This window comes from Carassius auratus, chromosome 35 (assembly GCF_003368295.1).
Source record: "Carassius auratus strain Wakin chromosome 35, ASM336829v1, whole genome shotgun sequence".
NCBI classification, from domain to species: Eukaryota; Metazoa; Chordata; class Actinopteri; order Cypriniformes; family Cyprinidae; genus Carassius; species Carassius auratus.
In genome coordinates, this window is record NC_039277.1 from 3,375,067 (window position 1) to 3,519,245 (window position 144,179).

Sequence of the window (144,179 nt, forward strand, 5' to 3'; positions counted from 1 at the left end):
AAATATCCAGTGAGCGTCAGTTGTGTGGACAAAAATACCTTGATGATGTCAGAGGAGAATGGGCAGACTGGTTAGAGATGATAGAAAGCCAACTGTAACTCAAAAAACCACTTGATACAACCAAGGTATACAGAATAACATCTCTGAACACACAACACGTCTAACCCTGAATCAGATGAGCTACAGCAGCAGAAGACCACACCGGGTGACACTTCTGTCAGATAAGAACAGGAAACAGAGGATACAATTCACACAGGATCACCAGAATTGGACAAAGATTGTAAAAACGTTTGCCTGATCTGATGAGTCTCGATTTCTTTACACCAAATTCTGACCCTACCATCTGAATGTTGCAAAAGAACATGAAATCATGGATCCTGCCTTGTCTCAAGGGTTCAGGCTGCTGGTGGTGTAACGGTGTGAGGGATAGTTTCTTGGCACACTTTGGGCTCCTTAGTACCAACTGAGCATCATTTAAACACCACGGCTTACCTTAGTGTTGTTTCTGACCATGTCCATCACTTTATGACCACTGTGTTCCCATCTCTTGATTCTTCCAGCAGTATAATGCACTATAATGATCTATCAGGTAGAAAGCACAGATATTTTTTTTAAGTAAAAACACAGAAGTACAAAAGTATTTTCTTTCTCTCTCACTCTTGTTTAAGAACTGATGCCTCTCAGTCAATAAAATAACTTCGACACGAACACTGCAGATGGTGAATATCAAATATCCCTCTTCTCCTTCCTTTCCAAGCTGATGCCTTACAAATGGCTTCCAGAACAATAACTACAACAGGAATGGAAAGTAGAGTCACTTTAGCGACACATTTTGTGTGTGATGAAAGCGCTTCATTTCTCTGAGCGTCAGTATCCTGCTTTTGACATTCAGCATCTGTTTCTCACAAACGCCATCCATCTGCACTCACTCTTTCTCGAAACACGGTGTTTATATACTTATAAAACAGACGGACTCCTTCAGTACATCAGGATCTGGAGCTTAATTGAAGCAAGCTGCCATAAACTCGCCATCTAACTGTTAAAGCGTCACATGAGCACAAAGCCATTGTTCAGAGAGGTAAAACCTCTTCTCCCAAAATACAACACTTGGCAGCAGGTAATCTTTCATAGCACTGGAAGTAGTAGCAAATAATTTCCTCATGTACTATTTACAGTAACTTCACGTTTATTTATCATTTTTCAGCAATATTACAATATTAATGGGTTTAATTAATTAAAATTTGTGTTTTTATTTATTTATTTATTTAGATTTAAAATCAATTTAGCACTCAGCCTCATGTGGTTTTAGTTATATATATAATATTTTACTTTTATAGTAATAATTGGGATTTTCTGATAGCAGACTGATTTAGTTATGTTTAAAAAATCACATTGCATGATTATTCTGCATGCAATTTTTTTTTTTTTTTTTTTTAAATTAATTTTAAAGTACTTCATATTGAATTTGGTTTCGAATAGTTATTTACAAGAGCCTTTTCCATCATCCTGTCCGTAGGTTTCGAAATTTAAGCTCTCGCTTTCCTGATGTATTTGGCAACATTGCAATGAAGCATTGTAAAATTAATGTAAATCTTTCAATCCCCTTTAAGAAATATCTGCTTACAGCTATTGTGTTGAGTGGAGGGGAAGAGAGGGACACAAAGTTGTGAAGTGTTTTCCCCCACATGGCCCCAGAGTTGAGAAAATGAACAGGCAGAAAAGTAATGGAAATCTTCATCTGACAAGCAGGCAATCTTCAGCACCGGCCCAAAACTACACTTCATTTGCTCACCGCAAATGTTAATATTGAAATGAAGGCCTCTCCGGACTCGATCTGCCTCCTGAGATATAAGAATAGAGACGGGACAGTCTGAACATATGCAAATTCTCCATGAGTCGCGAAATAAAGCTGTGCTAAAAGGAAGGCTCAATTTGGAGAGCTTAAATCAAGAATCACTTCTGAGGCTGTAGAATTGACTGAGCCAAGGACCCAACAAATATAAACCTCTTCCCATGGTAGACCTCTCCTGTCGGAGCAAATCCCAGCGTCTCTCTGGAATACAATTGATTGTGTTTGCTGGTGAAAAAAAGAGACGCACAGGTATACTCAGCACAAACTGGATCCAGCTGAATACTGTTGACCAGCAACAATGACGAAGTTCAGCCCAACAGAACAAAGAAAGGTTTTTTTTTTTTTTTCGTTTTGCATGTGATATTTAATAGACAAATCTAGTTCTGTAGCAATATTATATTCACAGAAATATAATGTAAAAACTCACACACACATACAAAATATATTTTTGAAGGTTTTTTTGACATTATTAAAATTTAAATATTGTACAAAATTTTGCTAGTTTTATCATTAAAAAGAAAAATAAAAAGCAAATGAAGCTGGATAAAATAATTAAACTGAACTGAACTTAAACAGAAACATAAATAACAAAAATAACAATTAAAATGAAATGAAAATGAAAACCGAAAGGATAAAAATAAAAGCTAAATCAAAATATTAGCAAAAAAACTATAATAGTCAAGGTTAGTTTTCTCTTTTTTTTTAAAAGACAAACTAAACAAACAAATTAAACAAACTAAAAAGTACTAAAAAATGATATAGACATAAAAAATACTACTAAAAAAAATAAAAAATGTATAAATAAAAATAACGGTACATTGATATAATGCTATGATACAGTAATACTAAAACCACTAAGAAACTTGCATTAGCGTGCTAATGTGTGCTACTGCTAAAATACTGTATGAGAGAGAGTCAAGTTTTTATCAAATTTTATAGAAGCTTATTTCATTCAGGATATTTGATGTTGGGGGAAAAAAAAGTCCAAAATGTGGTTTTGTCCACAATCAAATGTATTATGAAGAATATTTTTGTAAGAGCATTAATTGCACTTTTAATTCTCAAAACTAGGTTTTTACATTTTCTGAAATCGTTTCTCTGAAACTTCTGTTTGGGTTGGTTGCTAGGGCATTGCTATGCAGTTGCTAAGGTATTCTGAGTGGTTGTTATCAGGTTACTGTGTGGTTGCTAGGGTGTTCTGTGTGGTTCGTTTACTGGCCCAAGTCAAAAAGCCCTCTCCCAATTCTCTAGATATGAAACTATTTCAATGTAAGTCGTTGTTTCACCTGTTTTATTGTCCACCAGATTCTGATCACTTAGAAAAGTTTGTTTCCAAACCTAAATCACTAACTGTGAACAACAGCAACAGTGATGCTCACCTCAGCAGAGATCTTTATATCTATGATTTGATTTAATGTTTAATGAAACAATAACGCATTAAATGTACGCACCGCAGTATGTGTAACTCACATCTGTGATACGTAAGACCTGTTAATACACTTGCAGGCGTGGAGCGTCTGTGTCAATACCGTCTGGATCATATCTTTATCATAAAAATGGTGCAAACACAGGGTCGATGGGATGCGTTTCTATCTCCCATAGCCTTGCAACATAAAACTTCCCAGCCACTAGAAAATAGCTTCTCATCCAGAAAGAGAGGCACTGCTCCACTCAATAAAAACATAATACCCACAATGCTTCACTCTCAGTCTCACTTACACCCAATGCACACACACATTAGCTCGTAAAAGTTACTTATAGCTGCTTTTAATTCGGCCCAGAAAAGACGCCCCTGCCAATTCAGTTAACTAACAAAATAAAGCAGCAGTTCAGAGATTAAATGGACAGAGGAGCCACAATAAATCACAGAGTTCAAGGTTTACGGTTCACGATATTAAAACAAACTTATCATGTATTAATAAAACCGAACAAAAGGTTTTCCCCCTCACCCATCCACATGTTTTTAACTCGATGCATATGAAGTCAAAACTTTGTGAAAGCAAAGACATTATCTGCACTTTATAGGACCTAACAATCACTTTTATGAGGTATTTATTTGGACTACCTGTTTGTTTTTGTCATTGTCTTGTGCGTTTGAAGGTTAAGTGTGTGTGTGTGTGTGTGTGTGTTAATGCTCCATTATGTTTGTGGTGTGGGTGAAGAGAGCTCGCTGTCTGTGTACAGAACTTTGTTTCTCAGCACATTGAATCTATCTGTGACTCCACAGGGGGCTCATCGCCTTCAGTGTGTGTGTGTGTGTGTGTTTGTATATGTGATTTTTCTGAGATGATATTGGTAATGCATGAAGGTTTTAATATATGTGCCTGCTTTTCTTACCAACATATGGAACCCATTTTCTGACATTTGTCAAGGTTTTATATGATTTTCTTTGCATTTCCGCAACACAAATTATGATTTCATAATTAATGGTGTGTATATTGAAAATGAATTTTTAATGATGTGCTTTAAATGTTGAAGTTAATGTAATCTATATCTATCTATCTATCTATCTATCTATCTATCTATCTATCTATCTATCTATCTATCTATCTATCTATCTAAGTCAGTATATGTTTCTTAAGAAAAAGAATAAAGAGATCTTTTTTCTTATTTTAGATTAATTCAGATTTTGAAATATTATGACTATGGCAATTTCTCCAAAACTCATAAAAAATAGACTAGCAAAACTGCAGTGCTGTAGAATGTGAAAATGTAAATATTTTATTTTCAAATATTTGAATTAAAGTGGTGATTTAAAATAATAATGATAATAATAATGTCATAAATAGATTTTTATTATCGATGAAATTCTAGAAATCCAATCACTGGTCAATACTCTTTGACTTTGCCTTTTTGTCCCAGCTCCACTTGCACAGTTTTTAGGGAGCTTGGCAGGTAGCTTTCTCCAAGTGTCTTTGAGATGTTGCCAAATTTTAATACTTGGAATTAGTCTTAATTTTTTTTTTTTTTTTGTCTCCTCATTTAAATCCCAGACAGACTTAACAATGCGGAGATCATATCTCTGCGAATATCATTTTACAAAATCTCACTGAATTCACAAACTCTTCACTGACACAGAGGTCGTGTTTGTCCAATTTTAAATGCAAAATTCCATTATTTCAAACCACATGATCAGTAATTTCAAAATATGCAGATTTTGCAACAGGTTCAAACCGGTCACATGGACTTGTCACAACGACTAACAGAAAGCTGCTTGCTTCTGAGTAAAGGCCATGATATATGGGAACAGAAATTGGGGAGTTAACTGTTGTGATGTCATTTCGAACAAAACCGGGCTGAAACAAACTTTACAGTTTCTTTCCTCCAAAGCACTCAAACTGAGAAACCGCTTCAACTACCATTGGTCAGTAGTGATTATGTAATAGGTAGGCGTGGCTCTGGGGCTCCGCCTTCTTTTGCATGGACATTTTCTACGGTTCAGTTCTTCTTATGTCAAGCTCAGACATGTTCAAACATGAACACAATGAAGAGCTTTTTATAGTTGAAACTGGAGTTGTAATTCTCATTGAAAGCCACGTTGACGCTGTTTTTCGTGTTTAACCCACATACCTTCTTTAAAGACCCGGGACATCACTCACTGCCCCCCTCACTCATTTTTAAAGTCATAGACATCAACCTTAGTTTTCTTCAATTTACTCATTATTATCAAAGAATGGTTCAAAATCACTCTCACAGACATTTTTTTACGGGGCCATGTGGAGTACTTTTATGATGGATGAATGAAGTTTTTTGGGCTTCAAAATCTCGACCACCATTCACTGCCATTATAAAGCTTGGAAGAGCCAGGACTTTTTTTTGTTTGTTTGTTTTGATGTAACTCTGGTAGTATTCATCTGAAAGAAGAAAGTCATTCACACCTGGCTTGAGGGTGAGTAAATCATGGGGTAATTTTTATTTTGGGTGAACTATCCCATTAAGCTTTGCTTCATACGTCACTACACTAAAGGACATCTAACTTATGCCAATCCTAACTACAATAAACCCACAAGGAGGTGCTTACTGTATGTGGGAAATATTTTGGGTAAAAAAGCAGTTATTGTTATTTTGGGTAAATTCAGGCCAGGCTATGAAACAGCTTTGGATTTATGTTGATGTGATGCCACTGTGGCCCAACAAAAAGTTTCACACCTTTGAGCGATAGCTTACAGCTGCAGTCCCTTCCCGGAGTAGGTCTTTCCTGTCTCTTTGTTGCCTCTTAAGACGCATGGAAAGAGATGTCCTGTCAAAACGCTGCCATGATATTTCTTTTTCCAGTAAGGAGAGTGAATTCATTTTTTCCCCTTTCGCCTCCTGCTCTTGTACACTGCCCAAGTAATGCTGGTCACTCCATCAAACATTTAGTGCAGGTAGGTTGACTGTTCCCTGGTAGATACAGTGGGTGTATAACTTGCAGCTCTTTTGTCATGTTAACTGCAGTCGATCAATGCCTGGAGGTCAGGGGCTCCTGATATAGGTGCGAGCTTAACAATGAAAGAGGCAGAGAGAGAGAAAAAGTGTCCGAGATCCATTTTTTTTTTTTTCATCTCATAACACACACGGGTCAGTTATTTTTCTCTGTTTAGCTCTCACCGCTCTAAGTGGATATTGATCAGGTACCGTAATGCAAAGCTGTCAAATTAATTTTGTTGGTAGAAAGCTATGACTGCTCTAAAATTGCCTCAGCAATCGGTGTTAGCTGGTAGCCTATGAATTTTAATCATTATCTGAATGGGAAGCTGGTGTTGAAATCTCTCTCTCTCTCTCTACAGAAGCAATCTAGTCAGAAAGTCAAAAGAAAGAATGCTTAAAGCTGCATTTACTCAGTCTGATCGCAGACTATCTAATCTGTAGTCGTGGCAGTCATTTGTTCTGTAAAAGTAGTAATTATGGACTTTATGGATTTGGTTTTATTCATTGTAGTTTTATTTTGCAACAAGAGTTTCAGGTGATTGATGCATGATTTCACTTGTAAAAGTCGTTTTCTTTCCGTATGCAGTCCTGACGATGGATATGGCAGCAATGAAGCAAAAAGAACTTGACCCCATCATAAAGTCAAGGGCATAGAAACCAGTGAAAACCATGAAGAATGAAATGCATTACAACAAATGTTTTGAAAATATGGACGCACATAAAAAGATAATTAGTAGTGTTTGCCAATATCATATTTCGGTTCACTAATTTGCTCTTAAGGCAGAATGTAGGTAGTACAGTAGGTTGTAAGCGCTCAGAAGAAGTTGTGAATTTTTGTTTATTCTTGATTGAACTTGTTGTGCCTCATGTAACTAATGCTAAATATGTTTTTTCATTTAAATACGATAATACTTAAAGGGGGGGTGAAATGCTCGTTTTCACTCAATATCCTGTTAATCTTGAGTACCTATAGAGTAGTACTGCATCCTTCATAACTCCAAAAAGTCTTTATTTTTTATTATATTTATAAGAGAAAGATAGTCTGTACCAATTTTTCCCGGAAAAACACGAGCGCCTAGAGGCGTGACGTGTGGGCGGAGCTAAAGAATCACGAGCGCCAGTAGGCTTTTGAGTTGAGAGCATGTGGAAGCTGTGACACAGATCCAGAGGCTGAAATTTAACAAGAGCAGCATCAGCAAAGGCGTCTCTATGTGGTATGTACTGAAACTGTATATATTTGCTTAGCGGTTTTGGAAAATGACTAAGTTCCACTTTATGTCGTCTTTTTTTTCTTCTTTTTTTTTTAAGCTGTACATGTGGAAAGTGCAGTTTGATGACAACATCGCATGTTGTTTACTTGATGTGCTTACGCGCCGACAGCTAAGTTCACAACACAGAGATATTTGAAGCAGTTTTACTCACCGCCTGCGGTTCCAACACACAATCGTGACCCTTTTTCGTTGCGACTGCATTATCCTTAAGAAATAAACGATGTGCAAATTCATCGTCAAACTGGGCCTTGTTTGTAAAACAAGCATCTTCGAAATACAGGGGAACAAACACAAACACTTGCACAACTCCGTTGATGCTCTGTAAAAATAAACTCCATCCACTGGTCCCTTAATGCTGTTTCTCTTTTGGTAATCTGTGCAGGGTTGTCTTGCCCTGGCAACCAAAAACACACTTTTTTTGTGACTTTTCGCGACGCTCTCGCTCTGCTCTGATCAGTGAATCGCTCTGATCAGTGAAATGTTTGTGCTCTCAGTGCTCTGCTATACTGGAGCGCGCGCTCTTCCGGCAGAAGTGCCTCAGGACCCATATAAGGAAATTCCGCTCCATCTAATGTCACACAGAGCCATACTCGAAAAAAACTTTCTGAAACTTGTGACAAACCGGAAGGAGTATTTTGGGAACAAAAATACTCCTTCAAACGTACAACTTAATTTTTGAAACTTTGTCCATGTTTAGCATGGGAATCCAACTCTTTAACAGTGTAGTATTTATTATGAATTATTATATTTGACATGCGCAACAGAACGATGCACACAGAGTTGCGCTTTTTAGGTCAGATTAGTTTTTCAGGGCTGTGTTAAAGTTATTTGGTCACAAAATGTTCTCTCTTTTTTAAATGTTAAAATTAACACACACACACACACACACACATATATATATATATATATATATATATGAAGCCTAAAACAAGAACTTAATTATGCAACTCTGATGTCAGGATGTCGTTTAGCATCTGTCATCCTAGTGTTTGATGTGTGTACTGCACTGTTAGTACTAGTTAGATCCCATCAATGGCTTTCAGCCTTTTGCACATGTTCAATCTGTGAATGACCTCATCGATGAGAACCTCTGATTGGCTGTTCAGCTTAGCAAACTAGTGCATACAAAGAAAAACGTGACGTGATGAAAGCAAGCAAAGAAGTTGAGTGAGATTGGTGTGAAATGGTAAGAAAGCCATGCTTTGTACATCCACAGTCCTAGCTCTTCCTCTTTTTCCCTTATTTCCTCTCACACAGATGCAGAATGTATGTGCTAGTTAGTCGTGAGGAAACAACACACTTTCTTTGCTGCTAATTCGTTGAAGGTGGTTTGTTGTGTCTGAGCCTTAGCAACCACCCACAAGACCCTAGTAGCCACACAACTTCCCAGAGCACCCTAGCAACCATATAATAATAACTACCTAGCCTGGCAACCATACATTACACCCTAGCAACACAATTCTTGGTTTTAAAGTCTACCCATTGTGTTACTTATGCATGTATCGTACTTTTACACCCAAAGGTTGTTCTCACTCAACACACATTACTTATTCATCCTCCGTTCAATTCTGTTTCCTCTGATTCCAAACACATTTTCTATTTATTCAAAAGCCATTTTCTCCTAGATTCGGGATCTGAAGGATTGGATTGGGTTAATGTGAGCAGGTCTGGTCCATTCATCTCTGCCTCACCTGAGGGCCTGTGTTAATGCACTGAGCTCAATCTGACTTCAGCATTGACTAAGCTACTATCACTTGTAGGGAAAAGTTGAGGATTCAGAACTACAAAAACTAAGTCTCCTTGGAAGCTATTTGTGCTCGTATATCCCCCAAAATATATAAGATTCCCTTTTCAATAGGGGTCAAACATAAACTGGGAATATTCTTGGAAATAATTTTATTTTGTTCATTTTACATAATGCTGTGTCTAGTGCAGAGCCTAAAATTAACACAAAAAGAAGAAGAATCTTTTCACAACAGTATAGTACAGTTTTTATTTATGTTTTGAATTAGCTTTTATTTTTCTATTTTACTGGCCGGACATGAATAATCCAGCATTTTAGTTGTTTTCTTGGATCTGTTTGAACAAGGATGGTTTTGACAACATTGTCATCTGTATGCAAAACTTTATAAAAATGCAAAGGAAAAATATAATGAGATGATTTTTGGTAATTATTCCACAAATATATGTTCTTAAGGACATCAAAACCTCCAGAAAAGTGTACAATATGGGACGTTTAAGATGGTAGCTGTTTTGTACAGTAGCTAGTAACTAGTTTCTAGTCAGTTCCACACGATGTCATTTGCTGGCTGACCAACCACTGTGCTCCAAAAACTATCAATCTTTAGCTGGTTTGACCTGGTATTAGCATTTTCTTTTTTTTTTTTTTGGCAGTCTACCTTCCTAACTGGCTGTTGTCCCTTCTAAATTCATTGTGTTGGTTTATTCTACAGTTACACAGTGTTTCTCCTTACCTAATCCAGTCATTTCTAATCAAATCAATATTCCATGTCCATTTATTTATTTGGAAAGTAGCAATATAATCAGTTCAGTCAGACTGTAAATTATTGTAATTACTTAAAGGGACAATAAGTAACTTTTTAGGTATTTTATTATCTAAAATCAATATTTTTATTCATAAATATGCCCTCAATGGTGTACAAATACCTATGCCAATGTTTAAACTAATCCTCGTAAATGAAGAATTTATTATCTTTATATACATGGGATGGGTAGGTCGACGGAGGCTTCCATGTAGTTCCGCCATCTTGCAAAACTATAATAGCAGAGAGGGACAAAAAGTACTAAGCCAACGCGTTTCCACAGCCCGTTTTCGGTCAGGGCCAGAAACGCAGGTGCAGAGCAGTGAGAGGCGCTTGAAACTGCTCCGGCAAGTTTAAAAGTCTGGATTGCATTCTTATTATGGACCATACATATGCCCCGCCACAGGAGAAGAAAACATCGTCACCAAAACAGTCAAAAATAGAACGTAAAAGGAAACGTGACCGTAGATTACAGAAAACAAGAGTTAATGTCGGGGAAGCTTTTTCTAGGTGGAAAGAGCTAATGCTTGATAAAGATTTCAAAAGAGACGCTGAAGTGGCCAGTTTTCTTCTCAACAGGTAAGTCAGTGTTACAATCTATATTACAATATTTTTTTTATATCTAACAATGCACATTATTCAGAAAATATAACGAATAAAGAAGACATAACTACTAATTACAATATTTCATGTTTTCCACAGTCAGTAATTCATACTGTAACATTCGTTTGTTAGTTGTCATGTTGCAGTTTGTTTGAAATAACACACCTGTTCACCTGAAGGAAAACTTGACGAAGTGCTATTAGAAGACATCCCGTCAAAGCTTTTTGGTACATATCGCCTACCGTAGATGCAACGCGCATTTGAAAAAGCGAGGCGCTGGAGAGCAAAATTAGTTTGAATGCAAAATACAATTTCACCACTAGATGGGAGTAATTCCTACTTAGTGTCCCTTTAATTGACATTACGGACATATTTCAAACTCCTTCAACCATTGGAATACAAGCGGACCATCAGCTGATTCCCGGCAGAGGATTTTGGTGGTGGATTGTAGCCAGTACATATAAAGCATGAAAATCCATTGCTCGTCTGAACAACAATTGTTATAAGATGACTGCTATGCCATGCTTAACTTTCTTCCACCTTCTTCGTTTTATAAGTATTTCTCCTTTCTTTGGGGACTAAACAAACTGCCAAGTAACATTTGCGCCTCAATGCAATTTTCCCGCGGCTGGCCTATGACCTCTCCACATCCCTTCCCACAGAATCCATTACAGCAGCGGCTGAACGGATGCTCACGCCAAACAGGTTCCTCTAGCACCTCCACGTGCTCAAGGTAGAATGTAGATTGAAGCAGACATCAATAAATAATTACGAGTCTTGAGACTTTTAAATAGGAATCTATGCAGTGTGAGGCGGCGTTTAATCGAGTAACTTCTGACACTGTATCCATCATTGGAAAAGCAGCAGACATCAGCAGAAAACGAACAAGCCTGCTTCTGAGATTTGCCTTCATTTGCTTCGTCTCTGGAAAGGGGGCACTTGGTGATATTTAAATTCATCAATTGGCTTGAATTTGCACTGGTCTCTGGGTGCATTGCAGAGCTAAGAGTGAAATCAAACAGAGACTATAATCATAGCAAAGTAATAAAGAGAAGATGCAAAAAACAACAACAAAAAAACGTAAAATTGGTACCTTCTTCTCTAATTTAATGAGTCTAGCTATACCAAGAAGTCTGGCTGCCCCATTTGCATTAAGCTGTAATCATATCAGCAGTGATATGTATTATTTGTAGAAGTGTACCCAAAATGCAAATTCATGTATTTGATTTTCTTCGCTCCATGTTATGAGTGCATATCAATGAAATGAAAAGGATTTCATATTTCGTTGTATCATCAAGAGTCTACAACCAAAGCTCACACTCCCTATTCTCAATACAGATATGATTATGTTGTACAATAGAATGGCTTCTCCGTTATAAGAATAAGCAATAATTTACTTTTTAAAACACCTGCTGAAGAAGTGTAAATTATACCGGTGTAGTTAGATTTAGTTAACTTACTACCTTTGATTACCCATTTTGCATCACAGAGGAACCGAACCCGAGAGACTTGCTACCTGTTCGGTCATTTGACAAAATATACAACAATTCTCATGCTGCGGCCCATTTTAAATTGAATTTTTTGATGTGCTTGTGGATGGCTTTATTGATTTTTGCATTTCTCTGAACTGCAAGTTGGCGAGTAGGTTTATGGAGACAGTGTAAAAATGTCCCCTGAATAGAGAAGCTCAGCTCCTGCTGGTTATGAATAAACCTTTATTAGATGTCATTTGGCCAGCAATAGACAGTAAATAAAAGCCAATGGCTAGTTGCAGTTAAATCAAACTTGTTGGGGATTTTCCATTGATTTACAAATGACCTCAGAGATTTGACTGCAACAAATGTGGCTACATAACGAGATGCATGAGAACATATGGACAGAGCACTACAACTCACTTTCATTTATTATATATAATCCTCTGCATGTCTGCAGTGCAGTTTCATTGTGGGTTTCTTCGACATGGTGGGGGTATAACAAAGGCATTAAATCAGAAACCACTGGACGTTTGGTATATATTTTTTTTCTGGTAGGATAAATTTTAACAGCCAGAAAGTCATTGTCAAGTACTAAAGTACTGTTAATTTCGAGAAAAGAAAATAAAGTAATTAAAAGTTAGATTTTTTTAAGGTCATGCAGCCTATTAGATAGATTCTTTGTCGGAATGTGTAAAAGCTTTATTAAAAAGAATAGAAATGGCACCTGGTTTCATAGACAGACATATTGAAAGCTCATTTACATATGCTATACGTTTGCTTAATGCTCACCTTAAACCGAGATCATGCATCAATGGGAATTCGATTATTATACTTTATTTGACTAATATTATAAGTCTAAAATAATCATAACTCACTGCTTATAGATCGGCCCAGTTTGCACCTCCCTGGCTTCAGCTGCCCAAAAGCAAGGTGCTCTAGAAATCATTTCATACTGAATCAAAAGTATTGGCAGCTTTCACTTTACAGCTCTTCAAATGCATTGTTGTTGGAGCGTGTGGGGGTTTGCTCTGCGTCTACAAACCAATCAATCTAGGTGAGAATCACATTGGCCTTCTAAGCAAAAGCGCTTGGAGAGATTTCTAGGCCATGGTGTCACCAATTTGATTTCCACCAATGACCTCTGATCTGGGGTGTCATGGGCCCAGCTGACACACAGGAGTCAACAGGAATCAATAGCCACTGCTGGGGTCACTTCACCTTGTATAGAAAAAGATATTATATATTTATTTGTATATTAAAGCTTGACACATTCAACATCCACTCAGAATGCACTCCCGCACTAATGAAATGTCAATCTAAAAGAAAATATGAAGAGGGAGAGAAAGAAGGGAAGAGGAGGGGGTTAAATGTTAAGGTTTTGAATTCAGGAATGAATGCATGATCAATCTGAGTATACAGTATAGCAATATTTAAAAATCAGCGAATTATAAACAGTACATTTATGCAGAAAGGAAATCAAAACAAAGTTTTGTAAAATAATGCTAGGGTGTTCTGAATGTTTGTGCTGCTATGTGGTTGCTAGGGTGTTCTGAGTGTTTGTTCTGCTATGTGGTTGCTAGGGTGTTCTGAGTGTTTGTGCTGCTATGTGGTTGCTAGGGTGTTCTGAGTGTTTGTGCTGCTATGTGGTTGCTAGGGTGTTCTGAGTGTTTGAGTTGCTATGTGGTTGCTAGGGTAATCTGAGTGTTTGTGTTGCTATGTGGTTGCTAGGGTGTTCTGAGAGTTTGTGTTGCTATGTGGTTGCTAGGGTGTTCCAAGAGTTTGTGTTGCTATGTGGTTGCTAGGGTGTTCTGAGTGTTTGTGTTGCTATGTGGTTGCTAGGGTGTTCTGAGTGTTTGTGCTGCTATGTGGTTGCTAGGGTGTTCTGAGTGTTTGTGCTGCTATGTGGTTGCTAGGGTGTTCTGAGTGTTTGAGTTGCTATGTGGTTGCTAGGGTAATCTGAGTGTTTGTGTTGCTATGTGGTTGCTAGGGTGTTCTGAGAGTTTGTGTTGCTATGTGGTTGCTAGGGTGTTCCAAGAGTTTGTGTTGCTATGTGGTTGCTAGGGTGTTCTGAGAGTTTGTGCTGCTTTGTGGTTGCTAGGGTAATCTGAGTATTTGTGTTGCTATGTGGTTTCTAGGGTGTTCTGAGAGTTTGTGTTGCTATGTGGTTGCTAGGGTGTTCTGAGAGTTTGTGTTGCTATGTGTTGCTATGTGGTTGCTAGGGTGTTCTGAGAGTTTGTGTTGCTATGTGGTTGCTAGGGTGTTCCGAGAGTTTGTGCTGCTATGTGGTTGCTAGGGTAATCTGAGTGTTTGTGTTGCTATGTGGTTGCTAGGGTGTTCTGAGAGTTTGTGTTGCTATGTGGTTGCTAGGGTGTTCTGAGTGTTTGTGCTGTTATGTGGTTGCTAGGGTGTTCTGAGTGTTTGTGTTGCTATGTGGTTGCTAGGGTGTTCTGAGTGTTTGTGTTGCTATGTGGTTGCTAGGGTGTTCTGAGTGTTTGTTCTGCTATGTGGTTGCTAGGGTGTTCTGAGTGTTTGTTCTGCTATGTGGTTGCTAGGGTATTCTGCATGTTTTTGCTGCTATGTGGTTGCTAGGGTGTTCTGAGTGTTTGTGTTGCTATGTGGTTGCTAGGGTGTTCTGAGTGTTTGTTCTGCTATGTGGTTGCTAGGGTGTTCTGAGCGTTTGTTCTGCTATGTGGTTGCTAGGGTATTCTGCATGTTTTTGCTGCTATGTGGTTGCTAGGGTGTTCTGAGAGTTTGTTTTGCTATGTGGATTCTGGGGGGTTATGAATGTTTGTTTTGCTATGTGGTTGCTAGGGTGTTCTGAGAGTTTGTGTTGCTATGTGGTTGCTAGGGTGTTCTGAGTGTTTGTGCTGTTATGTGGTTGCTAGGGTGTTCTGAGTGTTTGTGTTGCTATGTGGTTGCTAGGGTGTTCTGAGTGTTTGTGTTGCTATGTGGTTGCTAGGGTGTTCTGAGTGTTTGTTCTGCTATGTGGTTGCTAGGGTGTTCTGAGTGTTTGTTCTGCTATGTGGATTCTGGGGGGTTATGAATGTTTGTTTTGCTATGTGGTTGCTAGGGTGTTCTGAGAGTTTGTGTTGCTATGTGGTTGCTAGGGTGTTCTGAGTGTTTTTGCTGCTATGTGGTTGCTAGGGTGTTCTGAGAGTTTGTTTTGCTATGTGGATTCTGGGGGGTTATGAATGTTTGTTTTGCTATGTGGTTGCTAGGGTGTTCTGAGAGTTTGTGTTGCTATGTGGTTGCTAGGGTGTTCTGAGTGTTTGTGCTGTTATGTGGTTGCTAGGGTGTTCTGAGTGTTTGTGTTGCTATGTGGTTGCTAGGGTGTTCTGAGTGTTTGTGTTGCTATGTGGTTGCTAGGGTGTTCTGAGTGTTTGTTCTGCTATGTGGTTGCTAGGGTGTTCTGAGTGTTTGTTCTGCTATGTGGTTGCTAGGGTATTCTGCATGTTTTTGCTGCTATGTGGTTGCTAGGGTGTTCTGAGAGTTTGTTTTGCTATGTGGATTCTGGGGGGTTATGAATGTTTGTTTTGCTATGTGGTTGCTAGGGTGTTCTGAGTGTTTGTGTTGCTATTTGGTTGCTAGGGTGTTCCGAGTGTTTGTGTTGCTATGTGGTTGCTAGGGTGTTCAGAGAGTTTGTGTTGCTATGTGGTTGCTAGGGTGTTCTGAGTGTTTGTGTTGCTATGTGGTTGCTAGGGTGCTGCTGCGTGGTTGCTAATGTGTTTTGGGTGATTGCTAGAGTGTTCTGGTTTGTTGCTTGTGAAAACTGTTTCTATAGGAGTTTGCTAAAATTTTATCGCTTGTATGTTGCAAAGGTGTTCTGGGTGGTTGCTAGTGAGTTTTGTGTGATTTCCAGGGTGTTGTTATGTAGCTCTAGGGTGCTTGGGGTTGTTTCATGTGCAAGGTTGATAAAGGTGTTCTAAATGGTTTTAGGTGACTGTTATAGTGGATGATGGGAAATTATTATGGTATTCTTAATGGTTGTTAGCACATACTTAGTATTCATCTTAGTGGTTGCTAAGTTGGATTGTGCTGTAGCTTGGATGTTGCTAAATTGTTCTGAGTGGTTGCCAGGGTACTGCCAGGGTACTGTGTGTCTGTAAACATTGCTATGTGTTGCTAGAGTGATCTGGGACATTTCTAATATGTTGCTATATGGTTGCCAGGGATTCTGTGGGTTGCTTCACGGATCGTATTGTGTTTTGCAAAAAAAAAAAAAAAAAAAAAACAATATAGTTGTGCATGTAATACTAATGTTTTCCTTTAAAAAAGCACTAAAACTTTGATTCTGACTACAGCATATGGCGCTCTTATATAAAGCCAGTCGGTTGATGACAGTGGATGTGTACAGCTCATATATCCACGATGGCTGACTGATAAACCTGCTGAAGTCATTAAAGTGGAACATATTTGTCTCATAATTTCGGTTATTACACACATTTGCATCCACCTTAATTAAATTCACACTAATGTATACACATTCACTTCACAGGCCCATAAACAAGTCTGTCCTAAAGCATATCTCTGCCTTATTGTATCTCAGTGGACTCTAGGGAGCTCGGACCCCCATCCCCACCCTGTGTGTGTTGTTTGTGCTGTCAGGGACCGATGTTTTGGTAAATGGGGAGTTAAACAGATATATCCAAGCGTAAAATCTGAAAGTGTCCCCGGTGGGAGCCCGAGGGCTGGTGTTTGAAATCAACTACATATCAATTGAGCGGCATAGAGCAGATCGTATGATAAATTCTATTCCTCAGACGCCTATAAATTACTTTTTCTCTCACTACATCTCCTTTCCCTTTTCCTGCTCCAGCTCAAATCCCTCTTTTTCCTCATATCTCTCTCCAAACTACACCTTTAATAGCGTCCCCCGAGGCTCCGGCGCTGAAAACTACAATTGTGTGAGATGCTCAGATGGATATTTTCATAGCGTGAGTGACAATATTAACAGAACCTGTGTGTGTGTGCATGCTGTCTATTCTCCAATGGATATTTCCCCCAAATTCTTGGCCTCTCATCCCAGTTCAGTCGTGGTGTGTTATGTGGCAGTTCATTATCTCAGTGTTTTCTGTAAGTAAGTAAGCTTAGATTGAATTACTAGGGGCTCTATTGTCTATTTGGAATTCTCCTTCCATGTCGCCCTGCTAATGAATGGGCAATTTGCTGCGTCTTTTCCGAAGGCTGCTTGTGTGTATCAGTCACTTAATTACTCTCAGACTGCTGGCGGGGGTTTTATTGGTGATACAGGGCAGTAAAGGCCCAGTGAGCAGAGAGGGGATGAGCAAACAGGGGTCGGAGAGAACACAAGGGCAAATTCTCAACAGACAGCGGGGCAAGTGAAACACACAGTAATGACGAAGACAGCTAGTCCTCATTCAAAGTTTTAATTTAGGAGTGTGAACTACAGACGGCATTCAAGAAACCCCAGTGTGAATCACATCCATGTGATGTTAAAATGGATCATGTTAGTTTTTCAACAATGCATGGATATGCAAGCATTGGTCTATACGTTTTTTTATTTTGTTGGATATAAAGTTTGAGCTTGTCGATTAGGCTCTTGGCTGTGAATCTGAATGTTAAGGAAAGTTTTCACATTAATATGTTTATGTTTAAGGCAATATTGACTTCTAAATAAAAGAAATATAATTATTATAAATAATAAATGTTTTAAAATATTGTAATATATATATATATATATATATATATATATATATATATATATATATATATATATATAAATAGTTTATATTTAATGTATAGTGTTGTCAGAACTAAAATATGTTTATTAATTAATTAAAAAAATATTGGCCATCAATTATTAGTTTAAATGATCCATTATTGTGTTTTATTTATTTAAAACAAGCTGTGTAATATATTCTGTGTAAAAAAATAAAAATTGCATGCTTAAAATTTTGATCTTTAAAAATATTGATATAATAATGCATCTTCTATGCATAAGCAAATTATAGACTGTAATAGTTTAAAGATTATTATTATTATTATTATTATTATTAAAAATATTGTAGTAACCTCAGGTAAAACAATACTCTTCTAAATAAAAATATTGAATATTTCTTGTGATTACCAATAATAATAATAATAATAATAATAATAAATATGTGTGTGTGTGTTGGATTAATTTAAAAAAACTATTTATTACAGTTAATTACAAAAAAAAATGCAAGCACCACACTGAATTCAATATATATATATATATATATATATATATATATATATATATATATATATATATATGAAGACTTGTGAAACACTCAAATAATCTTGTTTTTATTAAAAAAGAAAAATAATTTTTACTGTGTACTAAAGCTGTGCTAAATACCACAGATGTAATATAAATTATTCACCCAATACATTTCTTTGATTTATTATTCACATTTTCTGACAGTATACTCTACGCACATTTGTTGTTACTTCAGTAAGAGTTTGATTTCTGAGGCCTAACAAAGTATTATGAGGATCAGATTAGCTGAAAACAGTAGTGCACAATTGTTCAAACCATTACCTGTTCATTACTATAAATTCTACAGAGCCTGCTTTAATCACTAGTGGACTCATTCACTCAAATTACTCCGTTGGTTGTGTCGTTACACCGTCTGAAGTGACTGTCAGAAACCGTGCTGCTAACGAGACTGAAAGTGCGTCAAGGTAAAGGCACCAATCAGACGAATGCTAATTCAAGCAAGCCATGGTTCACAAGCCTGTCCTCCTCCCCTGAGCAGAGACAATGCCGCTCCACAGTCTCCCCCCATTTAGTAGTCAGAGCCCAGCCTGATGGGGCTCAGCGGGACGGCCTGCAGACGGGGGGTGGAGAGAGAGAGAGAGAGAGAGAGAGAGAGCCGCGGGCCGCCTCAGAGCTTCCCTGTGCTTCCAGCCGCTGTACCTGAATGAGGAGCGGGACACGGGTCTGCTTCCTCCTCTGTGCGCCCACAGCCAGGGGATTCGGAAATCTGCCAGGTTAACTGGAAAATCTCCATAAGATCCAAATGTGATTCAAGACCCCCGTCCAGATAGTGCTGAACAACCCCCCAGTCATTTCCAAAGGGGTTTCAATGGCCAATAAGTGAGAGCGAGATTATTATTCAATTGTTGTTGTAGTTTTTTATCCCTCAGGTTTAAAAAAAAAACAATATTAACAAAAACATCCCCAGATTACATTGAAGAATAATTGTAACATAACTTTCTTTGCAATCGAGCAAATTAGACTGATGCAGTTTTCATTATGGGTTTTCAGGCGATTCTCATTGTGCTTGATTGTGCTTTTTTTTTTTTTAAACAACAGAAATTAAAAGTAGTACAATAAAATACCATTATAAATACTTGTTCTTGTTTTAGGACAAAGTTGATTCACTGTTTTGATCCCCTTCAAATCTTGACCAATGTAAACCAATTATGTGTTAAAATTTAAACCATAGCATTACTTTAATTTACATTTTTTGGGTTTACTTAATTTATTATTAAACTGCATTAAAGAGTTTTTCATTAAGGTAAGGGGAATTTAAATTAAATTAAATTAAATTAAATTAAATTAATCCCACATTATAATTTTACAGTTACAATAATTTTAGTGATCTCAGTGTTTTTCTAGGAATGATGTAATTTTAGCAAATGTTCATACTGTTAAAAGAATAGCAACCACCCAATCAGTAAACTTCTACACACTGTATAAGCTTTGTTTAAGAAAGTATATTTGAGCTACTGTATCCCAACACTGCTCTATTTTTGACCTCTTCAGGCCACTAAAATATTGGACAGCTGGAGCATTGGTGAGTCAGCTAAACCTGCTCAGCAGCAATTAGTGAGCGTTAAACACCGCTTTCGAGATGATCAGTTTCCACTGCTGCAGATTAACGCTGACAGCCAGCAGTTCAGATGACTGATGACCCGGAGGAAACCAATGACACCAACTGCAGAAACATCCGAGCTTAAAAAGGTACGAATATATAACACTGTAGTGAGAGAGAGAGGGATGACAGAAAGATGCACATAAAAAAAGTGATGAGTATGGAGCCATGAACTGAGAACCATTGATGATAAACAGCAATACATGAAGGAAGATACATCACAAAATAAATTCAACTACATGAAATGAATGATGTATGATCAGGGCTGATGGAGAAACTCCGTCCAAGCTCACATTATATTCAGACTGATTATTATATTTTAACATTATGTAAGTGTGCCAGCGTTGACTGTTAGTCCTCATAAGGAGTATACTAACATCCTTTTATTAAAAACCACGAGAGTCTCTGTTAAAATCCTGATTTCAACTCAATTCTATACATATATTTTCACCTGCCCTAAAAAAATCATTACTGCAAGCTCTTAATAAATGCCCCCGATTGAACGTCTCTGGTAATTTCTGCCCAGGTTGGAGTCATAGGTCGTCCTTGTGCCACATGTTTAAAATGGAGTGATTTGGGGGTAAATTGTAAGTTGGCAGGACTCATCATCTGTAAAAGCATGGCTCCTCGGGGACGTGTGTGATGTTCGTGTGCCTCCTGGATTCCTACGAAGCAGAGCGTGGCCCCTTAAACCCAGCCGGAGACTCCAGCTGATTGTCTAAACCAAGCTGCCAATTAACCCCCTGTCCCTCACCGCTGGAGAGGCGCTGCTGGGTTAATTGCTTCATGCTGAACATCGGGACGTGAGCACAGCACCCGAATCAGGGGACACCAGTCAGAAGAACCGCAGATACAGGACTGGTGTTTGTGTCTTAATTGGAACAAAATATACTTGCATAAAACTAATAAATGACAAACCTGCACATATAGAGACCGATGAATCTACCAGATCTTCCATGCATTTTTGTCTATTATATATTACAATATATATTATAAACATTTTATATTATACTGCAGGGTCAAAAAAATTATATATTATAAAAAGATTTTAATCTCAGTATAAAGTGTTGTGAAAAACTGGAATTAATAGTATTTTTTTATTATTCAATAGTATATATTATTTATTTAACCCTTTAACTGTCACCCCGTCCCGTATACGGGACGCCTACATTTACTTCACTATATTACAACAATTAAATCTAATCTAATCTTGACGAACTATATATCGTTGGAAAGGTCCCAAATATATATTTTACCAATGTTTTTTGTAAAAAAAATTATGTAGGAAAAGTAATAGATTAAATTATGACAAGAATGCACCCTCAAAAATCTACATTATAACAGGAATTTTGACCTTTGTTAAAAAAAAAAAAAAAAAAAGACTTCTTCGTTGCCTTTTTCTCTATCACATTTTAGAAATCATCAGAAGTTATATATCACTTGAAAACATAAAATCTCAAAATTCATCCTTCAAAACCCATTTTAAAATCAGACATTGCATTACCATGTAAATGGTCCATCAATATCATGTTACAAAATGTTTTCAGTCATGAATTATAAAAATGTAAGTTTGAATTGTGCACTATAAAGTCTATGTTCAAAAATGTGAGTGACAGTTAAGTTAAAACCGAAAACAGTGAGCATGGTATTAAAATAAAATAAAACGTAAAAAATAAAATAAAATAAAATAAAATAAAATAAAAAGTTTGCTGAATATTGAAGAATATTAACCAACAATATCAGTCCTAGCCTACATTATTTTATAGTGCAAATAATTGTTTTATAAGAAAATTACTAACCTAAACTAACTAAGGTTATGTTTATAAGATGTGTATAAAAAAAAAAAAATTTTTTTTTTTTTCGTTACAAAAGTCAATAATGTGTGCAATCCCAGATTTGTTGACTAGATCGTGATGGTTGCACTTATGTTAAGTGCCTCAAAGCTGTGCGTCTTTAACATTAAGCTCTTTATCTTGAGACGCTCTTGCTCTGATCAGACGCTATCTTCTCACTGACGGCTTCATGTGTTTTTTGAGACTGATCTTATAGCTAATTCATGATGCGAGAAAGTGATATTTAGGGAAAGGAGGTGTTGTAATTACACTCCAGCCACATTAGCTAAACTCCTTCTCCCTCTCGCAATATTACAGCTTCGTGACGACTCGACAGAAGATCTGGCTTTCAGACGCACACTGCGTGCTTGCAATCACAGAAGAAATGACATACAAATTAAGACAGTAAAAGTGAGGCTTTTGAATCATGTGACCACTCATAATAATAATAGTTCACTGAATGATTTTCGGAGTGTATTTCGGAGACTCATCTGATCTGGGACCTGTAACGTGAACGCCAAACTGACCTGATGTCTAGCCGATAAATAAGTAAAGATGGGATCTCTCAGGTTGCCTGTCAGACTGTGTGAGGAGATGCTGAAGAATAATAACCGTAGCACGCTACATCATACATGTAGACAACACACCTCTTTTAGCTAATAAACCGAGCTTATTTTCTATATGCAAACTGTATTTCTAATGTAAATGTACCCAAGCAGAATTTAAATTCAGTGTGAATAGTAGTTAAATAATGCAAACGGTGCGTGACGGGGAGAGTGAGAGTCTATGTGTGCATCACTGTCAGTAACTTGACTTAACGTCTACGACAAGTCTAACTCAAGGTCACGGATGGGAGATGATATTTCCATTCAAGCACAGAGAGCTGGACAGGCTGCAAAGTATCGTGCATCTGCTTTAATAATGGAGAAATGAAATCCAATGCACGTCCATTATGTTCAAAAGTGAATGCAGAGCCCATACGCTGCAGACTAAAATCATTGTTTGTCTGCGTAATGTTTTCAGCACAATACAGTAACTTCCTCATGAAACCGTTTTCGTCATTTTTTTACAATCCAGTCGATTCCTAACAGGTCCAATTAAGCCTGTCCTACATTTTATTTGTATTATTTCATGCTGCATTTAGAAATGCATTGTGGAAGCGACATGATTTTGCCATTTTTAATGCAAGATATCAATCAATTTTACGTTATTTTATAAGCTATACATTCGAACATATGTCTCCTGCTCAATTCTGTACACTGATTTGCTATCGGACTAGTTTTAATTGATTTAGCATTGCAGTCACATGTGTTCATTTAGCAGACACCTTTATCCAAAGCAACTTACAAATGAGAAATGCATTATATTTAATGTTGCACTGGTCAGTTCGTGTGTGTACGTGCTTCTGAACTGGAGATTCATGGACTCCTTTAGAGCCTTTAAATAAATATACTGCAACTGCAATCTACAGACTCAAATAGATAAGTGGCATCAAATAACTTATATAAACTAGTCAGAAGACGTTATAGAGGCAATAATAGACTAAAATCTCAAACCTGCAGTGTCTTGTCTTTACTTGCAACTAGTTAACTTTACTTGGTCACATAAATGGTTTAGTTGCAAACATCACTTTAGTGTTTTTTTGTGTTCCTGTAGCTCAACTGGTAGAGCGTTGCGTTAGCAAGCAAGCAAGCGCAAGGTTGTGGGTTCGATTCCCTGGGAACACATGATATGTAGAAATTGATAGCCTGAATGCACTGTAAGTCGCTTTGGATAAAAGCGTCTGCTAAATGCATAAATGTAATATTTTATTTTAATTTAGTTCAAACTTAAATGAATAGTTCACCCAAAAATCATTTACTGACCCTGCATGAGTTTCTTTCTTTTGTTGGATACAAAAGAAGATATTTTGAACAATGTTTGGTAACCAGACACTTGACGGATATAATGAAAAATATAATAATAATACTATGGAAGTCAATGGCTACCGTCAAGTTTACCATCAACAGTTAGGCTACCAGCTTTCTTCAAAATATCTTCTTATCTTCTTCAGAATGACTCATGCAGGTTTGGTGAGTGAATGATGACCGAATGTTCATTTTTGGGTGAACTATCCTTTCAATGATGTCCTCTCATGAGGAATGTACTGTCTTTCACTTTACTCGAGCCGAGTGTGACCGGTTCGCTTCTTTTCTCAAACACTGGCGGTGTTCAGAGATGTTTGTGTCACTTTCATTCAGACGGAGCATGTAATGGTGAGTACACATCCCTGCCTGGTTATTAAGCGTATGTAAACCAATCCGGGTGAGTCGGGGTCACAAACAGAGTAATTAATTTCCATGCATCTCATTGCCAGAATTGCTTACTGATCCAGGGAGCGAGATCAGAGATGTCAGTGGGTAAATTGAGTCAGAGGCCCTGGCCTTACATCAGACACTCGCCTGACAGTGTGGGAAGGGGCGAGGGGAAGGGGTCCTGCGCTGTGATGGACAGGGGGAATTGGCCCAATAAATTGCACCCTGTAAAAGCGGTGTCTTCTTCATTAAAACACAGTGAATCTCCATTGCTATTCATTAACACGCTGCCGGACCAGACAATATGTTTAATCCAGCCGAGAGCACCCTCCGAAAAAGAGATTCTTATTTATTAACGGGAGGTGACAGGTACTGAATAAGTTGTTGTTCCCATTTCGGCCCACGCTGCTCCTCTCCAGCACACAATTGCAGGTTTTGCTTATGAAGGGCTCTGATTTGGGAGAAGGTGTCTGTCTAAAGAAGAGCTGACAGCGCGGTGTTGGGTCAAGTTAGCTGTCCGTAAACATTAGCACGTACACAACTTTATAAAAAACAAGCGTTTTCATCCAAAGATGGACTGGACATTCACTTTCACTCTAAATAGTGTACAGAAGCTGTTAGTGGTCATACTAAATATTATGTTTGTGTTACAACAGGAACAAATTTTTACAGAATTTGCAAAAAAACAATAGTGAATCCACACAATGAATATAAAGTTTATATATATATATATATATATATATATATATATATATATATATATGTTTTTTTTATGGTATTGTTTAAAGTTTTCAAGTTACAATTTGTAGCCATACCACACGACTAGATATTCTGTAAAAATAATATTTTGTCTTCGGCATTACCACAAGAAGCACATTTTACACTGTTGACCAAAAAAAAAAAAAAATACATATTTAGCTATTTTTAGAAATGTTTTTTTTTATAGTGTAAAAAGTTTTTTAGAAAACACTTTTTACAGTGTTAGCAAAAAAGTTTCTTTACAGTCAATCTTAAAGTATTTTCAAAGATACAGATTTACTTATTCTTTATAACTATTTTCCAACAGAAAGTATTAAAGTGCTTATTTAATATATTTTGAATATGCATGAACGTGATCAGTACATACATTTTTTTATACATTTTTTAAATAATAACAAGATTTCATAATTGACAGCTACCACACAGCCAGATATTTTGAACAAAATATATAATAAATAACAAAACAAATTCTTTAAAAAAGTTGTCTTACATAAAAATTTATTACAAAAAGAATGATCTTAGTACAAATACATAACTTCCAAGTACATGTGTTTTTTTAACTATTATTTATTTTTAATAATACATATGCATGATAGTAAAAATAAACGCGTCTGCTAAATGATCAAATGTAAATGTTAAATGTAATACAGGCCAAAATATTTATGAATGTGGACTGTTTCTCCCAAAAAATACACGCTGCTTCACATGTCAAATTTACAGTGCAATCTAATACAAATCAGAAAAGAAACTCAGATCAGTCATTTATCATATCGTTCACATCTATTAAAACAAACAGATCAAATGTAGCAAATGTTACATGTACATCTAATTAAATACCAGACGCCTCAATTTATCAGTGATATGAATATCCCCAGAGGATTTAACGATTTAACACGTTTACAAGCCTCCAAAAAACAAGAGCTGGAAATGTCACAAGTACAGAACAGAGAGATGAGAGAAAAGTGGCAAGAACGTAGCAAGAACAATTTGTGAAGCATTAATGCGGTTGTGTGTGGTCTCTGGCTCGTTCGAGAAATCGAGTCGATTCCCTGGGCCTGGACTCCATCCATTTTCTGCCTCCAATCAATATTTATGAATCCCCGAGGATTTTGCAGAATAAAGCACGTAAACAATCAGTGTGTGTGCGGCTGAAGAAGCCCTAACCACTGCATTCAGAGCCAGAGGCCTGCATTAGGACCAGCACAAACACAATGCATTGTGGGAGGAAAGAGCTCAGTCCACACAGAGCACAGTGATACGAGATGATGGCGTGGAGTTTGGAAGCACTCTTACTGTGAGGAAATGTGTGCAAATATAGAGGGAAACTCATATTTTTGTAACTGGAGAAGTTAATGATCCAAGGAAAGGCCTCAGAAGATCTTTGGGGGATTTGGATTATTTTGGCTGATTTTATTCGCTCTGCAGCGTGTTTGTGATGCTCTTTAAAAATAATGGAACACTTAGACTATACTGAAAATATTCATTATTCATTTTGAGCCTCTTGTTGAATTGTAATAATGCATTAATTGATCTTTTTATTTTATTTCACTCTTGTATTGACACAAGTTTAATTTCATTTGCTTGTAAAGCTAGAATATAAAATATATTAAATTAAAATTATTTATTAAAAAAATATTAAATAATAATGTAAAAATTAAATATTTAGGATACAATTTTAATGTCATTTTATTTATTTTTTGCTTGTAAAGCTAGTATGTAAAATATATTAAATTAAAATTCAATTGAAAAGTTTTAATAAACTAATTGTATTAATATATTTCAAATTACATAATATAAAAGTAACATTTTAGTTTTTCACTTGTATTTTCAAGTATTATTTCATTTGATTTATTTTAGTTTGCTAAGCTGGAATATGAATTAATTTAATAAAAATAAAAATGAATGTTTATTTTTTTACTAAAATTATATATTTTATACATATTTTATTTATATATTAATATGATTACAAAATTTTTTCTTTCATATTTTGAATTTATTTTTATATTTTTCCATTTTACTAAAAGTTTTAACTTTAAATGTTCTTATGTTTCTGTGCATTTTTATTCATTTTTCTATATGCTTTTAATATTTAGGTTTTATTTTTTTGTTATTTTATAAGTTAAAATTAAACTAAATGAAAATGAGAAATTATGCCTTAGCCTGACCTAAAATAAAAACACATTACATTTTAATGTTTTACTTGCCATTTTTTTTTAATTATTTGTATATATATATATATATATATATATATATATATATATATATATATATATATATACATATATATACAAATAATTCAATAATATATAAAAAAGCAATTTTTCAATACTATATTTTATATATATATATATATATATATATATATATATATATATATATATATATATATATATACACACACATATATATATACACACACATATACTAAATATAGTTACATTGTTACACCTTCATCCCTCCATCAGAGCACCTCCGTTGTGACAGATCCCCCACAGTTAATTGATTAATTAATAATTAATTGTGTTTTATCTCCAAACTGATATTTGTCTTGCGGTGGCTCTTTTTGTTTTAGGGTGCACCTATCAGTTGTGCAGGTGCAAACATGGCGTGTAATTAACATGTCATAATCAAAATGAGCGAGTTTGACACATTGTAATCACTGCATGGAGATTAGCCTGTAGCCAGAGGCCATCCATGCGGCCTGTTTTAATATCATTTGCATAATGAAAGCCCAGCGCCAGTAATAGCTTTGCTTTCTCTTATTATCATAATTTGACCCTGGGCAGAGAAGACCGCCGCCACGTCTCCTCATTACCTCGGACAAACTCAGAGACAAAGTCACGCTCAACTCAAACTCCCCCTCATACACGGGCCGAGGGAGAAACACATGTAAAAATGTCTTTTAATGTAGAAGAATGTGTCATTTGAGTCGCAGACAGATCACATACAGTAGTAGTTTGCTCAGCAACTGGCATTAAATTTGCGAGTGGGTCAATGAACATTTAACATTTTGGCCACATAAAAAAAAAAATTAAAATTAAAAAGGGTGAATGTTTATTATATTTGTTATTATATTGAAATAGTTAAATAGGCCCTAATGCTAATAACAAGTTTCAACAATAAGAAAAAACATTTTTAAATAAAGGTCATCGAATGTGTGACACAGGGACTTTTTTTCCACATTAAAATGTATACTTTATATATGATATTGATATTTTTATTATTATTTCTTATATAAAATATAGTATATGTTTAATATTTTTTTTTAATTTTGAGTTTCTCTTTGTGAATATATCTGCATTATTACAAATTATCCAACCACTTGTCCTTTATTTTGAAGGAGAGACTTTTTCACACTTTTCACAAAAAGCATGTTTTTGTTTGGGCTTTGTAAATGTCTATTTGTTCATTTTATAGTGTATTATTATTTAAACTATGATAATTACAGTATACTGTTCAAAACACTGTCTAATTGTCAAACATTACTGGATTCTATTTAAAAAAGAGAGAAAAAGGTGTAGGGTTTTCTTTAGAACAATTTTCAGATTTGAAAAAAAACTATTCTTTGTAATAGTGTGTTTTCAAATTCACTAGCAAATAAAAAATATTTCTACACCACTTTTTTTTTCATTGTAGAAAATGTAGAAACTAATTTTAAAGACTTTAGAATGTTCAACCTAAAGATCTATCTGCCATTATAGAGAAACTCCTTTCAAAAATGCTCAATATCGCATGTAAATAATTTAAACACAAAACAAGACACTTAAAAATGAGAGCTGGAGGTGAAATGTGAAGCTTGATGAGCCGACATGATCACTTACTGACTGTCCCTGGTGTCTGAAGCTAAATGCACCTACGCACCCCATCCCCGTCCCTGATCTGATGGGACAGGAACACACTGATCTGCAACCAGTGCAAACACAAGTCAAGAGCACAAAGCTGAAACACCAGACATAAAAACATGAAGATGAAAAAGCAGAGACAGGCGATTGTTCAAATGAATCCAGTGTTAAATAGACTGTATTCATGAGTCGAATCGAACACCTGAGGCTGCTGGGAGTTTAGTGGGCCATATCTGATTTAACATCAGGAGACAGACAGCCTAACAACACATTTGCTCATTCAAATTAAGTGTATAAGATGATGCTAATCACTGCACCAGACATCGTTTCAGAAAAACAAGATTAAGGTCTAAAGGTCTCTTTACCAGCTCATATATTAATTTCTCCATTGTAGAAGGATCACTAGAAATCAAACTGATGTGGCATTTCGTCTCTGGATCACATTGATTCCCAACTAAAATGAACTATCAGCAACATTGCTCTATAAAAGCAGGATCGTGTTTTGCGCCGACGGGACGCGGAGGATGCCTCGCGCTGATGTAATTCATCGAAACCGGACGGCTCCCACATCTGTGAAGTCATTAAGCCCTGATCCAGGCAACAGAGCGGAGGGCCGGGCAGAGTGGGGTAGGGTGGGCACCCAAAGCCAACCGTATCGACAAAGACATGCATTTGCTAAAATGATGATGAATATTTCATGTGGACAAGGGTTTCAGAGCTCCTCGAGCGGATGTAAATAAGTCAAGAGCAGATGATATTTACCCCAGGATGAAACATTGATGAGAGCTCAGGCTATTTAAGAGGGCTAAACATGACATGGTGTTTACACTAGGGTCAGACAGTAGGGTCAGCCAAAGGCGTATGCTTCCAGCTTTAAAGAGACGGATAATGTTACAGGGCAAAAAGGCACACATCGCCCCCGAAGTAGTGACAGGCGTCAGGCTAATACACCTCTTTAGAGGCTTGTAAGACTTCATGTGTCACAGTGTGTTATAGTTCTGCATGCAATTGTTTCTTGTCTTTTCTTTATTTCAACAAATAGTTCACACAAAAATGAGATTTCGGTCATCATTTACTCATTTAATCGTGTTGCTCCAAGCCTGTGTCTTTTGCTTTCTTCTGTGGGGCACTAAAGAAAATATTTTAAAGAATCATTCTTCTTCAAACTGTTTTTGTCCAATGTTCTGTCAGGTTCTATTGACTTCCATTGAAAAGACAATTTCTTTTTTGTTTTTAAGTGTCTTCTTTTGTGTTCCACAGAAGCAAGTAAGTCAAGTTTGGAACAACATGAGGGAGAGTAAATAATGACTGACTATACATTTTTTAATAAACCATCACTTTAAATGGATAGTTCACACACACCAAAAAATATATATTTTGAAAAATGTTGGTTACTAAACAGTCCCTGGTAGCCATAAACTTTAATGAAAGTCAATGTCAATAGCTACTGGCAACTACCATTCTTCAAAATATTTTCTTTCATGTTCAGCAGAAGAAAGAAACTCCTACATGTTTGGAAAAACTTGAGGGTGAGTAAATGATGACAGAATTTTCATTTTTGGGTGAACCATCCCTTTAAATGGGGGGGGGGGCATTACTTACCAGGAACAATTCAGATTTGAGATATCAAACATAAGCACAATTATATTTTTACAATTCCATTAGGAAAGTCAACTCCTTAAATGTTAACTGTGGTTGCCAGGGTGTTGTTATACCATTGCTATGTTTTTTCTGAGTGGTTGTTTATCATGTTTATGCTGTAAGATTGGTGATTCCTTATTGGTCCGAGTCAAAAGAGCATCTTGTCCCTAGATAAGACTCATAATAACACGTATGCAGTCATAATTAGAACTTTATGTTTTCCATAATATTCACAAAGCTCATTCATTAATGCCAGTTTAATCACTGTCTCTTCTCTCTTAGACACTAATGCATTGCTATCACTAGATTTAATGATGTTATATGAGAAGTCAAGTTCATTCTGTTCTCAGTCAATAGACTGACACATTGGTTCTCAGCTCTATTCCTGGAGCTCCACCAGTTCTGCACATTTGGAACATTTTCTTTGTCTGACACAACTATTTCAGGTTCAGGCTTTGAGTCTGTACTAATGATGACCTGAATAAGGTGCGTTTGATTAGGAGAATGAATGATCTTGCTGTACAACTCTTTTGTGATGATGAGACATTCTTATCAAGGTCATACTCTCTTAACGTGGCAAGATACTCTACACAAACACTCCTACTCTGGCATAACGTCATGGCAAAACATTCTTGAAGTGACATTCCAGTCTCACAGTGGATTGACATGCCGCTTGTGTCATGCTGTGACATTCTTGGAGCTGGTTTAGCGTTTTTTTTTTAGCTCCTTTCTTGGCCATGTGCTCTCTTCATGGCAAGACACTGGCATTACATTCCTGCTCTACCTAAAAACTCCTGCCGTGGCAAAACACATTTCCAAATTTACAGAATGACACAGTACACGGTGCCAATGGGAGGGTAATCTCTGACAGGAAGTGGAGTTGTAAGCGTGATCAACCGTTTCCTCAAAAAGAGACGATAGTATTCCTGCAAGATGCATTCAGCTGTTAGACTGCATCTGTCCTGTTGTTTAACTGCGATCCCTCAGCCAACGTTTATTCAGGATACTTAAGTCAGAGGGAGCTTTTTAATGCACTGTGAATGGAGAAGCGTAAATACTTTGGCAGCGGTCAGAACTGCTGCATTATATATTTTGCGGGAACTAAACAGAGGCGCTGCGGTCAGGCCACAGAACAGCCCGAGCACTTCACTCAGATCGGATGCATTATCCATTCACCACAGTGAGACTTCCCTGTTTGTGTGCATTAGGTCTTCAGTAGCCACAGTTATATGATATTAGATGAAGTGGGTGTCGTAGAGCATGTGTGTGTGTCTCACGCACATATAAAACACCGCCCCACTCCAACAAGTCAAACTAAAGACAAAAGAACGGACTCAAGCGTGAAAAAACGATAGAGTGGAGATGACAGACTTGATCAACAGATGACTGATCATACTGAGTGCCGCCCATCCTTCACAAGCCCATTGTTTGATGACAGAACGGTGAGCTGCCCCTGTGCATCCATTTCCCACAAGCCCCTTTCAATCCCCCTTCCCACCTTCCTCCTTTCCTCCCCCGGGGCAGGAGCATCAATAACGCACACTCCCAGCCGGTCGAGGGTAGAGAACAGGGCCGCCGTGAACCCCCGAGGCCTCTACCACATGCCCCCAACATTACAGCACGGCCATCCGTCATCAACCCGACCCCGCCTGGGGTCAGCGCCACCCTCTGACCAGCCAGAGGATGGGACCATCCAGGGGTCTGGCTACTGGCTCATATCGCTCATATATCATGAGATTTGTTGAACTCAGTATGTCCGTATGATGCATGTCAGATATGGTGCAAATGACATGTTGGTAGCGGAGCTATGAATAGCAAAATCAAATGTTCAAAAATGTGTCAGGATGACAGAGCCAAGGAGGATGTTGATTCAATTGCAAACACTGCCAATAAACCCATATGAAAGCCATAGGAAGCTAAATGCAAGGGGACATTAATGCAGCCCTCATGCCATCGTTCTTCACTGCGATCTGGGTGTCGATGTCAGGCTTGACGAGCTCGCCGAGTGCTGTACTGCTAATTGAACATAATGACCTCTGGTTGCTTGCCAAAGGCTGCCAACTCCTGGTGGAAAAACCAGTCTCCCCCACTTCACTTCAGAGGACGGACTTTAGAGATCCTCAGTCTGGGATCCAACCACATCATAAGCTAGTTTAGACCTCATAAAGAAAGGGATTTGCATGTAAAGCTGCACAATATCCAGCAGTTTCTACGAGAGAGTCCAGGGTAATCAATACATTTCTAGTTTATTTGTTTACGATGTCGAAAAAAATAAAATTACCCGACCAGTCCACTGCTGATTTTAATCAAGATCACGATCACTGATGTCCAGCTTAACAAAATGAGACTGCTCACGTATTTTGCACACAAAATTGTTTATTTGTGCACTAAAGGACACCATTTTATCCAAGCTTTACCACATGCAAACATAACACCCACTGTGTCAAGAATGTTTGCAATTAACAAGAACATGTTGTCTTAAATGAAAGTGTTTTAGGCTTTGATGAACTTGAATGAAAGCCCTTGATAGTGATTCTATTAGCGTGTATTACTGCTGTTTTCTCAAAGAAAATGTACTTAGCCACAGTGGGTTCATATATTGTCAAGTGTATCTTCTTTATTATGAATAAAAGAAAGAGAATGAAATAGATTAGCAGAACGCAGAAGAGTACACTCAAGACAAAAGTACAAGGGCCAGTCCTATGTCGCCCAGTACACAGCTATTGTTCAAAATGGATAATAAGCTAGCAGTACAAAAGTGCCATTTCCAAAGACTGTCAGCAGCCCCTGTCTCTAACTGCTCTGAGTGTAATGGAAGGCTCCTTCAACACCTGAGACCATCGCACATTTTCAAGGCCTCCATTCCTGCCACCAAACCCCTCGCCACACTCGCTTTTCTTTCATATTTGACAAAGCCCCTCCTTTGCCTCCTTTTCGCTATTTGGTGAGGAGACATCTCCACAAACCAACAGAGAGAGGACACAGAATTAAACAAACAAACAAGCAATGCTTAACAGAGTCGCACATGGCTCCCTTTCCATCTTCTCAATAGCGGTTCAGGAAGGATCAACACTTGAGAGCAAGTCCTCTCCTGCGTCCTATCTCGGGGACCTTGTATCAGTCGCCACTTCACAAGGGAACTTTCTTTCTTGTTCTGACACACTTTTTAATTAGATTGTCCACTGCACGATCATTTCCACCAGCCCTAGCGAGGTTAGGAGCCTGAGCTGTGCTCTACGTGAAGGCTCTACATAAAAATGTGTGCTATGAATAACTCTATTAAACAACTGGTGATTCAAAGGAGTAGCCAATAAAGAAACTTCTGTTTACTCACCCATGTGTTGATCCAAACCTCTGACTTTCGACGGTGGAGCACAGAATTTTGAAGCATGCACTTTCTTACACCAAATTGCTTACAATATTCCTCATTTGTAAGTTGATTTGGATATAAAAAATAAAATAAAAAAAATTTAAAAAGGGCTAAATAATTAATTTTCACTATTCTTCACACGTAACATTTAAGGCTTCAGAAGTCTGTGATTACTGAGAAAACTTCTCAATGTCCATGTAACTCATTGACTAAATGGCACTTTGACAAATCTGACCTTGAAATATCCAAAGGAAATCAATCTGAAGTCAATGCAGGAGCAAAAACAGGCCTGAAGATTCAGTCAAGTTGACTTTTCGCCTGAGTCATGCATGGATTTTGGAGGGAGGAGGTGGTGCCTCTGTATATTTAAGGATTATCAACTCCCCCATCCCTTAACTGAGCTCCTTAGTTATTAATTTTACTGTTAAATACACAAAGAAAAGCACTTTTAAGCAGCTCTCATTAATACGCCTCTCTCCATATAGCCCATCTAGGTGAGAACCGTCACTGTGGCTAATTATTACCTTCATATGCAAATGCCATTAGTCATGCTTAAAGTGTACTTTTTCTTATTTAATTAATTAAAACAATCATCTATGAACTTTAAATTAGTCTTGTGTAAAATAATCTCTTTTTATCGTTTAATAATTAGCAGGCAGTAAAGCGGCTGAATTAATTGCATTTAGGCTTCCGCCCCAGGAGGCGCACGGAGAGGAACGGATCTCTTCTTCCTGAAATATCGAATTCCCATGAACTGAGGAGCTAGGAAGGGGAAAAAAGTGAGAGAGAAGATGAGAGGGAGAGAGAAGAAAGAAAGGGAATAAACTCTTTTCTGCGTTCTTTCTTTAAATTACCCCTGAGAATCAGAGACAACCCTTAATTAGCCTAGCACCGTGGTAAAATTGATTGAAATGCAGCACATCAATTATTAAGCGTAACAGTTTTTTATAACTCTCCCCAGCTTTTCTTTGGGTGGGAGTGGGGTACGATAAATTGCTTGGGTGTTAGCTCTGTAAACAGATTGCAATTGAGAGGACATTTGTTCAGATCTTCAAGACCCCTCAGTATCTCTTACATGCAGCTCTGTGCATCGAAGCAAAGTATCACTGATACTCTTCATGGTTCTTGTATCCTTTGTTCTGATGCAGTGTTTACATTGTACATTAGGAAACTATGACGCATACTTCTTAATGCAGCCATTCATGCACATAAAAAACTAGGGTTCAACAAGGCTATGTGTTAGGCCCTTTTCTACTTTATAAGTAAAGCTCCAGCTTCTTTTTAACAATTGCAAAGTGAACAGTGTTATTCCAATCATCTATAATCACCTTTGAAAAAGGTTGGCATGTCGAAAACATCCACGTTTGTTGCTTATTTTGACCCTTAAGGTCAGTTAAAAACCTCCCTCCTATCTGGAGTATTGTCAAAACAAGTTCATATGATTTATAATCTCTTTGTAACATTAATGTGGGTTTATTTGTCTCCACTCAAAGCCATCTAAACAGCAAGTACTTGGTTAATAAGCAGCTGGTACTTCAAATGACTTCTGTGATTACCAAAACAGTGTTGTTAGTTAAAGCCAGCTCACTGGCAAATAAAAGTGTTCATTACTGAAACAGTATTAATCGGTTAAAACAGCAATAATCTGTATAATTGCTTTAATTACCCTGCCAATAAAGAGCAACACAAATTCAGTTTTTTTTTTTTTTGGCTGTGGGCCCAAGTTATTTTCTTTATAACTGCTGCCAGCTGCTGGTAACAATGTGCATAACAGAGTTCAGTGCACAGAGGTATGTGGATTCTTGAATGTAGGTGATTTCCAATAATTAAAATGACTTAAAATTATGCTAAGATTACGTCTTTTTAGATTTATTTCCATGTTCCAACAAACATCTGCCACCAAATATGACCTCTCAAAAAGAATGAAACATGAAGAATTTCCAGTTGGGCAAGATGTTGCCAATCTTTTTAGTAAAGTTGGTCATGAATTGTTGTTTCTGGGTGAACTGTCCCATTTGCTACTGCCTTTTGATGTCTCTTAGGGGTCACTAACTGGAAGACTACATGACCCTTCTGATGTCCTGTATATCCTGGTCATTGTCAGTGCTTACCATGGGTGGAAAAACTCATTTGAGCCTAATTAATTCTTTGCAGGGCTCTTGTGCTCCAGTTACCGCTGCAGACCTTTGCCAAAGTATCGGGAAAAAGACTTCAGAAGACATCCAACACTTCACACTGGACAAGTCAGAGGGCAGAGCACAAAAGACTCTGCAGAGCCCTTTGTAAAGGAGTCAGGGATATGAAGGTCAAGTATAGGTTAGGATGAGGTTTTAATTAGTTGGCCATAACTTATACATGATTGCTCTCTCCCTATGGCCAAAATTGAACAATGGAGCTACTCTTGAATGAACCAAGAAGAATAACTCAAGATGGTGGAGATACTGTGGGGGTCAGTAAGGTATTATATGTAAAGAAATCTCACAGTTAACTAATAATGTCAATGAAGAAACTCAAGAAAGCAAGCTCAGAATGGAAAAGAATATCATACTTACATTATGGATAGTCGGACATAACAGTTTGATCCCGAATACTTACCAGGACCAATGGCCCACAATTTTATCGAGAAGAGCGTCCTCATTGTACACCCATTCATGTTGTAAACCCAATAGGCTCATGTAGAATACATTTCCAGTAAGTCAGTTTATAAGTAAATACACGTTTTTGGGAAATGTTTTCTGGCGCACATTAACGAGCCACAGGAGTTTACACTATAAAATGCTGCCAAACCAGATGTAACTTTCGAGACTAAATGCCACATAAATTATAAACTATTACAGTGTAACTTGGAGAAACCACTTAGTGCCTATCCCGACCACAGAGAGGATTTTTAACAGGAGAGGAATGATTAACAAATGCTGTGATACGCTTAGAGCTTTTAGCAACTGACTGGCTCTGTGGTCTTGCCTAACATCAAGGTCCCTACAGACCGAAAGGTGAGGCCTTGATTCAGAGGGAGTGCTTTGTTGTAACAAAAATCAAATGGACAAGAATGGATGAACTTGTTTACACATTTAACAATCATCTTGACAGTTATAACTATTTTCATAAATGTAGCCTCAAAGTAACAAAATTCAATCCTAACATACAATTTTCCCTCATTTTTAAATCAGCTAGACCATCCAACAGGCATTCGATGGGCTGCTTTACTGCTCTCCGAAACGATCGTATGTTACTGAAGCTTTTGGTCCCCCTGGTGGTCTCAGTCAGGAATCACAGAAGTATGAATATTTATTTTAATTAAACTCCTGTACCTCGGTTCATCCACCTAGTTCTGTCTAAGCCAGTCACAGGAGATCAGACCTTGGGTGTCCCAGTGGTCAAAAGACCCCCTTTTCAGATCAATGGTATTCGAACCACATAACCACACATTTTACTGTAGTAGAGTTTATTAAATTAAACGACTGACTTGGGCTCGCTTTCATATTTTTGTTAATTATGGCTTCATGGTTTTATCCAGCTTGGAATGGTGTCTGGTCTTTATGAAAACAAGATAGTTGACAAGGTAGTAGGGTGCTCAATTACACTTCTGCGTATTCACCAACTAGACACATCGAATTCACATCTGTGTCCAGGACAAAACAAAAAAAGTTAAATAATGGTCACCATAGATTACAATGCGGTCATTTCATTTTGCTGCTTCTCAAGTACAGATACTGTACAAATTATCATTTAGTCTTAATTTATGACTGTCCCACATTCGCAACATGACTTACTCCACAACCAGTAAGTTGATCTCTAATAAATTTCTCAAAGTTAGTGTACCCAGGACACTGTTGGAAAAGAGCATCATGAAACAATTTTGATGGCAGTTGTGCAACAAGAAAATCAAAAGAAAAAGACTCCAGACAGGCGTTAACATGAGAATTAAAACTTTTTATTAGTGTATTTATGAAGTCTGCATATGCAACACGCCTGAAAAGCTTATCGCCTGAAGTTCACGTCCTACCAATACATCTCTCTAATGGTAAAACAAGCTCACCAACTGTTAAATGCTTGCAAAATAGGAAAAAAAAAAAAAAAAGGAAATTAAAATTATATACACACATTTATATGCATATATGTCTGGTCCACTTTCAGTTCTATTTGGTTTTCTTTCCACACCCAGTCAAAAAGGGCAAACAGATTGTTCCCAGTGTCTTAATCAGCTTTAAAAACTGGCCACCACATCTTCATCAGCATTTTAACTCGATGCACTTAAAAGTACAAATCGCAAGAGTAGTTAAGATCAATGAAGGAAAATATGGAGACAGAGGTGGGAAGAGGGGAATGGATATTTGCAACGCCTGGTCACTGCCACAACAGGTAAAGAATAACAGACAGCTATATCACAGTCATTAGCAAAAGTTGTACAACGAGCACACACACTAAAGTTGCACAGTTCTCCCTGTAAAAGCAACCTGTTTAGTCTTATTTATTCCCCAATTGCAAACAAATAGAACCCGCAGGAGGAGCTTCCCCTTCAGGTAACCCTACTTCGAGGGCCGGTGGGTTATACAGTCTTGTGTTGGGAACATGGGAGGAAAGCAACTAAAAGAAAACGAAAGTCAGATGTATTTCAGGGGGGTTCGAGATTAAGGCTAAACGTTGACCGGGACAACAGCTTGAATTGGAAAGCAGAGGAAGAGGAGAAAAGATATCTGCACTTATAAAAATTCCATGCTAAATAACGTTTTCGTATGATAGGACATCTCATTATGAAGCCATGTTCCTTTAAAAAGAGGGCATGATCTAAAAAAATATTCAATTCTAATAAAAAGGAAGAGAGCTTTAAAGATCTTAAATATATTTATATATAAAAATACATGAAAATACAAAAAGTAGCTAAAAGAAAGATAAGTGGAAAAAAGAAAATCGTGGAACTGTGTGAAGGATAACCTAGTTTATTAACACTTAAAGCTTCAATACTTGGATTTCTTTTTTATTCTTTTGTCGTTTTTATTTTAAAGATCCGGACTGTGCGAGACGTTTTAATAACCTTCGAAAGTCTTCGTTCATCCCTAAATGAAGCAACTTTCTGAAGAAACCAGACTCTAAAACCACGCCACAGCTAACTAGTGAATATTTCACCCAGTGAATAAAAAGTTAATTCTGAGGGGCGGCGTAAAGTTCGAATTGAACGTGGGCAATTTTTTTTTTGTGTGTGTGTGTTTGTGTAAAACATTCTATAAGTTTGAAGAAAAGAAGCATGACTTACAGCAGCATACCTCAAATCAAAGGCAACTTTCTTAGTGGCTTGGGGAAAGAAATCGAAAAAAATAAAATTAAAATAAAAGTATCTTTTGGCTTTACGAAAGAAATCAAAAACCATAATTAAGTTTCAAGGTGTCAATCTACACAATAACACAGTGTATAAAAACAAATAACGCAACTTTTTGCCAGAAAAAGTAACCTCCTTGAACGACAGGATTGGGATCGGCATCCAGGTAAATTAATCGTTAAAAGAGTTTCAGAGTATTTACTTCATCAGGGGGAGAAAAGCCTTGCCGCTACAAGTGTGTGAAGTTATTTACGGCCTTCTTGAACTTCCACACAACATACGCACCTTCCCTCCTTCTCGAAAACCATGAAAATAAAATAAAAACCAATATACATTTCAAATTCTACTACTAATACATTTAATATTAAGGGTTTATGAAAGAAAACAAGAGAGAATTAAAGGTGCAAGAAGCTGATGAGACAGCAAGTGCTGAATTCAGGTCCGAACGGAGAGAACATCAGTGTCAGGAGGACAGAGATAGAGAAAGGCTCACGAGTACTATGAAAGAGAGAGAGGGGGCGGGGTTAAAGTCTTTTGAGTTGTCGGTTGGTGTGATTGTAGAATCAGTCGTTTTGGGGGCAGAGGACAGAGAGCTTGGTCACGGCAATTAGGACATACTGGAACAGCGTACGGAGGGCGAGCCCATCTGGGTCAGGACCTTGTCCAGCCACTGCAGGGGGCCGTTCAGGTGAAGCTCGATCCAGCAGGGGGTGCTCGTCACCGTCTGTCGTCTACAGAACCAGGATGCATCATGGAAAGCAGATTTGAAATTCAACTGGATAAAGTAATGTTCAAGCTACTATTGTGATGGCTTTGTTCCTAAATATTAATTATGGAATGCATGCAAGCGTATGTTTTAATTCTTACTGCAGTGAAGACTTGTCTCATGAATATTAATTAGTCCCAGAAAAAGTTGCATTGCATCAGCCTCATTAATATTCATGAGCTATGCTTTTGCCATGATTGGACTGGTATTTTTTTTTTTTTACAAATACTGCATTGGTTTCAGTTCTTCCAGTTTTGTTATTGATTACATATTGAAAAACTGCTACTTTCAGCATCCACGGATTACAAGCAAATGCGATGTAGGAAGTAAACGTTCTTAGTTTTAGATTTTTGATTCGGTTGATGCATGCAAGGGAAGCTCTGGCAAAACATGAAAACTAGTGACGTAGTTAACTAACTGTGGATATCAAAAGCATAATAAAAAAAAAGGACTAAATGAAAGCAATAAAAATACGAGATGTTTAATTTGTGGCGATCTGGTGTAATTTGATAAATCGAAGGTTTACAACAAAGACATTTGTAAATAAAGTGAGGTTAAGTGCATAAACTAGGTTACACTTTATTATAAGGTGTCCTTGTTAGTGTAATTATACATATATGTACAGAGTAATATTAATTAACTTTATGGTTAGGATTTGGGTTTGGGTTTGGCTTAACATTTTTTCAATTATATACAAAGGAAAATTAAATGTTTATATTTAAAAGGTTATGTATGCATGTAAATAATACATTTTTTCAACTTCACAAAATTAAGAAAAAAAGGTCTAGTTGTGTCTATTTACAACTTCAATTTACATACACACACATACATATATATATATATATATATATATATATATATATACACACACACACACCCCTAAAGGATTATTGGGAACACCTGTTCAATTTCTCAACGCAATTATCTAATCAACCAATCACATGGCAGTTGCTTCAATGCATTTAGGGGTGTGGTCCTGGTCAAGACAATCTCCTGAACTCCAAACTGAATGTCAGAATGGGAAAGAAAGGGGATTTAAGCGATTTTGAGCGTGACGTGGTTGTTGGTGCCAGACGGCCGGTCTGAGTATTTCACAATCTGCTCAGTTACTGGGATTTTCACGCACAACCATTTCTAGGGTTTACAAAGAATGGTGTGAAAAGGGAAAAACATCCAGTATGTGGCAGTCCTGTGGGCGAAAATGCCTTGTTGATGCTAGAGGACAGAGGAGAATGGGCCGACTGATTCAAGCTGATAGAAGAGCAACTTTGACTGAAATAACCACTCGTTACAACCGAGGTATGCAGCAAAGCATTTGTGAAGCCACAACACACACAACCTTGAGGCGGATGGGCTACAGCAGCAGAAGACCCCACCGGGTACCAATCATCTCCACCACAAATAGGAAAAAGAGGCTACAATTTGCACAAGCTCACCAAAATTGGACAGTAGAAGACTGGAAAAATGTTGAGTCTCGATTTCTGTTGAGACATTCAGATGGTAGATTGGACATGGTTTAAACGGCATGGTCTACCTGAGCATTGTTTCTGACCATGTCCATATCTTTATGACCACCATGTACCCATCCTCTGATGGCTACTTCCAGCAGGATAATGCACCATGTCACAAAGCTCGAATCATTTCAGATTGGTTTCTTGAACATGACAATGAGTTCACTGTACTAAAATGGCCCCCACAGTCACCAGATCTCAACCCAATAGAGCATCTTTGGGATGTGGTGGAATGGGAGCTTCGTGCCCTGGATGTGCATCCCACAAATCTCCATCAACTGCAAGATGCTATCCTATCAATATGGGCCAACATTTCTAAAGAATGCTTTCAGCACCTTGTTGAATCAATGCCATGTATAATTAAGGCAGTTCTGAAGACGAAAGGGGGTCAAACACAGTATTAGTATGGTGTTCCTAATAATCCTTTAGGTGAGTGTGGGTGTATGTATATTTTTGACCCATTTTGTTTTAAATGCAAAGAAAAAAAATTGCTTAAAATGAGTGCCGTCACATGGTTAATCATGAGTAAAGCACATCAAAAAAAATAAAAAAATAAAAAAAATTTGTAAAAAAAAAACCTTCCATGTATCTATATTTAAGAAAAGGGTTACGTTTCTATATTAAACTTTTATATATATATAAGATATAAGATTATACACACCATATTTTTAGAAAATATTTATGTGTGTGTATGTATGTATGTATGTATGTATGTATGTATGTGTATATGTGTATATATATATATATATATATATATATATATATATATATATATATATATATATATATATATATATATATATTATAGATGACAGATGGATAAATTGATATCTCTTAACCCTGAAAAAGTTACATTAAAAGGTGCTTTACAACCTCCTGAGTAAAATAGTCCAAGTTTACAGATGTAGCGTTTAAGATTTGTCAGAGTTGAGTCAAGAGTTGTCAGTGAGGAGGTTTGATTGTGCATACCTGTACTCGGCTCCCCAGCCTTTGACGAAACTCATTCGAATAGTGCACATCCTGGTCAGCTGATATACTGCCTCAAAGCCCTGGTTCACCGACTGAGCCAGCAGTGCCGCAAACTCCTGGTTATTAAAGATCTTAAGGTTACAGCCTAAGAAAAAGGATATTATGTCATAAAGGTTAATCCAAATTTCTGGACAGAGTATGGATGGTACAGAGGAGAATGAAAAGTGAGTGAATCTCTTACCTGGAGGGATTTTACAGACCGTCGCAGGGTGCCAGCCATACCTTTGATTACAGTTAGGGCTTTGAACAAAGATGGCGCTATCGCTGAGACATTCGGCAAACACTTCCCCACCAATATAATACAGCCTGACCCCTCGTCCTAATCAATAAACGACAACACCACACACAAAAATATAGTTTTGGACCCCATTGACTTTCATTGTAAAGACAAAAACATTCTTCAAAATATCTTCTGTAGAAGAAAGCAAGTCATACAAGCGTAGAATGACATGCCAATTTAAATTTTTGGGTGAACTGTTTGATAGAGGTTTGCCACTGAAGGTGTCCTGGTACCTATGTGTCTCCGGGTCATCTCCACGGTGGCGTTGCGGTTGACGTTGGACAGCAGCCCCAGGCAGAAGCGCTCGGAGTTGGAGGGGTCTGTGAAGCCGTCGACGGTGAGGGACGGCTGAGAGGCGTGGAAGGTTTCTCCGACCCGCTGGTTGAGTTCATAGTAAGCTATAGAGCACCAAAAAGCGGGCTCCGAGTAAGTCACTGGCTGAAGGTCTGAAACAGACGAAAAAGACTTAATATAAGAACAACTTGACAAGCTCAAATGTACATAGCCATTGTATGACTATGTTAGTAGACCTCCTAATTTTCTAAGATAAGGACTTTCAGGACGCATTCAGAATGAGTTTAAGCAGGTCTTACCCATGCCATGATTGACAGGCGAGAGTGTGCTCGGTGACAGCTCTGCAGGAGAACCTGACGGAAATAAAAACAAGGTTTCTAATAATGGCAACACAAGAAGAAATAACTAGAGTTTTTGGGGCTTGCCCATACGAAACTTGTCATCACTGTTAGGGTGTTCTATGGCATAGCTCAGGTCCTTCCTTCAATGGGATTGTTTTTTTTCTGTTTTATCATCTTTCAAGTCAAAATAGCCATGATTTGAGGAGTTATTCCTGTTCATAGCACAAGTGAAGATTCATTCTTATGGTTACGGGTTCAAACAGACACCTAAACTGTAATTATGAGTGGTAACAAAATGCAGGATTTCACAGGCTGAAAACCAAAAAGCTGCAATGTAATGAAGCAGCAACAGATTATCTTCTGCACTGACACACACACAGAGTAAATCATAAAGGTCATAAATGATGGTTACAGGACATGGTTCGATCCATCAGTTGACTGTATGAGGCAGATCTGAATGCGAACTTATAGATGATGTCACCAGAGAGAAATCGGTCACTTCACTGGAAGATCGGTTTATGCTATTTAACTTAAAAATGACGAGGTTAATAATAATCCTATAATAATATTAAACCTTCATGGATAAAACATTAAGATCAATAACACACATTTATAAAACCATGAAATTTAATTTAATGTTGACTAACTAAAGAAATTCTAAGTATAATAAAATTTAGGTCAAAAGGTAAACTTTTCCTTCAGGTACTCTTACTATCGTAACTTCTGTCAGGTTAGCACTTGCTGTCTGTGATCAAAACCAGTTAACCGCCTTAAGGCTAGAATACAACTACTTGAGAAACTTTTGCCCTGATTTATATTCTGATTGAGGCACAGACTCAGAAATGTGAAGCTTTAAAAAACAAAAAAACAACACTTTTCATTTGTCATGCATCTAACAACAAAGCGTATGTTTCTGCAATAGTCTGCTATGAATGGATTGACCTGAAAGTCTGCTAGAGCGTGCAACTCAATCTTTTAGCATATGATGAAGATTTTCCTCTGTAACCATTTACAAAGTCAGCAAGTGTATAATGCCTAGTTTTTTTTAAATCAGTTCACATTTTAACAGTTGGGTATTGCACTAAAAACCACTTGTTCTGGAGGTTTAAGAAGTTCATTATGCAACTTTCAGTAAGCAACTGCAGAATAATGCTGTGTTCACACCAAACGCGAATAGAGAGTCTGGCACAAATGATTTCAATGTTAAGTCAATGCAAAGGCACGTGTACTCGTGTCTGGAGGTCTCGCGGCGCGAATGAGGCGTTTAGCGCAGCACGAATGACGCGAATTGAGTGTTTTGCGCAAATGGTGCTTTTTGTGCATTTAGCGTTTGACGCGAAATCCCACCTGCCACCCGAGTTGAACAATTTTAACTTTGCTGTCAATTCGCGACGCTTTAACCAATCAGGAGCCTGCTAGGAGTCACTCATTCAACAAGGAGGAACGACTGATGTTGTCGGTGAGCAGTCAACCGGAGCTTTATGACAAGTTCATATTTCTATAGAGACAGAAATAAAAAAGGACCTATATATAGAAAACATATTAATAGATTCATTGAATAAAGGCCAAAGATAAGAAACGTTTCGTTTTACCCCAAACAAATTATATTTTATCTTGAACTAAAGAGACATCAGAGCCAGAGGCAAATGTCAGAAGGTCTAGCCGAGGTGAGGCTGCTCTCGGCGGATACATGATGACGGAGCTCCCGCTGATCGCATGGAGCTCATCGCCGAAATTGGCGAACCATTTTTTAAACAGACACTGTCTTTATAAATAAACTGCATATTTGAGTTTAAAACAACTACATTCTCGCCTGAAATACTTTTAAAACTACATTTCATGACACGATAACAGTAATATTTAGAAAATTATCCGAATAAAAATGGCGGTTGAAAATGCTGCGTGAACTCAGCTGGCAGAAGCCAGTTCAAGCGGCAAACTAGACACAGTAGACGCGAATTTGACGCTCTATTCGCATTTGGTGTGAACTCAGCATAAGGAGAAAGGAGCGTGGGAAGTAAACTACTGCAGTAAAAGTACATTTTAGATGCTTTACGGTCTGAAAGTGCAAACACACGTGGCTGTCATGCCCATGTAGTGGTGACACTTTGGGAATGTACCTGTGTCCATACTTTGATTCATCTGCTGGTCGCTGGCTTCCCCATCCTCACTGATGTATCCCGGTGGAGGAGTTTCTGGGCACAAACCACAAGCAACTTGTTATTACTCTTAAACTACACAATAATGCACATGGTGGGAAATGTGCTCATACCTGGTATATAATTGTTAGGAGGCTCGATCCCTGTTGGGAAGTTGGTGTTTTCAGGTATGGAGTTGGTGTAGTCGTCCAGAGGAGGCAGCTCGGTCAGGATCTCCGTGTGTCTTGGCACGAGGACAGGAGGAAGAACTACAGGAGCCAATGTTCAGATGAATGAATGAACACAACAGCAAGCGGAAAGCTGTATCTGTTTCTATACCTGGCGTCTCCACCCGCTGGTAGTGGTAGGGGTTGACGCAGACTTCATCCTTCTTGAGGTTGAAGGCGTACTCGCAGGTCTCGATGGCGCGCAGCTCGTGGTGGCTGTGCAGGTCGGGCCATCGCCACAGGCGGCAGTAGATGACATGAGGCAGACCTTTGCGGTGAGACACCTGCAGACGGCCGTCCAGAGATCTGACCCGAGCGTCCACAGAGAGGGCGAGAGAAATGGAAGAGAGGGAGCGTGCCAAATGAGCAGAGAAAGACATGCATGGATGGAGGGAAGAGGGGAGATGGTGAGATTAGGCAGCACGTCATAACAATACAGACACAAGCTTCATCTATTAGGATTCAAACATCTGTAAGTTTAGCTACTACAAGACTATACTAATCATTTAAATCACCGGTTCTCAACTAATGGTTGGTGACCCAAAAACGGGTGGTATCAATCACGAAAAAAAAAAGAAAAAAAAACAAATCAATGCAACCAACCATATAACAGTGGTTAGTTTTAAAATGTGGAAAAAGTTTAAAAAAATGTGAATATGCATCTAATGAAAATGCATAACTTTAAGTTGCATATAAAATACCAGGCAAACGTTTGGAGTCATTGATTTTTTTTGTGTTATTAAAATGTATGCTTAACGAGGCTGCTTTATTTATTTATTTTTAATCAAAATACAAACAGATATTATATATATATATATATATATATATGTGTGTGTGTGTGTGTGTGTGTGTGTGTGTGATATTATTAAAACTTTAATAACCAGTTTTATATTATTTATTATTGAAATTTTTATACACCTATACATACATACACAATTAAATAAATACACAGAGTGAAAAATATTACTACATACTTAATACCGGTTTCCTATTTTATATATATTGTAACATTTTTATAATACTATTTCTTCTTTAAATATTGCTTAATAGTTTTGTGGATTTCTGTGAAGGGATTCTTTTTTCAGGATTCTTTGATTAAGTTAAAAAGAATAGCATTTATTAGAAATAGAAATCTTTTGTTATATTAGAAAATGTCTTTACGATCATCTTTATTCAAGGTAATGTATCCTTGTTGAAAAATAGTATTAAAATAATAAAATTCTTTAAAATAATAATAATAATAATAATAATAATAATAATAATAATAATAATAATAATAATAATAATAAACAACAAATATCTTTACTGACCCCAAACTTTTGCACAGCATATATTAAAAGTGTATACGTATAGGTAATGCATATGTTCATGTAAATTTAAATACAAACCATTCACTTCTGCATAATTCACATTCAGCTAATTTTTTCATAGGTTGGGTCACCAAATATAAAATCAAATCCAGTTGAGAACCACTGTTTTAAACTTAAAACTAAGTGAGGTGAATGTATGAATTATGAAAACGTGTCCATCTGCTTTAAATCTAATGTAACCTATAGAATTAAAACTCTACAATGACAAAAGTGATTCCATCTTCAAGATAATATTTAATGTAGACAAACTATAAATAAGTGCGTTAAAGTGTTTATTTCGCGGCCCCCTGTGCTCGTTCAGCCCCACCTGTGTCTCGTGGGGTGAGTGTGGCACAGTGTCAGGAGAGGATATTCACCTGGTTTGGTCAGGGTAGCTGTAAAGGCCTGAGGTATCCCACTGTTCTATCGTATTTGGTGTACTCAGTCCCCAAATTTCAGAGCAATTGCTGTGCACAGAAAGTAAAAAAACAAAAACAAAAAAAAAGAAAAGAAAGAAAAACAAAAACACAAAGAAACAAAAAAAATGATAAACATGGGGCATGATTCATTCAAAAATACCAAGATGAAGTACCATGACGGGATAATCAAAGGGCATCGTTTCTTTTATTTGAGATGTTTCGCGCAGTCGCCTGAAGCTGGCGAACAACACGCCCACCTCGAATAAAAGAAGCCACTCTAATGGAAAATACACATATAACAGTGAGATGAGAAAACCGAAGAGAAACTGACAAATGTATTTCAAATTTACAGATAGGGCTGGGCGATATATTGATCATTCACAATATATTCGCAATGAAAAATAGACAGTAAGCGATTCATTTCCATGAAGCAGCTCAGATTGCGTAAATTAACAGATTCCAAACTCAATTAGCTTGAAACACTAATAAATTTAGGTAAATTCTTATGCGTTTCAATGTTTTCTTCATTTAATGGAAAAGCAATGCCTCCGTTATTTTAAAGTTGTTACACTAAACATATGTTTTACAAGAATTCTGTTAATATTTCCTGCTACATCGCCCAGCTCTAGTTACAGTGCATTATCTCTTCCCCCGGTCATCATGCGGTGTGTTATGAGAGGAACAGGGCAATTAACGTTATAAAGACGTTTCATTCTGGGGTTGGATTTCACATCAGATATCAACATTTAAACATGCAGCACAGGACAGGAGCCTACTGTCGTTTGACTACATCACACTCAAGATAAAGAAGGCTATCAGTCGATCAGACAAGCACACAGACCTTCAGTAGTTCTGAAAAAGAAACATGGGATGAGAAACAGACACGGTGACGTGACAGGAACACGACTCGCACAGACTTGATATGTGATGAATGAAGTTGTGGCCCCCTGTGGTTTAACCGTCTCTGAAAAGGGACTCAAACACGTGCCAGACTCCACCAGCGACCTGTTCTCATCACAGACACGTTTGAAAAACCTTTCCAAACACCCAAATACCGATATTGGACTATTTAGCTTGTTAAATTGTTCATTTAAATTTTTCCTGCAGCAGCAGCCCTAAGGGCTAGAGACGTGTTTTTCTTATATAAATTTTTAAATTTTTCTATTATAAAAATGCTACTTCCACTATTATGGGCCGGTCACACAGAATGCGTCTTTGTGTATAATACGGTAGATGCAATGCTAAGGAAGGGTGCAAGAACTTGCTTTAACTACTCATTATATATGGATTACTCTTACTGAACTATCACAGTTTTGACGGCGTGGTTTGGTTTCATTGAAAATGTCTTTTGTTTAGATGAAAGAAGCTTTATTTGTTTAAAATGACACGAGGCTGAGTAAATTACAATTTTCATTTCATTTTGGTTAAACTAACCCTTTAACCAACTAACTTTAAAAGAACAGTTTTTTGTGTCTTGAAACTTAAAGCAGCCATCCCAACAATAAGAATGCATTTATACAACCAACATTAAAACACTTAAGGAGACAAAAGGAGTAAGGAACACAACCCTTGAGCAGTACATTAACATCAGAGCAGGTCACCTGAGCGCGGAGTGTATCGCTAACCCTCGACCTGTACGCTAGCTGCTACCTGATGTCAAAAGTTAATGAGACCGACCCTGAAGTAGAAACCACACCAGAGATATTGTGCGGAGCTTGCTCAGAGTATAACGTGTCCTTATTCCTTCAGGAAATTAAGATTTCATGATGCCCAGAGAACACCATCAATAGACACTTTGTCAAAAAAAGGCCAACAACATTTTTAAAAGGTGATCAGTTAAAGCTTTTTTTTTTTCTTTTTTATCTAGTTTTACATGGTGATACTACAGGCACTGAATTCACCTTAGTAATTATGTACAATTTAACAATTTACTTTTGTTAGTACTGTACTAATATTATAATTCTGACCAATAATCATTTTATGGCTGATAACCACTAAATTACTGTATGGACATTACAAACACTTAAAAACTTTTTTAAAGCAGTCTTTTAAAGATTAACTACAAGTAAGCACTAGCATGCACAACTAAATCTACAATACAAGTTTAACAAAATAAATAAATAAATAAATAAATAAATATATATATATATATATATATATATATATATATATATATATATACACACACAATTTAAACTATACATTTCTTTCATGTCTCCGTTTGAGCTTTACTAAAATGTAATTTTAAGTGGCATGCAGTGAGGAAGAGGAAAAAGAAGAAAGAGCAAAGCAAATGTATATGAGAAACCATTAAAAGAAGTGAAACCACAGTGAGTTTAGATAAACTCACATGACCCGTTTTAGGGGGATTTTAGGGGGATGGGGACTTCAGTTTCAACACCAGTAGATGAAGAGTTTCCCAATACTCTCTTAAAACACACACACACACACACACACACACACACACACAATAGAAACCCGATTCAGTATTAACCCTCAAATCAACAATAGAGCAGATGGAAGATCACTGTGTGATATCAACAGAGGTGCAGTCGAGCATGATAATGATCATTCACAAACCTATTAGGAACCATTAGAAGGAATCCAATCAATATTAGACAATTTTAGTGAAACTATTAATGAATGTAACCAAATACAACATTTTTACAAATGCCTGCAACCAAAATGCAATGGCTTATTCAATTATCATTGCAACTAACCTACATTAGTCCATTATGCACAAGACAGATGCTCATATCAGCCATTTAAAGTTCCCAAAGTTGGTACTTTGGGCATGACTGGGTTGCCATGTCCCAGACAGATGACACACTTTCGGAGGGTATTAACCGCTGTATCCTGTTGTGTGGATCCCCACTAAACCACTGAGAGCCCATCTGCTGGCCACCGTCTACCCTCACTCCAGCTATACTCCAGATAAAAACAAAAAAGATTTTCTTTTAAAGCAGCGCTGCCTTCACCTACCAGGTGACTAGCTAATGAAAACAGAGTTTAGGGCCGAGTTTTGGACTTCAGGCGTCATGTAGGAAACCATATTATCTCGGTCAAATCTCAGGATGATTCCTGCAAATGAAGAGTCAGTAAGCGTCCCATTTCAGGCTGCCATCTGGACACATGCCAAATGACCAACATCTTAATTCCATAAAAGACATCTGAACGAGCAATTTAAGGGGATCTTTTGAAATGCTTCATAAAATTGCATCTTAAAATGATTTCCCAACTCATAAAATTGGTATTTTTATTCCAATAGTCTCTTCTACTTAATTTCAGCAGTATTGATTAGAATTTTGTTATTTCCCATAATACAGAGGCTAATGGGTCAAAGACGAAAAAGTGTTTAAACATATAAAAAAAAAAGTGTAATACTGCTTTAAACTGTTGTAGTTTTCCCCCCTAAAAAAAAATTCTAAAAGTTTTCGGTTTTATTTAATTGCAATTTTGTTTTTGTTTTTCTGAGCAAAAAATAAATATCATACATTTTTCCCTGATTTACAGAAGACACCCAGTAAAATGTCATTCCGTGTAACAATCTTGTCAGGCATATTTACAACAAAAATCAATTTATGACATTAAAAGACTAATCACTTTCACCCCAAACACTAATTAGTTTAGTGTTTAGATAGATTGCCACTATCCTAGGTTATGCCCATTTGTCAGTAAGAATTTTTTACTGATTTAAAACGCAATAAAATTTAGTATGCTCCTTTATTCATTTAGATATTTTAATATGTACACATCAGAATAAGCATGTTGTTTGTATTTTTGCATAAATATTGTGTTACACTGAATGACAATGTATCATTATTTCAGCCAAATTTTGACATTTTAGTCTCCAAAAACTTATTTGAAACCTTAAAAGTAGACATTTTACTTACATTTAATGTGGTTTCTACGGACACAAAATCACTTTTGTACATTTCTTTTGATGTGGACACCTTAACATCTTTGACCCGAATTCATAGCACTTTATGGATAAAATAACAAGCATTTCAAATAAACTCTGATCTGGGGTTCAGGTCTGAGCTTTCATAAAGAAAACACTGGTAGAGAGACATCTTGATCTCAACTCTAATATGATTTATGAATCCCAATGAAAGCTGGGTCTTAATTATAGTATGGGAAGCCAGACAGACAAAGGGAGTCTTCGGATTACAATCGATAGAGTTGAAAAACCCACAGCGCCAGTCGGCTCTGTCCTCTTCACATTCTTACACTCACTGAAGGCATCTTACAGATAAACTACCAGCTCTTCTACACAAAAGACCTGCGCTGACAGGAAGTCAGGTCGAGGCCGATATGGGTTTGTAAGTCCTATTAAATGGATAAAAATCCATAAGGGAGGGCAACAGGGTGGTTTAATCATGACTTTGGCACAAAAACTGGCCTAAAAGTCCTTACATGGCATTTTAAAAAGCGCATCATAAATGATTCAATTCTGCTTGTGCAAACCTCCAGTACCAATACAGCAGATATGCTGTATGGTAAAAAACATGATGTGTTTAAGTGAGTTTTGTCCTGGGATTCAGGCCAATTTTACATTTATCTAAGATTCATTTCCCAACAAAGACAGGAATCCATTCACACTCTAGTAAAACAGAAATTGTAGCAAGATTTGCAAATACTAAACAAAGTTGTATTGAAAATTGGTCAAAAATCTTTGGAATATATTTAAATGTTAAAATACTCTGCCCAAACATGAAAATGTATTGCAGTCATGAAGATGTTTTGACAAACATTGGCAACCAAACACCATTGGAGCCCACTGACTTCTAATGCATTAAAAACACTTTTTTTTAATCAAAATATACAGTTTTGAAAAGACATGACAATTTGCATTTCTAGACAGAATATCGATTTAAAAAGAGACATTGGAATTTCATTTACATATGCTCATTTCATAAGACCATTTCTACACAACTTCCCTTGCCAAATTATGGTATATAATTCACTCAAACGAGGTAAAACACTGGAGAAAATGTTTCACTCTGATGTCTGACTGGACATGATTTGCATCATCAATCTGAAGTCAATCTTTGTTTAATTAACAAGCGTATTCCCGCCCTTTTATAAACCGCAAACAGTCAAATTGAAAACACCCAAGAAGAGACTAGCCGGGTCTTTTAGTTCACAGTTATGTGAGGAGGCTGGAGAGGACAGTCGAGGAGGCTTTTTTCCATTACCAAGCATGACAACGGACAAATACAACGACTGATCCAGCCGTTCCCACAAGCCTCCAAGGTTAGAGAACAGATTAGCAGCAGAAAACATCTTGGAGGTAAAGTTTCCCACCCTTTAAATCCACTCTTAAGGGAAGACAAAGCACTCTGGATGACTTTTCTGAAGATCTGACCGGATCAGTCCATAGCTAGCAGACATTTAATGTTCACTTCTACAATTTTCCAACTGGAGGAGGTCATTTTAACCTGTATTTACTGTAGGCTATTCACTCCAAGAGGTTTTGTTAAGTGAACCTGATCAGACATGTAGGCACGGTGCCAAGTCGCACAGCATTTTCACAATAACCATTGCACAACTTTTCAACAGTGGAGGAAGATATGCATTGTGGCCAGCTTTTGTTAAATGATACACGAACAACAATTCTGTGGATTTGAGATGTTAAAACTGATTCAAAAGAACTCGATGGAAATAAATCTCTCTAGGACAAAGGATAATGGCCGTTTGCCATTACAACAAGCTCGCATTATCCATTTCAACAGCACCTTTCAACTAAATCCGCCCAGGAAATGCGATTATGCCCTTTTCAAGTTTGTTTAGCAACTCACACCAAAATTAAACTGCATATTAGATGTTAAAGAATGAGAACCTGTTCTAGACCTCGACATTACTTAAAATAAACTGATGAATCTTCAGAATGGATATATAGAATATTAGCAAATATTGGCATGTGTGATTAATTTGGTGTTAACAATTTGATTTTTATTTTTTTTGCATAGCACAATGATTTTTGCGCTTTGACCAATTGTGATTCTTAAAGATTATTTTGCACTGTAACTCTTAAGTGCAATCTCAAAATACACGATTCACATTTCTGTTATCACTTCGTTTTAATAGAATTAGTTTAATTGGTACATAACGGATTACAATTCTCGAATTCATCTAATGAAAAGCATACCTAGATTATTTTATAGATTTCTGTTTTACATTGGCATTTAACATTCTAAATGCATTTAAAATCAGTTCAGGTCGAATTAATAAATAAATAAAGTTAGAAATTATAAAAAATATGGCAACATTTTTCAGAAAGTTGCCATTAGTTAATCTTAGTTAACACATTGAATACGATGAACTAACAATACAACCTTTTTTTGTTAGTTTATGTCAGCTAATGTGCATTACATAATATTAATTTCAACATTTACTAAAATCAAAAGTTGTATGTTACTATTATGATTAACAAACGCTTTTCCATTGTTGATTCGTGTTTACAAATGTGGTTGACTAATCTTAATAAACAGGCCCTTAGAAAGTTACCAAAAATATCAATTCAATACATGTTAAGCTCAATCATTATTAGAATGAAAAAGGTACATGATATTCCTAGAAAAAATTCAAAGCTTTTTGTTGTTGTTTTTACAAGCTGGACATAAAATCTATTGTAAACTTAAAATGCTTAAAAGCATTTCAGAGCATTATAAATCACCAAAACGCTGAAGAACAGAATGTATTAGACATATCACCCAACCCTTGTGTATGTATAACATATTGGTTTCAAACTATTGATATGTTGTGGCTCGGGCACACGACCTGTCCTCCATCATCCTCTCCTCGGAGCATCTCCCTAAAATATCAGCACTGATGCTCCATTTGTCATGAGAAATGGAATAAAAGCAGCCTGATGGTTGATATCGCAGACATTCATACAGCATGAGAAGCCTCTGTGCGCTCTGAATGGAGGTGATGTGGAGCTGCACAGAGTGACCTTAACTCAAGTCAAGACAGATGGAGCAGAAATCACTTGAAGAAATAAAGGGAGGCAATGCTGATATTTGACAACGGTAGACGCAACTCAGCGTCATGCCTTCACCTTCACTCACGGAGCAACATACGCAATGATACGGCTAAGGTCACTTCGAAAATTAAATAAAAACCTTTCAGAATCATTAGAGGACTTGCTTTGTAATTAGATGAAGACTTAAATTAAAGAGTTCATTGGCTTGCAATTCTTCACATCTTAAAGGGAGTTAATATTTACTCACCCTCATGTTGTTCCAAATTTAAGCCATTTTTAATAGGAGTCGACCGATATGGATTTTTCTCAGAGTGGCCTTGTGTGTGTGTGTGTGTGTGTGTGTGTGTGTGTGTGTGTGTGTGTGTGTGTGTGTGTGTGTGTGTGTGTATGCAAACATTAAACTGCAGGTTGTTCATTACTAAAAACTTTTTTTTCTTCTTTTTTTTTACACTTGTTTAAAAAATACTTTTTAATAAAGTATATATAAAATAAAAATAAAAAGAATAAGAAAAAAATACTGCTGCAAAGTTCTCCACTAAATAATACACTCTCAGTCTCAAACCAATATCATATAATAAAATAATGAAAAATATAAATAAATATGATTACAGTGCAGCATTACCAATCCCAGCTTGTAGGCCTGCTCATATTAAAAAAATATATACATAACTTTTCCAAAGTGTAAAGTGCAGCATCAACAGTTTCAGTTTTCAGGCCTGCTCAGATTTCGTTATTGCGTTGGAACGATCGGAATTAAGAGCAAAGGTCTGTTTAAATGCCGACGGGAGATGCGTTAGAATTACAATAGTTTTTTCTTAGTTGTAGTGATGTTCACACTCGCGTGATGTCTTTTGAATATTATAAAAAAAAAAAAATTATATGTCTATTTTGCCGTCAATCGTGTTGACGGTGTCCTTTTATATTTGTGTCACCGGCCTTAGAATCAGCTGCAGGGCGGGATTTGCGCTGAACGCGGAGACTTCCGCCACTTAATATGTTTGTTTGGAAACACAAAAATGTACCTATGTTCATATTGCATTCGGTACACACGTGCACTGTACCGAAAGCCCTGTACCGAAACGGTCCGGTACGAATACACGTACCGTTACACCCCTAATATATATATATATATATATATATATTAATTAGATTTACTTTGCATACTACTCGCCAGTGTCGGGGGTAATGCATTACAAGTAATGTGAGCTATGTATGCAGATTAGATTCATTCAAGTAACTAGTAAAAGTAACTTTTCGTTACTTTTTCCAAGTAAGTTACTTTGTTTTCTGATTTACTCACTGACACTTCTCTTGTGCAAGTTAAAATAAATAAGCAGCCCGGCCCATGGGACAAAAAGTAACGCAATGCATTTATTTCCATAAAAAGTAACACAATTGGTTCCTTTTTTATGAAGAAACACAATATTGTAATGCATTACTTAAAAAAAAAAAAAAAAAAAAACTTTCCCCCACACTGCTATTTTCTAAATTAAATCATTTAAAACTAACATGTATAATGTGGTCGATTCTGAAATTCTATTGTAGTAATTGTCACAAAGAAATAGTTACAAATATTAATAAAAAAGGAAGTCAACGTTTAACAGTGCACTCAGTAATTTGGTAAGTGTGCGCGCACTGGAAGAAAAAAATTCAATTAAAAGACAAGTTAACTTTAATTTCACATGCACCATGCGATGAATATGACATAGCAGCAAACTATATCATTTACTTTGCTCTGTGCAAGTATACTGTATTAGTCAGAACTGTTGAACAGAGACAGTAAACTAATGAAGACGGAGAACAGGAGCGCCATGCTATCAGGAGCCGGCATTCACAGCAGTGTCAAAATAAAGGTCCTGCTTCAGACATATCAGCCAAAGAGAGAAAAAAAAAACTGGCTGATGCTGATAAGTGTCAAATCAACCACTAATTCTTAAGCAAACTGTAACAATTCACCTGATTTTTTGACCAACAAGAGGATGAGTAAACAACAATATTCATTCGTTCCCTCATGTTTTCGTGTTAGATTGACAAATTTAAGTTGGCATTGTCCTGAAAGCAGGAATGCAGTCATCTTTTGGGGATTTCGTACCTGGGAATGGTGACACACTTGGTGTTGCAGTTCTGTGTGGTGATGGCTTTCTCCAGCTCGTCCAGCTGGCCCGTCTTCTTCAGCTTCTTCACCAGGCTTTTAACAGCCTTCTCGCACCATTTCTCCTCCTGGCCGTTCTGCTCTCCTCCGCCTCCCGCTCCGCTCGAACCGCTGGCCGACTTCTTCCAGCCCAGCAGACGCTTCACCACAGGCGGAGTGAAAGGCAAGATGGAGGACATGCTTCTGGGGTGTCCAATAAGCGGTCAGCCCCCTACTGGGCAGGTGGAGTTAGGGAGACAGATGGAGGCTGAGAGAATGGGGAGGAACAGACCCAACGTTCCTAACTGGGATTTAGGAAGAGGGTCTCTGGGCTGATTATGAGGGGCAGGGGACAGAGGAGCTTTGGAAACAGGAAAGGAAAGAGGGGCGAGGGGTTACCTGAGTGAAGAGAAGCAGAAATCAAGAACAGCCAATGACAGACTGTGGAAAAATCTTCAGGGACAAGACTAAAAACCTCCCTCCTTTTTTTTTTTATGGACTGATTTTAATTCAACTGTGTGTGTGAATTGTGTGTTCTCAATTTCAATGTGTTTTTATACACACTACCAATTCAAAAGTCTGGGATTATAATTCAGATTTTTTCAGTATTAAAAAGTTTCCATCCTTTGAATAAGTACAAAGGAACAGAATTAGTTTCAAATGAAAACCTCTCTACTGTCATTTGATTAATTTTATGCATCTTTGATGAATAAAAGTATTAATTTATTTCAAGAAATAAATACAAAATCATACAGACCCCAAACTTCAACAGCAGTTTAAATACTTTCTCTTATTTTATTTGGGATATTAATTCTAAAACATCCTTATTTTTGCTATTTGTTCTGGTGACAACGGTGGATCAGAAATCAGATTTCGGCTTTAAATAAAGGAGAGTTCAATATAATGTGCTCTTGTTTTACCAAGAACTGATTCTAACGGTCTCTCAGCTTTTGATAGTGACTCAACCCTATTCACCAAATGAGAGATTTCTTTAAAACTACAACTTTATACAGAAGAAAAGATAATACAGCAGAAGGCTGTCTTTCATTTAAAAGGATTTAGCTTTTAATTTAAAAAGAGGTTTCACATAACAACAAATCCAATGTAGAGAAACCAGGCAAATATTTTTAGTTTGTGAACATAAGAAAGTGGAAGTAATACATCTTGATCATTTTGGCTAGCCTTACAACATACCCTTACTCTGAGTGCCCGTTTTCATAAAGGAAACGATGCACCATGAGAAAAGTTTGTTGTAAACACATAGAAACAAATTCACTGCAGAAGATGATGACGGCGCTATGACATCAAAACATTTTTCTCATTTAAGGGCAAAGTAAGTTAACGGTCAAATCAACAATACAGATGGATGATGACATGAGGAAAGATAATAATAATAAAATTTGTCTTTTATATGCTGAATCATCTGAGCAAGTTCTGCTTTTATGTGCAGCCTGTTTGTATGTAGAGTGTGTAACCATTCATTATTGCAATATCTGATTTTAAGAATGCAGAACTCTTAAAAAAAATTATGATCTCAGTTAAGTGTCAAACTTGAAAGCAGTTTGAACGTCACATGCAAGTTTGAACAACTTCAATAGAATGTTAGGGGGGAAAAAAACAATTGTGCATATTAGAGGCACACATTCAAATAGCGGATTTCAAGAGCATCACGTGTGCATTTGGAAGATTCAAAACAAACGTTCAAAGCATTTTAGAGTAAACTAAACACGTGAATCACTCTGGACAAAATAGGCACGTTCTGAACGGTTATTATTCGAACAGTGTACATAAATATAATCATTTTGGGTGGGGGGGTGGGGTGTATTGGAACGTTTCAGGTTTCGTGGCATCATAGACCCGAATCAAACGTTCAAATCAAAACACAAAACGCATTCGGATTCTGGAAAAACCGGAAATCGGAGGTTTTAGAACGTTCGGAGAATTTAAACACCACGTGTGTTTTTGTAAGGTTCGAAGTAATAGTCGTGTCGGAATGTTCGATTGGGGCGTTCCGCTCTTTGATGCCCACAAATGCTGTCTAGGTAATGTTAGGCAGCTCTCTGAGTTCTGACACATAGCCAGAGACTGGGATGAAGAATACACCTGTGCCAATGAGGCAGGTGTGAATTATATCCCAGTATCCGTGTAACGTTGCATGTTTTTGTCTTCAAATGCAAAAGCAAAAACAATTTGATTGTTAATAAACTAAATTGGCAAAACAAACATCACCATGTTTTTTTTCCTTCTACAGGTAACGTTACCATTCTTATGCATATAAATCGAGCCGAGCTAACCCTAGCCATCATTATCTCATCTGTAAGATTAAAATGATTAATGAATGCATTGTTACCTTCTTCTCCAGCGGTCTGATGGAGTATCGCGGGCTCGTTATGGCTGCATGGGCCGCTAATCGACTCTCTGTCCCGGTCTGCCTACAATACAACAAAACCCCAGGATCAACACATTTATGCTAATCGCTGCATTAGAAACTCTTTCATCTATGCACGAGCGAAAAGCCGAGATCTGGCCGCTTGTGCGCGGTGTGCGAGTTTGTGTGAGCATTGATTTTGTGTAAACCGCTAGCAGCCTGCGCTACTTTCTTTGACAGAAATAAAATAAATAAACAGCTTTCAGACGTGTTTGCGAGCCGTTACCTTCTCGTTTACCCGTCAACTCACCCTTTTAGCGAGGTGCTTTCTCTGTAACGAATGTGCAGCGTAAATTCCGAGCCAAACGGATTATTCGTGAGTGGGGAAAAGTCGATTTTAAACAATATTTTCCTTCCCACTGTAGCCGAATTACAGCAGCAGACGACGGCCTCCAGCGCGCGCAACCTAACCTTAATGCTCGCCATGCGATACGCGCTCTGCATAAGCCCCGCCTTCTTGCTCTCTATTGGATAAACTAAAAGCCCGTCAAGAATACTCTTCTCGCCGATTGGTTTATAAAACCGTCGATCTTGATCCAAATCGAATATGCAAACCATAGTCGATTTTTATTGGCTAATCAGATTGTGTCATTTAATCAGTGTTGTTTAGGTTCTGGTAGGAGACAGTGGTTTGTCATTGTTGCTGTCCATCTATTGACTTCATAATAGACTTTAAGTGAATGGGGTGGAGAAACTGAGAGCGAGTTACTGCCATAGGTTACTGCTTCTAAATAACATCACTATGAGATTGTGGTGTGTGTGTGTTCATCCGCCATTCTGCGTGTAAAAAATAACAGTGTTAACCACCTGTGCTCTTCTGCAGTAATAAAACACTATTAGAATTATTAAGCGTGCACTAATAAATGTGTTTTTATGCCCTCAACAGTAAGATGATGTTCGATGTTACGTCGAGAAATAGGCAACAGAGTATAGCGATAAATTATGTCATAGTTTGTACTAAAATATTTTTCTAGATGGTGAATTAAAGTGATATGTGATTAAACAAAGCCCAGGTATAACACAAGGAGGTGAAGCAGTACCAGCTCACATCACTAGATGTCGCCATTGTGCGTCATTTCATCGCTGCTTGTTTTCATCTGCAGTCATAAGCACTTATATTAACAATGTACAGTGCACTACTTATATTATTCATTCTTTTCTGTTTTACTGTTTATGAAATAGACATACACAAGTGTTATGTTAATATTATTTGTTATAGATAAATCAGGAAAAAGGCATTTGAGAGGAAAAACTCTGGTAATGTTGCTCACAGTATTAAAAATACTTATTTACTATGAATTAAATATAATTTATCTAATTTAAATGAAAACATTGTGTGGAAATTTTATGACAATGTCAGCCATTTTATTGTCTGGAATTATATATATATATATATATATATATATATATATATATATATATATATATATATATATATATATATATATATATATATATATATATATATATGCAAGTTATTAAACTAAACTATTTAAAAAACTAGTATAGTCGTTAATCTTTATGTCAATGTCTTTTGCATAATTTGGCAAAGCTACTTTTTGAAATCTGGTTTGCATCCAAAGAAAAATACTTTTGACAAATGTTATGTTAATATTGAAATGTTTGGTAATAGTCAGTGGTGGATAATAAATATTTTATTTATACATGCATTAAAAAAGCAAATAAATTATTTTATTCAGCAATGAAGCATTCAATTATTTAACACTGATAGTAAAACATCATATTACAAAACACAAATAAATGCTGTTCTTTTGAACTTTTTTGTTGTTATTGTAGTTGTTGTTCGTATAAATAAAAATTAATCGCAGTTGCCACAAAAATATTGTAAAAAATTATAATAACTGAGCCCCAATAGAAAACTGATTTTAACGGAGTATCAAATCAGCATATTAGATTTCTGAAGCTGAAACTTCAGCTTTACCGTCACAGGAATAAATTACATTTGAAATAGAAAGCAGTCATTTGAAACTGTAATAACATTTCACAATATTAGGCCTCCTTCCTTTACTGTATATTTTGGATCAAATGAAAGCAGCGTTTGTGAGGTCTTCAAAAACATTATTTATAATAATTAGTCCAAACATATATATATATATATATATATATATATATATATATATATATATATATATATATATATATATATATATATATATATATATATATATATATATATAATTATTATTATTATTATTATTATTATTATTATTATTATTATTAAATGCTTAAACTTACATATAAATCAGGACAATATTTGTTATATATACTTGCATAACGAAGGATTGTATGACGTCACGGTGGCGCCGGTCTCGCGCAGCGGGATCTTATAAAGGCTTGTGATTGGTCCGCTCGCACGCGCGTGGCTTGAACAGGTGTGTGATGGACCTGCGGCGTTTCATCTTCTACGCGGCGGTGTTTGTGTCACTGACAGGTAATTCTCTCGCTTTTGCAAGGTAGGACGGTAATATCTATGCCCCTCAACGATCCCTCCGATTCTTAATAATTATAATAATAATAATAATTAAAGGAGAAACCGGGGCTAGTTGTCACAAAGCTGCATCCCTGTTTTGATCGAAAAGTCCAGTTTCACAAATGTGTGTGATTAGTTTCATAAAAACATTTACACTACCGTTCAGAAGTTCAGACATGATGTCTCAGTTGAGTTTGTTTCATTTCTGAAAATTAGTGTCAATTATAATGAATCATTCAGAAACTTGATACAATGATTTCTGTTTAATTCAGCATCCAATAATCAAAGTTATAGTCCTGGGCCCGGTTTTTCAAAAGGTTTAATCCGGATAAAATTGATCCGGATTTAGTAATCCTTTTTTTGCGATCCGTAATCACGTAATCCATCTTACTTTTGGAGCCAGTTTTTTAAAGCAACATCGGATTGGATCAAACTGATCCGGATAGGAACTTTTCAGGATCACCAAATCTGGATAACCAGTGCTCAAACAGGATAGGAAATCACAATGTAGAACTATAGATATGTAAAGAGCAACAAGTAGAATAGCAAGTGAGGGGTCAATATAAGTTAATTTTTATTTGAAATGAAAACCCAGACATTTAAAAAATAAAATAAAAACAAGATAAACCCCACCCCATCCTCTTCCAGCAGTCCGCTCATCTGAGACATACAACACAAACACTGTACATTGAAGATATTTATAACAAGTATCAAGTATAGATGTTTTGAATAAAAAAAAAGACTTAATGTAAAACAATATTTTTGATTGTGATGAATATATATATCAATTAGTGACCGAATAAAATGTATTGTTTTTGGTCAATTTTGACAGCTGTTTGGGGGATTATTTTATTATTTTTCTTTATACTTTGATGTAGGCCTATACTGAAAGGCTGAATACGTTAAAGCCTACCTAATCACTGTAGCCTGACGGATGAACAGATAAAATTAAAACCTTATGAATAAATAGGATATCTTGTAAGATACTGCATGATCCAAATATAGTTTTATTTGATACATTTTTTAAGTTTTCATTACATTTTGGCCATGAAATCCACGCTGAATCCACCCTTCTGGGCCCGGTTTTTCAAAAGTAATCCAGTAGGATTTTGGATAATGGATTGGATCAAATCTTGAAAATGTGTTTTTCAAAAGAAAAAACGGATTACATAATCGGATTAGATCACGTTATCCAATCTCGGTTTTGATCCGGATCAAACCTTTAGTTTGGGTTTTTTTAGAACTTTTTTGTAGGATTTGGATCACTTTGATCCAAAAAATCTGGATTAAACTGATCCCATCAGAAGGGTGGATTCAGCGTGGATTTCATGGCCAAAATGTAATGAAAACTTAAAAAATGTATCAAATAATACTATATTTGGATCATGCAGTATCTTACAAGATATCCTATTTATTCATAAGGTTTTAATTTTATTTGTTCATCCGTCAGGCTACAGTGATTAGGTAGGCTTTAACGTATTCAGCCTTTCAGAATAGGCCTACATCAAAGTATAAAGAAAAATAATAAAATAATCCCCAAAACAGCTGTCAAAATTGACCAAAAACAATACATTTTATTCTGTCACTAATTGATATATATATTCATCACAATCGAAAATATTTTTTTACATTGTCTTTTTTTTTCAAAACATCTATACTTGATACTTGTTATAAATATCTTCAATGTACAGTGTTTGTGTTGTATGTCTCAGATGAGCGGACTGCTGGAAGAGGATTTAGCTTTTTTAAATGTGTGGGTTTTCATTTCAAATTAAAAATAATAATTTATATTGACCCCACACTGGCTGGTTGCTCTTTACATATCTATAGTTCTACATTGTGATTTCCTATCCTGTTTGAGCACTGGTTATCCAGATTTGGTGATCCTGAAAAGTTCCTATCCGGATCAGATTGATCCAATCCGATGTTGCTTTAAAAAACTGGCTCCAAAAGTAAACTGGATTACGTGATCACGGATCACAAAAAAAGGATTACTAAATCCGGATCAATTTTATCCGAATTAAACCTTTTGAAAAACCGGGCCTTGATGGGATCAGTTTAATCCAGATTTTTTGGATCAAAGTGATCCAAATCCTACAAAAAAAGTTCTAAAAAACCCAAACTAAAGGTTTGATCCGGATCAAAACCGAGATTGGATTACGTGATCTAATCCGATTATGTAATCCGTTTTTTCTTAAAGTATGGAGTCCTGGTGTGTCAGAAGTGTTTGAAGTGTGTGAGCTCTGTGAGTGGTGTTTCAGGTGCTGACGGGGGCTGCGGCAGCAATCAGTGGCAGTGTGATGATGGAGTGTGTGTGTCACACAGATGGCGCTGTGACGGTGTCAGTGACTGCCAGGATGGGTCTGATGAGATGGACTGCAGTATGTATCAGACCCCACCTGCTCCTGAAGACGTGTTTTCATGCGCTCATGTTCAGGTTGCATCTGGTTGATTCTATGGAAGGAGAACAAAACTAAACGAGTGTATTTTTGTCATTAGTATGTCAGCCTGGAGACTTTGAGTGTGCGGATGGCTCCGGGTGTGTGATTGTGTCTGATGTTTGTGACGGGCGTCCCCAGTGTCCCGATGCTTCAGATGAGTGGGACTGCAGCAGGCGTTTGGGGTGTCTGTCAGGTGACTGGAAGTGCAGGAACAACATTTGCATCCCACAAAATCTTCTCTGCAATGACGTCAATGACTGCCGTGACAACTCTGATGAAGAATCCTGTGGTGAGATGCTCTACATGTGCTAAACTCTCATTAAACAATGACTTTTAGTCGGACAATTCAATTAAAATAAAAACAAGAGACACAGCCTCAAATTATCCAGGCCCTGACATGAAGTATATAGGGGCAACCTATTCATAAATGCATGCATGTATACAAATATATTTAAATGTATTAAAGGGATAGTTCACACAAAAATTAATCCTACCACATGATTTACTCACACTTGAGTCATGTGTGCATGACTTTATTTCAGATGAATACGATCAGAGTTGTATAAAAAAAAATATCCTGACTCTTCCAAGCTTTATAATGGCAGTTGTTTAAAAAAAAATTTAATCTTATTTTTCTTACACACATGCATTGATTTGTCACATGGGGCACTTTTAATGATGGTTGGATGCACTTTATTGGGCTTCAAAATCTCAACACCCATTCACTGCCATTATAATGCTTTGAAGAGCCAGGACCTTTTTTAATACAACTCTGATTGGAATTATCTGAAAGTAGAAGGTCATAAACACCTCAGGTGACTTCACAATGTGACCGATGCACACTTTTTATCCTCCTTCTCCCCACTCTCAGAGATGGACGTCTCCAAAATTCTCCTGTCCAATCATCCTACTACTTGTCCACTTGATCCTATCCCCACTCACCTCCTTCAAGCAATCTCTTCTTCAGTCATACCTTCACTTACTCACATTATCAACTCCTCTCTTCAATCTGGAACATTTCCCTTAGCATTCAAGCAGGCTCGGGTAAGCCCACTGCTCAAGAAACCATCTCTAAATCCAGCGCTTCTTGAAAACTACAGACCGGTATCCCTTCTTCCATTCATTGCAAAGAAACTTGAGCGGGCTGTGTTCAACCAGCTTTCTATTTTCCTTGTACAGAACAACCTCCTGGACAGCAACCAATCTGGCTTCAAAAGTGGCCACTCAACTGAGACTGCTCTGCTCTCGGTTACTGAAGCCCTGTGACTAGCAAGAGCAGCTTCAAAATCCTCGGTACTCATCTTACTGGACCTGTCTGCTGCGTTTGACACTGTTAATCACCAGATTCTCCTGTCCACCCTCAGAAAGATGGGCATCTCTGGAACCGCACTCCTGTGGGTTAAGTCCTACCTCTCTGACAGATCCTTCAGTGTGTCTTGGAGGGGTGATGTTTCAAAGTCACACCACCTTGCTACTGGGGTTCCTCAAGGCTCAGTACTTGGACCACTTCTCTTCTCCATCTACATGACATCTTTAGGATCTGTCATTCAGAAGCATGGCTTTTCTTATCACTGCTATGCTGATGACACCCAACTCTACTTCTCATTCCAGCCAGATGACCCGACGGTAGCTGCTCGCATTTCAGCCTTTCTGAGTGACATTTCTAGCTGGATGAATGACCATCACCTTCAGCTTAACCTTACAAAGACTGAACTACTGGTGATTCCAGCTAACCCATTGATTCATCACAACTTCTCTATACAGCTGGGCTCGTCAATCATGACTCCTTCGAGGACAGCCAGAAACCTAGGAGTTGTGATGGATCATCAATTAAGCTTCACTGACCACATTGCTACAACGACCCGGTCCTGCAGGTTTGCCTTATACAACATTAGGAAGATTAGACCCTTCCTGTCAGAGCAAGCAACCCAACTTCTTGTCCAAGCTCTTGTTCTCTCCAGACTGGACTATTGTAATGCTCTCCTGGCTCTTCCTGCATGTACTGTCAAGCCTCTGCAAATGATCCAGAATGCAGCAGCGAGGGTTGTCTTCAATGAGCCAAAAAAGCTGACGTTACTCCTCTCCTCATCAGGTTACACTGGCTACCAGTAGCTGCTCGCATCAAATTCAAGGTACTGATGCTTGCCTACAAGACGACCACTGGCACGGCACCAACTTACCTAAACTCACTGGTTAAATCCTATGTGCCCTCCAGAAGTTTGCGCTATGCAAGTGAACAACGCCTTGTGGTGCCATCCCAAAGAAATTCAAAATCACTCTCACGGACCTTTTCCTGGACTGTGCCCAGCTGGTGGAATGACCTCCCAATCTCAGTTCGTACAGCGGAGTCTTTACTCATTTTCAAGAAACATCTAAAGACTCATATTTTTCGCCTGCACTTAACCTACTAACACCAGTACTTTTCCTTTTCTTGTCTCTTTCATTTAATAAAAAAAAGAAAAAGAAAAATTCTATACATACCTGGCTATGCGTTCTATACTAGACTAACTGAGACTTGTCATGGCACTTGTATTCTGTTGTTGTTCTCTTGTTGACCTGACTGCTTCTATTGTTCTCATTTGTAAGTCGCTTTGGATAAAAGCGTCTGCTAAATGATTAAATGTAAATGTAAATGTGGCTTGAAGGTGAGTAAATCATGGAGTAATATTTATTTTTGGGTGAACCATGCCTTTAAAGTTTTGTATCGTTTCACATTGCTCTATGATCGTGCATGTAAATGCTTTTATTATCCTGGTTTCATGTATAACAAGCTCTGTGAACTCTTGGAAGTTTTCTAGTTGACACTAAAAACATTTAAATTGTATATTCGACCTTAACTAAGTTTAAAAAATAATAATAAATTGGAGGTGGAAACCATGTGACCGCTCACCCTCTCATATTCTCACATATACTGTGAGCATCCTTTGCAGAACCAGATTTACACAAAACATGTACATTTACACAGTGTTTCTGATGATGTTTAGAATATCATATTGTCCTTTTGATTCATGGTCTGTAAGCGTCGTGGTGAATATTTGCCTGGTTGTGTTTGATTAGGTTCCTGTGGGAAGATGAGCATCCGCTGTCCTGATGGCACATGTCTAACCTCCAGACAGAGATGTGATGGAGTTGCTCAATGCTCGGATAAGAGAGATGAGCCTCTTACATGTGGTACATAAAGACCCTCAGTGTTCCTTTTGAATGTTGAATATTTATTTATTTAGTGTTTTTATTGATGAGGTTTTCCCCTCATGTTTCACCTTTCCATGTGACCTAGGTAAAAGTTGTCATTATGGCAATGGCGGCTGTAGTCATACTTGCATTGACCAGCTTTGGGGAGCTTTGTGCACTTGTCCCACTGGAATGACCCTTTCTGCAAATGGACTTGATTGTGAAGGTATGTGTGCACTCTTGCCTCTAAGCAGACTATATTTCTGTAAGATGCAGCATTGATGCTGTTCTCTGGATGTGCAACGGATACAGTCACAAATACAGTCTTTGAGTTTGAGTTGATATTTTTCCAGATGTCAATGAGTGTGCCCAGTCTTTTGGACCTTGTATGCACTTGTGCACAAACACACCCGGGTCTTTTCGGTGTCTGTGCCAGAAGGGTTTCAAAGCTCTTGACAATGGCTCTTGCGAAGCTCAAGGTAACTTATGACGTGTTTTCAGATCTTACAATGAATAACAAGTATACACTGGAAGCGCTGACATCAGACTGTTTTCGCAAGGAGTCGTGACAAAGATCTTGACCTCCAGGAAGGGGTTGATTGGTTTAGTGAACGTGAAGACCAGAGTCTACGAGCCGCTCTTTAAAAGCGAGAGTGACCCCATAGCCTTGACCTATGATATCCAGAGAAACTTCATCTACTGGGCTGATAAAGATGGGAATATCTACAAGGCTTTTAAACGGAGGAGAACAATTCTTTATTCAGGCTAGTTGAGCACTAAATCAATGCAAAACCACTTTAAATATCTTGGCCTCCACTGAAAGCAGACGTGTTTTATTCTTCTCTCACTAGGGCAGTCTGGTTTGCACAGTCTAGCCGTCGACTGGTTTACTGGACAGCTGTACTGGACGAGTGTTACCCAGAAAGCCGTCCTCACCGGTGCAGCTGATGGCAGTGCTGTAGGCACGGTCCTGTCCAAAGAAATGGACCCGACAGAGATGGTCCTCAGCCCGACTGAGAGGTACAAACTGCTTTTGACTGTATTAGCACAGATTTGAGAAGCACGGTTATATCTGGCTGTTTTCCTTTTGTAGTTTCATATTTTGGATTAATAAAGGAGCGACTGAAGAGCTGACCATCGAGAGGGCGGAGCTGGACGGTTTGAACCGGACTACACTGGTTTTCATTACTGCGCAGCTCCCGAGGAGTCTCACGATGGATGTGGCGGCGCGCCGGCTGTATTGGATCAGTGTTTACAAAGCGGTGCGATATGTTTGGCGTAAAAAACGAACTAATTTTATTGTCAGATTTATTGATTGTGTTCATGTTGAGTTTTTCAATTGAAATGGCAGTCGATTGAGAGCATCAGGACGGACGGCACGGGACGGCACACCTTCTGGGGTTTGTTTCAAGGCCGTCCTGCTCAGACCCTGGCCGTGTTTAACGGCTGGTTTTACTGGGCCGATGAGAAAAAGCTCTCGCAGGCTTCTCAAAGTTTGCCTGCTGACGCGCAAAATGGTTTCATCTTAAAAGCCTCGCTTCCTTTCTTGAACATCTACCATGTTCTTCAGCAACCCCGAGGTAAATGAAGTTTCGTGAACGCACCTTATATCTTAAATCTTAAAGGTGGTTACACCACAGCATTATTGTGTTTTGTGATGTAGGTTTTGCTCCGTGTAAAGACTCGGGCTGCCGGCTGTGTTTGCCCTCCAAGAAAACTCCTGCCGGGTTCACCTGTCTGTGTCCTGAAGGAGCGCTGCCCATGTCTTGGGGATCTTGTGAAAGTGTGTTTCACATCTAATATTTAGCATTTTAGTTCAAAATGAGCTGCCTCTTGATGAGATGTTCATCTCTTGTCATTGTCAGATTTTAAGGTCGCCTATGCCACAGCCACGGCTTTATACAGTTTGGAGTTTGCAGGAAAGATTCCTGTGAAAACTGAACTCTTTACTTCAGATGAAGACATCCAGTCGTTTGACATGTACTGGAGGAGAGGATGTGTGGTGTGGTCTAATGGGACGGGCCACGTGAAGACGAACATACAGTCTCAGGACTTATCGGACTACATCCTGACATTAAAACCCGGTGTGTTACCGTTTCCACTAGAGCCTTGAAACATACTCTACATGAGAACTGATGCCTCCTGCTATTCATGCTTGATTTTATGCAATGTGGATAGATTTGTTTACTTAATGTATTTGGCCATTATAGTAAACCGAGGGACTTAATACACATTTAATGCTATGTTTATTCCAGCTTAAAGTAACTAATTCTGTCTTGCCTTGTCACTTCCTGTAGCCTGCCTCGTCAGAGTTGACCAGAGGACTGGGAATCTGTATTGGCTGGCCTGCGATGAACTTTCCATTGGCGTTTCTACCATTGGCCTGCTCGACCAGAGTATCTCCAGACAGCTGTATCAAGCCAGAACCGCAATCCTTGACCTCTTTGTGGACTGGCAGAGAGGACAGCTGTACTGGCTGGAGGGAGGTCAGATCATGAGGATGAAACTGGGTCTGATTGGTGGAAATGCAGAAGCTATCTTCAGCTTTGAGGAGGATGGGGTCAAAGCCATTGTGTTTGACCGTAAAGCGAATGGCTTCCTTTGGAGCGTGGAGTCTTGTGAGTGTCTTTTTTGTGTCACTGAACTGTTAGTGTGCACACTACAGGCTTTCATTTACTTGAGCTGAATGTGAAGTTGTTTCAGACTTGCAGGTTATGAGTCTCCTGAAGATGAGAAGGTACTCCGCTGGTAAAGACTGGGTCGTTCCTGGCTCCCTCATGGCTGCTTATGAACCCTACACGGTGACCTTGTTCAATAACATCCTGACCGTGTGGAATCGCAGAGATGGAGCTCGCGTCTCAGGGGTGGCGGTAGAGAATGGGGTTATTAGCTTATCTGTAGCCCTCAGGGAAGTCCAACAAGGTTTGCAATGGTATTCTGGGTTTGATTTTGTGTCTTTATGCTACTGTTATTTATTTTTAGTTTTGGATCCACTTTAGATACAACAACTGAAGATGTGCGTCCTACTGAGGTGACTTGCCAAAGTCCCCAAGTCTCTTGTGAAGGATCAGCCGTGTGTATCAGCCGATCTCAGCGCTGTGATGGGAACCGAGACTGTCCGGACGGATCTGATGAGGCCTCGTGTGTGCACATGTGTGCGAAGACGGGTATGCTTTGACATTTCAAAAAACGTTTACTAAAAGTCTTTCAGTGACTCTCATGTTGTTTGAATCCTGTATGACTTTCCTGTTTCTCAAGTCTTCTACATGCTTGAGGCCGGTTATACAGTGTTAAAAAGAAACCCTGAAAAATGTCATATATTTGTTCCACCTGAAGGAGTATTTTAAGGTTTTAAAAATTTAGCTCATAGTACTTTTACCTTTAAAGTGTAAGTATAGACTTGTTTTTGTTTAGATTTTTCATTTAGTTTGGTTTGTTTTCTGTGTTTTGCGTTTCTGACTTGATGTGCACAGGTCATTAGACTCTGGAAAATCCTGGTTGAAAGACTTCCCTCTGTTTTCTTAGATGACTTCCTGTGTAAAGACGGAAGTAAGTGTGTGGCGAGGGATCTGGTGTGTGACGGCCGCTCTCACTGCACTGACGGCTCAGATGAGACGGGATGTCCCACCACTGCTCCTGAAACAGTCTCCACACCATTAAAGTGTCGTGTGGGCTCTAAACCCTGTGAGGACGGCCGTGAGTGTGTGCTGCTCAGTCATGTGTGTGATGGAGAGATGGACTGTGCAGATGGATCAGATGAACACGGCTGCGGTCGTCAGTGCCAGCCCGGTTAGACTAATCCCAGTACTCTAACCTTCATATCAACATTATATCCCAGTACTGTCCTCACTGTGTCCTTGTTCATCCGCCGCAGGGCAGTTCCAGTGCACTTCTGGAGCGAGGTGTGTTGAACTCAATCAGGTGTGTGATGGCACTCCTCAGTGTCTGGATAAGTCTGATGAAGCAGGATGCTGGAAACCCTCAAGGAGCTGCAGCATGCGCTGTGACCGGGACAATCACTGTATTCCTGAAGTCCTCATCTGCAATGGGATTCGGGACTGTCGAGATGGCACTGATGAAGCCGACTGTGGTGAGCCTAAAGTGCTCCTGAACTTGGAAAACTCAGTTCATCCAAGATTGTTACATAACTGGTTGCTAATTGTTGAAAAGCAATGCGAGTTATACACAAAAATTGCAAGAGTGTGTCAAAATTGCCAATTTAAAGTTGCATTAACAAACATTAACTTTTTTTTTTTTTAACCATCGTTACCCAAACGATACCCAACCCTAGTCTTAAGTGTCTTAATCTAGACCAGAATAGCTTATACATGTGTACCAAACTTTATGCCAATTTTAAAAATGGTTTGGTCAATCAGTAGTTGCTTGTCACTTTCTAACGTTTGCTTTATATCAGTCTTATTGTACTCCACTTTCCAAATACAGTGTCTGGTGGAAGTCTGTAAATAACCTAATAAGACTCTCCTGACAGCTGTATCCAGACCGGCTCAGACCAGCTGTGAGAGTCCCTCTGTCCTGTGTCCGGGAACATCAGTGTGTCTGTCTCAGGCTCAGCTGTGTGACGGCACAAGAGACTGCCCCGATGGATCTGATGAAGCTTCATGTATAGATTCATGTGCTGATCCAGGTAAAATAACTGTGCTTCTCCCAGCCTGATAAACTGGCAAGTCCCCAGAACCTTTCTAAAACCTCCTCCTCTCTCTCCGCTCCTCCTCATCCTCCCCCAGCTGGTCACGATCCCTAAGATGTAATCGGTCATGACTCGTGCCTGCTCTGCTCTATTGTATGTTGTTCACACAGGTGACTTCCTGTGTAAGGACAGGAGGAAGTGTATTAATGGAGCTGTGGTGTGTGACGGCCGCTCTCACTGCGCTGATGGTTCAGATGAGCTGGGATGTCCTGGCATAGCAACTGAAACCACAACCGCAGCCTCCTTCAAGTGTCGTGTGGGGTCTAAACCCTGTGAGGACGGCCGTGAGTGTGTGCTGTACAGTCATGTGTGTGATGGAGAGATGGACTGTGCAGATGGATCTGATGAAGAACAGTGTGAACTTCAGTGCAGTCCAGGTGAGATGTTACAACAGTTTCACAATCTCATTTTTGTTTTTGGTCTTTAACGATATTTACTGAGGGCTCAAATACACTATACAGCTTTTGCCCAAATTTTTGCGCTGATTTTGCGCCTGGACAAGATGATAGCAGTTGCCAAAGTCAGATCCAGGCTGCAGATCTGAATGTACGGATTACATAGAAAATCTCTTGACTCGTTAACCTGCTCCTTGTCTGTGGATTGTTTCCAGGGATGTTTCAGTGTATTCAGGGGAAGAAGTGTATTGACATCCGGCAGGTGTGTGATGGGACTCCTCAGTGTCCGGATCAATCGGATGAAGCGGGATGCTGGAAACCCACCAAGAGCTGCAGCATCCGCTGCGATGGGAACAGCCGCTGTGTCCCAGAGGTGTTCGTCTGTAACGGGATGAGGGACTGCTGGGATGGCTCCGATGAAGCCGACTGTGGTGAGTCTGCTGCAGAAGCATCAGGACATGACATGCTCTGCTTTCCAATTATATGAACTGCTCCAAACTGGGAGATATAATCCTTTAAAGGTCCCGTTATTCATGTTTTTTTTTTTTTAAGCTTTGATTGTGTTTACAGTGTGCAATATAACATGTGTTCATGTTTCGTGTGTAAAAAAAAACACAGTATTTTTCACACAATTCACCTATCTGTATACAGTTGTTTTCACTGTCATAAGAACGGGCTGATGACCTCCTTGTTCTATAAAGCCTCTCCTTCAGAAATACGTGACGAGTTCTGATTGGGCCAGCGGTTCCTGTGTTGTTTCGACAGCAACGGAGCGCGCGCTGCCCTCCTGCTAACGTGATTGGGCTAGTTTTGAGAAGCAAGTGGGCAGGATTTGTTTTGAAAACCTGGCAATCCTGAACTGAACGCATGTGCTGGAGATGTGCTTCTAATAACAGAACGCTTTTACTGATGAGATGCGCATGAAAATCGCATTCAATTTATTCTATTTTTATTTTTTTTTGCACAGCCCTAACATCTAGTTAACAAAGCTAAACAGCATTTCTCTTTGTGTAATAAGTTACAGAAACTGTTAAACGCACCAACTTAAATAATAAAATACACTTACCGGTTGTGGTCCATAAACAACACCTTCTCCAGACAAAGAGGGAACTGCTCCATCTTTCAAGAATAATCTTTGTGTGAATCCGGCGTTAAACTGATTGAGATTGAGAAAGCTGTCCTCAGCAAAATGTGCTGCACATAGTTTTACATGTGCATTATAATTTTCGGGAACAGAGTTAAACATAAATTGTAACCATTGATCTCCAAGAACAGCATTCCTGGGAAGCCCAAACAAAGATGATTGGACTCCGAGATGAAAAGAACAGCGTTACGACGACTTGGCAAACACAAACGTAGCTCTTCCGCTTCTCCATCGGAGCGCAACAAGACCACGCCCCCTTTTTTGTGTATTCATGTGGGTGGAGGTTAGTCAAAAACTGTTTAAGTGACATCATTACTGCAGGAACTAAAGGGGTGTAGTCCAAATGGGTCGTTTTTTGTAGGCGAATTCTGTTAATCAAATATCTCTCTTGGCATTGAACTTTGAGCTTTAGAATTGTACAGATATTATTTATACTCTAACAACAACATTACACACTAACTAAAGTTTAAAACATGGGATCACAAAGAACGGGACCTTTAAATCCTTTTTTTTTACTTTGTGTAATGTTTCTGGGTCAGTGTGACTCAAATTGATCTAACACTTCACTAGTGACAATAAAAGTTTGTTTTTGTTTTTTTAAGCCATGCCTACTCCACCATCACCGTGTAAAATCCCTTACGTGGCTTGTCAAGGGACGTCTCTGTGTATCCTGCAGCGCTATCTGTGCGACGGGAGAAAAGACTGTCCTGATGGATCCGATGAGAGACCTTGTCTTCGCAACTGCCCATACCGCAGTAACGAATGCATTGTTTGAGTTTTAGTTGTAACGTGATAAAGGAATTGCTGGCTTACATCTTTACGATCACGTTTTCTCCCAGGTGATTTCATGTGTAAAGACAGGACGAAGTGTATTGAGAGGAATCTGGTGTGTGACGGCCGCTCGCACTGCATTGACGGCTCAGATGAGACTGGATGTCCCACAGCAGAGACCACATCCTCAACCAAGTGTCGTGTGGGCTCTAAACCCTGTGAGGACGGCCGTGAGTGTGTGCTGTACAGTCATGTGTGTGATGGAGAGATGGACTGTACAGATGGATCTGATGAACGCGGCTGTGAATATCGGTGTAAAGCAGGTAGTCCAGCCAGAGATCATTTTACACACGGTTTACACTTTGTAAAAGAAAAAGGGAAAAGTATAAATTTTCTCCATTTCAATTTATAATTGTATACATTTATATATAATGTCGTTTACTATTTGTGTTTTTATGAATTTCTAATGGTCTAATTTTATAAATTTTACTTTTATATTGTTGTTTGTCTACTTTTATCTATTTATTTATATTCAAAAATCTTGTAAATTATGTATGCATCTCAGGTGTTTGTTTGTTTATATTTTATCTACGTATACATATTTCTGTATTAATATTCATGTATTTGTCTTTTTTTTTTTTTTTTTTTTTTTTTTTTTTATATACAGTTATTTATGAAGCCTTTTATTTGTTTTTTAGTTATCTGTTGATTTTATTCATTTTTGTGGACCTTTTTCTTATCCATAAATCGGTTTCATTGATGTACTGTTTTTAATACTTTCCCCTAAACCCTGTTGAACAAGCGTTTCAGAATAGTTTATTTACAATTGTTTTGTGACGCTAGTGGCATAGAAGTTTTCCCTTCCGCATGACTCTTATTAGTAGACTTTGCTCTGTTGTTGTTCCTCAGGAGAGTTTCAGTGTGCCCATGGGAGAAAATGCATAGACTCAAAACTAGTGTGCGACGGCAAACCGCAATGTCAGGATTTTTCTGACGAGAGCGACTGCTTCATACGCAGCAAGAGCTGCAGCCACCGCTGTGATAATAAAACCCGCTGCATCCCAGAAAACTTCCTGTGTGACGGAGAGAAAGACTGCGTGGACGGCACCGATGAATCTGACTGCGGTGGGAAGCTGAGCTACTGCTGGAAATATGATTCGACTCTATGAATTTGGCTAAGAGTCATTTTTTTAATGGTTTTGTCTTCAGGGTACCCCACAAAGGTGGTGAAGTGTGAGAGTCCTGCGGTGTTGTGTCGTGACGGGGCGCTGTGCATCCCTCACACCAGTCTCTGTGATGGGAAGAGAGACTGTCCTGACGGATCTGATGAAACCGTCTGCTTTGACAGATGTCCAAACTCAGGTACTCTAAGGTCACTTGCTTAATTATACGAAACATAGCTACATTTTAAAGCATGCATGCAGTCACCGTTCCTTTGTTTTTTTTTTATATATATAGGTGACTTCTTGTGTGCGGACAGGAGGAAGTGTGTGGCGAGGGATCTGGTGTGTGACGGCCGCTCTCACTGCACTGACGGCTCAGATGAGACGGGATGTCCCACCACTGCTCCTGAAACCGTCTCCACACCATTAAAGTGTCGTGTGGGCTCTAAACCCTGTGAGGACGGCCGTGAGTGTGTGCTGTACAGTCATGTGTGTGATGGAGAGATGGACTGTAAAGATGGATCTGATGAACGCGGCTGTGAATATCGGTGTAAAGCAGGTAAAGCTCATGTAACCGATCCCTTACTGTCTTCTGTAACTCAAGACGTGTGTAACTAACAGTGTGTGCTCGTAGATCAGTTCCAGTGCGCTCATGGGAGGATGTGTCTCGACAGAAAGCAGGTGTGTGACGGCACACCTCAGTGTCAGGATCGCTCTGATGAACTGGACTGTTTCAGTCGCTCACACGAATGCAGACATCAGTGTGATGATAAAACTCGCTGCATCCCAGAGAGCTTCCTCTGTGACGGAGAGAAAGACTGCGTGGACGCCACCGATGAACACAACTGTGGTAAGAGTGAGTACACATTGATATCACAAGAAGACATTAAATGTACTCACCGATTTGTTTTGTAGCTCCCATCACTGGCCCATCCGTCACTGAGCAGCCACCCTGCATTAGCCCTTCTGTATTTTGTCATGAAACCTCAAAATGCATCTCACAGTCCCAGCTGTGTGATGGAAAGACTGACTGTCCCAGTGGAGCCGATGAGCGGTTTTGCATATCTTCATGTCCAGATCCAGGTAACTGATGTGCTGTTCTTAGATATAGTTCAAAGTCAATGCATGTTTGACGAGCTGAAGACGCTGTCCTGCAATCAGGCCAGTTTCTGTGCGAGGACAGACGGAAGTGTGTTGAGAGCTCTCTGGTGTGTGACGGTCACCCACACTGCGCTGACGGTTCGGATGAGAAACAGTGCCCCGTCTGTGCCATGCTTTGTGACCAGAAGAGTGTTTGCCTGACGAGTCAGCAGATCTGTGACCGAAAACCAGACTGTAGAGACGGTTCAGATGAGAAAAACTGCGGTAAGTCCACAATTTACACCATGCATGTGTGCATCCATAAACAAATTAATGCATTTTATTAATTTACCTTTTAAAACATCTTTAGTGTTTCACCTGATAGAAAGTCATGTGTGATTGAGAGTTGGGTGATTTAAAAAATTTTGGTGAACTATTTGTTTAATTTCAAATTTGTCAGTGAAGTTTTCCCATTGTTTTTTCATATTTCAGACACTGGTCTTATGGATGCAAGTGCTTCGTTACCTCTGAAATGTCCCTTGGGATCCAAACCTTGTAGGGATGGGAAAGAGTGTGTCCTGTACAGCCATGTGTGTGACGGGGAGAAAGACTGCAAAGACGGATCTGATGAGAGGAACTGCGAGCGGAAATGTAAAAAAGGTACACTTTACAGTAGAAGTGCAATGTATCCTTATTTGATGAAGGCCAAATGAATACAGTGTACTATTTCAACCATGTAGGCCAGTTCCAGTGCGCTCATGGCAGGAAGTGTATAGACATGGAGCTTGTGTGTGACGGCACACCTCAGTGTCAGGACCGATCCGATGAAATCAACTGCATGAAGCTCTCAGAGGAGTGCAGGCACCCGTGTGACAATAAGAGCCGCTGCGTTCCTGAGACCTTCCTCTGTGACGGAGAGAGAGACTGTGTGGATGGCACTGATGAAGACAACTGTGGTGGGTCAACGGCAGGAGGTGTTCATGGTAGTATGGGTCAGGATCTGGGTTCTGATGAGTATTAGTTCATCTTGATCCATCGAGACTTTGCTCTTAAACAACACCTTAACAGTAAATCAGTAAGATTGGCTTTAGTTAAAGGATAAAACATCATATTTGGATAAAAATGTAAGGGATAGAAGTGCATCATTCATGGAACGAGCAGAGTAGAGTTGTTGTTTTAAACGGGAATCATCTTAGGGGAAGTTTGATGCCCATTTTACACAAGTTTGTATGTTTCATTAGGGTCCTTATGAAATGTCTGTAATGTACTATGGTTAAAGTTACTCCAGTGGTTGTGTAAGGCAAGGCAAGACAGGTTTATTTATATAGCACATTTCATACGGCGTGATAATTCAAGGTGATTACATGAAAAGATAATCGCAACAATAAAAATGATTTATAAATGTATTTAAGAGGTTTAAAATGAGTTTAGAACAGTTAAGAATAGTAAATGATTATACACAAAATGTATTGCAATCAGTTTGGACAATGCACAATGCTCATTCAATAAATGCACAGCTAAGATTTGAGTCTGCATTTAAAAGTGACCGTGAAGGTGTTAAACCCCGTTTCTACCTCGTCAAAAACAGCTCCGTTCACAGCGACTCGTTTCGGTGCATGTCTCTTTAAATGATAATGAGCTACTGCTCACCCCACTACTCTCTTCGATGTGGTGTGTCAACGCAAGAATCATGAAATGTGTGAAATATGGCTTGGAGGTGGTCTTATTTAATAGCTAGCTATCCATGTAGAAACCGGCTGCAGATTCAAACAGCTCACGGGATGAAACCAGATTCAGATTCACAGCCCATAACTAACTGGCTTGCATGACACTAAATGCCAAAAAAGCTACTTCATTCGATGTCCACTTTAAGACGTTATCACCATTTTATTGATTTACTTCAGTGTTCGGACAGTTTTCCTGACTCTGTGGTTTGGTTCGTCCTGCAGTTGTAGAGCCCTGTTCTGGAGAGCGGTTCCAGTGCAGTAGCGGTCAGTGTGTGGCTCTGGCTCTCCGCTGTGATGGGTACACTGACTGTCGGGATCACTCGGATGAGAAGGGCTGTCCTCGGCCTCCGCACTGTCCCGTGGAGCAGCGCTGCCCCCACACACACGAGTGTCTGCTGAAAGAATGGCTCTGTGATGGAGACCAGGACTGCAGTGATGGGTCTGATGAGAGGGTGAGGAACCGCAGTGGTCCTGTGATCTTGTCCCAGAGGAACCAAATGCTTCTGTTTTTGCTTAATGCTGTTGTGTAGGTTTTGTTTGTTTGTTTTTGTGGTATTTGTGTTTTTCTTTGTGATATTTTGTTTGGTGCATGGTGTTTTTGTTTGGTGTTTTTTCTGGTGATTTGTGTGGTGTTTTCCTTGTGATATTTTGGTTTTGTGTGTTTGCTGGCTTTTTTTGGTGTTTGTTGTGGATTTTGGTGTTTATGGTGTTTTTATTTCTTTGGTTTTGTTGTGTTTGTGGTGGAGTTTTGTGTTGGTGTTATGTTTGTGAATTTTGGCGTTTATGGTGTTTTTGTTTGGTGCTGGTATTTGGTGTGTTTCTTTGCAGTGTAGTGGTTTTGATGTTGTTGTTGTTGTTGTTTTTTATTGTTTGGGGTTTGTTTTTTTGTTTCTGTTTTATTTGGATCGTTTTAGTTTTGTTAGCTTTTTGTTGATTTTTTTCAAAATGCTTTCACAATTGCTCTGTTGGTTTCTGTAACCAGTGAGTTTAGGGAGGAGATAACTCTGAACAGGGGTCTCTGCCAAAAAACAAATGTTTTAAAATTTCCCCCAATTTTGTGTATTGCCTCCAGTGTGTTTAAAACGAAGTAGATGTGTTCAGAAGGTTCAACATAATCAAGTTATCCATCTGCACCAGAGTGAAACCACCTCTTCTCTCCCCGTGTAGAACTGTGAGGTGACTGCACTGAATTGTGGAGAGTTCCAGTGGTCGTGTGCATCTAAAACTCAATGCATTGTGATGACATGGAGGTGTGACGGCGTAAAGGACTGCAAAGATGAGAGCGATGAATCTGGATGTGAGTGGACGTCTGAAATCAGCTCTAAACTCCATATCAGAAACTGTTCAATAATCTGAAAGTGTTGATTGCTTGTCTTATAGGTGGTCAAGTGAAATGCCCCACACACTTGTTCCAGTGTGGAAGTGGGGAGTGTGTGGAGCCAGATCTGGTGTGCAGCGGGGCGTCTGACTGTGCAGATGTTTCTGATGAGGGTGTGGGGTGTCTGAAGAACAACTGCTCCAGTCCCAGCCGCCCATCATGCCGTCACTACTGCATCAACACTCCACACGGAGCGGTCAAACATTCACTTTCTGCTTTATAGAAAAAATTTTTAATCGTGCATTATGCAAAACACAAATCAAGAATAGAGCTAAATTTAAATGAAATATTTTTGCAGTATATAGTGGCATCCAAATGCAAACATCCTCTTGTGTTTCCAGAGATGTGGCTGTAAGTCTGGCTTCAGGCTTCAGTCTGACGGTTTAACCTGCAAGGACTTGGATGAATGTACAGAGATTCAGCCCGCTGCCTGCAGTCACAAGTGCCTCAACACGCCGGGCTCCTACCTGTGTCAATGCCACCCTGAGTTTATACTGGAGCCGGATGGGCGCAGCTGCAAGACCGCAGGTATAAGTCTATAGCAGCTAGCTAGCCTAGCATAGCCAAACTTTTTATCACTATAAAGTCTGATCCTGGTCAAGTACTAACGAGAAGTGACTGTTTGTAACAACCCGTTTCCCCTTTTGCATGTCTTTTAATGGGTGGTACAAAAATATATTTAAAATACATTTGAATAATTGCACAACAGTGTCTTTGTGGAACTGGTTGCACAGGAAATGCTGAAAAATTGCAGAAAAGTGTACAGTATATAGACTATGTATTATTCTACTGTATTAATAGTGTTTTTCCTGCACGTCAATCATGTTTTTGTGCAGAGGAACCCAGTCTTTTGGTCTCTGAACAGAACGAGCTGTTGAAATTGGGTCTGCGGAGCGGCAGCATTCAGGCCCTCACTACACCGGGACGCAAGCCCATCTTCTCTCTGGACTATGACCTGAAAGAGCAGAGGGTGTACTGGGTCAGTCTGGAGGAAGAGAGCATCAAATATGCCTTCCACGGAGAAAAGGATAACATTCAAACTATCATCAAAGGTATAAAAAAAAAAAAAAAAACTGACGTCAGAGAACTGTGAACCTTATGTGAATAATCAAAATATTTCCTTAAAATCTCAGAAGGTACTTAGTACTTTTTCTGAAAAATAAATCACAACTGATTAGATTCAACTTTATAAAAAATTGCTTTGTTAAATGCATTTTGCTTTCGAATATAAATAGTTTCAGTATAAAAAGTTTCGGTGTGCACATGTATAAAAGGAAATGCAATTAATATTCCATCAAATATTGTAAGTTTTAAAAGCTGAATGTGTTCGGCTTACAAAACGGTTTAAGAGACCCTGGACTAATCAAAATAACTTTGCACATTCAGGGGTGAAGTCGGACTCCATAGCTATCGACTGGATGGGGAGGAACCTTTACTGGGTGGATGGTGTTGCTGGGCAGATTCTAGCTGTGAGATTGAACAATAGTCTTGTAGAGCCCCAAAACTACATCGTGGTTGTGGAACAGGATTTGCATCAGCCTCGTTCGCTTGTGCTGCTGCCTCAGAAGGGGTGAGAAACACATCCAGGATGCTTCAGTCTCAGTGCATGGATGCAGATAAATGTTTCCAGTTATTGTTTGCAGGGTAATGTTCTGGTCCGAGATCGGAGGTCAGGCACAGATCGAGCGCTCGGGCATGGACGGCTCAGACAGGAAGGTGGTGGTCAGCCGGGGTCTCGAGCGGCCGGTCAGCGTGACTGTGGACACACTGACTGACAGACTATACTGGACTGACGAGAAGCTCCGGTGTATAGGATCTGCGACGCTGGATGGAGAAAACATAAGGGTGATATCAAATGTGCCATTTATTGTACTTCCCCTCTAGTAGCAGTTTTCTTTGTGAAGCCATTTATATTTATATATAATTTTTCAGTTGCTACAGCTGTCTGAGATGCCTAGTCCCTTCTCTGTGGCGGTGTTTAATGACATGGTCTACTGGTCCGACACGCACAGACGATCCGTTCAAGGGGCCAATAAACTGACGGGCAAGAACCGGCAAGTTCTTCTCAAGAGACCCGGCCAGCCCTTCGACCTCAAAGTGAGGATGCATGCTGTACACGTTACTGAATCTCATCTGGACATCAGTATATCTGCCGTTCCTGATCGTTTCCCCGTCCTGTTCTAGGTTGTGCACGCGCTCTTGCAGCCCAATGTGTCCGGCCCGTGTGAGAAGCTCGGGTGCTCTCACGTGTGTTTGCTGGCTCCGGGGCTCAGAGCGGTGTGTCGCTGCCCCGTGGGGCTTCCCTTAGCCTCGGACGGATTTAGCTGCACCCCACCTGTCGATTCCTCCTCTCCTTTCCTTCTGTTACTGTCTCCTACCGTGATTACACAGGTACTCCACTTCAGAAGAACCACTGAATGGAAGAGTGACGCAATAGTTTGTCTCCAGGACAGATTGCAGAGTAACACCTTTAAAATGACAGTGTAGACTCTTAAATATTTGTCGGTTTTAAAATCAACATGAAATCAAATTGTACCTTATTTACTTAAATGCACATTCCTGGTCGTACGGTGCATAATTTATTAGTTCAATTTAATTAATGTTTAATTTTCGGCTGACATCACTTAGGCTACTAGTATGTTAACCAGCAGCCAAAATAGTTTGTTTATAAATGAATAAATATATCCTAAATAAATTATCATTACATTTTAAATGTGTATTTACCATTATGTAATTTATTTGAATTATTTTTACATATAAATCATAATTACTTGTATAATGTATAATAATAAAATAGATTTTTTTAATTAAATATAAATCAATTGTATTATAATGTAACTGCAATTTTATAACGATTTAATTTATAATTATATTAACAATTTATAATTTATAATTTTCCTAATTTATTATACTATATTATAATTATTATTGTATCCTAATTTATAATTGTATAAAATTATGTATTTATATAATTAGAATTCTAAAACTCCTAAATTGGTTCATACATTTGTGTAATGTAATTGTTATTAAATAAAATTTGATTAATATATTTTAATTTATAAAAAATAAAATTCTAGTATTTATGTGTATATATATATACACCACATTTTTATTTGGGGTGAAAATGACTTTTTTTTTTCAACATAATCCCACACATGCCATTGATTGAGCTTCACTTTTACCGATCCCTCAATAAGCCGTTGTTAACTGCCTGAGCTCAGGTCTTCACTAAGGGACTGGAGACAGAGGTTGGGATGAAGACGTGGCCGGAGCACCGTGCTCTGACTCTGCCGGCCGTGAATGAAGCTTCAGACTTCGATCTGCTCCTCGAGGACCGCACCGTCTCTGTAGCTGACGCCGGACGAGGATCTGTAGCTCAGCTCAAACTCAGCAGCTCTGGGTTCACACCCATCGGTCACGTGCTTCAGCTCAAAGGGGACCTGGTGACCGCTCTGGCTGTGGACTGGGTCACCCGAAACCTCTACTGGAGCAGCGTCAAGAGCCCCCAGCTGTACGTCACGTCCCCCGGAGGGAAATACACCAGCCTGCTGCTGCAAGCTGAGCTGGAGGGAAGGGTCTCCATCGCCCTGCACCCTCCCACGGGCCGCCTGTGCTTCACCGCACTGGGACGGAGGGGACCCCAATCTCTGCCCCAGGTGGACTGTGCTCACATGGACGGGAACAATCGCACGCTGCTGTGGAGCAAAGCAAAGATGCCGGTTTCACTCGCCTTTTCTGAGAAAGGAACTACACTGTATTGGGCAGATATTGGTGCGTTAAGAGAACATTTCACTTTCCACAAATAGGGAATATATACTAACATACAGGGGTGTTTCCTCCAAATTGGATTAGAAAAAATGTGTACTACAAAAAATTTAAATGCAACATTTAAAAAGTGTATAAAACACTTATTTTCATAAGAAACATTGTCCAACAGTGACACCAGCTAATCCTCTGGCCTCCCCGGAGCCCATTGAGTTTGCTCAGGGGGTCATTGAGAGTGAACGGAGGAAAATCTCAATCGCGATATGACTGGATCTGACCGGTTAGGTTTGTGCAATAAATCCCGCCTCTTGTGTTCATGCACATTGGAGAATTAGTCTGAATGAACAAGATTTAGTGAACGACTCGCACACTTCGATGTATAATCACTTTTAGTGAAGAATCAGGTTGGTGAAAGTAAATCTGTGTCTGACCAATATTTACTGCGCTTTGATGAACCGGAAAGTTCAAAAATAGTAAAAAGGTGAACTATTAAAAAGAGTACCGTAGCTAAAAATAAGTTAAATACAATGTTGCTTAACAAGAAAACTGGGGACTTTGCTTCATTATATATGGAAACTGAATACACACACTATCTAACATAATTAACAAAGTACTGTAGCTTTAAAAATGACAGGCTTGTCCCAATAAACAGGTTTAAAATTCTATATACATTTAATTGTTACTGCATTTATTTAGTTTTAGTAAATGGTTTACACACCGTAGTATTGGCTATCAACCATTCAAAATGTATTTTTGATTTGTCATCTAAACGGTCGTTTTTCAGAAATGGATATTATAAATTATTTTTTCCATTTATTTGAGAAATAGTTTTTTCAATAATTTAAGTTATCATTATTGGTGGTTATTGTTATAAAATGCTCCAATACATTTTATTGTCGTTTGTGAAATATTTATAAGTTATCTGTTTCCTATTTGTGGAAAGTTTGTTTGAAGAAAAATAAAATTGTATGTCTATATATTTTATTAAGCTGTGAATCTCTTCCAAACCTGGTCAATAATGCTAACCGATCCTGTTTGTGTGTTTTGATCCCAGGAAATGATCTGATCGGCTCTATTAATATGGATGGCTCTGATTATAAGGCGTTCCTCACCGGGTCTGCCTTCATGGTGTCTTTAGCCTGTGTTGAGAACATCTTCTTCTGGGTCACACTGGACAACGGTAACAAGCACCCCTCCACAAGTCTCGTTTCCATTAAATCCAGTTCTGTGTTAAAACACTAGATGGCATCAAGTCATCAACATCCTGGCTTTCAACCATTATATTCAAATATTCATAAAAAAACAAAGCTTCTTTTTCAAAAACACTTGAATCCTAGCGACTCTCAAATGAAACTTTGACAGTAGTTTATACATTTAATAATTAGAACTACAATCAATCAGTTATTAACAACTCTTGATAAAACATCTTCATTAAATATGAATATTACAAATGTTTGATCTGCAGCTCTTTGCTCTTGAAACAGGTTCAGCTGCAGTGTGGTACACGGACGGTTTCCAGCCCAAACACATGTGGTTTGAGGTGAAGACAAACATCATAGATCTGAAGGCTTACAGCAGCTCCAGTCAGAAAGGTACTTCCCTGCTGCCTTTGTCCCGTGTGTGTGTGTGCACAAGTCACATTAGAGTTCTTCTATTTTCCCACACCTCTCACTGCAGCCGTCCCTGACAAACCTGTCCAGCACAGACTCACTCGCTGCTCCTCAGCTCCACTCGGTCCAGTATAGTAACATGTTATTCTTGTTTTTGTACAGTAGTACTGTATGTTGTATACGGTGCATGAATTTCCTGTATATGTGAAACGCCCAGATCAGCTAACACTGCACTTATTACTGTATCCCACAGTGTGTTTGATTTGCCCTTACATTTTCAGTCTGATGAACAAACCATAGTGAATTACAGTGATTAGTGATTATAGTTGATTTAAATGCTAATGATTCTTTTTTTTTTTCTTTTATTGCATCAATATGTATGTATTTATTTATTCGACTTAATTTTATGTACTTTATTTTTCTATAATTTTGTTTATATTAGTTTCTTTCTTTTACACTTTGTGCATTTTTTTTACCTTAATGTATTTTTCTGTATATTCATTTTTGTTTTAGATTTAGTTTTTATCATATTTTTTAATCAAATATTTTTTTTTATATTTTTAAAATATTTTCTTTTTTATTAATTTTATCTTATTTAACTTTTTAATTAACTTCAACTTATGCATGTTTTATAATATTTTGATACTTTTTTTAGTATTGATCTTTTTTCTTTTAACACTATCTTCTTTAGAAATAAGATAAAACATAAATACGCATCTGTTTTCAGTGTGTAATCTAGTATTTGGGTCTGAACACCGGTTGCATCTCTGTACCAGAGTGACTCGTCCTGTAATTCTTGTCTGGTTCTCTCTCTTCCTGACCAGGAACCAATCTCTGTTCTGAACACAACGGGGGCTGCAGTCACCTGTGTCTGCCGTATCCAGGTGGGCGCTCCTGTCGCTGTGCGCAGAACTACCTCTCCGTCAACAAAACCAAATGTGTTTCCAGCCTCCAGTGTCCCGCGGGCAGTAAAGCGTGCAGAGACGGCCTCTCGTGCATCCCTGCGGCCCAGATCTGTGACCAGATCCCAGACTGCCAGGACGGCTCGGATGAGGAGTGTGAGTGAATCGGTTCGTCTCCATTTCCAGGTTTGCAGTCCTGCATGTACAGATCAGATTATAAACACAGTGCTAATGAAAACCAGGTGTCAAATCTGATACTCGGCGTCTGCCTGCTCTGGGCTCTGCGGTCGAGGTCTCGTCGTGTGAGGCGGAGCGCTGCAGCGGTCACGGGACGTGTGTGAGTGTGGAGGGAGAGCCGGTGTGTGAGTGTGAGGAGGGGTACAGCGGGGATCTGTGTCAGGACACCGCCTCCAGCAGCACTGCGCTCGCCCTCACACTCACCTTTCTCTTCGGAGGTGCTCTGATGGCCGCAGTCATCCTCATGAGGAGGTTCATCACTTCAGAAACATAATAGATACAGATTTGATAAATAACATGTTTGTATATCAAACTATCCCCCCAATTATATTTGCAGCAGGGCAAAAGCAGCGAGGGAGGAGGCTACAGAAAAAGAGACGCTTGTGACTGATGAAGACGAGCACATAAACTACTCCCAAAACTTTGCTAATGAGTTGTACGTTCCTGAAGAGGTAGAGTGAAGTTTCTATAACTAACTGCATATGTATACACATACATGTATATAAAATGAGATTCTGGAGCACAAAGAGATGTTTTGAAGTGTTTACATTGTTTTACATGCAGTACAATGACGATGAATGGAATGGGATTACAATGGCTTCCGGATAAATGGTTTATGATCAACAAATATAATAGAAATTCAGAAATAAATAGGATGAGACATGCAGATTAAATTTAAATGTTTATATGAAGATTGTACATTTTCTTCAAACCTCATTGTGGATCTCATTTCTTGTTTTGCATGAGATTTACAAACAAAAAGATATGCACAATATTTGCATAAAAAAAAAAAAAAAAAGTCAATGTTTTTGAGTGTCATCCTAATTATTTTGGTGAATATCTTTGCTTTTATAATAATCAATTTAGCCAGGAATGTGGAAGAGTTATTCTGGGGACTGTGAATGACAAGCTCCAAAAATAACAGGAAAATTACATTTTATGTATTTATTCATTTTTTCCTAAAATAGTTTTGTGCATTTTTCCACATTACTTTTATTATGTGGAAAAGAGCAGCCTGGACATTCTTCTAAACTTCTCATTTTGTGTTTCACAAAGCAAATATGGTCATAGAGGTTTGGAATGATTTAGATATTTGGAATTCATAAAAATGGACCTGTAGAATTTTATATAATCTTCTCTTGTACATTAAGTCAGAATTCAGCCTTATGACTCTTTCTCTTTCCTGTAGGCTCCGATCGCTCCAGCTCTCACCACGCCCGTTGTCAGCTAATCATTTTTTGTGTGTCTAATAAAACAATTACTACTGCAAGAAATATGGTGTCTAATTTCAAGAAAAGCACGTGTCTCATATAAACTTGCCACAGATGTCGAAACAGCAGGTAGTTGGTATTCTAAATAAATGTTTACACAGTATTTCACAAAGGAAGCCGCAGGGTTAATGTCGTACACTGAAACCTAATGGGATTGTGAAACCAAAGTCTAGTTTTTATTTAACACCTCAGTCATTATAATTAATTATATCCTGAAACTATGCAGGAAGCAGGTCTGTGTTGTTGTGCAATGCATGTCTGTCACACATTTACAAATGTAATAGTCTTCCTCACTTTATAGTTGTGTATTTTCCTGGAACCCTTAAGTTCCAGCTTTATTGCTTGGTCATCTGAGTTGCTGCTTTAAATAGCCTGCTGTTCCTGCTTCCTTCCACAACACAAAACACTTGTGTGTTTATGCAAAGCCAGGTCTACTTTCAATACTTTCTCTGTTACCCCATCCCCCATGAAACATGAACCGGCTCCTGAACAAGAGGAAGAGGCTTGTGTGACGCTGTCTGGGTCCCGTCAGTTTGTGGCACAAAATTGAAATTTTTTCATTATATTCATGAAAAGGTTTGAAGTATTGGTTTCATTTAGTTGTCACTGACTCATGATCTGCCTTCACCTTTTGAATTCCTACAGAGATGTAAAAAATAAATGAATACAGAAAGTGTTCAAAATGTTATTTGCAATTTAAAGAAAACCAAAGGTGCAGAATGATTCTTTCACGAGTCCGACGTTACTTCAGGACACATTGTGTCGATGCATTCACGTTAGTCACATTTTTACTATAAAAAATGTCTGCACTAAAATACAAACTTTAAGTTGCATGCATATTAAAGGTGCTGTATGGAACTTTTGTAAAAAAAAAAATGTATATATATATTTTTTTACATATTTATTAAACCTGTCATTATGTCCTGACAGTATATGAGACAGATCATCTGTGTAAAAATCAATCTCCTCTGGCTCCTCCCAGTGCTCCTATTGCCATTTGCAGAAACTCCATCGCTCCCGGTAAAAAAATAACCAATCAGAGCTGCGGTCCGTAACTTTGTTTGTGTTCAAAATGTAGAAAAATGTATATAATAAGCGAGTACACCATGAATCCGTTTTCCAAACCGTGTTTTTAGCTTGTCCTGAATCACTAGGGTACATCTATAATAAGTGTTTATATTCGGACTATTTTAGATTGCTTCGGGGGTACCGCGGCGGAGTAACCCAGTACCTTTGTGTTTCTTCAGAGACATAAACAGAGAGAAGTAGTTCCGGCTACAATGTTCTTCCACAAAACGCAAGCAGTTCTGTTTATTAACCGCTAGAGCGTCAAAAGTTCCCTACCGCAGTTTCCTCGGGTTGCATGAGGGAGGAGATGGGGACGTGTATATCGGGTGTCAGACACATCCTACACTGATTTAATGTCCTGCTCTGTTCATCTGGCCCGTCCTTTAAGCTGAAGGTTCACTCCTCCTCCTCCTCCGTGTGTTACCTGACAGGGCTCTAGTTTCACTGAATGGGTGGGTCTCTTTTCTGCTCGGGAACATTGCTTTATTCTTTCTGTCTCAATGCATTCATCTGTTCTGAAGGCATCTCTCATTCCATCTTTTCCTCATTTGTATACAGAAATCCAGTTCTAGTTTTGAATATATGTTTGCCAGTTGCCACCTTTCACTTGAAACATGGTGAGTAGTTTTAAGTAAGTTACTCTATTCTGTCGCCTTAGGGAGTCACCTCAGGGGATTTTAAGGGTGCAACTTCAGGCTGTAACCTGGCGTCAGATTCACAGTTTTATTAAGGCTTGTGTGTTTCGGGTGTCTTTGTTTGCCTGCGTTAAGTGATAAAGTTTGCATTCATTATTTAAAAAAAAAAATATATATTTTTTTTAAAAGTTTATATTTCATAGTTTTGTTGTTGTTGTTTTCTAAAGAATTTGTATTTCACTTTCTTACTGAGAAAATTACTCTTGTAACAAAATGTGCCACCCGTTTAAAATATATTTAGGGGTTAGGGCCAAACTATATGTGAATGAGACATAGGCCTACATATGAGAAACATGGCACATTTTTATGCTAAAAGCTGTTGAATGGAGTAATGTTTTTAGACTTCATTTATAGCAGTTATAGCATTTTGGCTAGAGATATACTGTGTACACATGCATACAATACGTACATACTTTTAGGGTCAGAAAGATTATTTTTCTAAATGGGTTTTATAAAATAAATATTGAAATTGAAGTATTTCTAAAATATGTATTTCAAAAATATTTTACAATATTTATTTTCATATTTGTTGGTATTTCTATATTTTGTAACTTTTTATAATGTTTATTTAAATGTTTAAATATTTTGTTATTTAAATATTTGAATTTTTATTTCAAAATAAATATTTTTATTCAGCAAAGATGCAGTAAATTGATCAAAAGTGACATTTATACATTTATGATGTTACAGAAGATATTATTTCAATTATTTCGCACAACAGGAATGAACTGCATTTTAAAATATAATAAAGTAAAACAGTTATTTTAAACTGTAATAATATTTTCACAGTATTTCTTTGTTTTCATTGTTTGATCAGTCATTAAAGCATAAAAAAAAAGTCTTATGAAATTAACTAAATCAATTCATATTAACCCTAAACTGGGAAAAGTTGTGCGTGCACCAGTTTTAATGAAATCATATTTCTAAGCACCTGCAATATTGCAGCTTTCTTCAAATTCCATCTGAAAACAGATCCTGAAAAGCAGTTCTACGTAGTGTCCGCTCTCCACAACCTTTCTGTGTCTGCGTGATCTGCTTCGCGTCTTTTGCATTTGTTCATGTAGTTTGCATGTGTTTTGTTCTTGTTGCACTTCAGAGCTTCAGCGTGTCTGCTCCTGCCAGCGATGACGGTGGCATGTCTCGCCGTCTGCTTGCATGTGCTGATATAAAATGTAAATATGGTAAGTGTGTTCTGGTGAACGGGAAGCCCACCTGTGAGTGTAAGCTGGGCTACATTGGAGACACCTGTACCGAAACAATCAATGCCGCTCTGTCTGTGCCGCTCACCCTCGGCGTCCTGGCTGTCATCGTCGGATTCACCATCCTGCTCTTCGGCCTGGCATTTTTACGGCAAAAACAAAAAGCCAAGAAGAGGTGTGTCTTCGGATTCCTTATTATTGTTATTTTTAAATCAATTTATTCATTAACAATGCAGTTTGTGCATAAAATGGAATGAATATGTCTGTTTTTAATGTATTCATTGAAAAAAAAACTGTAAAATTATAGAGGAGTGTATCACCTCTAAACCCACATGACGTAATAATTTTAACTTTTTATGACAAGGCATGGTTGGTTCAGGTTTTAAAAAGTCATATATTTGATTATAGTTTCAATATTTGAATATTTGATTATAGTTTCAAGAATTACTTTTTGCCTTGGAAATTACATTTTATAACATTTTAACTTGATGCTCAAAGAAACAGTTCACCCCAAAATGAAAATACTCACCCTCAGGTCATCCAAGATGTAGGTGAGTTTGTTTCTTCATCAGATTTGGAGAAATGTAGCATTGCATCACTTTCTCTCTGCAGTGAATGGGTGCCGTCAGAAATAAGAGTCTAAGCAGATGATAAAAACATCACAATATGTCCACATCACTCCAGAACATTAATGAATGTCTTAAGAAGTGAAAAGCTGCATGTTTGCAAGAAACAAATCCATGATTAAGGTGTTGAAACGTTAAACTTTCACTTCTGGCCAAAAGATGAGTCCATAATCCATAATAACGCTTCCTCCAGTGAAAAAGTCCATCTCTTCTGAATCAGGAGAGAAGTCTGCACAGATCAAGCACGATCTCTAAACAAATATGTTGTGGATTTTGATGTGAGAGACAACAGAAGGTGGACTTTTATTCACTGGAGGAAGAGTTATCATGAATCATGGACTCATATTTTGGCCGGAAGTGACAGTGTAAAGTTAAAACATCTTGATGGATTTGTTTCTTACAATCTCGCAGCTTTAGCCTTCTCAAGATATTAACAGATATACTGGAGTGCTGTGAGTTACTTGTGGATTATTGTGATGTATTTATCAGCTGTTTGGACTCTCATTCTGACGGCACCCATTCACTGCAGAGGATCTAATGCTGAGACACTGATGCAATGCTACATTTCTTCAAATCTGATGAAGACACAAACTCATCTACATCTTGGATGACCTGAGGGTCATGACATTTTCATTTTTGGGTGAACTCTTCCTTTATGGTACACTCCCATGTATTCAACCGGGATTCACAAACATATTTGTTATACTCAGTTTTTAATGTATTTATCATGCACACTTTTGTTTGCCACTGACACTTTAACTGGATTTCAATGTTGCATGATTTGCAGTGACGAAAGAGTCTGTAAACCAATGTTATCTCTTTGTTAACAGAAAAAAGGCAGCTGAAGAAGCCATGTTAAGAAACGGAGCACATCTTTAACATGTTTTAATCCAGCGTGCCATAAAATAGGTTTGTCATTTTACATCAAAGTTACTCAAATGAACTCTATATAATGGTCACATTAAGAGACAGTAACTCTCTCTGTTTCCCTCTTCACAGAGTACCATCAACACTTGAACTTCCACTTTCCACCATGAAGCTTAACTCGCACTTAAATGTGCATGAATATATATATATATTCATCTTATGTCATGGGTGTATGAATGTAGGTACTGAAGTAGCTCTAACTGGATTCAGCTTTTAACTGGAAACCATTGTGAAATACATGAAGAGCGCAGCACATTTGAATGATCCCGGAGCATGATTTGGGTTGGTGTAGCTGCAGGGGAGATACATGTAAATCATCTCGAACATGCAATGAGCTGCTGAGACGTGCCAGGTATTTCAATGCGGTTTTTCTGGTATTATATTTAGCTCAGTCAGTCCTGACGGGTGAGTCTGAAAATTTGTATGAGGCCTGGTTGTATATAATTCGTATTTTTGGAGTTTCACAACATCTCTGCATGCAACACTTTGTAGTAGAGGGCCTACGAGCCTCATTCGGCTGTACAGTGTTTTTGAATAAAGAGATCTGTTTTTTATCAGCTTGTATTTCTCAGTCATATCATCAAAGATTGATTCAGTGCACTTCAACAATATTTGCTCTATTTTTAGCAATATGTTTCCAAATGAAATGGCCTTTTCATATAATATTTCGCAGTCAACGTATCTTTATTTAAACTAATTTCACATTTATTTTGCTATATACTTTGTTTTAATGCCACTGGTGTCTGTTGTAAATATGTATATAATTGCACATATGTAATAATAAACATCAAGGACATGTTCAAATATGATATCATGAATTATTAAACATAAGTGCATTTTTGTATGTTTTACTACAAAAGTGCAACTATATAGTATTATTATAACGTTTACAACGTATGGTTATAGTTCTAAAGAATTAAAAAGTGTTGCCTTAAATCGATAAAAGAAGTTGTTTCTGTTTTGTATGACACAGACATGTACGACAGATTTGTTTTTAATAAATAGCATTTTAATACAAAACCAAAAAAATGTGTTTTAATCTCTTTACAAAGAGAATTAAAAGATGATGGGTTGCTGCTTAGAAACCTCCCAAACTTTGAGCCCAATGGGAAGGTACAGTAAAGACACCCTTCTTCCTGTATCTGGATGCGTTTAGACCATTTAACCCCATATGCACCGCTGCTCTTGTACTGTATGTGTCTGTTTATAGTTAACGATTCACTTTATTAATTCAGCATTGTAATACATTGCATGTTTTTTTCTGCAGTCAGTTGCATAACAGGTATGTTTTTTTTGAGACCTCCAGACTGAAGGCACGTTGTCTGCTTACAAGAAACAGCTAAACATGTTTTATTCTATGGCAGACAATCCTGGAAAACTGGAATATTTGACAATATGTATAGCCATGGCTTTAAAGAAAAAGGTAGGTATTTACCAACACCAATCTTGATTTTTGGAGCAACATACTTGATGACTCACAGGTCACCTGACAGTTCAAACATGAGATCACACTGAATCAACCAGTATTACTAGTTACACCGCATCACAGAAAGCCCTGGTAATTCTTCCAACTCCAGCTTGTTTTTCCACAGCAGAAGAAAATATTGCACAGATAACCTTTGTTCAAATGAGCTTGTTTTTATAAAATCCGATCCTGCATTACGAAGCTCATCTTTCAACAAGAAGTTACATCGAGTCTATTTAACTCTAAAATGTTGCTTAGCTTAAAAGCGTGACTGGCAAACACAATCAGTAACTGTTGTAAACATGCAAAGTACTGGTAAAAGTAAGAAAAAGCCTGGTGTAACAAGTGTACCATACACTCATCTATGCTCCACCTTTCACTAAAAACTCCTAAACAACAAATAATTTCTTCTTACGAACCTGAACAATGCTTTTCCAATATAAAGAACTTTTGTGCGATGGAAAGCTTCCGTAGATTTGTTAAAGGTTCTAAAAGTAACCATCAGTGAAGATAAAAAACTTTATTTTTCAAGAGTGCGGTAGTTTCAAGAACAAGAAGAATCGCTCAGAAGATATTCACAGTATGTACTCAGCTGATAACTTCACAGATCAGCATCGTAAGGTCTTCCGGTGTAGGATGTGTTGACGGATCCCCTGTCTCGGGATTTGGCTCTTGGGAAGTCCAGGTCATCGTCTAGTGACTTCTGCGAGTACGGCACGCTGCTCTCGGTGCTCCTGCTGGAGCTCCTCGGTGGGTTGACCCTCGGCAGAGGCGTGAGTCTGTTCACGGGCCGTTGTGTGTCGCTCACAGGCTTTTCTCCACGGTTGCGTCCACCGCAGCAGGAGCAAACCCCGAGGAACATCACGAAACCCCCGAGGACCTCCATGATGCCTCCGATGTAGCCCAAAATGATGCAGTAGCCAACGCGGATGTCATCTGCTCTGTTCGGATCTCTTTTGACAGAAGTGGAATTGAGGCTGTTGAGGAGATAAGTGTACCACGCGATGGGAATAATGGTCAGGACTCCGGAGCAGAAGATTAGGAGGCCACCCAAAGAAGCCAGTATCCACCTGGGTCTGTCCTTCCAGCATCTGACTCCAGGTGTTGCCAGTGCAAGACCCAGCAGTGTCACAATCAGCGACGCGACCATCATCCCTTTAGCGATCGGAATGATCTGGTTGCTAAAATAAATTTGGTCGTTGCCTTGCAGGTTGCACTGCTGGGACCGAGACGTTGTGGAGACCGTGCAGATGTCCCAGATTCCCTGTTCCACCACCAGATCCGGAGGCTGGTTTGCGAGGTTGTTGATGGTGCGCCAGTTGGGTGCGACCGTGCTGGTCAGGTCCAGGATCCACCCGCAGGGGGCCAGGACCATGCCGAATATCAGGATCCCCGGAGTCCGCATGGTTTAGGGTCGAGCTGCCGTCCGCTTCTGGAGAGAGACGAGTGCGTCAGCTGCTTAAGAAGAAACACACTGAAGCTCTGAGGAGGTGGATCTGTGTGATTAGCATCTGAAGGGCGTGGTGACGAATGTCTGGTTCAGACACAGACAAAACTGGTTTTCACTGCATGCCGTGTTTCAGCCGAACCTGGAACGCCAGTCTGGGAGAAATGGGAGACACTGGGGCAAGCTGCCTCAAAGAGAAGATGTTGATACTGGAGTAACAGTGAGGTTTCAGGACAAAAGTTCATCTGCATACAGCTTTGTTCAATCTAGCAAGATGTCTATGTTGGTTTCAGTCAACTCTCTTGAAATAATGTTTCACTTTTTTTCTATAATTTACACACTTATGCCTTATAATTTCATACAGTTCATTAATATAGTTAATAACTGGCCAAATAATGTTTAATATTTTGATGAGACATAATTCTGCTGTGTATTTTTTATTTTTTTTTTGCAAATAAATATTATAATGAAAAAAGTTTCCATGCTTATGACATATGTTCATTGTACATTCAGAATATATATGCTTGTAAATAAAGAAAGGTAAATATTAAAAACAATGTAAAGTCACATTTAAAAACAGCAATAAGAGGATAATATTTATTATAAGAATGCATAAAATTGTACTCAACATCTCTTCAAAGCAAACTGTTTTTATTATTATTATTATATTAATTCAGGTAGTTATATGAGAGCAGTGTTCACCCATCACAATCATAAAAATACATTCAGTCATTTCCCCTTAATTTGACGGGTGGATGTCAATTACGACATTATCATTGACAAACACTTCCACAAAGATAACTGCGTATCATTCTGTCTATCGTAAACACCAGTGACATACATGTCTGCAAACATTCAAAGCCCAGTGCAGTGTTTGTGCAAAGATTAGCTTCCTTCAGAAGAATATTCGTTTTTTTGTTGTTGGTATAACTCTACAAACATAAGAGGTTCCTAATAAGTTAGATATATACACATTAGAGCCAAAGTACTACAAAAAGTCATTAAGGCACTGTTACTACAATGATGAGGGCCTCACAATATAAAGTGCAACATATATCAAACCAAACAAATGGTGTTAGTGCTCTTCAGTAGAACAATATTTATGAGTTGACATGACCGATAACCTCCATAATAAAACAAGAAGTACAACTAAAGGTCACATGATGATTTACAGTTAATCGAAATAGCTTTTCTGCGAACCACGGCTAATAAAAACATATAGACAGTACAAACAATAATGTTCAACATGAACTAAACATCCTACAGTATAACATAAAACACATGACCGGAATAAAATGTAGTAGAAACAACCATATAAACTTTCTTTTACTGTTTTCACTGTAGATTTCACAGTGACTCTAACTTTTAATTAGAAAAAAAAAAAATTTTTCATTGTAAAATAAGGCACTTAAGAAATCTTGCAAACAAATGGCCTCAGAAAAATATATTCCAGTTACCTCAGAAGTCAATTTAAACTTGAATATAATAAGTAACCTAAACAAGTAAGCTATATAAGTAAACAAAATGAAATTCACTGTGGACAAAATACATGTTTTTCCAGTTTTACAGTAAACGGTGAAATTATAGAATATTTTAGGGATAACCAGACACTAGTAATGAAAAAATAAACTGTATTTTTATCTGTTCGATAAACTCTGGTAACTGTATGAAACCACTGATCTATAATATATCGAGACTATAATAGAAATCAGTGATTTTAAGTGCCATGGTGATTTACAGGATTTAAAGTTCTTTAATCACAAATCTGTGTCGTAAGGTCGTGCTCTGTAAGCAGTGCTGTCCTGCTGTCTCTTGTCCCGTGTGAAGTCCGTCTCACTCGGTCTGGAGTAATACGGGACGCTGCTGACGCTGCTGCTGATGCTGGGCACCGTGACTCGGTGCGCTGGAGACGGACCGCGCGTGGACTTCACCGGGAACGCCCTCGGCCTCTCATCGCGCTTCCGAGCGCCACAGCGCCGACACAAGCCGATGGACATCACCAGTCCTCCGAGGACCTCCATGATCCCGCCGATGAAGCCCAGCACCAGGCAGTATCCCACACGGACATCGGTGGAGGCGGAGAAGATGGAGGTCATGATGTGAGTGTACCACGCCACCGGGATGATGGTGAGGACCCCTGAGATGAAGATGAGGAGACCTCCGACCCCAGCGACCGTCCAGTGCGGTTTCTCAGTCCAGCATCGGACTCCGACTGACGCCACGCCGATGCCAATGAGATTGAGAATGAGCGAGGACAGCATCAGAGCTCGCGCGATCTCGATGATCTGCGCGCTGAAGTACTGCGTGTCCTGCTGGTTGCACTGAATGTCCCGGGACGATGTGAAAGTCCTGCAGATGTCCCATAATCCTTGCTGGAGGACCAGGTCGCTGGATTGTCCCGGGAGGTTGTTGATCGTGCGCCAGGCTGGTGCCACGGTGCAGATCAGCTCCAGAATCCACCCGCAGGGCGCGAGCACCATCCCGAAAATGAAAATCCCGGGAGTTCGCATGATGATGGGTTTGGGAGATCACGAAAATAGCCCCTGCTGGGAATGATGGGGTTTGTTTCCGGTTGTTTTCGAAAGCAGCCGGACAGCAGAAACTTCTCGTGGGAGGATCCCATCAAGCCTGGCCATTGTTGAAAGCCACGTGACTGACATCAGAAGCGCTCCGAGTTTCGACTGTGCTGGCGCACCTGTGGAGCCACGCCCTCTGGCTGTGACGTCACGCACCACAGGAGAGACTGGGGAGAGACTCTGGTGCTGATGATGCTCACCACACAGCGAAGAAATCATTGGTTCACAAAGTAGCACAGTTGATAGATGATTGGAATATGTTTCTTCACTTTAAATTGTATATTTCTACTACTCAACTTTTAAATTAAACAAGTCCCAGTGTATAGTTATTATGCCTTATTGTAAAGTGTTATCAAATTATGATAAAAGGTTTTTCTTTTTTCTTTGTTATCAGTATTCCTCTGATTTATGTAAAAAAAAAAAAATGTGAATTACTAAAATAAATTGTAGTTTTAATTAGACGTTTTTTTTTTCCTGAACATTATTGTACATTTAATTATTCAACTTAAAAGAAAGAAAGAAAGAAAAAACTTTTGAAATGTGCTATTTTTGACTTTTGGAGTTATTACTCTTTCATTTTACCCTGTCTTAATCTCTGAAATCTTTCTTAATTTCTGTCATCTAAAAAGTTTACAGTGATCCAAAAACATTGTCACTGTCAACCAGTGCTCGTCTTGATTTCTGTCTCCTTTTCTCTGGAACCAAAATGTCTCTTTTAAGTGCATCCCTCAATTTATGCTGCATTACAACTCTGTAACAGGGTTATAATAGTCAACTAAATCTATAACCATTAAACGATGTTAGTGAAATAAAATAAATGTTAAAATAAAATGTATAAAATAACTTGACGTACTAAAATAACTAAAACTTAAAATTGATAAAATGATCAAACACACAAACACACACACACACACACACTGGGGGGTAAATGATTTTTACTCAGAAATTGCAAGTAAATGTCATAAAGAACACTGAATTAAAAATAAAACAAAAGGACTTAAATATTATTTTCTTGACTTCACTAATCTTTGTTTTATTTGCCACTTTTAGAAATCATTAAATCCTTACAGTGCACAACAAACCAAATTTAACATGAACAACAACTGTAATACCTCAATGGTACTACAATAACACTAAATGATGTTCTGCTTGAGTGCTGCATTGTGACCATGTCAGGTTTGATACGTCATCATCTTCTGAACAGTTGTTGCATCATTCTGGAGTCATAAATGTGGATGGAAAGTTTCACTCAAAACCATGAAAGCATGTTTGAAATGTCCTCCTGCACACAGACTCACAGTCCCTCTGAAACTACAGCCGTTCCCTGAGCACGCCTCTGATCATCTCACTGCTAATCTGCTGACAGAATCAAGGCATTTGAATGACAGAATATTATGAATATTAGGTTCTCTGCACAAAAATACAAGCTTAAACCAGTCTAAGTTGCTATGTAGTAGTTGGCTTGTATAAGATGGTTTATCTGATTAACCAGTGTTAAACTGATCAGACTGAAGACCAGTCAGAGCAGAGGAAACCTGTTTGCCAGCTGAGCAAACCACCTCATACTGGGCTTTTCTTCCTTCTGACTGCATTGTTCTGTTTTGTACAGTTAGATGTTGATATAAATGTCCCTATAATGCATTTGTGAGTTGCAACACAAAGTCAACACGGCCTTTGTTCCTACTGAGCTCCACCTAGATGACTGAGTGATATTTTGACATATCATCACGGAATGTGGATTGGAATGAAGATAAACCTGGCTGAGCAGTCTCAGCATAATGATACGACAACAAGACCGCAACAACGCATTATTTTTATCTTGCAATTGTATCTAATCTTGCCAGGTAACAAGTAATAATCACAATGTTCCTATAATAATACTCAATGCCTGATATCAATATCCTGCACCTTTAACATTCTTATAACAATTTCGAGCCTTTAGTCAAATGTTATACTGAAACAAATATAATTTTCATTTAAGAGCTATGATAATTGACTATGAAAGTAGCAATCTGTCGTAATTCAGCATTCTTTTTTTTTATTGATTTATTTTTATATATTCGAACATTTCTCTGAAAGTTTAAGAATTCTCACTTCTATTTAACTTAAATTTGCTTCCACCTAGTGGTGAGTTTTGGTCATAACACACTTCTAGTCTTTTAAATTCACTTATTATACCTCGATCATCTGTTTATATTTGGTGCTATTACAGCCAATATGTGTGTATTTTTATATTATATTTTACCCTCTTTTTATTTGCTCCTCTGATGTGAGGTCACAGTGGACCGGGGGCGTGCACGCCTGCGCGCTCTCGACCTGCGCGTGTCAGTTTCCTTCTTGTCACTATGTGTTTCAGTGCGATAGAGAAAGTGTTCAACAGTCGCGGTGTCAGACGTGGAAAGAGGAAGGAACATGAAGACCCACTTTTCAACAGCGGTGATATTAGCAGGTATGTTTAAAATGTTATAATTTTCTGTTATGTTAGTATTTATAAGTTATGAAAAACGTGCATAGGCTACATAGCCTGCTCATTATCCATTTTAATTATTTAAATTAAATTTAAATAGCACTGCTTTTGTAGTATAATTTTTAATATTAAACAGTACACTAACAATTCATTCAAAACACGCACGTGCTACTAGAATGCGCTTTGCGCGTTGCTTTAGTTTTTAAAAGGCGTAATAAAGGTTACCTCTTTATAAAAGCTAAACATGAATGAACTAACTTGTAACAACGTGAAACACTAAGGTGCTTTACAAAAGCGTTTCCTGTTTAAGAAATAGTTTCAGTTTTAATATGCAGGGGGTGTTTTTTGTTGACAGTCATAGTTCAGAAATGCACTCACTGACTGTATTACCAGAATATAATGCATGGCTTGTTTTTGTGTCTATGGTGTGACATGAAGGTTGGATGATATTTGGAGGCAGCACAACGAGCAATGAGCCGCCAGCAACTACAGATACAGTTACAACTCCATTCACATCACATGTAGCGTTATCACCAAACACCACAAACGCCACTGAGGCGCAAACAACGACTGAATCGGTCTCCACGACCCCCAGTACAAGTGAAACAACCGCTGGGTCCTCAGAAAGCGTGGGCACGAGCACTACGAGCAACTCCACACCAACTGAGACAACAGCAGACACGACCTCTGTCTATAACACTACCTCCGCGGGGACTGAGCTCACAGGCACGAGCGCGCCACACAACACGAGCGCGCCACACAACACGAGCGCAGTCACATCGAGCTGGGTGAACGAAACTCAGACTACATCCTCCTCAGAGAGCCCTGCCTCACTGGAGACAACACTGGGAAGCACAAAGCCGGTTATTACCACTGACGAAAGCGCACCTTCAACTGTAATTACTACGATAACAACAGTGGCCTCTACTTCTACACTGTCAACGCCTGGGACTGAAACAACAACAAAAGGAACCGACAATACTGCATCATCCCGATCAGCACTCACCGATTCTGTTGAAGAAGAAAAGAAGGATCCAAAGGCCTTGAGCTCAGGTTTGTGTATATATATTGCGTTTTATTGCACAAAAAAAAAAAAAGAAAAAAAAAGTTTGTTTATAGGACTAGATGAAATATAAACAGTTTCGATTGTTGTTTGACCTTCTGTTCCAGATCTTAAGTAGGTCAAGTGCGTATTTTAGTTCCTCCTGAGACTTTATCAATTGTTACCTATATGGTTTCATAACTAGGACATAACCATTTCATAACTAGGGTTAACCTCTTCGGTATTTTATGAAGCGTCCCTAAAAAAGGTTTTGGATAGCATGAAAGTCATTAGCTGAAAATCATTAATGAAACTATATTGTCAAATGCAAAGTTCTCGGATAAGGTCAGAGATGGGTCACAACAGGTCAATGATTTAATGCTGCAACTTTTTGTTATTTTGCCAAGGCACTGATTCACAAACACTTTAGAAGTGGCCGAAGTTAATATTTAATACAGTATATTGGGTGATTGAACCTTTAACAAAGTTCGATAACACTTTCAAATAAAGGCTCAATTGTTCCTCACCCTTTTCATAAGCATCTATTACGTTGCACTTTGTACAGCGTTGATGACTTTAGTGTCATTTACTGGAGTTTTGGGAATTTGAATGAGAACTTACTGGAAAAGCAGTGGCTGAAAATGATAGTGACCTCAGGACACATCACCCACGATAACAAGTATCATCTCTCACAACTAACTTACCCCGTCTTCATTAGTTTTGCTCAGTGACTATACTGTATGAAGTCATTCGTCCTCATTTCATCATTTCAAACCTGACAAACTTGTTTTTGTGAAACATTTCGATTGAAAAGTGTGTGTTTGTTATCTTTAATGACTCTTTAATAATTAGTTATGTAATGTATTGACATTCACATGTTTAATATGTGTCTTAAAAGTATCTAACACATCTAAATGCATGTTTGAGCCAGTGTGTGTGTGAAAAGAAACATTTAATATACAACTTGAATATACAACTTTTTAATCTCTAAATTGTTTTTATGTGTCTTGCTTGATAGGACTTATAGATAAAGGAAAAATCTTATTTTAATATACTTGAAATAGCTTTGTCATGTATGACTCATCCAACTAAATCTTTTCCTTATTACTTTCTAGGAAGTGTCGCTGCCATCGTAATCGGCTTTCTTGCCATTGTACTAATTGTACTTGCTGGTGTGTACTACTTAAAGATTCGGTGAGTCAAGCATCACAGTTTTTTGTAGTTATCTTCATTTTAAGCTGATTCTCACAAAAAAATATATGCTTAACCCTATATGTATATACAAAAAAATAAATACAAATGAAACACTCCTATATCTTTGTAAAAATCGAGTTGTACACCACAACAGAGAAAGAGTTTATTTCTAACTGAATTGTCCATGGCCTTCTGATTTGTTTGTGTGTTGCAGATCCTCTTCTTACGGACGTCTTTTGGATGATGGGGAACACAGCTCTGTGGGGAATTTTCTGAACCCAATGTTTGATGGCTAAATGGAGGAGCATTCGTGAAGAAATATTTGATTCTGAGGAACAACCTTCACGTCTTTCTTAAGCAATGAATATGGTAACATTAGATTCTATATTTTGGCAAAATATCATAATAAGATGATGCACTGACCAGAATCATCAAGACTTCGACGTCCTGTGAGTATTACTATGAAGACGGGTTTACAGGGCATTTTGGTCCTGTTCGAAGGAAGTTTTTAAGTGATGTCCTTGAAATTTATTTTTTTGTTGTTGGTTGTTGTCGTGTAATTTATTTTCTCAATTATATTTTTCATCTTATTTACATTGCTTGCTCTGTTCGTCTCATGCTCATATATTGGAGTGTAAATAAACCACGTTACAAACGTTAGCAAAATCAAATCCTTGCATCTCAAACAGGCCACTTGCGATCGTTACTGGTCTCAAAGAGTGACCTTATCATAAACCATAATTACAGCCCTGGCCTCCCTTTGTTCATCCAAAGACAGTCCCTGTTTTAACACAAAGTCCGTTTAACATTTCTGCATCCTCTACAATAACAGATCTTTCCCCGTGTCATTGTAATAGCAGGGATCCACAAGCAGCGTGCAATTAAGCATTTAAACAGTCAAGAGACTTAAAAATAAGCCATCAAGCAAACGGAGGCTCATTAACAACACATCTGCTGTTCGGGCTTGTTTGAGATCAGGTTTAGTAAGTCGTGCTTCAGCAGTTTACAGCATCCAGAAATGTATTTTTGAATGTTCAAAACCACGGATTTAGTTTCCTCTCCGAGTTTTTTATTATCTGTTTACCAGCAACCATTGTTTCCTGTTTTTTGGAAATGCTCTATTTTTAAGAATGGTATAAACCATATGAACAATGTCCAAATCACTGGTCTAATGCTGCAGCTACTGAGTGTAAAACTGTTGATGTGTTTGTAAAATGATGAAATTAAAAATCACTAATATATTATATCATATAGTAGTTTTCTTTTCTTTTTTTATTTCATTGAGTACAGTCAGAATGTTCTTTCAAAATCAAAGGACTTGCTGTGTGTTTGTGATGAATATTTCATGCCACTATCCATGAAGATTGTTTTAGACAAACTATATTTAGACTGTGTCCCAAGTTGTAGTTTCAAATAAGAAAAAACGAAATGAATGGAGATTAAAACAGCTTATATAAAATGTAGTTTGACCTTCTGTTCTGATGTTGACAATTATTATTTTCTAAACATGGTGCACCTGCTCCCGAACATTTGTTTTTGTTTTTTTGTCTCCCAAAATGTAAAATCTGCTGATAATTAGTTCACACTCAGGCCATTCAAGATGTAGATGAGTTTGTTGTGTATTGCTCAGGGACACATTGGTGTCTCACAGTGGATTCGAACCTGGGTCTTTCACACCAAAGGCATGTGCAAACACACAGCTTTTCACTTCACAAGACTTTGATGGAACAGAGTGGTGTGGATTGCTTGTGATGTTTTTATCAACTGTTTGGACTTTAATTCTGACGGCACCCATTCACTGCAGAGGATCCACTGGTGTACAAGCAATGCAATCAAGATCTGTTCAGATGGAAAAATAAATTAATCTACATCTTGGATGACCCGAGGGTGAGTTATTTTTCAGCAAATCTTTATTTTTTTGGTCAACTACTCTTTTAACTATTCCCAATTTTGTTCTGAGAATTTCAAATTGAATATTTTTAGCCAAAGACCATGCCGTATGTACCCTCTCAAAAACAGCTGTGACCTTCATTATCATGAACCTGACCTTATTTCAATGGAGGACAAACAGTCACTGTCTACTGAGTTTTAATTCACATATTAAACATAAAATCTCAATCTAAAGAGAAGAGGCCATATTTAAATCTGACAGACCTAAGCACAGTTTGTTCTTGACTGCTCCTTTTATACAGTATAATGCATATAAAGTGATTCCAGCAGATTAATAGAGGTGACATTGCAAACTTCCCATTTTCAGATCAATGATCTAGCATTTTTAACATTATAAAGTGGATCTCATTTAAACCTAATTTCCCCTCCATTTCACTGCTTTTATTATGTGATTATCTCTTGGTGTGAAACACAACAGAGATGAGCAGACAGGTTGCGCTCATCCTCATCTGCACGGTGTTTGTAAGGGTATTGTAATGAGCACAAGTGTTTTTCAGCATGCTCCTGTAATGAGTAGGCTTGTCATTAACACACAGCTGAGAGCTAATTGTGCTAGCAAAGCCCCAGCATTAACTCCTCTTCGACACCTCATAACCCTGAGTTTATTTGAGCCTATATGATGCCTCATAATATCATATAACATATACAGGTTTATATGGTACGTACAGTCAACTGTGTGTAGTTTTGTGTATTTTGTGACTTTGGAGCCCCTGCAGTTAGGTGATTAATAAAATATGGCACTCTCATAATTACAGCGGATAGCTGGATTATATACAAACTCACAATTCTGATGTGAAAATTCCAAATTGTAAAACTGTGATAAGAAAAGAAATTGGTCATACGTTCTTTACCTCAAAGCCTATTTCCTAACTCCAAGCTAAAGCTCTCTTATATGGTGTCACATTTGTCAAAACAGACATATTAATCATATGACCTAAGGCTGTCTAAAAGTATACTTGAATATATCTTGATCAGGTTAAAAATGTAAACAGTATCTGTTTTATTTGTATTTAGCTGGAGAAATTGATATTTGTAAAAACAGTAGTGGCCCCATAGCCGAACCCTGAGGAACACCATAAATGATCAGAGAAGCTCAAGACACTTGATATTGTACAACTACCGGAAACTTTAGTTTTAGAGAAACAGTTCTACCCCAGTTATTCTGATGCATTGCCTCTTTCTGTCAATTAGAAATGATTCATAAATTGTGTCAAACACCATGTCCAGATCAAATGGGCTAACATTAAGATGAAGCAGATATCTCAACATCATCAATGATCAGCAGGCCATCATAAATTTAATAATATAATGATAATTAACATTAATTTCACATGAAAATAGAATAAACTTGAAAAATACTTTGGATTTCATCAAGGTTCTGTAAGAGGTAGAAAATGTTAAAAGTCAATTTATTAAGTATTATTTGACACTTAACAATTAAATAAACTTACAAACGTAAACCAAAAAGGGTTTCTACAGTCTGATTTCTTTTGAAAGTTTCACAAAAAGTTTTTCCTTCTCTAGATCTTTAGAAATCCACCTATATATATATATTGTGGTGGACATAAACTCGAAAAACCAACCAAAATATTACAAAACGTTTCTTCATAATATTACAGGAAGTTTCTTTGCTTAACCAAAGATTATGCAACAAACCATTCTATAACCTAAATTTAAGTTTACTGTATCTGCCCTTTGATGCTCAAATCGAGGCTATCTGTACAATATATCATGCATGCCTGATAAACCAGACATCGAGTGTTGAAAGTGTATATTATGTGCAGTCCTTATCTGAATGTCAATCATAATAATTAATATTCCTTTACAGACATTGCATGCTGTAAGTTACAAAGTCCTGAATACATGATTGTTGTAGAAGAATGATTCAAAAAGAGTTGAAACTTACAAACAAGTGAAAACATTCAGCTTTACTTGTTACAGAAGGTATTTAAATGCTTTATGGGTAAAAATCTGTCCTATCAGATTACACCACACATAGTACTATGAAGTAACTACAGGACAAATTCAATGTCAACATCAATTCATTAGGTCTTGAATGTTGTACAAACAAAACAAACATTGTTCAGATAATATTCTTTAGAATCATATGAGTAGAAATGTGTTACTATCATAATTTCCAAAAGTTTAAAATAAAAGCTAATTTACATTGTAAATAGACCACATTTTGTAAAGTCTAGATATCATTACGGTCTGTTTATGTTTCTATAAAACTGCTGGTGTACTGTATTTGTAAAGTCTCAGTAATTATGCAAAACACTGCTCTCCTGTAACTACAGCAGCTTTGCATTCCAAAGCTCTCATGAAACACGTTTAATTCACCTGAAGATACATACTTTCAAGTCTATACTTAAAAGAACACACACACACAAATATACACACACACTGGCCACTTTATTAGGTACACCTTGCTAGTACTAGGTTGGACACTTTTGTCTTCAGAACTGCTTTAATTCTTTGTTGCATAGAATCAACAAGGTGTTGGAGACATTCCTCAGAGATTTCTGTCTATATTGAGATGATAGCATCATGCAGTTGTAGCAGTTTTGTCAGCAGCACATCCATGATGCGAATCTCCAATTCCAGCACATCCCAAAGCTGCTCTATTGGATTGAGATCTGGTGACTGTCTGAGATGAGATGATTTGAGCTTTGCGACATGGTGCATTATCCTGCTGGAAGTAGCCATCAGAAGACGGGTGCACTGTAGTCATAAAGGGATGGACATGGTCAGAAAACAACAAATGTCCCCCACACCATTACACCACCAGCAGTAGACTAAACCATTGAGACAAGACAGGATGGATCCATGCTTACATGTTCTTTAATTTTCTAATGTTCTCTCTCTATAAATATAAACCCCAAGTTGTATCAAATTTTACACTCTTCTGCATCTAATTTCACAAATTTAGAAACAATTATACATTTGCTAGTCAAATATATACTGTTCACACTATAGTTCTGAAAACATTTGTATAAAAAAGAAAATGCACAGCAGTGAGCAGTGTGTTACTGCTACATACAGTAATTTTATTGATATATTTCCTTCTATCACTTCTGAAGTAATTTATGTATTCTATGTGATTTAAATATCTATTAAGATGTATTTCTTCCATTTCTTAAGGTAGAAATGGTAGAGATAGTTGGGTAAGGTGCTTTTTGTGAATACATAGCAAGTCAGAATTTGTGAATGAAAAAAAACATTTCCTAGTTTAATGACAGATTTGAACCAGTAGAGGTCAGCATCGCTCTCTCTCTCTCTCTCTCTCTCTCTCTCTCTCTCTCTCTCTCTCTCTGAGAGTTTTTTCCTTTAACACCATCTAGCACATTATATACGTTATACTGTATATTCAGCTTTTGATTTATAGTTGCATACAAACAAAACTATAGTTATCACAGGCACAGTTATTTGATAACAAACACAGTTTCAATGTGTGAGAAAGCAGTCAGTCTGAAATATTCAACTTCTTGGAAGAGGAAACAAGGTATTACTGGCCATGGTGCTGTTCCCATCCGAGCCACTGGAGGGCCAGTGAACTGCTGACCCTGGACGAGCAGTTCAATATTGAGAACTTACCTTTAAGAAATAAATAGTCAGGTCTTGTGTAATAATGCAATACGCACATTAAAAATCTTAACATAGAAAACATCAAATTCATTATCCAATCATACATTGACCACATGTGACCACATTTTATGAAATAATCACACAACTATTCACTCATTAGGACTTCTCAATGAAAACATAATAAAAAAAACTTTGGAATAAACCTCAGACTTTTGGTAAATCCAAATGTACCTGATACACCCAATGAAATATGATAGAAAGGTTTAGAAATGTCTAGTGATTGTCCGGTTCTGAGTCTGTAACACATCAGTTGTATGAATGTGTTTCTGTTCTCTCTCTCTGTTTGTGGATGTTTGCCCTTTTGATTTATTCAAAGATTACCATCTACCTTTATCTTTGTGTGCTCGTGTGTTGTACTGCAGCTACCCATGACACTAACAGTGCTCATTGAATTCATAAGGTGTTTTTAATTCATGTAATGAAAGCGTAATTACAAATTCACCATACACTGTAAAAAAAAAAAATCTGTGTGATTTAGGGTAAAATACCGGCAGCTGTGGTTGTCAGAACTTCATCGTAAAAAGTATGGTAGCAACATTTTAGGTTTTACAGACTTAACTTAAATTTACAATAAAATACTGTATTTCATTAACTGATGTAATGTTAATAAACAAACATACTGAAGTACTAATATCTGTTTTGAACCATTATAATGCACTGATAACACCAAAACCAAGCAGCTTTTCTTTAAGCTGAGGGGGGGCAATACTTATATATAGAAGGTGCAAAGTTTCCTTCAAGCAAACACTAATCACAATCAGGGTGAATTATACTAAAATAATGCAATAATCATACATTAAACAACATTAGATTTAAGATAAAACCGTAATGTACACAACTGATGAGAAAAAAACTAAAAAGAAACGTGTTATAAAGTCTCTCACTGTAAATTATACAATGACTTTTTATTTTTCTCTTCCAAAAAACTGTATTTTACTGTAAAATTATATTAAATGTAATACAATTTATTCACTGAATATAGTATATAAACAAACTGTTATCCAGTTAACATGTTTTACTGTCAAATTTTTACAGTCTTTTACTGTTAAAATCACAATATTTTTAACAGCGTAGTTGTCAATAAGTTCAGAAACCTTTTATACAGTATTGTTCAAAATAATAGCAGTACAATGTGACTAACCAGAATAATCAAGGTTTTTAGTATATTTTTTATTGCTACGTGGCAAACAAGTTACCAGTAGGTTCAGTAGATTGTCAGAAAACAAACAAGACCCAGCATTCATGATATGCACGCTCTTAAGGCTGTGCAATTGGGCAATTAGTTGAAAGGGGTGTGTTCAAAAAAATAGCAGTGTCTACCTTTGACTGTACAAACTCAAAACTATTTTGTACAAATTTTTTTTTTTTCTGGGATTTAGCAATCCTGTGAATCACTAAACTAATATTTAGTTGTATGACCACAGTTTTTCAAAACTGCTTGACATCTGTGTGGCATGGAGTCAACCAACTTGTGGCACCTCTCAGCTGTTATTCCACTCCATGATTCTTTAACAACATTCCACAATTCATTCACATTTCTTGGTTTTGCTTCAGAAACAGCATTTTTGATATCACCCCACGAGTTCTCAATTGGATTAAGGTCTGGAGATTGGGCTGGCCACTCCATAACATTAATTTTGTTGGTTTGGAACCAAGACTTTACCCGTTTACTAGTGTGTTTTGGGTCATTGTCTTGTTGAAACAACCATTTCAAGGGCATGTCCTCTTCAGCATAGGGCAACATGACATCTTCAAGTATTTTAACATATGCAAACTGATCCATGATCCCTGGTATGCGATAAATAGGCCCAACACCAGTAGGAGAAACATGCCCATATCATGATGCTTGCACCTCCATGCTTCACTGTCTTCACTGTGTACTGTGGCTTGAATTCAGAGTTTGGGGGTCGTCTCACAAACTGCCTGTGGCCCTTGGACCCAAAAAGAACAATTTTACTCTCATCAGTCCACAAAATGTTCCTCCATTTCTCTTTAGGCCAGTTGATGTGTTCTTTGGCAAATTGTAACCTCTTCTGCACATGCCTTTTTTTTAACAGAGGGACTTTGCGGGGGATTCTTGAAAATAGATTAGCTTCACACAGACGTCTTCTAACTGTCACAGTACTTACAGGTAACTCCAGACTGTCTTTGATCATCCTGGAGGTGATCATTGGCTGAGCCTTTGCCATTCTGGTTATTCTTCTATCCATTTTGATGGTTGTCTTCCGTTTTCTTCCACGTCTCTCTGGTTTTGCTCTCCATTTTAAGGCATTGGAGATCATTTTAGCTGAACAGCCTATCATTTTTTGCACCTCTTTATAGGTTTTCCCCTCTCTAATCAACTTTTTAATCAAAGTACGCTGTTCTTCTGAACAATGTCTTGAACGACCCACTTTCCTCAGCTTTCAAATGCATGTTCAACAAGTGTTGGCTTCATCCTTAAATAGGGGCCACCTGATTCACACCTGTTTCTTCACAAAATTGATGACCTCAGTGATTGAATGCCACACTGCTATTTTTTTGAACACACCCCTTTCAACTAATTCAACAAATTGCCCAATTGCACAGCCTTAAGAGCGTGCATATCATGAATGCTGGGTCTCATTTGTTTTCTGAGAATCTACTGAACCTACTGGTAACTTGTTTGCCACGTAGCAATAAAAAAATATACGAAAAACCTTGATTATTCTGGTTAGTCACATTGTACTGCTATTATTTTGAACACTGTAGGTCAGGAATGCTAATGTAAACTTTCTTCTTTTTATCTTTTTTTATTATTGTATTGTTGAATTCCAAAATCTGCTATTACTCCTGATTAGCTGTAGTTTGGACATTAATACTAATGGGAATTATTGTTAATTAAGTTAGCATTATAGTAATAAATATATACATACATACACTTATTAAAGGAAAACGCCACCGTTTTTCCATATTCCTCTATGTACTTCCTACAATTTAGATGAGCTGATGGAGTGATGATATTACTGTGCCGAGGTCGAAATGCTGCGATGATTTATGTTAAAATGTACACTTTTAATCACTTATTATTTACAATAAAAATAATAATTAGGGTAAAATTATTGTTATAATAATGATTGGAATATGAAGCTTGAGTCTTGTTTACTATTTATGGGCATTACTTTAGCGTAGATTAACCACCCTGTGTGGGAACTCAGTTTGAGTGTTTTGTTGTTGTTGTTGTTGTTTTCATTCTGTTTATGTGTGGCTCTCCTATCATCTACTGCCACCTACTGTACATGCTAGTCACTGCATAATTACTGGTGAAGTAACAGTGGGTAGTGGCACTGTACCGAACCAGGTGCTTCCTGCAGGTTATTTCTTGATTGTAGATTTAATGTTTGAATACTTGAATAAAGACTTGATCAATCAAAATAAATATGGAAATCTCTTTTAAAACTGGGTGTGCGTGTATAGAAAATAGTGTTACATGCTACAGAATTCACTCATGGCTTCTTAAAGATCATTTTGAATAAATGATGCTGAACACTTACATGCATTTTTTTAATACAGTGTTTGTTTTTGAATGTGGTCTGTGGTGATCTGAAACCAAAAGCAATTCAGCTTTTTTCTTTCTTTAATTATTCTCTTTCCGTAATGATAAATACTTGTTAAAATGTCTTAAGAAATCTAACTGAACTGATGCAGAGGCAGGACGCATGCTGCCATCCAAAGAAATACTGTAAAAGCACTTGAATCCTTTAAAATGGTGTTAAATTTAGGATTTGGAGCATAACTTTCCCAAAGACAAACTGAACAAGTGATGTTCTCAGCTATACCTTCAAATTTAATATAAAACATTCACAAAATCTAGTGATTAAAAGCCCATTTATGATGTTGATATATGTGTGCTGATGTGTCTTTCATGCATATGTTTCTGCTGATCTGAGCTGGTAATGCACAATAGCATAGTCTTTAATCCACTTACATCTATAACGTTTGCATGTCTTGCCAGTTGCTTTTTGAGAAAAAATACTTTTTGGTAACTGAAGAATTTACATTAGGTAACAAAATATTAAACTATCTGAGCTCAGATCCTGCTAGATGTTGACTTTTCTCAACCAAGCAGCAATGTTTAACCTGCTAGTCTCAAGGTGATTTTATTTGAGTAAAAGTTCTCAGGTGGCAACCGCAGGTGTAGTTTTCCACTGACAATACCCTCTTGTCTTCATTTTCAACAGTATTGCTATTGTTTCATGACTTAATACATAATAAACTAGTTATGGTGAAATATCTTTCTTGAAAACATCCGTCTTCAAAATAAATGGCACTTGGTTCGTTGTTACATAACACGATCACCTTTACAGTTTTACAGTAGTTGAAAAACACTTTTTCATGCTGTTTAAAATAATATCATGAAATATTACCTTGTGCATTTTGATCTTCACTTCAAAGTTTAAATATCACTTGGTATTGTTTCTTAAAATAATGTATGGCTATCCACTTTAATTATAGGTTGCTTTTTGGTAATTTCTTACTGTTACCTTTCGATTGAATCCTACAAATTGAAAAATGTATGGTCAGAAGGGGAAACTATGAAAAACAGAAGTAAAGAAATCACACCCTGATTACAACTATACAACTACAGGCAGATTATATGTTATAATTTCTTGAATTGACTTTCTATATTTAGAAAATTCACCATTTTATTTGCCAGATGACGTTGCATGTACACAGTATTATTATTAGAGTGCTAAAATATGCATCTTTGTTAACATTTTAGCAGTTTGGAGTTTGGTTTCTAACGTCATCAAATAAGTTTATAGTTTGTTGTTATGCATTTATAACTTCTTGCTTTGATGTTGGGGTTCGGTATACAGGATGATGAAAGATTATATCAGTTTTACATCCTCAGTCCACACTGACGTCTTTTGTGTTGGTGAAGTATCTGTCTGAGCAGCTGAACTTGTTTGATCTGGGAATAAGAGCTGTAACAAGATATTAAAAACAACAAGTATCAGAACAATCTGCTTATCCATCATGTTTGAGCAGTCAGAATGATCTTGCAACAATGAAACAATGCTCACAATTGTTTCCATTGAAGGACACGATGGTGGTCACGAAGGCCAGAGGTTTAGGCTGGTTTCACTACAAAAACCAGTGTACCACCGTGTACCTATTGTGTTCATATTGAACTGTAAAATATGTTTGCTACTATTGAGGTGGGATACAGGTCAGATGCAGGTTTGGCGGTCTGATCAGGTTTAATGGGTAAAAGTAGGGTCAACGGTGGGATTATACAGTAGATGTAATTACAGATATTAAAAACTGTTTTAATTACAGGAAGGTATTTAAAAAAATAAGTAAAATCATGTATGTAAATAATCATTTTATGCATTAAATTATTCATTTAAATGCAAGTACACAGTATATGAAGTGGGTCCATTTTCCTTGAATGTTATAAAAGCCATATGAAAAGGTTAGAATAAAAACACATTAAACCGCATTGGTTTGTACATCTCTAAGAATTTGGCACTTATGATTTATGCTGTGTTTTATGTTTTATGATGTATTTGTTATAATGATGTATAATGTATATATATATATATATATCGGTTTATATAAAGGGGATGTATTAGGAATGTATTAAAAGTATTTAATTAAATAATCTAATTTGTATTATACAGTATACAAACCAGTGGTGCATTGAGTTCCCTCAAGCGGTGTTTAGAGCACTGGAGCATGTCCAGAATATAAAAATACAGTCACAGGCCATGATTTCACACGTGTGGATCTAACATGTACAATGCAGTAAATCCTTGCCGTACATATACATGGATTATGTTTAAGTTCTCAGCCTTTCACTGTCACAAAACTAAACAAGTAACATACACTGGGGTTTGTCTAAACAATACGGTGATGCTGCAGATTTTGCAAGATGTTTTGCAAGGTTTGGCAGAGACCCAAAAGTTGCACAAATGTTTACTTGTGACGTCATCATCATGGGAATTCACTGGACCAAGCCCTGGTTTACTCACCTCCATCCAGTATTTAAGACACAGTACCACAGATGCCAGAGTAAACACAGACTCTGACATTACACTAACTGGACAAGAACATCTGCTCAAGGTAAGCCATTCATCTCTTATTTATGCTACATTTATGGCTTTCAGTCTATCTTTATTATTGGTTACTAAATAATACATGAATACAAGTACTTATAAATACACATTTGTGCAAAAACACTTTTTGACGTCACCAGAAAATAATAATTTCACATTATGTTCGTCTGAAGCTTTTGATTTGCAGGATGAAGACTTTACATGCAATGCTACTGATGATGTTTATTGCATCAGCCTTTTCCAAACCAGTACGTATTCAGTCAAGTTTTCTTTTGTATTTTAAACTTAGTGTGATTTAGTGTTATCTTTAAATGTTACTATTATACTTTAAGAACTTTTTTCCAAAAGCATACTATTATTAACGAGATTATTAACTGTTGAAATCCTCAGTCTCGTCTGCATAAAAGATCTGAATCATCAAACTCAGAGAGTTCAGAGGAAAATGATTCACGTGGAGGAAACAGGCTGGATTCTCAGTCGGTCGAGTCCAATTCTGACGAGTCTAATGCATCTTCTGAGGAAGCTGTGCCGAGAACAATCCCTCCAACTCGCACAACAACAAGATGAATCATCACGACACAAGACATCACGCACCGTGTTACTGCAGATCTGACAACTGAAATAATGGGCAATCGTTATAATACCAATAGAATATCTTGCAACACTACTGCTTAATCATCTTTTAATGCAAAAAAAAAAAAAAAATGTTTAATGGTGTTAGATTGATTATGGTTTCCACTAATGATTCTGACTGATCTAACTTTAAAAAAATTAATTACTTTTAAATTCAGAATAAAAAATCTTTCAAATGCAAACCAGTTGTCATAATCATCATTTAAATCATAATTTTCTGCTAATGGGTTATATCATTGTCAGAAGTAAGAAAATATGATTTATTGCTCAGTAACTTAATATTATTTTAGTCACAATATATGACAGGGAGCCTACAGTATGCTATTTTTCTATTTTACTTATTTATTTATTTATTTATTTTTGTGGGTGTGTATGTGTGCGTGTGCGTGTGTGTGTGATCAAAATAATTAAGATTAACAGCATCATCCTATGGGATTTCAAAAGATTGGATTAATCTCAACAATTTGTGTCATATATTGCATGCAGACCAAATATGATAGACCAGAACATATATATATATATATATATATATATATATATATATATATATATATATATATATATATATATATATATATTTAATCCATCAATAATCTATCAATTTTATATGATCTATCAAAAAGTTAAATTAACAGATAGTTTTTATACTGTGATAATGTCTTTAATAATTTCATGCATTATGTTTTTCTAATGCCACATCTGCAATAATACATTTTAATAAAAAAAAAAATTAAAAAGTGAATTAAAAAACATTTTCTAAAATAAGTCTTTTTGCTCCATTTTTGCTGGAGGACAACAGCTGTAGTGAGATAAGGGGTGAATGTATACTTGCTTGTTAAAATGCCTTAGAAAAAATTACATTTAACTGCAGCGGCACATACTGCAGCCCAAAAAAATACTGTATGACACACTTCAATGTTTTAAATTTGGAACCTAAATGAAAACTTTCACACAGACAAACTGGACAAGTGGCGCTCACAGCAATACCTCCAAATCTAATATAAAATATTCACAATTATCAAAAGCCCATTAAGGATGTTGATATATGTGTGCTGATACAATGCATTTGTTTCTGCTGATCTGGACTGGGTTACACAATAACGATGGATATTAGCTCTTAAGAGCGCTCTCTACTTGTGAGGTTACTAGCACTCGCTGCAATTCCAAGTATGTTTCCCCAAAATGCACATATAACACGCGAGAAGTTCTGTATGTGCTAAGAGTTGCTGTTCACTTGTCAAGTGCTGAAATATTACCTAATAGAATTGTATCCATGAACCTAATAGTGGTCAACTGATGTGGATTTAAAAACCTCTCAAAAAGATGTTCTTCTGGAGGAGGTGGAGCAAAACAAAGATGTAATTTTCAGGAGATTTACAGGACAGCATACAAATAAGGAAAAACAAAACATAAGGGAGGATCTTGCTACACAATTTAATGCAACCGAGGGTGTTAAGAAATCAGGGAAGGTCCACAAGAAGAGGCTGGATTTTCCAAGCCTGACAAAAAGGAAGAGGGCACTGCAGAAGATGGCAATTAAAAAAAAAAACAGTTGGTCGGACCAATGATAGGGAACCAAACAGGTGGACTTTAGTATGTCTACTTGACAATGCCACCAGTCAAGATTCCAATTAATCCACAATGCTTCCATATGTAAGAAGCATAACATATAAAAAGAGCCTTCTACAAGCATAAAAACACCAAAATTATTATCCTACCTTACTACCAATTAAACACAGAAAAACTGCACAAACATTTTGTTTCATATAAAGTGGCTCATCAAAATAAGTCTTTCGTAAATAAATGAATGCAATACTCACAATTGAGAATGAAACAAAAATGTTCCTCATCGAAAGCTCAAACGCTGCTACTAGGCCCACTGACACCATAGACAGTAAAAGAAATGGACACAGCGACCCCATTGAAACTCAACTGAGACAATTGAAGCCCATTTTTAGCGTTTTTTAGCACTTCCGTTTCTGACGCGCAGACTCAAACGAAGCTTGACGACGTCAGCAACCTGTCTGACAGATGTTAATCTTCTAGTAGCTGTGCGTGCAAACTGCCATCGTTAATCTTGCAGAGACGGCGAGCTTGAGCGGGGAGTTCTTTGGCGTGAGTGAGCAGGAGTAAGTATTCTGATTCATTATTTTGTATAGTATTTTAAAATGTAACGCCAGTACGCCATATTAAGTTAATTGCCTGCGAGCTTCTCCTCCTGTCTGTACGGTAATGCGACAGAGAGCCGAGTGGTTATGACGCAATCGTTAGCCTATTTTTACAAAAACTGTTTATACGGGGCCATAATGTAACATAGAAGGTAATGGAGCCCTTTATACATTGTCGTGTATCTTTAGAAATAAATAATGGACAAACAGAGTCTTTAAATGCCTCAGATGTAAAGTTATTCGCTGTCAAAGTGACGCCAAAATGAATGGGAGTCAATGGGAATGCTAACGCAAGTGAAGTTCTGCTACAAGATCGCAGCACGCAACCGACTTCAACTTCCGGTCGAGTTCCTTGCCTCCTGATTGACACACTACCAAAAGGAATCCATACTCTCTTGTTCTATTAAACTACTACATTTATCCATAATCAACCGAAGTTTAGGCTGCCCTCTACAAGTGAGGAATAAAACTGCAGCTGCACTCAACTAGTAGCAGGCTGAACAGTGCCACGGACAGGGGAATGAACTGCATGGTCGTGACAGGACAGGCAGATAGTTCCAGGCAGACCTTCATGGTCCATAAACAGCCTCATTGGCAACAACAGTACAAGCAAGAGAATTTTTTAAGATGATGTAAGCCTGAGGATAAGTGAATAGAAGTCTATTAAATCCTGCCTCAGCTCACCCTCAGCAGTGGAACAGCCTTCCTATGGTGTGATCCTTAGCTCTGTCGCTCTTTCTGGTCAAGGCTTGACAGCTGCAGCAGGCTTTGGTTCTCCATCTGTGGTGGGCTCTTGTTGATGGACAGGATCCACTCACAAAGGTGGCGAAATCCCCTCAAGGACCGTTTCCAGACAACCGTGTCATCAGGGTAGCTGGTGTTGTTGGAGATTTCCAGGAATAGTCTGTTGTGGTCCTCCAGGTCAAGTTCCCCCTAAGGGAGGAATTCGGGTGATCAAAAATGTCAAAACAAGCGAGGAGAAAACACACCGCTTAACTTTCTTCATGGCCGGTTATTCTGTCATGCTGCTGCTAGGAAAACGATGATGATAATATCCTTTAATGGAAGTCCAGAAGATGAAGAAGACAACAGCACACAGGGTAACATAATTTTAACAAACATACATTGATAACCAACAAGGAAGAACTGAAAGGTAACAATTTAAATATAGAGGCCAACAAGCATAAATCACTGACACAGATGAACAGAATTAACTAATCAGACACAGGGGGACACTAGGTCAAAGAAAACAAATTAAGAACATGATTGGGATAGTTACAGCTAAGCATGTGAGCGAATTACAGGATTTGTCTTTTAGCCTGTCTTGATTTCAGTTCATAGGTGCTCACAGGGGCAGATCGAGTGATTTGGGAGCCCCGGGCAAAATACAGGAATGGGGCCCTATACAATTTCACATTTAAACCGGTTATAATAGAATTAGAGTGGGTTGGACACTAGGTGGTGCTTTGGAGTAATATTCACTATGTAATTGTCTATACAACTCAAGGCTGCCTAATTCTAAACTTTAAAATATACATTTATTTTTTATCTATTTTAATTACACATTTAAATTAAACTGAAGGAAATTATACATTAACAAGCTTAAGGATTAATTCAACAACAAAAAAAGGAACTGTGTGCATGGTCCTTCAGGAGTCCTTCACAAAAACGAGTGAGCTTCATTTAAAATAAATTAAAATAGCCCCTGTATAATATGCAGTGTTGCTTAATATACATGATAATTGTAGGGCCCCATGAAATTTATTTTATTTTTCTCAAATTAGCCTAAGTTTTATTTTTTCCCACATCTTTATTTTTTTTCAATTTTAATCTTTCTGGATTCAGTTTTTTTTTTTTAATATAAAAATTTTAACAAAAGACATGACTAGTTAATTAAAATCATGAAACAGCAATTTAAGCCTATGAAAGTTTAACAAAAATTACATTCTTAGGGCCCAAATTCTGTCAAAAACATATTTAAATGAATTCATAAAAACAACTTAATTTATGAATTTGCATAACATAATAGGGCCCTATGAAATTTAATTTTCATAATTGTTTTCTGTAAATCAAATGAAGGCAAAAACATTAATCTACCTTTTATTCCAATGAAAATTAAACAAACCCTTTCATTTCTGTACATTCAAAGTGCTACATAACAGAAGTTTACTATGTAATGAGCAATATCAGGGAATTTGTCAAATATTCAATGAATAAATCAAATGCAATTTAGTACACTTCAATCAAACTGTGATATGGACTACTGTATGTGAATATTAAATGTCAAAAATACTATTTAGCTAATACATACGACAACTGTGAGAGTTGCACATGCTTTAATAGCAAACTAACAAACGAAACACACTTCTGCACCATTAATTTCGTCACTTTCTGCATTACACAGTAAATTCAGTTTTTATGAATGGATTCCGGGATTCCTACATAGCGGAAATCATAGGGCCCTACTTTTGCTAAGAAGCACGTTCAATGCGGATGCACAGAGGGTTATAGCCATCTCTTATTGGTCTGCACTGAATATGCATCAAGCATATGAAAAGCATTTTAGGGGGCCATTGGCTTTTAGGGGCCCAAGGTGATCGCCTACCTTTGCCTAATGGTTAAGTCCACCTCTGGGTGCACATTTACCAAGCTTGTAGCTTTTCACCTTCCTCCACTCTCTTCTTCTGAGGAGTAGAATCTGAACTCATTGTATCTGGGATCTTCATATCTATGTGAAAAGAACGGCAGGTTTCAGGGCTCCTGACCATCTGTTTGTGTCCTTGGCTACTCCTCACAAAGGGAAGCCATTATCTCATCAACGGCTATCTCATTGAATAATAGAGGCAATATCTTTACCTTATATGTACAAGGGTTTTCAACTGCCTAATGGTTTGAGAGCCCATTTCACACGGCCTTACTCTGGGGAGATCCTGTTCTAGATGTATGGGACATACTTGGCTACGCCATAAAATTTTGTGCAGTTTTATAGACCGGATGTGTCTGAGCCAGGAGCTAGGAGCTGGAAGGTCTGAACCCATAATTTGGTGACAGCAGCGATATTGGTGCAAACCATTAGTTGTCAATATCTCCCAAAGTGAAACACCAAGAATAGTAAGAAAAAGAGCAATGGGTTACTTAACATAAACTCGGGTTCTTTGACAGCAGAGTGAGGTTTTCACCTTTGGGTCCTTCCTTGCACAGGTATGGGGAAATAATCTCTCTACAATTATTATTGTCAGGTGTCGCCGTGACTGATGTAGGTGGGGCAGAGCCTGGTCACAGGTTGACCTGTCTGTCAAAGACAGATGAGGTGTCGCAAGAGCTCACTCTGTTATCAAAGAACCCAGGTTTAGTTTAAGTAACCCATTGTTTTGCCTCTGTGACAAACACGGGTGGTGAAATATTCCATTGTTATCTCATAAATCAAACTACAATATACAATGGTTAATTCACTTTTGTTAATACAGTTTAGAAGGTGAATCTGGGCTGAATTGTTTCGAGGAGCTCTGTTTTTGTCCTCTTGAAGTGATTCTTCTTGACTTCTGATTCAGTCTTGATGGTTTGACAAGATGTCAGATGCTCAGAGCTGGTAACCAGAGAGTTGATGCAGATGCTTTCTATCCACAGTTGGTGAACATCTCACATAGCAATTGTTTCTTTGGTTCACACAAACCCTCTGCCAACGTACCACAAAGAATGACAGTCCCTGAGAGGATTAGAGACAAGGGCCACACATAGACCATAACCATACGTGGCTCTGTGCTGATCCTGAGTTTACTAATCCAGTCCACCTAACAGAGAGAATGAACACTAACAAGTGAATTCAGCCACTGATGAACAGCTGCTGTTGACAAGCAGATTACCAATAAAAGAGCAAGAAATGAAACTACGACGGACAATACAGCCACAGCTTTAGATGAAATCAAGTGAAATAAAACAGCATGGATAATTAAATGACTCCACAAACAGCATTTCCAGCTTCACATATTACAGTCTGACAGACATATATCTACAGAAATTATTTAAAATTAACAAAGGTTTAAATGTTTTATTGAGAACATTTAATTTGACCTCACCATTGTGGTGGCAATCAGGGATTGCTTTAGTTGGGCTCTTGATCCTTCACTTTTTAATGCTGGATTTAGGCCCAATCCCAATTCTATTTTATACCCCTTTCCCTACCCTTCCGCCTATCCCTTACCCCTTCCCCTCCAACCAAAAGAGAATCGAGACACCCCTTCACGTGAATGCGCGAAATGGAGGGGATTGGGCCTTATTCTGAGTGCTGAAAAAACTGCTTGTAAAACACATTTGTTATAGCACATAAAGCCAAGAATAATTCTGATTAAATGGCTCTGGTTCATTATTGATGGTGGCACTAGCATGATTCACTGATCTCATTCACACCACACAACTCACCTCCCAGCATGCATTGCGGCATGAGTAAATTTATCACTGATTTGTCCGCTCACGTTTCAAATTCTTTCTGTGTGCTTTAATTTGTCCTATTTTTGAGTTATATTAGCATGTTTTGTGATGTTGATCTATTTATTTTGTTGTTTGTCACCATTGTTGAGATTCACACGCTGATTCTTGATGTGTGTGTTTCATTAAACTTTGGAATTTTTTTATTTTTTTATTTTTTTTACAGTCTTGCATAACAGCCTGAATATGGCATTTAAACATGGTTATGTCATTAACAAAACTTTATTGACAACATTACAGATTTCATTACATTACAACATTTCCAGAACCTATCAATGCCTTAAAAACATGTTTAGAGTAGCCAAAAGAGAGCCCAACTAGAGCAAACACTGATCTCCATCATGGTAGTTGGAAAATAAACAACAACAACAATAACAACAACAAAAAAACTTGCATCAATGGCAACAAAAAAAAAACTGTCAAAAAAATTAAAAACTTCATGTTAATTCAAGGAAAAACAGCAATTTACTGTAAAATGTGACAGTCAGATTAACTAAATGAAAAAGTTATTATACCTGAAATATTAGTGAAGGTCCATAGAAAACAAAGTCATGATCTGATAAGGAGAGTAAATATTTTGCTGAACTGTATCAATGTTTGGAACATTCACATTCTCAGTCATCACTGACGTCTTTTGGTCGGAGCAGCTAAACTGGTTTGCTCTGGGCATAAGAGCTGTTACATGTTACTAAAAACAAAAACTCTCAATAAAATCTGCTTATCCATCATCATGTTTGGAGCCGGAATGATCTTATAACAATGAACAATGAAATTCTGTTCACATTGTTTCCAATTAAGTATATGATACACGCCGGGGATCATGTAAACCAGAAATTATGCTGCAAAACCAGTTACAAAGATAAACAAACATGTCCTTAAAGTCTCTGAGCACGTCTTAAATTTCGGTAAATGATATCATAGACTCTTGTGACTTCGTGTCAAAGTCAAGTTACTTAAAATCTGATAAATGTTTATTCAATTTTATGACAAGGCAAGGTTAAAGGAATAGTTCACACAAAAATGAAAATGGGATGTTTATCTGCTTACCCCCAAGGCATCCAAGAATTAGGTGACTTTGTTTCTTCAGTAGAACACAAACTGAGATTTTTTACGAAACTGTTGCAGTCTATCACTCTTATAATGTAAGTGGATGGGAATCACGGCTAAAACAGACAATTTAGAAAAATGCACAAATAAAACTAAATTAAACCCTGCAGCATGTGACGATACATTGATGTGTAAAGACACAAAATGATCGGTCTGTGCAAGAAACTGAACAGTATTTATATATTTTTTTTTACCTCTGATTCATAGCCCTCTCCTATCTCTCAAATGGACCATTATTGACATACCTAATTGAGATTGTAGATAGAGTGTCAATGGTCCATTTCAGAGATAGGTGGTGCTAATGCACTTATTAGTCTGTGATTCACCATAAAGCAAGAAGAAGAAGATGCCCAGGGCCGGCGCTCCGCACACGCACATCACGCACTGCGCGTAGGGCACCAAGTGCTTGGGGGGGCACCAAAAAATCTGGGTCATGAAAAAATCATCACAATAGGCTACTAGTATAAATAAAAAATAAAATATTTCTAAAAGCATGTTAATATACAAAAGCAATACAAAAGTAATATAGGCCTAGACCAAATTATTCGAGAAAAAGGTGAATCTCTGTGCCAGTCTCCCTCTGGTGCCCCCCCTTCCCCACCTCCCAGTGGTCTGTTCGATTATGCCTCAATCAATGTCAAATTTGGCTGACACCGACCTCAGACATGGCCTTGAAAAGGCACCAAGAGTCGGGGGCGGAAAAAAGAAGAGACAGCGGGATGATGCTCGCGCGTCGCTTGCAGGTAAGACAATGTTTTAAATAAAAATGTTAGTTTTAAAAGAACGGCGTTAGGTAACGTATTTTTTCAGTAACGCGGTAATCTAACTAATTACCTTTACTGTCGTTACAACGCCGTTAACGTTACTGAACGTTAAATGCAGTGTGTTACTATGCATTGATTTAATAAACTATGCAATCCGAACGGACCCCTGGCTCACACAGCGAGTGAGCAGGTGGGTTAATGATGAGATAAGCAGTTGTGTGTTTCATGGTAGCCAATCAGAGCCAGTGTTTTTACACACATGCCGGCGCACGCGGCTGCGCCAGCGGCGCCAAACACACACACACACACACACAACAGCTACACAGAGATTCGCAGCAGAGATGGCGAGATGGCGAGTCAGGAGCAATCTGATGAAAAGTTGGCATTTTCAAGGTGAAGATATAAGCACTACTACAAATTCAATGTGGTCAAAGGCAAGATCGTGCATGTAATGTGTACATGCAATGTGTGACACGCATCTACAAAGCTAGTGGCCAAAAACACTATAGTTCTATAGAATAGCAGAATGGTCTCTTTATAGAGATGTAGTTCCTCTGTTGAGTAATTTATATTTCTACTGTGCAGTTATGCATGGTTATTTGCAGTTTAAAATGTGCACTTTAAAATTCATACTTCATAAAATTCATACACTTATACTGTTATTTGCACTAAACTTTTTTTGCACTTTTAACTTTCTGTGTTTACATTGTTCAGTTCCAATTATTCATTTGCAGCAGTTATTTTGGAAGTAAAGAGAACCTAACTAAGAAATTCTGAATGGTAGTTATTTCTTTGGTTGGGGTGTGGGTGGGTGGGTGATTGGTTGGGGAGGGGGAGGGGGGAGCACCGCCAAGCATTTGTGCTTAGGGCACCCAAATGGCTAGCGCCGGCCCTGAAGATGCCTCACTCACCTGCTGCTGTGAACACTCACAACACGACGCGCTCAGGAGAGTTCTAACAGTACAGACATTGTGTGAATCAGAGGTAAAAAATGATATAAATAATGTTTCTTTACACATCTTTACACATCAATGTATCATCAAGAGATGCAGGGTTTAATACGGTTTTGTTTGTGTATATATTTTTTTTTTGTATGTTTTAGCCTTGATTCCCATACACTTACATTAGAATAGAATAGAATAGAATAGAATAGAATAGAATAGAATAGAATAGAATGAATTTTATTGCCAGGCATGTTTACACATACAATAAATTTGTTTTCGAGCTTCCACAGTGTAACATAATGACAGTGATCGAACAAAAAAACGAAACAAATTGGAACTTTAAGTAAATAAGGAATAAAAATATACAAACTGACAGTTGTATGTACAGGTATTATGTGCAAACTAAAATGTAGACTAAGTATGTGTGTTAGATAAATTGTGTATAAATGTATAAATAGTGTGTGTTCCACAGTTATTTTCAGGAGTTCATGTGATGGATTTCCTGAGGTCAGATTTGGTAGCTGAGCTGAACCAGACAGGTACTGAAGTGCAGAGGACAGAATCAATGATGGCGGAGTGGAACTGTTTCAGCAGATCCTGTGGCAGGTTGAAATTTCTTCTGGACCTTTTTAACAATGAAGTCTATATGAATGTACCACTTCAGGTCCTGGGAGATAGTGGTTCCCAGGACTCTGAATGACTCCACTGTCGTTACAGTGCTGTTCAAGATGGTGAGTGGGGGGAGAGCAGGGGGTTTCTCCTGAAGTCCACTATCATCTTCACAGTTTCAGCGTGTTGAGCTCCAGGTTGTTAAGACTGCACCAGACAGCCAGCTCCTTAACCTCCTGTCTGTAAGAAGACGTGTCACTGTCCTGAATGAGGTACCACTCACCTCATTTTCACTGATTTGAGGTGCAGGTGTGGGGAAGAGGGGGGTTGCAAGAGGTGTGAATGGTTGTGTGGAGAGGTGTTCAGGGTGAGTGTGGAGTGTTTTTTCAAAGCTGCCTTGTAGTTGTTGATCTCCTTCAGACCTTTCCACACTGATGCTGAGTCGCTGGAAGTGAACTGAATCCTTAGTTTTTCAGAATAATTCCTCTTTGCCACTCTGATCTCCTTTTCCATTGTGTATTTAGCCTGTTTATACAAGAGTACATAGAGTGAACCATGGTTTGTCTTTGTTGTAAGTTAAATGAGTGCTGGTAGGAAGGCACATATCTTCACAGAAACTGATATATGATGTCACAGTGTCTGCGAGCTCGTCCAAATCGGTGGCAGCAGCTGTCAGCAGTCAGTGAGGTCAAAACAAGCTTGTAAATCCTGCTCTGCTTCATTAGTCAATCTTTTAACAGTCCTTAAAACAGGTTTAGCTTATTTCAGTTTCTGCCTGTAGTTTGATGAACCAGACAGTGATCAGAGAGTCCTAAAGCTGTGTGTGGAACTGAGTGATATGCATCTTCTATTGCTGTGTAACAGTGATCCAATATATTACTGTCTCTGGTTGGACATGTGATGTGCTGTCTGTATTTTGGCAGTTTACGAGAGAGATTGGATTTTATAAAGTCCCCAAGAATGATAAAAACAGAGTCTGGGTGTCGTTGTTCTATCTCTGTGATCTGATCAGCTAGTTTCTGTAAACCTGAGCTTATGTGTGCTTAGAAAAGTAGAAAGGCTTACAGTTAATGAAGAGCACTTCTAGATCCGAACAGCACATCTACTTTAACACGGTTACATCTGTACACCACCTCTCATTGATGTAAAAGCATGTCCCGCTGTCATGCGAAATCTGCACTGCCGGAGCTTCACGAGGGCGCCAGCTCGCTTCCCCAGTCTGCATGTCCTGAATCATCTGACCATCGCTCCAACAAAATGTCTGAATAATCAAAAACCTGTGAAATACCAGGTGGTGTGTACTGTCGAATGTCTAGCAATTTGTCTCTGGTGAAACTCATTGCAGGGATATAACTAAAGACAGGACAAAAAAACAACTGCGGATGACGCCAAAGAGGCTGCCATGCTTAGCACCATCTTGGATCGTTGGATAAGTCTGATAAACTGCAACAGTTTCAGTTAAAAATCTTTGTTTTCTACTGAAGAAACAAGTCACCTACATCTTGGATTCTGTCGGGGTAAGCATATAAACATAAAATGTTAACCTTTGGGTGAACTGTCCTCTTAAGGTTGTAGAAGGATGTGGTACGACTTCTCAAAAATGCAATGCTATTTATCCATTAATAATAATTTTAAAAATAATAATAATTCTGTATGTGTCATGATCAAGTCATTGAACTTAAAGATTCCTAAATGCGTCTATTTTCAGAAGGCCAAATAGAGTGCTTTTGCTTTCTCCTAGATACACACAGGATCTACTCTGACATGACTGCTTCAACACTTACTGAAACCATGCTTTCTTACCTTGCGTGAACATTTGGGTGGCATTACGCAAATATTTCCACATAGTGACGTGGAAGTGTGGGGGCGTGTTTGAATGAGCCGTTTTAGGGGGCGTGGCATAGCCTTAACTTTGATAAAGAATATCTCATTGGATTTGAGACTTTAGTCTTTGCAACTTCAGGGATCTTATCTATGCACAGAGAGCTTTTAACACTCCAAAGAGAAAGAAAAACTTGAAATCGCATCACATGACCCCTTTAAGTTCTGAGCTTTTCACTGTTACCAAACTGGACAAGTAGCAGACAGTGGGGGTTGTCTAAACAATGCAGTGGTGCTGTGGCAGTGCATGATTTACACTCCTGTTTGGATTACTACACACTGATTGTAGAAAGAATTTTGCAAGGTTTAATAAAGACCCGGAAGTTGCACGAATGTTTACTTGTGACGTCATCATCATGGGAATTCACTGGACCAAGCCCTGGTTTACTCACCTCCATCCAGTATTTAAGACACAGTAACACAGATGCCAGAGTAAACACAGACTCTGACATTACACTAACTGGACAAGAACATCTGCTCAAGGTGAGCATTCATCTCTTATTTATGCTACATTTGTGGCTTTAATAAATTTTTAATCTGTGCAAAAACACTGTTTGACTTTACAAGATAATAATAGTTTAACACTAGGTTCTTTTGAAGCTTTTGATTTCCAGGATGAAGACTTTACGTGCAATGCTACTGATGATGTGTGTTGCATTGGTCTTTTCAAAACCAGTACGTATTAAGTAATGTGGTTTATTATCATTTATTTAATAACATAAGACTATTATTAATGAATTCATCTACCGTTTGAATCCTCAGTATCCTTTGCGCAGAAGATTTGATTCATCTAGCTCAGAGGAAAGTGATTCACGAAGAGACGATTCACAGTCGAATGAGAGCGAGTCTAAATCAAGTGAATCTGAATCTTCAGAGGAAGATGTGAGAGTTGTGATGAGCACATTGCCTCCAGTTAGAAAAACAAATCCACCGACCGCTGGCATAACAAGACCAACAACCACAACACAAGTCATCACAGACTGCGTTTTTGTGGATGTGATAACTGGCACAAGGGGTGATAACAATAATGTCAATGTAATATCTTGCTGTGCTTCTGGTTAATCATCTTTTCCTGCAAAAAAATAAAAAATAAAATAAAAAGATAAAAAATAATAATAATAATAATGCAATTCAATTAAATGTTTTTTGGTGTACAGTCCATTGCAACAGTATAAAGTAATGTTTATGTACTGATAATGAAGGTCTTGAAACTGAATGATGTAACTTTTTTAATTATTTACTTTTTTGCTTTCTCCCCATTTTGGTTTTAAGTCCGGATTTACAATAAAAAAAATCTTTCCAAAGACCAGAGAAAAGTTTTAGGAATTTTTTTTCCCCCATGTTTTTATGTTGTTTAGAGCATTAAAAATAATGTAAAAAAAGATAATATTTCTTAAATATTATACAATTTTAAATAAAAATAAATGAATGAAGGCAAAAACAATCCATTTTTGTTCAGTATAAAAATTACTATCAGCTATGTTATAACAGAATGATGCAATATAAAATTTTCTTTCTATACAATGTATCTATAAACTTAATCTAAGTTACATATTAATGTGTTTTTGGGGTAATGTAATGAAAAAACAATTGTAATAATGGGAGTAATAATTGAAAATATTTTCATAATAATATATAATATTTCATATAGATTATTGAGATATAATTTATTTCCCTATTCATTTGTCATGCCTCCCAAAATCCGTAGTAAACATGATTTTAGTCCCTGTGTCCTTATATGAGTATGAAATCAATGCCCTGTTTCATAACAGAAAGTCATATTTTGATTCGAAACCCCATAACGTTTTCCTCATATGTTGATTTATGACACACAATTAAAAAAAATCGATTTAAATGATAATTACAAAATATTGTCATTTTCCAGAAGAGTGTCACTAAATTAATTTCAGACATTTTTGATGATCAAGCAAATGGACTGCCTTTGGACTGCACTTTATATAGCACTTTCAACAGACCACATGGCCATCCAAAGCGCTTTACAATTTTGCCATTCACCCATTCACACACTCATTCACACACCGACTGCGGCGTCAGCCATTCATTCCTGTACAGGACATCCAGATAAAATTGTGGCATGCACAGTCTCAGAAAGAAGTTCATGAAAATACCATGTCCTCATATGAGGCCGCAAGGTCTTAAGAGCTCATGATCTATGACATAATACAGTCTCAGAGTGAAAATACAAATCTATCTTACATGATCTTATTATATTGGTCAGATATTACCATGTGACATAATTATGTGAGAAGGGGTCTAATTATCATATTAGTAGCCTGTATAATTATCATTGCTACATAGCATATAGGAAGGTTTTTTTTGCATTATGTGTTAAGCTATATAGTCATTGCATCAAATCTGGACTTTGTTCTTGACATCATAGACTAGTTTTGCAGTGAGTTCGAATATAGTTTTTGCATTTGAATGTGGATTTTTATGTTAAATTTGACAAATATTTGAAATTCTAATTGAAATTTGATGTAATTTTATTTTATTTATTTATTTATTTTTAACCCTGGCTACAGCCCTGCTCATACTCAAATAATAATATGTGTTTTTGCTGTTAGGTCCAAACATTACCAGACGGTGGAGGAACGCAGTAGTTTGGTTTGATTTGACATAATTAAACTTACTGTACAGTGAGAAGAGCGTCACATTAGTGAAGCAGAGGTAATGTGCACCATGCCGTTACATTGTCAACATCTATTTGTGGTGAAGAACTAGAGTTTTTATTTAGTGTGGTACTTATTTTTGTTAGAAATGTCCCAGTCTATCTGCGCACATAGAGCAGGCTAATTACAGAGCACTAGAGACTGCTTCAAACTTCAAAGTTTGACAAATATTTGCCTGGAGCCTGCACATCAAGACATTAGCACAAAAAACCAGCAGTGTGTGAGGAATGTTTGCCATTAGAAATCAAAAGGGTTTTGACATTTACTGTATTTAAAGGTGAGTCTTGTAATTTACACTTGCTTTACTCTAACCAGTAGAAAGGTTTTTATTTTTATTTTATTGTTACTTTCTATTATTTATCACAGTAAATTCTACAAAAGTGGTTATAGTTTATACGTGGTTTAGGGAGTTCTTAGTCAATGCTATAAAGTATCTTAGATGATAATGTGTTGATTATTATATTAATAATTATTCGGTTTTTTAAAATAACTCAGGGATCAGGGAGACTAACTTTAAACAACTTCTAAACTTCTTATCAGCAAGCTGTTTCTATACTGTAAATATATGGGTTTTCATTTCGTATGGAAATGCACTTTTAAAGCGGTCTGACTGACCATGTGAATGGTTCAGTGGAGTTGTATCTGTAATTCTGTTATAGTTTGGTAATATTTGGACATTGTGTCTTGTGTTTTTGTGGTGCACCAGGAAGCACTGCGTAACGGATATAGGACAACATTTATTTATGAATGATCAATCATAACATACATAGAGCAGTATAAAATTACATTTACATTGATATTGTAAATAACTGTGCAATCAACAGGAAGACATTGTTGAGATGAAACTGCATCTCAACCGGTTCGGCAGCAGTTCGAGGACTTGTATGAAGCGTATGTTTGTGCTCTGCCGTTTGTCTAACTCACACTAACATCAGGAGTGAGTCACCAAGCACCATACAATTACTACATTTGCATTCGTTTCTGTCGACAGCCCGTTGAGGGTACGTGCTCGGATGCGTTTACTTTGCTATGATAACAGTAGCGTCGGTGGTCTGGGTGGTCTCCTCACTCGAATCGCTCTCCTGGCTCTCTGTGCTCTCCTCAGTGTCTGCAGCTCCAGGCGTAGCTGTGGTCTCCTCGCTGCTCTGGCTGCTGTCTGACTTCTCTTCATTTTGCTCCTGGCTGGCGCTGGCGCTTGCGCTGTTGCTGGTTGTGTCGCCAGCATTTGCTCCCTCGCTGGCTGACTCTGCTGTAGCGTCCTTGTTTCCAATGGGAACGATCTCTTGGCTTCCCAGAGCAGCCTGGCGGTCGTTTGGCTCCATGTTCTCCACATCTGGGGTGCTGGTGTCCTCCTCCTCCAGAGGAGTATCATGCACCTGCAGAGCCTGAGAAACAAAGGAACGTCTCAACTACAGTGATTCTGGTTTTATCCTGTCCTACTCTATTACTCTCTTGTCAACCTTCACAAACATAAAGTAACCTTACTATTTACCTTGTACAGTTTAAACTCTTTCTCCACATCATTGATGCTCTGCTCAGAGGACTTCTTGCTCACAAATGTCAAGCCGCCCAACTTGTCACTGCCGTAAGACTTGTATGGGGAAGGCATTTTTTCCAAGTTGTTTGCGTCCACGTAGACCATGTTTTTTTTGTAGTCGCTAGGGTAGCCCAAGCTGTCACCCCGGCCTGTGTTGATGATGGGGTCCAGCGAGGGTTCAACTGTGGAGGGGACAACGGTGATCGCAGTTTCTCCAGATTCACTCTCACTGGTATCAGCATCCTAAGTGGACAATATATGTTAATGAGCAATATAACTGACCAGATAACATTCTGTAGCTTTACTGCTAGCATGGGCGATTCGATCGCTTTGGCATCAAGCTAGGTAGCACAATATGAAATCTCACTGGTCCAAAATCCTGCTTGTAATTGTATGTTAAATGTCAAATATGCTGTCAGTCGCTGTGACTGTAATCCTGCAGCAGTTTTGTGTGTGGATGGGATAAATCTTCTAAAACTGCATTCAAGGAAGTTCTTTCTTTCAATGGGAATTGAACCCATGACTTTGGTGTTGCTAGCAAACATGCTGTACTGTTTAAGCTACAGGAAGCCTTATATCAACGCTGGGTTTTTAAACCAGTTGGAAACCACAGGTTTAGTCCTTTGTTTGGCAACTAGGCACAATGGTTCTACATGACAGAAAACATAAGTATTTTAGCATGATCAGAGTAACTCACATTCTCCTCGGCCTTCTCATCTGTTTCAGATTCCTCATCTGCATCCTGCAAATGCAATAAACAGTATTGAGACTCGCAGCAGGGTCGCTTACAGTGCGTCTAGACCAGCGGAAGGGTATTTTTAGATCCTGTTGTCTTTTATTGGTTATAGTGGGAGTGTAGTGATGTGTGATGTGGTGAGAGGATGAGTTTTCGTTTACCTCACTGTCATCTGCACTGTCTGTGCTTTCATTGGAATCTACTGGAGTGGTCTGAAACACAACAAATGCCTTGGCATGAATATAACAAAACTCACTGGATTGCTCATGTACACGCCAACTAACACGTCCTTTACTCATCTCTATTCATTCCTCATACAAAGCTATTGTATGGCTTCCAAGCGCTTTTTTTGTAGCATTTTGCAGCTTAATAGCCCCAGTCCTCATAATATATAAAAGACAGAATTTTCTGGAGTGAACTATCCATTTGTTTTACCTGTGTAGGTTCTGCATTGAACATAACATCAGCAGCTTTTTCTAGACCAGGAGGTGGCTGTATAAGACAGATGTTTAGTTAAAATCGCAATATTGTTTTCTGCACTCAGTTTTCAAAGCAGTGTCCATTCGGTCCATATCAAACAAGATACTTGCCTGTTGAACAACCACAAGTTCTTCTGAGCTCTCTGAACTGCTAGCCGAGCGCTTCACCTGAGAAATGAAAAATATATATGTGAGTGTACAAGGAGACAAAAAAATGGTAGTGTAAAACTTTTACCGACCAGATTTCTACGGTTAGAATGATAGTGAACTTACAGGTAGACAGAAGGCTGTGGCGATGAGGAGCGTTAAAAGGAAAACAGTCTTCATTTTTGTGCAAGATACTCTAAAAAACAAAACAAAAAGGAGATCCACAGTTATAGATTACATCGATTTTGACCTTATAAATGTACGGCTGATGCAGCCTACACCAGCTAATGCATGGAAATAATACATGTTTTATAGAGATGAATGCCTGTGCTATTTCACTTTAATATTCTAACTGTAATATGCCTCAAGTGGGTATTTTTGGTATTTATGCATTTACTGACTCGGAAGGAAGCATGCCTTTTGAGGGCACTCTGAAACATGTTGGCACATGCCAAAAGACTTCCTGCCAGTCCGCACCATGAAACATCTCGTTTGTTTTCTGCTACTACATTGCATAAAGTATAAGTTGAGGTAGAGTGTGTTTAGCTATACCTATAATGATCTCCTCTGGTGTATAATTCAAGAAGTTATATGTAGACTATGTAGCAGCCACAATCTCAAGAAATAGCACGGCTCTGGCTCCAGACTTACTTTCTCACTAGAATCTTCAATGTTTTGAGCTAAGGCCTAAAATTTGTGGCGTTAAAGGAAATGTGAAATGCAAGCACTAAGCGTGGAAGTGTTCTGTTGCAGCTGCAGGCAGAAGTAATGGTGGCATCTGTCACTCAGCCAGTATTATTACTCTTTTGAATGCAACTTTAATTTAGTGGTTGTGTCGCTGGAATAAATGAGTCAGTTGACAAATTAGTAAGACCTTTATGTTCCACAGCCGCAACTTCCTCTTTCGTCTGTCAAGTTCATGTTAATCATGTCTCCCTATAATAAACTGTGGTCAGAATCATTAAAAGCCTTCATAACAACAGTCTTGTGCTTGCATTGAGGCTGAACGAGAACTGCATTTTCTGAAAGTTTGGTAAGAACTGCATTTGATGTATGAATTATTTGTCATGATTAAAGGTTAAAATAGGCTGTAGCTACAACTACTCCTACATGTGCTGTAAATACAGATAAATGCCTGACAAACCTTAAAAATAAAAATAAAATGCAGACTACAAGCAAGTAAAGGCATCCAAAGTTTCCTCCAAGATCTGCATAATTACTATGAAACCTTAGACTACAATTGTTTTTAACCGTAACATCTTAAAAATACAAATTAATTGTAGTTTCTTACCTACTTCTCTTTGAGAAATTTGAAGTTCTTTGACTGAGTCGAAGGGTAGACTGAGGTCCGTGTAGCAGATGAGATCTTGCTATGTTTTGATGCTAGTGAGAGGTGGCTGCTGGTTGGCTTTTTAAACCCTGTTCCCTCTGGAATCAGCCAATGGCAGTGGAGCTTGTGATGTCATGAGGTTTACCGCTGCTGTCCCACCTTGTGCTCCCACTCTTCCTGTGGTTTATATGGCCAGGCAATGCAAACATTCACTACCAGGCATGACGAGCAGAAAAAATAAAACATGTCCTGTATTGTGCTTGGGATCCGTGTCATGCTTATTATCAATAAAATAGTATGCATTTACAATGGAAAGACTCAATGTCCACTTTAATTGTTATTATATCGTAAAACAGTGCAAATAAATATTTAATGGCTTCAACTCAGGGGTTTAATGCCTCTGGCTGTAAAGCAGAATGAAGTGTTAAGTGTGTAATCAGTTCACACTTTAGTAGGGAACAGTGTGTCACAAAATCACAAAAAGGCCCGTTTATTTTACAAATATTAAAAGTCTAAATTAGTCACATTTGCTGGGTATTATTACTTTTAATTTTGTGCATACTTAAGGTTAGGGATTCAAAGCCCCTATGTGCTATGAACATGATTGATAACCTCAAATTAATAACTGTATTACTCATATATCTGCACTGAATGACAGCATGTAAATGAACATTAGAATGAATAGTACAGAATAGCAATTCACTTTATGTTATTATTATCGTGTACAAGCCAATATTAACTTTTTAAGATATTTGTGTGTGCAAGCGTGTGTGTGTGTGTGTGTGTGTGTGTGTGTGTGTGCATGTGAGTTTGTGGGTTGGTGTTTAAGAGAAAGCTGTACAAATAAAATCTGTGGCAAACATCTAGGTTCTTATTTTTGTGTTACTAATTTCAGTTAAAACTAAAACATAATAAATCATAAGTCCTAGTTCTAGTTGATATTTAGGTCAGATTTATGTGTTCCATGTGTGTATTTCACATAAAAAAAGATGGTAGATGGAAAGATGATGGTGTGTCATACCAAAATCACATGAATTTCCCATCAGTCTGTATCAGTCCTATGATTCACAGTCTGTTTGCAGCAATAGAGTCAGATGCTCAGAATTTGCAATCCACAGTATTGTAAAAGTGTGTGCCTTTCATGTGGCCTTTTGTGTTATTCTGTGCATTTACAGCATGTGAAGTGTTCGACTATGGTATATTGTATGGAGTCAGACCAGACAATTTTGCATACCTTACCTTCTATACTATGCAATTATTCAACATTAACGAGCAGCACATGAACATAAATAAACCCCTGAAACTGAGAGTTAGTGTTCATGCTATTGTGAGATGTGCCTCAGGGCAGCAATTAAAGAGAGTGAATATCAGTGCTAATGATTGACAGGCAGTGTATAGACTTGAAACACTACATCACTTGCAGTAGTTGGTAGAATGATTCTTATATAGAGAGTCAAGACAAAAAGTCATAAGGAATTCAAAGGTAGAAGTTAATGAGGAAAACATCATAAAACAAAGTTACATCAGACATGCTAATCGTAGGTTGTCATCTAGAGAGGTTGAGAACACATGTGTTAAGACATGCAGCTCCGAACCACCATTCATATAAGAAGTGAAATGTTTTTCATTTTTTCACTCAGGCTAATGTCGTGGGGGAGAGGGAATCTATATTCGTGTCTGGATTTTTTATTTATTTATTCATGTTTAATGTAATGCCTTACTGTCATGCATTGTTGCCAAATCGCCAGTGGCTTACGGATGGATTAGTAAAAATAATTGAGACACTACCACAACACCGCAAGATTCTAGAAGTTATCACACAGACTGGTGTGTTTTTACCCCATATAGCTCACATATTCCCCAATTTAAAACTCAGGTCAGATTTAATGACTTAGAATATAATGTTTGTGTTTTGAGTTTGTGGTAAATGGGTCATTTATTAACCAGGTATAACTGTTTTTTGTTAGGGATTGACAAATTATCTGTCCTAGCCAGGCATGAATGCGACAGGTGTAAAGTTTATAGGTAATCTGTCAGTCCACACTGAAAAGAAAAATTGGGAAAATTTACACAAAAAAAGTGTCAATTTGGAAGGACATTTTTGGAGGGAAAGCTGATTTGTAAAGTGGTAGTAGAAAGGGAGATCTAGTGACTGTTCTGTATGTCATTGTCTTAAACTTGATTTAACTTCCTGTGAAGTGTAAGAAAGACAGGTGTAATGTGTGCTCTCTTGGATACGGTTAGGGTTAGGGTTAGGGTTAGTTCTGCCTGCCTTTACTTCAGAGTTTGGTCTAATCCAGCACAATAAGAACTACTAGTGACGTAAGTGTACTGTAGGACGATTTAGGGCTACACGATTAATAGGAAAAAATTGCAATTTGACTTGGTACAATTATGAAATCCCAAGGGGTGCGATTTCTAATGTTCAATATGAAATGCCGCTGTGCAAAGCGATCGGTGTATGACTACAAAGTAGGCTACTGCCAGAGCTATTGTATAGTGTAGATGGCTCTGTATGGTTTCAGATCATGAATGAAAAACACATTACATTTGTTAGTGCTCCATAGAGCTTATGCCACTCTATTTATTTTACTTCTATTTTTCTCTAAAGAAATTTAAGTAAATTTAAGATAATCCACGTGTTATTCTCCAGTGTACAGAAGTTTTTTTTTTCATGCTTTAATGGCTAAATGGTTTACATCACTTCAGAGTTCCTACTGGTGGTGCAAAATCAATCAGGAAAATGGCCCTATGGTAATATTTAGTTCTTGGGGAACGCCCTCATGCTGAGTTCATATAACTAGGTTCCTAGATCTACCTGAAATTAAAACCCCTATATAAAAATAATTTTCCTTTTCCAAAGCAAACTTCCAGTGATCAGTTCTCAAAATAACCTTTTTTTTTTTCTTAGTGTAAAAGTACTTTTGAAAAACCTATAGAGTCTTTTTCAACTATATAGAACCTTTTGTGCAATTGAAAGTTTTCATGGATGTTAAAGGTTCTTCATGGATCCATCAATGCCAATAAAGAACCTTTACTTTTAAAAGTCCACTGTATTCAAGAGACAACAAGTCTGTTATCATTGATAAGCCTAGGTGAATAGTGATAATGTGATGAATTTCTGAGCTGAGCTGAGAAAGGAAGGAGCTCTTGTCTGGGCTCAGTTTAGGGGTGGTGTTCTGGTGACCCTTTGTCTAAAATAAGATATTGAGCTGGTTATATTCTTTGTAGCAGTGGTAGGGATTTTCATGTTCCTGGATAATTACACAACATGGACCCACTGAGTAAAGGAGGAGGCCAAGTACCGAACCTTGAGGTACCCCTTGATTGAAGTGACCTGGAGACCTCTTTCCTCTATGAAATCATTTTAAATCGACCAAGCTCTTTTCTCTTTTTGAGAAGATAGACTGGAAGATCTGGTAATTAAAAATGTCAAAAACTAGCAGAATTCTAGCAGAATGAGGACAAATAAACTGGAAGGAGCTCTTGCAAAACACATTCTGAAGAATGATTACAAGTTGTAAGCTTGATTAACAACATTTAGTACAAGTGTTTTCATTTGAACCATCAGCGAGACCTTGTCAGTTTTTTATGTGTTTTGTGTACATTTTGATGAATAGTTTTGATTTAGCATGTTTGAAAGTTAAATTTGCATAAAGTTAAAATGAAATAAACTTCAGTGAATCCTAAACGATCACTGTCACTTTGATTTGAGGATAAATATTCACTAACAGGATCAAGGCTACTATTAGCAAATGTTCATTAGACTGCCATCACTGACAGAAGACAGAATCGTGACTGTCCAGTGACATTTCAGTGTTACCACAAAGTCTGTGTGTGGTGATCTTCTTTCCACAATGTCTGTGTTTTATGCAGGATGGACTTTATGAACTCAGTGAAGCATGCACCAGGACTGCATTCTAATCAGCCTAGTCTTTGCTTCTGCACTGCGGTTTGGTGGCTTTGGAAATTAAGTAAAAAAGGCCACATGGCTTAATTTCAGGCCTGATCCACAACATTAGTTTATGAAGTTGATGTCACCCTTTACAAGACTTAAACCAAATGGAGTTCCAAGTTGTGTGCCATTAAATAGGCCCCAAACCATTAATCTTTGAGGTCAGTTTGTTTGGAAATATTCTGGAGGAACACATTACCTATATGGATTCTACATACCCAGGCATGCATTTAAAGGACCATTGAATTAAACTATCAGCTTCTGAACTCCTAAAATTATATTAGGCAGTTAATATCAGATGTGGTCTAGATTACACTGTTTTACAACGTGATCAAGACCTAAAAACCATTGAGACACTTTTATGACTATGGCAGTGGAATATAAGACTGCACTTCGTAATCATCAACTATATGTTAGGCAATGTTTATCCAAATGTGAAAGTCATAAAAATTGCCATGGTATGTTAACCACCAAATGTGTAGGTTTAAGTGGCAGGTTCTTAACCCCAAAGGGGGATCCATCTGGATCAATTTAGGCATGAAACATTTTGGGAATTCTTGGAAGGATTAGGAGAAGGTGATGTTAAAATACAAACAGGAAGTATACATCATCTTTCTGAAACTGGAGGCTAGCATATATGGAGCAGCCTACTGACTCAAAATATAAGAATGAGGGTAATTTGTCTGGAACTGAACCACATAGACTTGGTATATCTAAAACAACAGGCGTTGTCATCCATAGTCTGCAAACACACACACAAAGAAGGCACACAGTATGTGGAAACAGTGACATACTGTATATGATATATTAAAGGCCATATTATACTGTATATAGCATGCGTGTAAAGATATACAAAACTTTGAAAGAGCCTTTCAGTTGGTTCTGTATATTATGTAATGTTATTTGGGGCCTGGAAAGGGAAAAATAATTTATATCCTTGCTTTTCCCACTTTGGATGTAACTTGAACATAAAACACCCAAAAGTTTTTACTGTCTAGATCCAACAGTAACACAATAAGAATAATACAATTAATCTTGTGGAAACCTCTTAAAACAAGGAACTTCTTCCATCAACAAAACTATTTTGCTCTGTTTGACGACAAAGACTGGAGCCAAACAACAATGCACTATATTCTGGTTTGGGATTTTTTTTATTTTTTTTTTTTTTATTTTAGGATTGAACATTGAGAGAATGAACGGCTGTACATAAAACAAATACAATTTTTAGATCTAATGATTATTGATGTTTTTGGTTTACCTTTCCTAACTACTTATTTAACTACTTAGACTCCGCCCACACAACAAAAAAAACGTAATCACAATAGCAATGTCAGCAGATTCTCTCATACTACTTCAATTTGAGAGCCACAGCTTTTCAAAACCAAATATTTTACAGTAAATCATTGTGTTTTGGTCAAGAGACCTGACATAGCACATGTCTTTCATGAAGTCTTTGTTTTTTCTCATCCCACGTGTCTCTGCCCAGGCTGTGTATGCCCCGATGTTTTGCCGTCTGCTGTATTTTGATTTCCACCCCCATTTTCCACCATGACTGGAGAACCATACTTCCTGTTTCAGTGAACTACACTGTCTTCAGGCTGAAGATCCACATGTCACTGCTTTGTTTGACTACAACAAATCTAAACAACCACAAGAGCAGAAACAGAACATGTAAGAATTTTCCCAATAATACATATCAACAATTACCCTACATTTAGAAACTTGGTGAATGTAGAACTCCTTTGAACTTATTTAGTGTCTGGCAGTTAGTAATAGGGACATAAGTATCGCCTACGCAGTCTGTGCCATTTCATACCCTGGATGGAAATAGTCTATAATAGAAGGTACAGTTCCTGTCTGGTAAGATGGTTTTAGATGGTGTCTCAAAGACTTGCTCAAGCTCATAGAAACCATGAATAAGATTGTTTAAGGCAGTCATTTTTGCACTTCCCAAATTCTCCCACATTCCAAATTCTTTAGTGAAAATGATTCATGCATTATTCTTAAAAGTACCTATTTTTTGGTGTAATGGAACACTTTATATTACATAATGGATGTGCAAATAAAAAACACATGTTTTAAATGGTGAAAAAGATCATAATCATGTGGATAACTATTTGAAGATTATCTGACACAATGTCAGTTTGCACAAGAGTAGATCTGAAGTGTCAATTTCATCTGAACTTATTTTGTTATGATTAGCTAAAGTCAAGCTAGCCTTCATGAAACAGTACAGCAAACATAATTGGATTCAGTTGTGTTTAATGCTGCAGCGCAAAACACATAAATTGTTTCCTGTAGACTATTGTTATTAGTTTGTGTTTTCCGTAAAGGGGCGAACAGGGGTGTGACTAGACCCTGTCTTTTGGGCTGCAGCTCCAAATGCTTCTTCTACAGCCCCAGCCTTTGTAAAGCTTAAAAAAAATCTTTATTATGTTTATATGCCCACTGCAGCAATTTAATTGAAGGAAACTAAATAAACGGAAAAGACAAAGTGTATAAAAACTAAACAATGCCACTTCTCTCATGAGATTTGGGCCCGATGTGTTTGAACAATTTACACATCCAAAGAATGTGTGTTCAATCCACTGAAGAAGATGCTGTTTTTAACTGTCTCGCAAACCTTCATTTGCCTCAGGCACCTCAAAAATGGAGCATATCACTATGCAAAATGTCAATAAATACCTAATGTCTGCTGGATATTTGTCTGGTATATAAGGTAGGTCTACAGCTCTGGAAATAAATAAATAAATAAATATTAAAAAAAAAAAATATATATATATATATATATATATAGGAGACCAATACAAAATCATTTTCTCTGGTTTTACTACTTTACTTTTTTACTTTACTTTATGTGTTGGAGTAAAAGGAACATTTTTGTTTTATTCTATAAACTACTGTATCTAAGCTCTGTCCACAGCGACTAGTTTTGGTGCATGTCTCTTTAAATGATAATGACTGCTCACCCCGCCCCAAAAATTGTCTTTGAATCTTCAAGCTGTTTGATGCAACTCAGAGGGTGAGAAGTTTAATATAAAGTGGATCCATTAAAACAAAGTGTCTCCGATGGCTCCGAGGGGTGAACAAAGGCCTTCTGTAGCGAATCGATGCGTTTTTGTGAGACAAATAACCATATTCAAAATGTAATAATCACTTTAATCTAGTCTTAGCTCACTGTTCCAGGGGAGTGACGTATGAAGTCAGCGCTGACCATTCGCCGGTGAGTCTCCTGAAAACTAATGTTTGTTAACAGGAGCACAGGAAGGGAAGTTTCCTTACTTTAGCAAAGGAAAACCAGTCTTCTCTTGGCTTATATTGAAATCCTCCGACATTCTTCTTTACAAATCCTCATTTTGTATTTCTAATTAGTGACCGCTGTTTTGATCTCTCTGCTTTGTTTCCGTGTGCATCACGTCTGAGCGGCGCAAAGCTGACCTCATATGTCATCCACTTGGACCTGTGAGCGCAAGCTAGATTAAAGTGATTATTAAGTTTTGAATATGGACATCTTTCTTACAAAAATGCATCGATTTGCTTCAAGAGGACTTTGATCACCCCTTAGAGCCATGGGAGACACTTGAGTTGCATCCAACAACTTGAAAGATCAAAGACAATTTTTTTTTTTTATAACTCCTACTGAATTCGTCTGAAAGAAGAAAGTCATATACACCTTGAATGACTTCATGTTGAGTAATTTATGACTTAATTTTAATTTTTGGCTGAACTAACATAAATAAATAATAAGCTATTTATGTAGAAACGGCTGCAGATACAGCTCACTGGATGACAACAGTTTCATACTCAGACAGCCCATAACAAATTGGCTGCATGTTTTCTTTTCGGCGTTTCTGAGCTGGCAGACACACCACAAAGCAAAACTAAATGAAGGAAAAAATCTAATAAAAAGCTTAAAAGGAGAAAATTTCATGTCCATTTCTAACTTTTTGTCAAAAGCCTGTGGTATTTTTGAAGATTGAACATGTTTCATTTCCCAAATAAAATATGTTTAATAACTTGTCTTCCAAGTTTTATAAATTTGTAAGTAGATGATAAAAAGCAGCCGGAGCTACTGGCTGTGAAGTCTACCGCTTACCTGCATGTTCATTACACTAAATGCTGCTGACTGAAGCCATCATTTTATGTTTCATACATTTAAATAGCAAGATCACGATCTTGATTCAATCACTTACCCAAACTTATTTCCAAATGACAATGAATTATTAATCTTTGACAAGTACTATCACACTATATCTGCGTTCACATTGTATAAATTACAATGTAAACCCAGTAGGTTACTGTGATTCATTTTATCATTCATTCAAGCTGATTTTTGTCCTGCTGGTAAAACTCTCAGTTGGGCAACATTGTCAGAGCTGAAGGATTCAAGTTTTCCTCCAGGACAATCTTGTACGTTGTCTGATTCATGTGCCTTTCACAAAGGCGAATATGCACGATTTGAGCCGTGCTGAAAACCCCCAGATCCTCCACCAAATTTAAGAGTGTGTGCTAGACACTGTGACTTGTAGACCTCTCCAGGTCCCCATCTAACCATTCGATAACCAGGTGTTGGGCAAAGCTGAAAATTGGACTCATCAGAGAAGGTCAAATCTCTGTGGTCTTTGCAAACCTCAATCTGGTTCTTGTTTTTCATTCGTTTTTCTAGCTTTGCACAACTTCTGCCCTGCCTCTTGGAGCCTGTTTCGAACCATCCTGGCTGTGCACAACCCAGCTGTCAGTCACTCGATGTCGTTCTACAATTGTTGAGTGACATTTGAATGGGTTGGCAGTCATCCCGGTCAATGGAGATTCATTTTTGCCCTCTGCCGGTCTGTAGGTTTGTTGCCCTCAGTGTCTGCCACTTGACCTTGTTCTTGCAAACATTTCAGTCTTTGAAAATTAAGGATGGAAGTACCGTATGCTCACAGTATCCCTCTGCAAGCTACAATTGAACCCTTCTTTGGTCGCTGTACACGAAGAGATGCTGAATTAAGGAAAAAATTGGAGTGGTCCCTTATCTTTTTCCAGAGCTGTATATTATGCTCAATCAATTCGCATCATTCATCCATTTAGCTTTTTACTGATAAGGACACTTTTGTGTTTTATTTACCAATCGTAAGAAGCTACTGTTTTTAACTTACACTAATGAAATAAGGTTAGTACACTATTAAACATTGCTTTTTGTTACTACTACTAAAAATATGAACACGTGTTAACAAATGGAAATGGACCTTTGTAAACTAACCGTTTTAAATTTAACTTGTTTTACAATAAAACTAGATGGAATTAATTCAATTCATTTTTTAAGACCTTGGGTAACTGTTTCCAAGTACCCCTGAAGTAGTGTCAGTATTTAGACAATGTTTTGTGATAAAGACATTAATAAAGGCATTTAGATATCAGGTATCTGTGCTTAAAACATTCTAACTGGCTATTTCTATTTAAGACTCATTTTTGAGGTGCAATTGCTGTGGTCATCTAAAAGTAATTGTTTAGTTTAATGACTTGTGAAATGTGAGTTAAGTCAACACTATCATTAAAAACAAGCTCATTAGTTTCACCGCAAAAGGACCTTAATGTAGTTGTTAAAAAAGCTATTTAATGTTGCATTGATTAATAGGTATAATATGAAGAAGAATCCTCTTAAAACAGAAAATATTGCAGAACACTGTAATTAGCTGACGTGATAACTTAGATCTCATATCATATTTAGAGTACAGACCAAAAGTTTGGACACACCTTCTCATTCAAAGAGTTTTCTTTATTTTCATGACTATTGACTATTGTAGAGTCACACTGAAGGCATCAAGGGCTATTTGAGCAAGAAGGAGAGTGATGGGGTGCTGCGCCAGATGACCTGGCCTCCACAGTCACCGGACCTGAACCCAGTCGAGATGGTTTAGGGGTGAGCTGGACCGCAGACAGAAGGCAAAAGGGCCAACAAGTGCTAAGCATCTCTCGGGGAACTCCTTCAAGACTGTTGGAAGACCATTTCAGGTGACTACCTCTTGAAGCTCATCAAGAGAATGCCAAGAGTGTGCAAAGCAGTAATCAAAGCAAAAGAAGAACGTAGAATATGACATATTTTCAGTTGTTTCACACTTTTTTGTTATGTATATAATTCCATATATAATTCCACATGTGTTAATTCATAGTTTTGATGCCTTCAGTGTGAATCTACAATTTTCATAGTCATGAAAATAAAGAAAACTCTTTGAATGAGAAAGTGTGTCCAAACTTTTGGTCTGTACTGTATATATATATATATATATATATATATATATATATATATATATAAATATATACATATACACATATGTGTGTGTGTGTGTGTATATTTATATATATATACTTTTTTATTTGTTTTATTTTTACATTTATATAGATTGACAAACAATGGTCACAAAAGAAAATAAGGTAGTGAATTTATTGTGTTATTGACATTGTATTAAGTTCTTCATATAGTAATTCAAAAGCATTCAAATTGAGTTCACAGTAGTAGTTCCATATTATCTATTCACTGACAATGAAAAGGATTCAGTCTTCACAGGGGCAAGCTAATACTATATGATAACAACATTGTTGTTGGTGTTATGTCCTTAAATTTTCCTGTGGGAGTGTTTGTGTTCTCCCTCTCTCTCTCTCTCTCTCTCTCTCTCTCTCTCTCTCTCTCTCTCCTTGTTACCTGTTGATTTCTTAGACCGCCTCCCTTGACTGCTGATTGGCTCTGGAAGCTGTCAGTCATCATTAAACAATGTGACACCGACCTATCCAGCGCCAGTAAAGTTTCCACCGGCAGATAAAGGACGCAGAAGGAAGTGTATGGAGACCTCTTTTACTTCCTGTTGACTTGCTTTGTTGTTTTTTGTTTATGCCAAATTTCTTGGTATTTTTGTTCTGACATTTTCTTTTGATCCTTACCTCTTCTTAATTTGCCATTTTTGTTTGTTTTGTCACTTTGTGGCTCGGATGGCTCAGCCTTGCTGAGCTTACGCTCTAGGACGTTTACTCTTTACCCAAGAGGAAAGATGTCATGTGACTTCCATTGTGCAACATTTAGGTAACTCGATCTTTTTAGACACCCTAGGCAAGAGGTGAATGCCA

General features: G+C 37.8%; 6 protein-coding genes and 2 long non-coding RNA genes across 15 annotated transcripts; 4 read left to right on the plus strand and 4 right to left on the minus strand.

Annotated features, from left to right (window-relative positions):
* Positions 1–37,669: 37,669 nt before the first annotated feature.
* LOC113054041 (mothers against decapentaplegic homolog 2) lies at positions 37,670–59,418 on the minus strand. 4 transcript variants are annotated; one of them, XM_026219322.1, is made up of 12 exons: positions 59,226–59,413; positions 58,898–58,979; positions 56,509–56,946; positions 47,387–47,476; positions 45,773–45,966; positions 45,568–45,702; positions 45,428–45,490; positions 43,254–43,307; positions 42,894–43,106; positions 42,562–42,699; positions 42,321–42,465; positions 37,670–39,805 (listed from the first exon to the last, which is right to left on the minus strand). In XM_026219322.1, the coding sequence occupies exons 3-12, from the start codon at positions 56,745–56,747 to the stop codon at positions 39,682–39,684; spliced, it is 1,395 nt and encodes a 464-aa protein (XP_026075107.1). In that variant the 5' UTR covers positions 56,748–56,946; positions 58,898–58,979; positions 59,226–59,413; the 3' UTR covers positions 37,670–39,681. The 4 variants fall into 4 exon arrangements, with proteins under 4 accessions (XP_026075107.1, XP_026075105.1, XP_026075108.1 ...); XM_026219320.1 differs by having other exon boundaries at positions 45,416–45,490; positions 59,226–59,412; XM_026219323.1 differs by lacking the exon at positions 47,387–47,476 and having other exon boundaries at positions 45,416–45,490; positions 59,226–59,418.
* A 1,932-nt stretch (positions 59,419–61,350) lies between these two features.
* LOC113054042 (low-density lipoprotein receptor-related protein 2-like) lies at positions 61,351–87,293 on the plus strand. 4 transcript variants are annotated; one of them, XM_026219324.1, is made up of 46 exons: positions 61,351–61,427; positions 63,728–63,847; positions 63,966–64,196; positions 66,965–67,078; positions 67,185–67,304; positions 67,432–67,557; positions 67,639–67,842; positions 67,930–68,098; positions 68,172–68,340; positions 68,430–68,658; positions 68,742–68,861; positions 68,944–69,162; positions 69,376–69,696; positions 69,782–70,000; positions 70,078–70,245; positions 70,604–70,867; positions 70,953–71,168; positions 71,568–71,723; positions 71,897–72,163; positions 72,397–72,612; positions 73,928–74,080; positions 74,165–74,419; positions 75,006–75,221; positions 75,306–75,458; positions 75,555–75,818; positions 75,894–76,109; positions 76,175–76,342; positions 76,421–76,624; positions 76,832–76,999; positions 77,080–77,295; positions 78,289–78,518; positions 79,234–79,363; positions 79,447–79,640; positions 79,786–79,972; positions 80,281–80,496; positions 80,831–81,014; positions 81,088–81,289; positions 81,377–81,541; positions 81,629–81,835; positions 82,666–83,215; positions 84,264–84,389; positions 84,694–84,801; positions 85,644–85,877; positions 85,964–86,210; positions 86,296–86,410; positions 87,148–87,293. In XM_026219324.1, exons 1-46 carry the CDS (start codon positions 61,376–61,378, stop codon positions 87,187–87,189), a joined length of 8,850 nt encoding a protein of 2,949 aa, XP_026075109.1. In that variant the 5' UTR covers positions 61,351–61,375; the 3' UTR covers positions 87,190–87,293. The 4 variants fall into 4 exon arrangements, with proteins under 4 accessions (XP_026075109.1, XP_026075111.1, XP_026075110.1 ...); XM_026219326.1 differs by lacking the exons at positions 72,397–72,612; positions 73,928–74,080 and having other exon boundaries at positions 71,897–72,108; positions 74,365–74,419; XM_026219325.1 differs by lacking the exons at positions 86,296–86,410; positions 87,148–87,293 and having other exon boundaries at positions 85,644–85,889; positions 85,964–86,055.
* Positions 87,294–92,731: 5,438 nt separating this feature from the next.
* On the minus strand, positions 92,732–94,686 carry cldn23.1 (claudin 23.1). The gene has a single exon (XM_026219328.1). It carries the CDS (start codon positions 94,612–94,614, stop codon positions 93,811–93,813), a length of 804 nt encoding a protein of 267 aa, XP_026075113.1. The 5' UTR covers positions 94,615–94,686; the 3' UTR covers positions 92,732–93,810.
* A 544-nt stretch (positions 94,687–95,230) lies between these two features.
* On the minus strand, positions 95,231–97,319 carry cldn23.2 (claudin 23.2). Its single transcript, XM_026219330.1, has one exon. It carries the CDS (start codon positions 97,164–97,166, stop codon positions 96,414–96,416), a length of 753 nt encoding a protein of 250 aa, XP_026075115.1. The 5' UTR covers positions 97,167–97,319; the 3' UTR covers positions 95,231–96,413.
* Positions 97,320–99,571: 2,252 nt separating this feature from the next.
* On the plus strand, positions 99,572–103,184 carry LOC113054045 (prostate androgen-regulated mucin-like protein 1). The gene is made up of 4 exons (XM_026219329.1): positions 99,572–99,681; positions 100,138–100,752; positions 101,857–101,935; positions 102,150–103,184. The coding sequence occupies exons 1-4, from the start codon at positions 99,645–99,647 to the stop codon at positions 102,229–102,231; spliced, it is 813 nt and encodes a 270-aa protein (XP_026075114.1). The 5' UTR covers positions 99,572–99,644; the 3' UTR covers positions 102,232–103,184.
* Positions 103,185–113,526: 10,342 nt separating this feature from the next.
* On the plus strand, positions 113,527–114,422 carry LOC113054809 (uncharacterized). The gene is made up of 3 exons (XR_003277435.1): positions 113,527–113,617; positions 113,784–113,858; positions 114,001–114,422. It is a non-coding gene; the product is annotated as an uncharacterized LOC113054809 (long non-coding RNA).
* A 12,212-nt stretch (positions 114,423–126,634) lies between these two features.
* On the plus strand, positions 126,635–127,503 carry LOC113054810 (uncharacterized). Its single transcript, XR_003277436.1, has 3 exons — positions 126,635–126,684; positions 126,802–126,876; positions 126,964–127,503. It is a non-coding gene; the product is annotated as an uncharacterized LOC113054810 (long non-coding RNA).
* A 2,105-nt stretch (positions 127,504–129,608) lies between these two features.
* Positions 129,609–133,164, minus strand: LOC113054048 (dentin sialophosphoprotein-like). Of its 2 annotated transcripts, none has more exons than XM_026219331.1 (8): positions 133,082–133,164; positions 131,917–131,986; positions 131,755–131,811; positions 131,600–131,656; positions 131,326–131,376; positions 131,126–131,170; positions 130,384–130,671; positions 129,609–130,276 (listed from the first exon to the last, which is right to left on the minus strand). In XM_026219331.1, exons 2-8 carry the CDS (start codon positions 131,968–131,970, stop codon positions 129,911–129,913), a joined length of 918 nt encoding a protein of 305 aa, XP_026075116.1. In that variant the 5' UTR covers positions 131,971–131,986; positions 133,082–133,164; the 3' UTR covers positions 129,609–129,910. The 2 variants fall into 2 exon arrangements, with proteins under 2 accessions (XP_026075116.1, XP_026075117.1); XM_026219332.1 differs by having other exon boundaries at positions 133,086–133,157.
* Between the last annotated feature and the right edge of the window lie 11,015 nt (positions 133,165–144,179).

What these genes read in the sequence shown, in the direction of transcription:
- LOC113054042 (XM_026219324.1), top strand. Translation starts at nt 61,376, where the DNA reads ATGGACCTGCGGCGTTTCATCTTCTACGCGGCGGTGTTTGTGTCACTG. An exon ending in AGATGAGCCTCTTACATGTG is followed by an intron (nt 67,079 to 67,184) that starts GTACATAAAGAC and finishes CATGTGACCTAG; the next exon opens with GTAAAAGTTGTCATTATGGC. An exon ending in CTCCTACCGTGATTACACAG is followed by an intron (nt 81,836 to 82,665) that starts GTACTCCACTTC and finishes GCCTGAGCTCAG; the next exon opens with GTCTTCACTAAGGGACTGGA.
- cldn23.1 (XM_026219328.1), bottom strand. Translation starts at nt 94,614, where the DNA reads ATGCGGACTCCGGGGATCCTGATATTCGGCATGGTCCTGGCCCCCTGC.
- LOC113054041 (XM_026219321.1), bottom strand. Translation starts at nt 56,747, where the DNA reads ATGTCCTCCATCTTGCCTTTCACTCCGCCTGTGGTGAAGCGTCTGCTG. An exon ending in GCCTGTCAATCATGGCATGG is followed by an intron (nt 43,107 to 43,253) that starts GTAAGACCTGCT and finishes CGTCTGTTTCAG; the next exon opens with ACCTTCAGCCAGTGACTTAC. An exon ending in GGCTGGGGAGCCGAGTACAG is followed by an intron (nt 39,806 to 42,320) that starts GTATGCACAATC and finishes CTGGTTCTGTAG; the next exon opens with ACGACAGACGGTGACGAGCA.
- LOC113054045 (XM_026219329.1), top strand. Translation starts at nt 99,645, where the DNA reads ATGAAGACCCACTTTTCAACAGCGGTGATATTAGCAG. An exon ending in AACAGCGGTGATATTAGCAG is followed by an intron (nt 99,682 to 100,137) that starts GTATGTTTAAAA and finishes TGTGACATGAAG; the next exon opens with GTTGGATGATATTTGGAGGC. An exon ending in GTGTACTACTTAAAGATTCG is followed by an intron (nt 101,936 to 102,149) that starts GTGAGTCAAGCA and finishes TGTGTGTTGCAG; the next exon opens with ATCCTCTTCTTACGGACGTC.
- LOC113054048 (XM_026219331.1), bottom strand. Translation starts at nt 131,970, where the DNA reads ATGAAGACTGTTTTCCTTTTAACGCTCCTCATCGCCACAGCCTTCTGT. An exon ending in CCACAGCCTTCTGTCTACCT is followed by an intron (nt 131,812 to 131,916) that starts GTAAGTTCACTA and finishes TTCATTTCTCAG; the next exon opens with GTGAAGCGCTCGGCTAGCAG. An exon ending in AACTTGTGGTTGTTCAACAG is followed by an intron (nt 131,657 to 131,754) that starts GCAAGTATCTTG and finishes TGTCTTATACAG; the next exon opens with CCACCTCCTGGTCTAGAAAA.
- cldn23.2 (XM_026219330.1), bottom strand. Translation starts at nt 97,166, where the DNA reads ATGCGAACTCCCGGGATTTTCATTTTCGGGATGGTGCTCGCGCCCTGC.